Here is a 117957-nt window from a genome sequence, read left to right on the forward strand (position 1 = left end):
TCACAGGTTAGCATGCTATGCCTAACAGGTGCAGACGGCAACTGCAGAAATTCTTAGTACATACCTATATATATGCATATGTACATGTATACACATTACATATATATATATATGGGTATAAAATATATATGAGTTTGACATATACATGAAGTGAGCTACCAAAGTTGATTTAAAATGTGGTTAAGGGGTGCCTGGGTGTCTTAGTTGGTTGAGTGACTGACGCTTGATTTGGCTCAGGTCAAGATCCCAGGGTCCCGGGAATTAGCCCCACATCTCCACTGAGTGTGGAGCCTGCTTGAGATTCTCTGTCTCTCTCTCTCTTTCTCTCCCCCTCTATCCCTCTCCCCATCTTATGCTCTCTCTCTCTCTAAAATAAAATAAAAGTATAAAACGTGGTTAAAATCATAATGTGATAACAATTTACATCATAAAACTAAAATATTTTGTAGTATTATCTATAACAAAGATAACTTGTGACATGTGATCCCCTCCAAGCACATGAATATGTTGGGTAAAATGTATGACATTTCCAAATCTGAGTATTGCTTTAAGAATGGTATTGATTGCTGCCTCAGCAGAGAGAAGTTTTCTCCAACTAGAATTGATAAAACAGGGACACCTGGGTGGCTTAGTCGGTTGGGTGTCCAACTTCAGCTCAGGTCATGATTTCACAGCTCCTGAGTTAGAGCCCCACGTCGGGCTCTGTGCTGACAGCTCAGAGCCTGGAGCCTGCTTTGGATTCTGTGTCTCCCTCTCTCTCTCTCTCTCCCCTCCTCTGCTCATGCTCTGTCTCTCTCTGTCTCAAAAAGAAACGTTAAAAAAAATTTTAGAATTGATAAAACAACACAACCACAGAACTACAATGATTCAAAAAAGGTTGCCTAATTTGGCATTACTACCCATACAAAACAAATTATATGACAATAGTGATTATAATGTGTTTAGTGACTTTACTGAGAAAAGTTAAAAAATAAATTTGACTACATAAACAGATAATACATAAGAATTCCATGTCTTTAATTTTTTTTAATTTTATTTTTTATTTCTTAAAATCTACATCCAAATTAGTTAGCATATAGTGCAACAATGATTTCCGGAGTAGATTCCTTAGTGCCCCTTACCCATTTAGCCCATCCCCCCTCCCACAACCCCTCCGGTAACCCTCAGTTTGTTCTCCATATTTATGAGTCTCTTCTGTTTTGTCCCCCTCCCTGTTTTTATATTATTTTTATTTCCCTTCCCTTATGTTCATCTGTTTTGTCTCTTAAAGTCCTCATATGAGTGAAGTCATATGATTTTTGTCTTTCTCTGACTAATTTCACTTAGCATAATACCCTCCAGTTCCATCCATGTAGTTGCAAATGGCAAGATTTCATTCTTTTTGATTGCTGAGTGATACTCCATTGTATATGACATTTTCTTTATCCATTCATCCATAGATGGACATTTGGGCTCTTTCCATACTTTGGCTATTGTTGATAGTGCTGCTAAAAAAATGGGGGTGCAGATATCCCTTTGAAACAGCACACCTGTATGCTGTAGATAAATGTCTAGTAGTGCAATTGTTGGGTCGTAGGGTAGTTCTATTTTTAGTTTTTTGAGAAACCTCCATACTGTTTTCCAGAGTGCCTGCACCAGCTTGCATTCCCACCAACAATGCAAAAGAGACCCTCTTTCTCCACATCCTCGCCAACATCTGTTGTTGCCTGAGTTGTTAATGTTAGACATTCTGACAGGTGTGAGGTGGTATCTCATTGTGGTTTTGATTTGTATTTCCCTGATGATGAGTGATGTTGAGCATTTTTTCATGTGTCGGTTGGCCATCTGGATGTCTTCTTTGGAGAAGTGTCTATTCATGTCTTCTGCCTATTTCTTCACTGGATTATTTGTTTTTTGGGTGTTGAGTTTGATAACTTCTTTATAGATTTTTACTAACCCTTTATCTAATATGTCATTTGCAAATATCTTCTCCCATTCTGTCGGTTGCCTTTGGTTTTGTTGATTGTTTCCTTCGCTGTGCAGAAGCTTTTTATTTTGATGAGGTCCCAGTAGTTCTCTTTAATTTTTTTTTAATGTTTACTTATTTTTGAGAGACAGAGGGCATGAGCAGGGGAGTGGCAGAGAGAGAGGAAGACACAGAATCTGAAGCAGGCTCCAGGCTCCACAGAGCCCCATACAGGGCTTGAACCCATGAACTGTGAGATCATGACCTGAGCCGAAGTAAGATGCTTAATTGACTGAGCCACCCAGGCACCCCTACATCTTTAAAAATCTGCAAATATCGCCAACCCAAAACAGAACATCCAGGCTCCTGTAATAATAATCAGTTCAGCTATCTTTGTTTTGCTAACTGTCATTTGCATAAAAACACATTTCTCAATTTTGTATTATGAAGGCATACTTCTCAAGGCAGAGAGATATTATTTACCAAGTTATGATAACTTAAATATTTAGACATAAGGCACAGGGCTCTGGTTGTACTCTGGCCTTTTGCTGGCACCGAATAATTACATGTCTATAGACACCACGAGTTAATAAAGGCCCGTGACAGGGTGTGTGCCTGGGAGCCGTTTGCAGCTATTACCCCCAGACTCTGGAGAAGCCTCTTCCACCTGGGGTCCTTATGGGGGTCACCACCCACACTCACTCTTCTCAGATGCAAACTCCCTCTCTCGGGTCTCCCGGGTCTCACCCTCATCCCAGCTTGTGTTGTCCAAGATGCACTGGTAACCACTTTATCACAGTAATTATGCTCCAGTGAAAGACCAGGGCCACCAGGGCCGGCAGCCACTCTGCATCTGAACAGGGAATATAGGGAAGCCAATCGTCACGCTGGAAGGCAGACATGGGAGGGAGAGACTGCATGGTGCCTCAACGGGCCCAGGACCCCGAAGCCCGCTTTGAGCTCCAGAAACTGGGAGAGGCGGGAAGGATCCTTCCCTAGAGCCTTCAGAGGGGGCACAACCCGTCCACAGCAAAACACTTTCAAACCAAAAACACATCAGTACCAGGGGCCAGTGACACGCAGTGAATGACATGAAGTTTGAGGCCGACATGAACCAAAGTGTGGCCTCAGCTGAGATCCGTTGGCCAGTTCAGGCCTTGTAAGAATGTGCTCAGCTCAGGCCACTAAAAACATATTTCATATAAAGGAAGGAAAAAAGGAGGAGGACTATGTGTCCGTGATAATTCACCTTAAATTTGAATTCTGTGAAATGCACATCAACAAAAGCATTTCCTGGATTTTTCTTCTGAATTTGCTAAGCCACCTGATGACCATGGATAAAGGGGATCCCACAGAGGGAAACGTACTGGAGCTGATTGTTAATTTGGGGGAATGTTGTGAGCCCTTTCTCAACACAGCCACTGTTAAATATTAAATATGTGTACAACAGTATAAATGTACCTAATGCCACTGAACTGTATACTTAAAAATGGCTAAAATGGTAAGTTTTTGTTAAGTATGCATTAACACAATAAAACATTTTTAATCAAGGGGTGCCTGGGTGACTCAGTCACTTAAGCCGCCAACTTTGGCCCAGGTCATGATCTCACGGTTCATGAGTTTGAGCCCTGAGTCAGGCTCTGTGCTAACGGCTCAGAGCCTGGAGCCTGCTTCGGATTCTGTGTCCCCCTCTCTCTCTCTCTCTCTGCCCCTCTTCCACTCGTGCTGTCTCTCTCTCTCTCTCAAAAATAAACATTTAAAAATGTTTTCTTAATTTTTAATCAAGAAAAAAATATAACCTGGGGCACCTGAGTAGCTCAGTCAGTTATGCCTCCAACTCATGGTTTCTGCTCAGGTCATGATCTCAAAATTCATGAGTTTGAGCCCCGTATGGGGTTCCACACTGCTAACTGTGTGGAGCCTAATGAGATTCTCTCTCTCTCCCTCTCTCTCTGCCCCTCCCCCCCAGCACTGTAAATAAATAAATACATACATACATAAACCTAAAAAAAAAAAGAAAAATACAACCTTACAATAAATTATATTAAAAAGGAAGAAAGCTCATCTCTGCCTACATAGTTTACCACGTATTACTATTATCTATGCTCTTGACGTTATTTATGCTGTTGCATCTGCATGGTGGGAATAACGTAGAAGCACCTGCCGCTGTGCATTTCTTCTTGGCTCAAATTCAGTGACTTCACATCGGGAGTTGTATTAGTCTGCTCGGGCTGCCATGATGAAATGCCACAGACCGGGTGACTTAAATAGCAGGAATTTCTCTCAGTTCAGGAGTGCGGGAAGTCCAAGATCAAGGTTTGGCAGGGTAGGTTGTGTCCTGAGGTCACCGCCTGTAGCTTGTAGGCGGCGCCATCTTGCTATGTGTTCACAAGGCCTTCCCTCAGCAGGTGCGTGTGGAGACAGAGACAGCAGCACTCTGACGCCACTTTCTGTAAAGATACTAGTCCTATAGGATCAGCCCTCCACCCCCATGACTCATTAACCTTGGTTATTTCCTTAGGGGCCCCACCTCTGAATACAGCCCTACTGGTGCTTAGGGCTTCAACATGGGAATTTGGGGGATCCAGTGGGGATGCAAACATTTGGTCCACACAGAGGTAGCTAACTCCATACTGTGGGAGTTCTTGCACCATGGAAACTGGCAAATGCTATGAATCGGGGCTTCTGGAGAGCTGTTTGTGACACAGAGGGGAAGGGCGACAAGGGTCACCTCTGAGAGTATCCTTCCTCCTCCCTCAAGCTGGGAGCACAGCAAGGTCAGGAGTCAGCCGGTGCCTCCCAGTCCTCAGCCCTCTGCTCTCACCTCTGAGAGGCTCTGTTGGCATTTGTCACATTGCTCAGGAGCTGGAATGCAGCCAGCGGCCATGAGGAGGAGGCTGACAGGTGAGGAAGTCTCGGTCACATGACAAATGAAACTTGTGAATGTGACAGTGGCAGACTCCACAGAAGGCAGCCCCTGGGTCAGACTGCTGGGCAAATGCCTTCCCTTCCCCAAGCCTCAGTCTTCTCATCTGTAAAGTGGGGATAACAGCTACCTCCCTTAGAGGGTCTGAGGGAGGACAGAATGGGGTAAGACAGAAAACACTGCACACTGACTGGAAAGCTACATGGATCGTCATCACCTGACACCCACCTCTGTGTTCCTTCCATTCACACCAGTCGGCACTGACTGCCCCGTGCACTATGCCAGGTGCCAAGGACCCAAAGCTCCATGCCCCGGTCAGTCCTCAAGCATCTCCCTGTGTAGCAGGAAGACAACACAGAAAAGGGAACCCTTGGGTGCTGATGTGGCCCAGAGGACTGTTGACGGTTGTCACTGCATGGGGAAGTGGGGGGAGCAGAGCCACAGACCCAACATCACAGCAGGTATTCAGTGGCAATGTGACCTTAAGTGATGTTCACAACCTTACTCAGGACCTCAGTTTCCTCTTGTAAAATGAGGACCATAACAGACCCTGCCTACGGGGAGAGTTAACTCCTACTTTAAAATGTAATTTTAGGGGCGCCTGGGTGGCGCAGTCGGTTAAGCATCCAACTTCAGCCAGGTCACGATCTCGCGGTCTGTGAGTTCGAGCCCCGCATCAGGCTCTGGGCTGATGGCTCAGAGCCTGGAGCCTGTTTCCGATTCTGTGTCTCCCTCTCTCTCTGCCCCTCCGCCATTCATGCTCTGTCTCTCTCTGTCCCAAAAATAAATAAACGTTGAAAAAATAAAATAAAATAAAATAAAATAAAATGTAATTTTAGGGGCGTCTGGGTGGTTCAGATAGTTAAGCTGCCAACTTCAGCTCAGATCATGATCTCGCGGTTCCTGAGTTCGAGCCCTGCTTCCGGCTCTGTGCTAACAGCTCAGAGCCTGGAGCCTGCTTCAGATTCTTTGTCTCCCTCTCTCTCTCTGCCCCTCCCCTGCTGGCCCTCTCTCTCCCTCTTTCAAAAATAAATAAACATTTAACATATATGTGTATATATATATATATATATATATATATATATGTATATATATATGTGTGTGTGTATATATAATTTTATATATATGTGTGTATATATATATATACATATATATATATAAAATTTTATTTGGATTTGTTTGAATCAGATATGGTAAGACACAAAGGCACAGAAATTACTGTCATGAGGTAAGAATTTATACTCACTGATCCCTAGATCCCAGAGGCATGGAATCTCATGCAGGGCTGCATCGGGAGACACCAAGGTCGGTCAGGAAGCAGAGGAAGTGAAGGGAAAACACGGGCAGGAGCCTTTATCTAGTGTCTGTGGAAAAGACAAGGCAAAGCAGGTTAAGCTGGTTTAAGATTGGCCAGTGGGAATAATTTCAGCGGATTCTGCAGATTAGGGGCTGCCCTGGGGAGAATGGGGTAGAGGAATATTGCCCTCCTGGAGCAGAAGAGCCAGATGGAAGAGGTGGTTTGGAGTACGGGCTCTGGACTGGGCTCTGGACTGGTTGGTTTGCATATGAAAGGTGTGCTCCTGGGCAAGTCTTTGCCATCTCTGGGAACTGGCCAGCACTGAGAGGGGCAGTCTCTCCCTGGTCAGTGAGGCTCCACCTGTCAAAGCATCAAGAATACAGCAAATAAGCAAAACACCCAGCACCCAGTAAGTGGGAGATGTCATCCCCACCTGTTTCAGCATTGACTTTGTGGCCTCCCTCTCCTTGCTTCACACGGGTGAGTCTTCCCTTCCCAGCTGGGTCCTAATTCCTGGAGGGCTCACTGCATGCCTGCCCCCAACCAGGGCAGGAGAAACCCTCTCTGGGCCCTGTCCTCTGGATAGAAAACAGGAGGAAGTAAATAAACAGTGCTGTTGTCAGCAGTGACACCAGGCAGTTCATGGGGAAGGGTAGAGACCAAGATCTGGCTCCTGGTTTCTCCTCCTTCCCTGTCCTTCAGGGAACCATTGTCATCTTCCTGCCTTACCTCATGCTCACATTCTGTTGCCTTTGTTTCCCCAGACCTTGACAAGCATCCAGATGAATGAAGCGCTGATGAATGGCTTTCTCTAGAAGAGCTGTGGGAGGAGAGGGGACATGGCAGAGGTTAATCTACTGGCTGAGCTGGGAAGAAGGGTAATCATATTGGAAAGCGCCAAGCACCCAAGGCACACAGATCTGAGCATTGTCCAAGTCAAGGCCGCCCCAGTAGAGGGAACTAGAGTGAGTGAGGTGACCTGTCTGAACCTTAGTTTCTTCCTCTGATGGGTGGGAATAAAATTTCTTCATCTCACAGGATTGCCATGAAAAGTAAAGGTAACAGACAAGGCAGGTCCTGAAAGTCAGTGTCCTTGCCCAGGAGCAGTGGTTCTCAAACTTCAACAGGCTGGACTGGGGCCTGAGACTTCTCATTTTCACAAGCCCCATGTGCTGCTGCTGCTGGTGGTCAACACAGTGATACCTGTCAGTGGTATGTGTATGTGGTACATGTATATGTATAGGTAGTAGGTATATGTTTCACTTTTTAAGGAGTGACTCAAACAGTTGTACCTCTTTACATTCCCAGTTGCTCCACATCCTTGCCAACAGTATGACTGATCTTTCAATTTTAGCCATTTAACAGATATAGAATGTATCTCATTATGATTTTTGTTTTTTAACTTAATTTTAATTTTTTAGAAAGAGAGAGGGTGTGCACTAGTGAACAGTGGAGGGGCAGAGGGGGAGGGAGAGAGAGAGAATCCCAAGCAGGCTCTGCACTCAGGGCAGAGCAAGACCCCATGACCCTGAGATCATGACCTGACCCAAATCAAGACATCTAACTGACTGAGCTACTCAGGCGCCCCGAACAGTATTTTCTTCAATGCTTTTGGTGTTGAATTGAGAAATCTGCACCTAAGTCACAGATTTTCTCCTATTTTTTTTTTCTTGAGTTACATAATTTTAGGACTTAAATTTAGGCTTATGATTCATTTTGATTTAATTTTTGTATATAGTACAAAATATGAGGGGCATCTGGGTGGCTCATTCGGTTGAACAACCGACTTCGGCTCAGGTCATGATCTCACGGTTTGTGAGTTCAAGCCCTGCATCAGGCTCTGTGCTGACAGCTCAGAGCCTGGAGCCTACTTTGGATTCTGTGTCTCCCTCACTCCCTGCCCCTCCCCCACTCATGCTCTGTCTCTGTCTCAGAAATAAGTAAACATTAAAAAAAATAAAAACAAAAACAAAATATGAAGTTCATTTTTTTTATATAAATTTCCAGTTGTTCCAGTACCAGTTGTTCAAAAGACTATAATTTCTCCACTGAATTGTCTTTGCATCTTGTTAGAAATAAATTGACCACATAATCATGGGTCTCTTTCCGTACTTGTTTCAGTTCCATTGACCTATTTGTCTTGACACTAATATATCTTGACTACAGTAGTTTTACAGTAAGTCTTAAAGTCAGGTAACATAAATCCTCCGTTTTTGTTCTTCAATTTCAGACAACTAGAGATAGCACTTTGAGTATTATGAATTTCTATAGGAATTCTAAGTACTAAGTACTTTGAATTTCTATAGGAATTTTAGAATTGCTTGCCAATTTCTACAAAACAGCTTACTGGGACTATGACTGAGATTGTGTTATATTTACATATTAATTTGGAGAGAACTGACTTCTGAACAGCATTGATACTGTTCATACTTATGTAGGAAATCTCCATTCGTCAATCTTTAATTTATCTCAGTAATGTTTTCTAGTTCTGTTCGGATCTTGCACATATTCTGTTATAAGTATTTCATATTTTTAAAAAAAAATTTTTTTTTTAAATTTTTTTTTCAACGTTTTTTATTTATTTTTTTGGGGACAGAGAGAGACAGAGCATGAACGGGGGAGGGGCAGAGAGAGAGGGAGACACAGAATCGGAAACAGGCTCCAGGCTCTGAGCCATCAGCCCAGAGCCTGACGCGGGGCTCGAACTCACGGACCGTGAGATCGTGACCTGGCTGAAGTCGGACGCTTAACCGACTGCGCCACCCAGGCGCCCCTAAACATTTTTTAATGTTTATTTGTTTTTGAGAGACAGAACACAGTGTGAGCAGGTGAGGAACAGAGAGAGAAGGAGACAGAATCCAAAGCGGGCTCCAGGCTCCAAGCTGTCAGCACAGAGCCCGATACAGGTCCCGAACCCATGAACGGCAAGATCATGACCTGAGCTGAAGTCAAATGCTCAACCAACTGAGCCACCCAGGCGCCCCTAATATTTTTAAAAAATATTTTTTAATGTTTATTTATTTTGAAGAGAAAAACAGAGTGTGGGCGAGGGAGGGGCAGAGAGAGAGGGAGACAAAGAATCTGAAGCAGGTTCTAGGTTCTGAGCTGTCATTTCAGAGCCCAACGCAGGGCTTGAACTCACCAACTGTGAGATCATGACTTGAGCCAAAGTCAGACACCTAACCGAGTGAGCCACCCAGGCACCCCTAAATATTTCATATTTTTGTAGCTATTGTAAGTGATAGTGTTTTCATTTGACTTCCATTTTTTGTCATTAGTATATAGAAAACAATTGATTTCTGTGTATTGCTCTTGATTCCTGTGAACTTGCTTAAGTCACTTATAGTTCTAGTAGGTTTTTTTGTTGATTCCATTGGATTGGCTACATAAAGCACCAAGTCATCTGTGAATAAAGAGTTTTTATTTCTTCCTTTTCAATCTGGATGCCTTTTGGCTCAATTCTTATACTCACAGAGTTTTAATTTATACAGGAGACTGAGTGATGACACAGGGAGGGTAATGACACTGAAAGGTTTTTATAACTGACATTTCTTGCAGAGAAGGAAAATGCCATGCCATAGAGGGCCACCTGGGGAAACACTAGAGGAGGCAGAAGCAAGACCAAGCGGAAGGCATAGATCACAGCCTTTATTATGTTTTCCCCTGGCAAGACAAGAAAAGGAAGAGGAACCAGTTTAGGATTGGCTAGTTTGACTAATTTGAATGGGCCTTGGGTTACAAGTGCTATCTTTAGTTGTCTGGCACCTAGGACAGGGTTGACTCAGGGCAGAGGAAATACTGGATTGGTGTGTGAGAATTAGATAAAAGTAGTGTTTTAGAGTATGGGTCTCATGGGTTAGTTTGCATATGAAAGGCATGCTAGGAGGCTTTTCCCTAGATCTAAGAATAGGCTAGCCTTGGGAGGGGCCATCTCTTCCCAGTCAGCAAGGCCACAAGTGCCAGAGCATCAAGAATGCAATTAAAAAAAAAAAAAAAAAGTCAATACAATTGCCATGTGATGAATGCCAAATACATAAATACAGATTCTCAGAAAACACAGAACAATTTTACCTCTTTGTCTTGCCTTATTGCATAAGCTAGAACGTCCACCACAATGAATGGAGGTAGTGAGAGCAGACATCTTTGCCTTACTCCTGATCTTGGGGGAAAGGCAGGAGCAGGGTGAGGTGCCATGGAGGGGAAGGGACTGGGACAGTGACAGATGTGGCCAATGAGGAAGGGAGAACAGAAACTTAGGAGAACTTGGAGGAAGATGTAAGCCGTATTCTCAAATTGTGGTCCACAGCTCATAACCCTCACTCTGTCCCTGACCCCTCCCCCACTCCTGACCCCTCCCCCACAGCCACCCCTTGGGCTAAAAACCTGCATTTAGGCTCTGCCCATCAGGGAATCACAAAACACCAGGCCCTCCTCCTTCCAGAAGCCCCTCTGTGAGTAGAGCCACAGCTCAATGCTGATTACAGGGCCCTCTCATGCTACCAGGACAAGGGAGGATGAACAAACACAAAGACCACACACCATCTGTGAGCAGAAATCATGTCTCCTAATTTCAAGTCTCATAGGGATCCCACTGGGGCCAGGGGCTTGAACATGGCATGGAATGTGCAGCTTGCATCTAGGGAAATCGTATATGGGAGAGGCAGGGCCTGAGGCACCCGGGCGACAGGTACTCTGCCAAAGTGACCCAGAGCCTGTTGAGTAAACATGCCACGCTGCCCAACAGAAGGGGCTGGGGCACCCCCTAGTGGGGTCCAGCCCCCTCCTTGGGTGACCTGGCAAAGAAGAGACTGTCCAGCCAGGTTCCACAGCCAGGGAGGTAAGGTGGGGATAAAATTCAGGTGTCACCCCTCAGACAGGGCAGGCCACCCTCTAGAGGAACTGCCAAAAAGGCAGTCGGTCCCTTGTCCTCTCTTCTGTCCACCTTTCCAGCTGTCACCATTCACCCAAATGTCTTTCACAGCCCAGTGGACTCCATGACATTAAGGCTGCTTCCTGATGGTGCCTCAGTTTCCTGATGGTGAAAATAGAAAAACAACAAATCCACCACCCAATGTTGTAGGGCTGAAAATGAGGCAAATTTAGGGCCTGGCTCAGAGAAGGGGATTCCATGAAAATGCAGAACCTGTCTCCTGGGGCCTAGGAGGAAGTACAAGAAATGCAGACACAGGGACAGGGCAGGGGCTGCCTGGAAGGCCCTGGGAGAAGCGTGGGGGAAAATTAGGACTGAGGAAGCAACTGAGAAAGGAAGCTGGTCTTCTTGCTTCGGCCTCCAGAAGATGGGGCCACTTCCTGTGATGAAATCATGTTCTCCAATCCCCACCATCTACTGAGTAAGCCAATGCCAACCTCATTCTGGGGAGGGAGGGAGCTGAGCCTCCTAAAACCAGCACAGAGAGTCACCAATGGTCTCAGCCCCAGTATCTCGTCCCCACCCACTAGCAGTCACAGGCTGGCAGTGCCCTCGATTGGAGACGGTCCAGGGACCGTCCGGAGGGTGACTCATTACTGTTCTGGGCCTTATTTCCCCCCCTGCTCAAGGAAGGCTCCCAATTAACCAGGGCTCTCACAGCTGTGGAGGGAATGACCTAAGGAGCATTATAAAAATACAGCCTCCTGGGGCTTACCCCCCAGAAGGGAGCCAAGGCCCAAGGTTGTGTGGTGCAACTTGGTGGGAGCATCCAGAAGGAGCAGAAGGCTCTGTGGACTCAGTGAGACTGGAGTTTGAGTCCTGGACCTGCCTCAAGGGTCACATGACCTGAGGCAGGGCTTCTCTGAGCCCTTGGTCTCCTCATCTGTGGAGTGGAGGACAGAGGGGCCTGCTGATCAAGTCTTGCCTCCTGTGGGTCGAGGCATGGGCTCCAGAAGGCCCACCCTCACCTCTTAACCCCAGGGATGGTGTGAGACTGCACAAAAGGAGCTGACCAGGGGAGGGAAGGAGCCTGGTAGGCCTGGGTCCTGGGCAGGGGAGCCTCTGCTGGGAGGGAGAGCAGCCAGGTGCAAGTTGGGTGTCCTTGGTGCCTGGTGCTGGGGTCGAGGCCATTTGATCACCAGTGGGTCCCTCCTCCTTCCTCTGGGGAGGCATTAGGTGGGCAGAGACTCATGGCTGCCTGTCCTCTGGCTGGAAGAGCCAAACTGGTCCTGCTGCAGCCCCTTCACCTGGACGACAGAAAGAGGCCAGGAGATGCCGAGAGCCAGTGAGAAGGAGAGCTGGAGAGACAGAGACTGACTCCTGAGGAGAGGTGGCCAGGAGCTGAGATGGAAGAGGCGAGGCCACAGATGGCCAAGGTGTGGGGTGGCCATGTGAAGAAAGAACCATGAACCATGGCCATGTGAAGAAAGGCCATGAACTATGGCCCTCCATGTGAAGAAAGAAGTTGGGGGCCTTTCTCACGGCTCTCTGTGCACTGACCACAAGGGAGGCGCTTTTGCAATGTAGAAAAAGAAGAAACCAGATTGATAAAGGAAGTGCTGGGTACTCCGGGGGCCCGCGAGTTTGGGGAAGCTCACCCTCCCTTGCTCTTCCGAAGGAACCTGATCCACGCTTTCCACGTTCCTCTGGACTCCCCGAGGAGGCACCTCTGTAGGGCCTGCCCTCTGGCCTTGACAGAGCTGCTTGGCTTCTCCTCTCCTGGGAGGAGAGTGAGACCATGGGTCCATCCCTGCTGCTGTCCCTGCTGCTGCTGCCGGCATCTCTGCAGGCTGGTGAGTGTCCAGGACACCCTGGCTCTGCCCCGAGGGCCAGGAGTCCCCAGGAAGGGCTGTGGCTGGGCAGCTGGAGAAGGGGTCTGCTGGGGTAGCCGGCCAGGCCTCCCAGCTCCAGCGGGCTGGTCCCATGGTGCCAGGTCCTCCCCAACCCTTCACCCTCCTCCCTACCCCAAGCCCGGCAAGGGGGACACCCAGGCCAGAGGGCCAGTCCTGCCATCTGTCACACTTGGTGTGCTCTGTGAGTGAGGGTGCCAGAAGGTCTGGGGTTATCGTCCTCATCTCTCCCAGTGGCTCAAAGTCTCTCCTCTCTCTCCTCCAGGCAGCTCAAAAGAATGCAGTCCAAACATTGACTTTGGGATCAACCAACCAGCGTCTCTCTCAGCCCCCGAGGGTGGTTCCACCTGCATCTCTTTCTCCTACTTCCACTGCTGGGAGTTAGCCAAGGATCCCAGACTGAGTATAGCTGTCAGACGGAGAGACTTCCATGGAGAGTTCATCTACAACAGTACCCAGCGTTTTATCCATAAGGATTACAAGAACCGGATCTCCCTGGACTTGAGAGAGGGTCAGAACTCTGGCACCCTGTGTATACGGAACCTGCGGAAAGAAGATGAGAATAGGTACTTTTGCCGGGTCCGAGTGGAAACGCTAAGAGACGGCAAACAGGTGTGGCAGTCCATCCCAGGGACCAAACTCACCATTACCGAAGGTGAGTCCAGCTGCCCGGCAGCCACCACACCCACCCTGCATGGTGCCCTCATCCCCCAGGCCTGGCCCAGGCCCCAATCTTCCTGCTTACCCCTTCTCTCAAACTCCTCTCCCCACCCCTCTCCCCTCCCCAGGCCTCTGCCAACTTTACTCTTTCTCCTGGATCTCCCCAAACCTGGGCTGCCTTCCTTGCCCATCCCCCTCACTGCCCCCTCCGGAGCCAGTCCCCACCCCGCTCCCCCAGCCTCAGCACCTTCCAGGCTGCCCAGGAATCCTCCCTTCTTGCTTCAAGCTGGGCCTCCAGTCTTGCCTCCCTCCCCTCACCCCACGCTGTCCAGGTGGACTTGACTTCTTCAGGGCTTGGTCTGCCTTCCCTTTGTCCTGTGTCCCTGTGAGTAGCCCCTGCCAGCCCCCAGTCTTGTGTCTCCCCACAGTCGCGGGCTCAACCCAGCACACACAGCAGGTACCCAATCATGACCCAAGACCCCTGTCCCCTGGCCACGCCCCATTACCTCTTTTCCCAGTCCCCCCTGCGTCCTTCTCCTGCTCTGCTCCTCGGAACCTGGCCCACGATGCTCCCTGCCCCAGCCCCTTCCCTCCTCTCTTTTCCCACCCCCCTCTTCCCCTGCCTCCATCCTCTTTACCCTCCTTGCCTCCCCCCACCCCTGGTCCCCACCTCTGCCTGCACCATCCCCACTGTCCACTCAGATCTTGCTCCTCCATCCTGGCCTTTGAGACATGCCATCTACAGCAGAAATATGGCGGCTGCCGCTTACCATGCACTGTGTCAGGTTGAACAACTAGGTGTACGTCACCCTGGTTAACAACCTTCCCCGCGACCCCACAGTAACAGTAGGCACTGCTCTTATCTTCCTGTTACAGATAGGGAAACTGAGGCTCAAAGAGCCTAAACGCCTGCCCAGAGCCACACTCATGGCGTAGGCAGGACTTGAACCCCGTTTCACCCCCGAGCCTCCACTCTTAACCTAGTAGCTGCTCAGCTTCACAGCTGACCTGATCCTATTGTTGTCTTCACCTATTTGAACCCAGGAACGGGATGTGTTACAGCAGCAGATCTTCCCATGTTACCCAGCAGGCCTTGGAAACTTGAACCTAGGTTTGTCGGTCTCCAGAGCGGTTGGGGAGGGAGCCCTTCCCAGGAGCAGGCACTAGGGGATGCACTGTCTGTAGAATATTATCTGTAGAAAATTCCTTAAAAACTAAAAACCCCAGGTCTGCTCTTTATAATCACTTGCACTGACAATTCTAACAACGTATCACTGCTCCTGCGTGGAAGGACACTCTCCGTGCCCCCACCCTTGGTAAACCACTGTCCCATCTGGCCATCGTGCTGGTTTAAGAGCAAATAGAAAGTGGCTCACAACCTGAATTTAGCAAGACAGCGTTGGATTTCTATTTCTGGCACCTCCTCCATATTGCCTTAAATGGCCTTTTTTGAGAGGTTTTCGCTCTCCCCAGACCCCTCTTCCTCCTTCCCTGATCCTCCAACTTTCCTCATTTCTCAGTTCAGTCACATTTACTATGAGTTTTTCATCAGTAAATTAATTTTTCAATTAATACAATTAATTGGATATCTATACTCATATTTTTTAAAAATACAGGAAAGTAATAAAAAGAAACGTTTTTTTAATCCAAGTGAGGTGCCACCATGCAAAGACATCACCCTAAAGGAATATTTGCAGCAAATAGAACTGATAAGTTTGTGGCTAGTTTAACAATGTTTTCTATATATAGATGTTTTCCTTTTGTAGGCAAATCTCATTGTATTCTCCTTTATAATTTTCTCTTTTATTTCTTAGCCAAAAAATCCTATATCCCCTAGGGGCTGAAAAGATTTTAATTTCTTCTGATTTTTTAAATTATTAATTTATTTTTAATTTTTTAAATGTTTATTTATTTTTAAGAGAGAGAGACACAGAGGGATGGAAGGGCAGAGAGAGAGGGAGGCACAGAATCCAAAGCAGGCTCCAGTCTCTGAGTTGTCAGCACACAGCCTGATGCTGGGCTTGAACTCTGGAACCTTGCGATCATGACCTGAACCAAAGTAGGATGCTTAACCAACTGAGCCACCCAGGTGCCCCTAATTTATTCTGATTTTTTATATGACTTCACAATAAAACACATTAATATAGTGAGAATTTATTTTGATATATGGTATGAGGTGAAGAATTAAACTGATCTTCATACCAAGAAACGAATCAATTGTCCCAACCCCATTTATGGGATAATTTTTCTCTTCTCCATTGATTCCTAGGCCGGGCTTTTTGTAGAATAGCATCCTTTCTGGTCTGTCATCTCCATTTCACTGTTCTGTCTTTTCTTGTATCACTACCACTCTGTTTTAGTGATTATAACTTGGTCATGTTTCAGTGGCTGACAAGACTATTTCCATCAGAACCACATTACTTCCTCAAAAACTTTATTATTGTTTTGGCCTATTGTTTCACATAAATGTTGGAATAAGTTTGCCCGGTTCTGAGGAAAACACCTATCGGTAGCACTTACATTGGAATTGCATTAAATCTAGAAAGCAATTGATGAAAACAGAAGTCAGTGCAATATACAATCTTCCACCCAGAAATGGTTCCTTGTTTTATAGCCCTCAATAACCTTGGGTGTGTTCTTCTAAAGACCATGTCAACATCTCACAAGAGATATTGCTTTCCTTTAAATCTTTTATTTTTATTATTAATATGCAACATTATTTCTGAATATTCATCTTTTTAAATTTTCACTATAAAATATTGCACAAATTCTGGCCAAGACGGTGGGTTATATGCATGTTTACATCCTCTCCCTACCAAACCCTACTAAAATGACAGCAGAGATAATTTTTTTAAGTTCATTGATTTATTTTGAGAGAGAGAGCATGGGAGGGGCAGAAATGGACAGAGAAAATCCCAAGCATGCTGATAGCATGGAGCCCAACACAGGGCTCAATCTCACCAACTATGAAATCATGACCTCAACCAAAATCAAGAGTTGGATGCTTAACCGACTGAGCCACCCAGGTGCCCCCCAAAGAGAATATTTTAAGACAAAAATCCACAGGGACAAAAAAATATGTGAGCTATGTGGTGGAAAACAATATTTGGGAAGCTGGAAAGACATAGACTAATGTATCTTCTTAGGAGACCAGGGGAGCTAAGCCATAATCTGGCAGTGGGGAGCGCCAAAAGAAAGGCAATTCTTACACTGCAAAACCCCTCAACGGTTTAGGAAGAGCCACCCCAGAACCCCTGACAGTGGGAGTAAAAGGGGGTTGGAAAGGTGGAGGACTAGGTGATAATGTATTTAAGAAGCAGGGAGGGGCGGCTGGTTGCCTCAGTAGGTTAAGCAGTTGATTTCAGCTCAGGTCATGATTTCGCAGTTTGAGAGTTCGAGCTCCAGGTCAGGCTCTGCACTGTCAGCAACCTACTTCAGATTCTGTGTCTCCCTCTCTCTCTGCACCTCCCCACTCACACTCTGTCTCTCTCTCTCTCTCAAAAATAAATAAACATTTAAAAAGTTTTAAAACAATAAAAAGAAGCAGGGAAACTTCTACACGCCCTCCCCACCCAGCAGAGACTGGAGATTTGCTTTCTAGAAAGAATGGAGCAGAGGGACTCTGGGGTCAGTACCCTAGGCATACCTGGGGGCAAGAGTTCAGTCTTTAAAACTGGAGACTTGGTGAACTGATGAGATCCTAAATGCCTTACCCCCTTAGATGCCTCCTAGGACTCAGGATAGCCCAGCTGGTATCCCCTACCCTACCATGGCAAGAAATCAGGAGATTTTTCTCTAGGAAATCTATCTGATGGGCTCAGAAAGGATTCAGGAAGCCTAACAGATCCTACAGCCCACTAGCTAACAAGCACTTTCTCCCAGACCACATACACAGCTACCAATCAGCGTGGCAACCAAGCATGGCAACACACTGGCAACCAAGGCAGCAAGATGGGGTCTTGGCCTGGCATGGAATCCCCCAGTCCTGATGATTGACAACTTGCCTCTGCTGTGCCTGGAATGCCTGAGGCTAGAGATGCCATTTAAAAATATGATTACATTCAGGGGTGCCTGGGTAGCTCATTCAGTTAAGCGTCCAACTTCAGTTCAGGTCATAATCTTGCTGTCCGTGAGTTCAAGTCCTATGTCAGGCTCTGTGCTGACAGCTCAGAGCCTGGAGCCTGGTTCAGATTCTGTGTCTCCCTCTCTCTCTCTCTCTGCCCCTCCCCCACTCATGCTCTCGTCTCTCAAAAATGAATAAATGTTAAAAACGATTTTTTTAAAAATATGATTGCATTCAACACTTAAGGAATCCTTCCCCCATGAAATACACAGCAAAACCAATGCAGTGGGGAGAGGGGGGAGGGGGTTCCTGGAAAAAATCAAAATAATGGAGGAAGAATGAAACTCAGATAACTACCATCCTCAGAAAGTTAAGAGAGTGCAAGCCTGTATAACAGAGGGAGCTTTCCAAACAAACAAGGAGCTCTTGAGAATTTAAGATATAACGGCAAATATAGAAAACTCTGTTAAAGAGTTGCAAGAAAAACTTGACGGAAATCTCGCAGAAGGTAGACAAAGAGTCACGGATTTGGGAACTGGTGGGTTGGATAGTGGCCCCCACAAAGACATGTTCATATCCCAGTCCCCAAAACTAATGATTATTACCTTCCATGGTAAGGGATACGATTTAGCTAAGACTTCTGAGGTGAAGAAACCTGGGATTAGCTGGATGGGCCCTACATGCAAACAGGAGCCTCCTTCTAAGAGGGAGGTGGAGGGAACCTATCACAGAAGGCAATATGGTCACAGAGCAGAGACTCAGTGGTGCAGCCTCGAGAAACTGGAGGAAGTAGGCAACAGACTCTCCCCCAGAGCCTCCTGAGGTTTTGCGGCCCGTGACACCTTGCTCACTGACCTCTGGCCTCCAGAACTGTGAGAAACTAAACTTTTATTGTTTTAAGTCACCCAGTTTGTAGTCATTTCTTCCATTTGCCATAGTAAAGTCATACAGAAACTATAAGATAAGAAAAACTGAGGATTGGCCCAAGAGCTCCAGCCTCTGAATAACAGGAGTTCCAGACACAGAGAAGAGATAAGGCCATGGGAAGAAAATATCCTAGATAACTCTAGAAATGTTCCAGAACAAAGAAGCCCAGAAAAATGGTTACAAATAAAAAGACCTACTTCAGGACACTACAACATGAAATTTCAAAACGTCAGGGATAAAAAGAAAGAAAATCCAACAAATTTCCAAGGAGGAAAGAAACAGGCTGCAGGAGATTCAAGAATCACAATGGCTTTGGCGGTCTCCATAGTAACAGAGGAAGCTGGAAAACAATGGTTGAATGGCTTGAAATTCTAAGAGAAAATTATCTCATGCATTCGTTCAACAAATATTGACTGAATACCTACTATGTGTCGAGTGCTAATCTGGACACTGGGGAAACAGCAGCAAAAAAAAAAAAAAAAAAGAGCAAATCATGTGTACAACAATTTTATTTGTACATAAGTGTGGATGAGCAAGAAGACTCAAGGGAAAGCCAACAAATTAATTCTGCACGTACAGTGGTGGTGAAAAGAGAAAAGGAGGGAACTGGAGCAGAATCTGAGGGATAAAGGTTGCTAAGGGTGCTACTCTATTCAGACGGAACATCAAAGGCTCTGGGAACATTATTCAGAGTCCTGGCAGGAAGCAGCCGCTCAAACAGGATGACTGGGGAGAGTTTAGAGTAGGGCACAGGATGGGGAAACCAGTCAGGGATGGGAGACCCCTGAGACCATCCCCAGGACTGAGGAACAGAGTAGGAAGAAGGGGGACCCAGAGATGAGCTGTAGCCTCTGGGGAGATAGAGTCAACATATCTGGGATGGTTAGTTTTGAGTGAGCTTACAGGATGCTCAGAGATCTAATAAGACATTCTTTCTGGATAGTCTGTAATGGTATTTCCAGAAGAGTCTAGCAGTGGGTGGGCATCATCCAAACCCTTGAGAGAACTAAAGGAACAAAAAAGTAGAGGATGGGCAGGGATCTCCACTTCTCCTGCTCTCAGACTTTGGAGCTCTTGGTTCTTGGGACTTTGGAATCTCACTGGTCCCTCTGGTTCTCAGACCCACAGGTCTGGGTCTAGAACTACATCACTAGCTTTCCTGGGCCTTTTGTTTAGAGATAGCAAACTCTGGCTTCTCAGCTATCATAATCACATGAACCAACACCTCAAAACTCCACATCTGTTTCTATATCCCATTGGTTCTGTGTCTCTGAAAACCCTAATATAAGACCTGTCAGACAGGGGACCAAGGGCTATGCCAAGATCTGCCCTCTTCTCTCCTTCCATCTCTGGATGATGACTCTGACTGGCTACTCACTAGGAACCAGCTGGTGAGAGAGCCCATGGATTGAGTCTACCAAGACCAGCCTCCAAAGGCACAAAGCAAGTGGAGAGGAGCTGGGGAGTGGATCTAAGAGAGGCCAGCAGAAAAATCCAGCCTAGGCACAAATCTGTAGGAAGTCAGGGAGAGGTCTGGAGAAGAATGTTCCAGTCAAGAGGGATCAGCAAGGGCAGAGGCCATGAGGTGGGACAAGTGTGTGGCTGAATCAGATAAAGAGGCTGATGGTGGCAGCAGGTGAGATCAGAACAGGCAGTGGGGGGGCCAGTCCAGTGTGGCTTTGAAAGCAAAGAAAAGAACTTTTACTCAGTGTAATGAGTCTAGTGAGGGTTTCCTGCTGTGCTGATGTGCATTGTACAAGTGTCCCTCCAGATGTTGTATAGAGAATAAGACTGTAAAGATGAGCAAGGTCACAAGCAGGGACACCAGTGAGAGGTGATGTGCCTGAAATAGGGTGACAACAAGGGCAGGTGAGATGCTGGTTATATTTTGAAGACTGAGCAGACAGGATTTGCAGATGATGGGATGTGGGGGGTAAGAAAGAGAGAAGAAGCAAGGGTGACTCTGAGGCTTTTGGCCTGAGCTTCTTACAGGATGGCATTGCCATTTACTGAGAGGGGGACATGCGGTAGGAACAGGTTTGGGAGGAAATCAAGAGTTCTGTAATTTGAGACATTACAAGATAAACAGAGGTGTAAGTAGGTAGTGAGATACAGGATTCAGGAGAGCCAGGGAAGAGATGACTGGATATGTAAATTTGGGTGGGATCAGTTTGTCGCTGATAGTTGATGCCATGGGACTGGATAAATTATCTGGGAAGTGTGTGTAGATAGAGAGGGGGTCCTAGGACTGTTATAGGTTGGGAAAAGGAGGAATCAACAAGCAGCTGCTAGAGAGGCAGGAAAAGAGCCACAAGAGAATGGTGTCCCAAAAGCCAAGTGAAGACCCCATCTCATGAAAAGGACATTGAATGCTGGACTGTCCAGTAAAAGGGAGAAAACAGGGGTGTGAGAGTTCTAAATCCTTGATTTCAATGGTAGGAAGTAAATCAACAATACTTCCAACCATTCAAGCAACAACAGTGTATGCTTGTGATTTAGAAATACAAGGTTAATGCCGAAAGAAACAGCTAAAAGGTTTTAGCACTAAAAGGTGCTAAAACAGTTGACTCTGTAGAGTGGGAAGGGAGTGAGAGGCTTATGCAGGGGCTGCTGTCTTTATATACTATGGAATGTGTGGACTTTTTAACTTACGTGCCTATATAACTTTGATAAACATTAAATTTTGAAAATAGTAAAGGTACTGGTAATACTTATACTGCCTTTTTAAAAATGTTCAAACAATACAGAAGGGAGTCAAATGAGAAAAGTCTATTCCTCCCTCTGCACTTTATCTCTCCAGCCAGTACTTCTTTCTGCGGAAATGTCCTCTCTCACAGATATAGATACAGATATAGATACATAACACAAATAGAATCAAACCACATTACTATTCTGCTGTACAACTTATTTTTATTCCACTATCTTTCCAGTTCAGTACATGTACAGTTATGCTTTTTTTCTTTTTTTAAAGGCTGCAGGGAGTGCTCGCTTCGGCAGCACATACACTAAAGGCTGCAGGGAGGTGCAAGAGTGGCTCAGTCAGTTAAGTGTCTGGCTCTTGATTTCAGCTCAGGTCATGATCTCATGGTTTGATTCCTGGGTTCAGGCCCCACATTGGGGTCGCTGCTATCAGCTCAGAGCCCGCTTCAGATACTCTGTCCCCTTCTCCCTGCACTCCCTGCTTGCATTCTCACCCAAAAATGAACACACACACACACACACACACACACACACACACACACACACAAAGGCCACAGACTGTCTCCATGCCATAATGTATCACCATGTATCTACTTACTCAGTGTCCTATTTAAAGATGTTTAGTAGGAATGCAAGCTGGTGCAGCCACTCTGGAAAACAGTATGGAGGTTCCTCAAAAAACTAAAAATAGAACTACCCTAGGACCCAGCAATTGCACTACTAGGCATTTATCCACTGGACACAGGTGTGCTGTTTCGAAGGGACACATGCACCCCCATGTTTATAGCAGCACTATCAACAATAGCCAAAGTATGGAAAGGGCCCAAATGTCCATCGATGGATGAATGGATAAAGAAAATGTCATATACAATGGAGTATCACTCAGCAATCAAAAAGAATGAAATCTTGCCATTTGCAACTACGTGGATGGAACTGGAGGGTATTATGCTAAGTGAAATTAGTCAGAGAAAGACAAAAATCATATGACTTCACTCATATGAGGACTTTAAGAGACAAAACAGATGAACATAAGGGAAGGGAAATAAAAATAATATAAAAACAGGGAGGGGGACAAAACAGAAGAGACTCATAAATATGGAGAACAAACTGAGGGTTACCGGAGGGGTTGTGGGAGGGGGGATGGGCTAAATGGGTAAGGGGCACTAAGGAATCTACTCCGGAAATCGTTGCACTATATGCTAACTAATTTGGATGTAAGTTTTTAAAAATAAAAAATAAAACAAGTAAAAAAAATAAATAAATAAAGATGTTTAGCTTGTTGGGACATCACAAAGCTGCAAGGAACAAAGGAACACCACTAAATACAGGCCTTTGGACACTTGCCCAGCATTTCCACAGGATAAATTTCTAGCATTGAAAGCACTGGGTCAAAGGGCACACCTGGGTATGTTACACTTTACAAATGCACTCCCAAAGGTTGTACCTACCTATCCTTCCACTGCTCAATTACTGGGTATTTTCCTCCACTCAGATCGGTAAAAAACCCAGCCTTTTGTTGTTTTAACCTGCATTAAAAAATATAGATAGATAGATAGATGATAAATTAGCATCAGGGTTATGTTATCATTTTATGAAATGAATTAGAATTGCCTCTTTCCCATATTTCCCTGTGTTCTAGAATCCATCTGGGAATTATTTGTTCTTTAAATTTTCACTAGAATTTACCCATAGGGGCAGCTGGGTGGCTCAGTTGGTTAAGCATCTGACTTCAGCTCAGGTCATGATCTCACGGTTCGAGAGTTCAAGCCCCACATCAGGCTCTGTGCTGACAGCTGGGAGCCTGGAGCCTGCTTCGGATTCTGTGCCTCCCTCTCTCTCTGCCCTTCCCCTGCTCACAGTCCTGTCTGTCTGTCTGTCTCTCTCAAAAATAAACATTAAAAAAAATTTAAAAAAAAAGAATTTACCCATAAAGCCTCCTGAGCTTGGAATCTTTATGATAGGTAGCTTTTAATAGGGCTCTCATTTTCTTTTGTTTTTTTTTTTTAAGTTTATTTACTTTGTTTAGTAATCTTTACCCCCAGTGTGGAGCTCAGATTCATGACCTAGAGACCAAGAGTCACCTGCTCTTCTGATTGAGCCAGGCCAGTGCCCCAAGAGTCCTCACTTCTTTGTTTACCTATCAGTGAAAGTGTCTTACTTCTTAACTCCATTTTCAGAAATTTTTGTTTGTTTCAGAAAATCATCCAATTCAGAGTTTTTTTAAGTTTATCAACCTATAATGAGCATACACTCACAAATGATTTCAACAAACTCTTGTTAGGTTTGCAAGAGTCTTGTCTGTTTTCTTTCTTTCTTGTTTTTTGTTGTTTGTTTTTCCCCTAAATAACCACTCCCTGCACTTATTATTCTCTCTGTTGTCCTGTTTCCTAATAAATTTATTCCTACGTAGGTTTCATTAATTTTTTTCCTCTGAGTTTTCTTAGGGCTGGCTTCTTTCTGGTTTTGGTACTTTTTCTAAAGAATTGACTATTCCATTCATTTTTTTAATTTCTTCTCGGAGTTCCTCCCCACCCTTAATATTCCCCAAACTAGGGAATGAGATGTAACAGTTTCATCCAAATACCTCAAGCCTCCAGAGGAGAATCTGCTAAATTCTCGTGTCTTCTCAGCTGCCCAGGCGACCACCAAGGGCACCACCACCGCAGCCACCATCACAGCTGACCTCAATGTCGTAGAGGACAGTGGGAGCTCAGCATCTTCACCCCTGAGTGTGGGAGCTGCAGTCGGTGTGGCACTGGCTGGCGTTGTGCTCATAATAGCAGTTTTGGGACTGATTGTCTTCCTCAGGTGGAAGAGAAGCAAAGGTAAGTGGTTCTGGGCTACGCCTCCAACTTGTCCCCAAGTTTCCCAACTGAATGTTTCCCAGAACCCCAGGTCATCCTGCATTTAAAAATGCAGATCCCTGCTGGCCTTGAGGTCTGGGCTTGGGAATCTGCATTTTTAAAGATCTCAACAAGTGGTGTCTATGTGTGATCCAGTTTGAGAACCATTGCTCCAGACCAGTCCCGCCCCACAAATCTGATCATTTTCTAGTTGTTGTCTCTTGACTTAATCATTTATCATCAATCTTCATCTTTTGTTTTTTTTTTAATGTTTGTTTATTTTTGAGAGAGAGAGAGACAAGCATGAACGGGGGAGGGGCAGAGAGAGAGGGAGACACAGAATCCAAAGCAGGCTCCAGGCTCTGAGCCATCAGCCCAGAGCCCGACACGGGGCTCAAACCCATGGACTGCAAGATCGTGACCTGAGCCAAAGTCGGACACTCAACGGACTGAGCCACCCAGGCACCCCTAATCTTCATCTTTTGATTCACGGGGAGGGGAGGGTCAGCTCTTGGAAGAGTAAGGAGAGAGCAGAAGGGAAAGGAAGTTGGCTCAGCTCAGCAAGCATTGGTTGAGGGCTTATCTTCCAGGGTCTGGCTTATAATTGGAGATACAAGTGTAAATAAAGTGTGGGTCCTGCTTTCAAGGAACTCAGTGGCAGAGGGAGAGGAAAGGAGGTGACTGCCTCATTTGGAAAGAGCTGTGGTAGTCTAGGACAGAGGAGAAGAATCATGGAGAACTTCCCATAGGAAGTGACACTACAGAAAGTCTCAAAGAGTATAAGAGAATTAGCCAGGCAAGTGGTGAGGGTGGTGAAGATGTCACTGTCCCTGCAGGTACGGGAAAGCAGTGAGAGAACTCTAAGCAGCTCCATGCAGTGGAGGAGGCTAGAGATGGGAGAAGAGAACCTCGTAAATCACACCCAAGAGCCTCTGCTCCTAGAGGCAACATGAAGCAGTTCTCCATCCGGATACATCCGGGATGGAGGCGCCAGAGGTGGGCCAGGCCAATCTAAGGCAGTAGCAGTGTAGGTGGAGGGATAGAGCCAGACTCTGGAAGAGTTCAAGAGAGAAAATCAGTAGGATTTGGTGATCAGGCTGGTGCAGGGGCAAGGGAGTGGGAAGAACTTGGATGAAACCACCAAGCAAATTAGAGAATACAAGAGGTCAAAGACCATGTTTGGGGGCGGAGGGTGGGTGGGGAGTGGGGAATAATGATTCTTTAGCTTGGGACATGTTAGACATACCTGTGTGGCATCTGAGCCTAGAGGTTCATCAGAAATTTGGATGTATGCATTTATAGCTAAAAGAGAGGACAGAGCTAGAGACATTAATTATTTACACCCCAACACCCTCCAATACTAATTTGAAATTCCTCTAGAGAAAGATTTCAGTGAGAGGAGATTAGCCCTATCAGATATTAAAGCACAGAGGTGAGCAGGATAGAATCTAGACTGCCTGCACTCAAATCCTGGCTGGGGAAACTCTGGTGCAGTGGTTGTATTACTCTGTGCCTCAACTTACTCATCGGTAAAATGAGAATAATAATAGTACTCACCCTGGGGGTTGTCATGACAATTAAATGTAATTCACTGAGAACAGATTCTGGCACAGAATAAGGACTATGTGAGCACTAGCACCTGTAATTATTTTTTTATTTTTTTTTAAAATTTTTTTTCAACGTTTTTTATTTATTTTTGGGACAGAGAGAGACAGAGCATGAACGGGGGAGGGTCAGAGAGAGGGAGACACAGAATCGGAAACAGGCTCCAGGCTCCAAGCCATCAGCCCAGAGCCTGACGTGGGGCTCGAACTCACGGACCGCGAGATCGTGACCTGGCTGAAGTCGGACGCTTAACCGACTGCGCCACCCAGGCGCCCCAGCACCTGTAATTATTAAGCTGCAATAACTAAAATGATTCGATGCTGTCATATTCATACACAGGTAAACCAATGTATTAAAAGAGAAAAGCCCGAATATAGGCAGGATAAAACAGGTCAAAATATATTCAGGAATTTAGTAGGTTAAAATCTGGCATTTCTAATCAATGGGGAAAGATGAGTAATTCAATACATGGTGATGGAACAATTGAGCAGCCATCTGAGAAAATAATATTATCTCATAATTTGCACCAAAATAAATTCCATGGAGATCAATCAAAGAGTTAAATGTGGGGGGAAGAACCTAGCACCAGAAGAAAGCATGTGAGACTATTTTATAACCATGGAGTGTTGATGAGCTCCCTATATATGACATAAACATAAAAGCCATGAATAAAAACATTGATAAACTCAAAGGTATAGGAATTGTTTTTAATTCTGCAGAGGAAAAATCACAGTGGTTGTCTCTAGAGTCAGGATGCGGGTTAGAGATGAAGAAAAATGTGACATAGTCATTGAGGAAATGGAAGACAGTATTTAAGGATTCAACTCAGATGAGAAGCCATAAACTGTGTAAAAACATCGCCACATGTTTTTCCTCATGCAGGTTAGAAGCCTCTGGGACTTGCTCATTAGGAGTTATGTTCACCTGCTGGCACCAGAGACCAAAAGTAACAGGGCTTAAATAAGACTGAGTTTATTGTTTTCCCTCATATAAAAGGATGAGGAAACAGATAGCAGAGGCCATTGTCCTTAGGCACTCAGACTTCTATTTTCCTGCTCACTGTCCTGGCCACTGGCTTTTATCCTGAAGGTTGCCTCATGATCCAAGATGGCTGCTCAGACTCCAGCCATTATTTTTGAATCCAGACAGGAAACAGGAGGAAGGAAGGGAAAAAAGACTATGCCACAGCTGTCTGTCCTCCTTTTAAAGAGGCTTCCTGAAAATCTTACCTCCAACTTCCCTTTGAATCTTACTGGCTAGGATGTACTCCTGTGTCCCACACCTATCAGTAGGGCAGCATACTGCCACCCCAAATAAAATCAAGGTTCTGTAACTAAGTAAGAAGAAATGAATGGTGGGGCACCTGGTTGGCTCAGTCACTAGAGCATGTGCCTCTTGATCTCGGGGTTGTGAGTTTGAGCCCCATGTTGGGTATAGAGATTACTTAAAAATAAAATCTTTTTTAAAAAGTAAGAAATGAATGGATATCAGGTAAGCAAATAGCATTCTCTGCCATCAGCCACATCCAGAATTAGAGCTGTGTCACCTAAGTGTGGCATAAGGATAGGGGAACACAGGCAGTCAAGGAGCTAGTGAAAGGGCAGGAGTAGAGAGTAGAGGATCATCAGGGAGCTTGGACAGCCCAAAAGAAAGTGGATTATCAGAGGGTCAAAACAAAGATATACCAAACAGGCTGATGGTAAAAGAGAGCTGGAAGGAAAGAAAGTTGTAGTATAAAAATGATGCTGGCATTTAATATTTCAGAGTTCTCAATCCCAGGGATAAAAAGGAGTCCAGGGTATGGCTGAGTGGAGTGGAGGTCACTAGAGTTGGGGGGACATAGGAGTCCCATGTGTTCAGAGGGCTGTCCCTGTCGATGGGACCTCCCAGGATAGTGTTGGGTGGTGGAGGGGATGTCTGTGAACCAGGGGCTGATCCTTGGGAAATGCTGTAGACAGACTCAGAAGGACAGGAGCGGAGATGGTGGCAGGGGGACAGCAGAGGTTTCAGTGGCAGAGGGTGGAGAGAAACTGGCTGCAGCGCAGACACAGATTCCAGCCATGAGGTTCAGGAGAGGGGAGAGAAACATGGAAAGCCAGTGTATCAGGGCATGAGAGAGCTGTGAGTCTATGATAAGGGCCGAAGGAGGGGGAGGAGGAGGTGGGTGGGCCAGGGCTCAGCAGTGGAAGGAGCAGGTGGAGGGATGGGTGAGGAATTCAAGGAAGGGGAAAGGAAGCAAAGGGAAAGGCTGAGAGAGAGAGAGAGAGAGAGAGAGAGAGAGCAGGCAAGAGCGATTCTCTTGATTTAGTGTTGAGGACAACCACGGAACAGGGTTGGGCAGCCTCAGAGTGCCAGCAGGTGCCACTCAAGAGTCCCAGGTGGGTCCAACAGAGCTGTTCCGCTGCCCTGACCTGTCTAGGGGTGGTCTCAGAGCACACAGAGCAGGAAGGCAGGGAGGAGAGATGCCTTCTGTGGATGTCACCCTGACATGCTGCTGTTCCCCTACAGGTCTGCAGACTAAAGCCAGAACCGTAGCCGGGTGAGTGCTTGTCCTGTTTGGGAAACAGGAAGGTCCTTATGGGGACAGCAGCTCTCCTCCTCACCTTCCAGTGGGCACCTCTTTTCTCAGAGCCACTTCCCTCCTCAGCTTCTAGCCTCACCTCTCTCTCCTCCACCACCAGGCCTTCTCCCTCTTTCCCTCCCTCCAGAGCTCTCTTCTTCATCCTCCCCTTTCCTCCAGCCCATCTTCCCTATTCTATTCTTTCTCTCAGCCCCTTCCCTCCCCTCTCTCCCTTCCCACCTGGGCACCGGCCAGAAGACCATCACCACACTTCTGATGGCTCTTCCAACAAAGCCACTTCTCCGGGATGATCTATCTTCAAGGGAGTCTCAGGACCTCTACTGGCTACACGGCAAACTGCCTCTCAATCTTCTCCCAGGCCTCCTGAGAGCCTCAAACCTTGGCTCACCTGAGTGTCAGGGGGTTGCAGAGCTCCCACAGAGGTTTGAACCCACTTCTGCCCAGCCTCTAATGCACTTCCCGCCCTCTCCTTCGCACACAGGGAATCGGTCCAAAACACTGAGGAGAAGTATGAGAACATCGGGATTACAGGTAAATTCTTACTGTGACACTCCCCTCTCTCCACCTTGGTTCGCCCTTCCTCACACACCCCCTGCCCACACACCTGCCTCAGCATTCTCCTCTTTCCTTGTCCCACCCATCCCTCTGGCCTGACCCTGGTCTTGACCTAGCAGATGATCTCACTCCCCAAGGCCCCCGTGCATCTCTCTGCCCTGGCTGACATGCCACCTGACCCGAGCACACCTTGAATTTTTCTAGGACAAAAAACAGAGCCCAAGCTGGACCCCAAGGTAAGCAGCCCAGACTAGAGCCTAAAGGAATTAAAAAGAAGTTTGGAGAAGGTGGGGTAGATGGAATAGAGGAACTGTGGTGTTGGTGGGGCACTCAGTTACGGGGTTACTGCTCTAAGTTGGGGACAGCTCCCCTTCCACTCACGCCCTTCTTCATTCTCACCAGGGTGAAGCCCAGGATGACAGTGGCATCCTCTATGCCTCCCTCACCCTCTCCAGCTCGTCACCGGCAGCCCCTCCCTGCACCCCTTCCAAGGAGAGCCCGCAGGAGACCCTGTATTCTATAGTAAAGGCCCAGTGAGCGGGATTGAATGGGGACTCCCTGCGACTAAGCTGCACAGAAGGTCACAGCTTCTAGTAATAACCCTGGCCAGACACAGACAAAAGCCAGTGGGTGTGGAAGGCCACCAAGGACCAGAGAGAAACAGAGCCATCTGCTTCCATTCCCTCTTCAACTTCCCAGCCCTTGCCCACAAAAATAAAAGTACTAGTAGGATTTGCCTTAAGGCACCTAAGGAGAAACTGATGGCATCTTCTGTCTTTTCCTTCTAGCCAAAAATGAGCTGTAAAAGTAGCTCACACCCAAGATCCCTCCTCCAGTGCTGGTGTTCAGTGACTGCCTTCAGGCCAGGTGGGGGACACCAAACACTGGCAGCCAGCCCAGAGCCCAGACTCTGCCCCCTTATCTAACCATTCTACTTCTGCTACCATAACATGTACCGCGTTAAGTGCATCACTCGTGTAAGCATCACCAACAACCTTATACAGTCCTGGATGCACTCACCGGAGGTGTGAAGAGAAGACCCAGAATGGTTAGTGCTTTTCTCAAGGCCACACACCTAGTAAGTGGCTGAGCCAGGTCTGAACCCAGACCTGCCCTTCTCGACGGCCTCCTCCCAGGACTTGGGTCTCACTGCCTTCCCAGATCCCTATACTGTGCCGGCCTCCCACCAGAAACAGGGACATGCCACAGGGATGGGGGGGGGGGCGGGGAGAGAAGCCAAGGGAAGCATGTGGTTAGAGACGAATAGAACCACTTAAGCCAGTAACCTGTTTTATTAACACATAAACTGCAGAGCCGTGACTTTAGCCAATTGACCTGTAGCTGAGGAACAAACCCCACACTTAGTAGCTTCTCAGGGACCCTCTGAGGGGCTCTCTCTGCTGCTCCTGTGGAAGCGGGTGAGGCAGGAGCACACAGCTATTCCTCAAAGAAGGTCGTGGTGAACTCCCCAGGGTCATCTCCACACTGTGGCTCCTCCAGCTGCTCCGGCTCTTCTCCAACATCTTCCAGGAGTTGCTCCAGGTCCAGGTCACTGGAGGCTTCATCGTCATGGAGGACACTTCCAGCCTCCTGAGGACACTTTAAGCCTTCTTTCCCCACCATGGGACAAGCCCCAAGATGAGCTGGTGGGGTCGGGCCCTTTGGCTCCATCCTAGCTTCTTTGTCCTCAGGGAAGTTGGTTCCTGCAGCTTTGCTCTGGGGAGCTTTAAATTTTTTCTTAGGGCCTGGATGAAAAAGTGATAAAACTGAGAGCCCTATTAGGCCATCTGTCCTGGCTTTTTACAAGTCAAACCCCTACATTCCTATTTACAAAAATATCTCTAGGAAATATGATCTTTCTCAATAGAAATAAAATGGGCTTTGAAGTCAGAAAGACCTGGATTCTAGCCATATGCTAGTCATATGCCTGTCATGGGTCTTCAGCAAATTATAAACCCTTTGGGCCTCAATCCCCTTATCTCTAAAATGGCAAATGTCCAGTCACAGAGATATTGAAAGATTCAAGGGAGCCAGCAAATGTCTATCTAGCCAGCCCACAGCAATACTCGATAAATGTCTGTTCCCCCCTCCTCACCATTCTCCTGTGCTTGGATCAAATCAAACGAATAACCATTACGTTTCTACAGTGTGTACTGCACTCTACCATCTGAGATGCTTAATTCTTGTTCTTTTTAAAAGTAACAAAAAGCTATAAAGTTAAGAAACGATCCAGGGAAGGGAGACACAGACTTGAACCTCATTTCCCATAGTTTTTCCCAGGACTTGAGCCTTACCTGGCTGGTCAGGCTCTGAATTCCTGTGTCCTTCTTTCCTTCCCATTATGCGTACAGGCGTTGCTGCAGATTCATTTCCCAGAGATCTCTTCGTTGTCTTCCTTTGCAGGATCCCATCTCGTCCATCTGCTATGCCTGCATCACCCCCACCAACAACCATGAAGGACATTTGTTTATTTCTCTCTAAATGACAGCTCGGCAAGGGTCCATAGACTTCCCACAGTTAGTCTGTGCCCCACATCCTCTGCTCATTCTCAATCTAGTGAGTTTTTTTGGTTCCTTCCTTTTCCCCAAATATTTCTCTCTCTCTCTCTCTCTCTCTCTCTCTCTCTCTCTGTCTCTCTTGTTGTTGTTTGTTTGTTCTGGATCTTCTTCTCTTTATATTTTTCCTCATAGACTGCCTTCTCCAGGAAGCCATCCTTCTTGGCTAAGAATTTAAGACATTCATTCCACCTTTAATCTAATATTTTATAATCAGTGCACAGAAGCGAGGAGATGTACTCGCTTGGCAGAGGACAGCTTCCCTAATGACACAGTAGGAGCCTTGACCATTTTTGCAGATTTTAAAGCTGAGACAGGCAGTTAAGATCCTGTGACCTGCAGACCCTTCCCATTGCCTATTTCTGCCCTGCCTTAATGGTAGCACATACCTGTTCCCAACTGGCTTGCTTACCTCTTGCCTTGGGGCTTTTTGTCTGAATTTTGGCTGGCTTGGGACTGGGCAAAGTTGAGTCCTGAAAATGGGAGAGAAAAATAAGAAAATATAAATTAAGTCACATAATTGTGTTTTTAATAGAGTGGGATGCTACAGAAATGATGGGTGGGGTAAGGGAAATCAAATTGGATTCTGTGAGCCTGATACTGTTTAAATCAATGACAACAAAGATAAAAATGTTCATCTTTCCCAGGGTGCCTGGGTGGCTCAGTCAGTTAAGCATCCAACTTCAGTTCAGGTCATGTTCTCATGGTTTGTGAGTTTGACCCCTGAGTTGGGCTCTGTGTGACAGCCCAGAGCCTCAAGCCTGCTTCAGATTCTGTGTCTCCCTCTCTCTCTCTGCCCCTCCCCTGCTTGTGCTCTGTCCTCAAAAATAAACTTTAAAAGAAAAATTTTTTTAATGTTCATTCTTCCCATTCTATTTGATATTAGTCAGTACAAGGCTTTATGTACAAGAGAAGGAAATAAAGCTAGGCCATTAGCATGGCCTGGTAAATTAGGGGCACATGGGTGGCTTAGTCAGTTAAGTGTCCAACTCTTGTTTTTGGCTCATGTAATGATCTCATGGTTCATGGAATTAAGCCCCATGTCGGGCTCTGTGTTGACAGCACAGAGCCTGTTTGGGATTCTCTCTTCCCACCCCCTCTATGCCCCTCCCCTGCTCGTTCGCTTGTTCTCTCTCTCAAAATAAATAAATAAACTTTAAAAAATGCTGTAATAGAAATGAAAAAAAATGCCTTTGATGGGCTTATTAGTAGATGGAACACAGACAAGGAAAGAATCTCTGCACTTGAGGATATCTCAACAGAAACCTTCAAAGCTGAAAAGCAAAAGGAACAAAGAATGAAAAAAAAAAAAAAAAGAACAGCATATCCAAGAATTGTGAGACAACTATAAAATGCATAATATATGCACAGTGGGAATACCAGAGAAGAAAAAAAGAAAGAAACCCGGGGCACCTGGGTGGCTCAGTCGGTTGAGCCTCCGACTTTGGCTCGGTCATGATCTCACAGTTTGTGGGTTCGAGCCCCGCATCAGGCTCTGTGCTGACTGCTTGCTCAGAGCATGGAGCCTGCTTCGGATTCTGTGTCTCCTTCTCTCCCTGCCCCTCCCCCGCTCGTGCTTTGTCTCACTCTGTTTCTCAAAAATAAATAAATGTAAAAAAATAATAATAAAAAAAGCAAGAAACCCAAGAAATATTGAAAACAATAATGACTGAGAAGTTTCTCAAATTAACATCAGACACCAAACCACAGATTCAGGAAGCTCAGAGAACACCAAGAAGGATAAATGCCCAACAACTATACCTAAGCATATTATTTTCAAACTACAGAAAATCAGAGATAAAGAAAAAGCCTTGAGGATTAAGGCGCACCTGTTGTGATGAGCACCAAGTGATGTACAGAAGTGCTGAGTATAATAATGTGTACCTGAAACTAATATTACACTGTATGTTAACTAACTGGAATTTAATAACTTAAAAAAAGAAAAAGAAAAAGCCCTGAAAGAAGCCAAAGGAAAAGAACACCTCACCTGATATGCTAAGGAAGGGGAGAAAATGTAATTATATAAGGTGCTCGATTAAAACCACTTAGGGGGGCGCCTGGGTGGCGCAGTCGGTTAAGCGTCCGACTTCAGCCAGGTCACGATCTCGCGGTCCGTGAGTTCGAGCCCCGCGTCGGGCTCTGGGCTGATGGCTCAGAGCCTGGAGCCTGTTTCCGATTCTGTGTCTCCCTCTCTCTCTGCCCCTCCCCCGTTCATGCTCTGTCTCTCTCTGTCCCAAAAATAAATAAACGTTGAAAAAAAAAAAAAAAACCACTTAGGGCAGAAAAAGAGTGGAAGACAAAAATAGGAAGAAAGAACAAGGGCAACAAATAGAAAACAGTAACGAATATTATAGATATTAATCCAACTATGTTAATAATTACTGTGAATGTCAATAATCTAAAAGCACCAATTAAAAGACACAGATTATCAGGATTAAAAAACAAGACCCAGCCATATGTTGTCTACAGGAAGTCTACTTTAAACATAAAGCTATAGGGGCGCCTAGGTGGCTCAGCTGGTTAAGCGTCCGACTTTGTCTCAGGTCATGATCTTGCAGTTTGTGGGTTCAAGCCCCGCGTCGAGCTCTGTGCTGACAGCTCAGAGCCTGAAGCCTGCTTTGGATTCTGTGTCTCGCTCTCTCTCTGCCTCTCCCCTGCTCATGCTCTGTCTCTCTCTGTCTCAAAAATAAATAAAACATTAAAAAAATTTTAAACATAAAGCTATATATATATATATATATATATATATATAGAGAGAGAGAGAGAGAGAGAGAGAGAGAGAGAGATTATAAAAGTAAACAGAAAAATACACCATGCTAGCACTAATCAAAAGAAAGCAGGAGTAGCTATGCTAATTTCAAACACAGCAGACTTCAAGACAAGGAGAGTTATCAGGGATAAAAAGGGCATTACATAATGATAAAGAGGTCAATTCTCTAAGTACTTTAACAACAGCAGAATACATATTCTTCTCAAGTTCACATGTAGCATTCGCCAAGATTGACCACATTCTGAGCCATAAAACAAAACTTAATATATTTAAAAGAATAGAAATCATTAAATGTCTGCTCCTGGACCATAACGGACTTTAACTAGAAATCAAAAACAGGGGCGCCTGGGTGGCGCAGTCGGTTAAGCGTCCGACTTCAGCCAGGTCACGATCTCGCGGTCCGTGAGTTCGAGCCCCGCGTCAGGCTCTGGGCTGATGGCTCAGAGCCTGGAGCCTGTTTCCGATTCTATGTCTCCCTCTCTCTGCCCCTCCCCTGTTCATGCTCTGTCTCTCTCTGTCCCAAAAATAAATAAACGTTGAAAAAAAAAAAATTAAAAAAAAAAAAAAAGAAATCAATAACAGAAAGATAACCAAAAAATTTCCAAATACATGGAGATTAAATAGCATACTTCTATATAACACATGGATCAAAGAAGAAATCTCAAGAAAAATTTTAAAATATTGAACTAAGTGAAATTTAAAATATGAACTAAATGAAAAGGAAAACACAATTTATCAAAATTTGTGGGATACACAGAAAGCAGTACTGAGAGGGAAATTTAGCACTGAACACATTTATTAGAAAAGAAGAAAGATCTAAAATCAACAGTCTAAGTTTTAACCTTCGGAAACTAGAAAAAGAAGAACAAGTTAAATCCAAAGTGAGCAAAAGAAAAGAAATAATAAGAACTGGAGTAGAAATTGATGAAATTAATAACAGGAAATTAGTAGAGAAAATGAATGAAACAAAAACCTGGTTCTCTGAAAAGATCAATAAAATTGGTAAGCCTCCAGCCAAGCTAACTAAGAAAAAGAGAGGAAACAAATGACTAAAATCAGAAAATAAAAAGGAGGTCATCACTACAGAGTCCAAGGACATTAAAAGGATAATAAAGGAATACTATGAATAATTCTTTTCTTTATTAAAAAATTCTTTTAATGTTTATTTATTTTTGAGAGAGAGAGACAGAGACAGAGCACAAGCAGGGGAGGGGAAGAGAGACAGAGAATGTGTAGCAGGCTTCAGGGCCTAAGCTGTCAGCACAGAGCCCAATGCAGGGCTCAAACTCATGAACCACGAGATCATGACCTGAGCCAAGTCGGACACTTAACCAACTAAGCTACCCAGGCGCTACTGAATAATTGTTTTCAAACAAATTTGATAACCAATAAGAAATGGACCAATTCCTTAAAAGACAATCTGCCTAAACTCACACAAGAAGAAACAATCTGAATAGGGTCTGTATCTATCAACAAAATTGAATCAGTAATTAGTAGTTATCCTTCTAAGACAGAAAGCACCATGCCCATGGGTTCACTGGTAAATTCTACCAAACATTTAGGGAAGAAATTCTGCCAATTCTCTATAATCTCTTTCAGAGAAAAGGAGCAGAGAGAATACTTCCTAACTCATTCTATGAGGCCACCATTACCTGAACATCAAAACAAAGACATTATGAGAAAAAAAAAAAAACTACAGAGCAATATCTCTTATGAAAAGAGATGCAAAAATACTCCATAGTGATGGCCAAAAATATTAGTAAATTGAATCCAACAATGTATAAACAATTATACACCATGAACAAGTGGAATTTATTCAAGGTATGCAAGACTGGTTTAACATTTGAAAATCAATTAATGTAATCCATCATATCAACAGGCTAAAAAAGAAAAATCACATAATCATATCAATAGATACAGAAAAAGCATTTGACAAAATCCAACACCCATGCATGGTAAAAACTCTCAGTAAACTAGGAAAAGAGAGTAACTTCCTCAAATTGATAAAGAACATCTACCAAAAACCTACAACTAATACTATACTTAATGCTGAGAAACTAGAAACTTTCCCACAAAGATCAGGAAGAAGGCAAGGATGTCCCTTCTCATCACACCTTTTCAACATCATATTGGAAGTTCTACCTAAAGCAGTAAGACAAAAAGAAATAAAAGGTATAGATACTGGGAAGGAATAAATACAGTTGACCCTTAAACAATGCAGGGGTTAGGAGTGCTGACCCTTTGCACAGTGGAAAATCTGTGTATAACTTTGGACTCCCCCAAAATTTAAGCACTAGTAGCCTACTTTTGACTAGAAGCCTTACCAATAACAGATAATTCACATGTATTTTGTCCATTATATATTATATACTGTATTCTTAGAGTAAAGGTAAAAAAAAAGAAAATATTAAAACCATAAGGAAGAGAAAATACATTTACAGTACTCCAGTGTATTTACTGAAAAAAATCCACACATAAGTGGACCTCCATAGTTCAAACCTGTGCTATTCAAGAGTCAACTGTAAAACTGTCTTTGTTTGCCAATAACATAATTGCCAATACAGAAAATCCAAGAGAATTGACAGAAACTCCACAGCTATTAAGTGTTTATAGCAAGGTTGCAGGATACAGGTTAATATACAAAAGTTAATCACTTTCTTATATACCAACAATGGACACGTGGAATTTGATATTTAAAAACACAATACCATTTTTATTAGCACCGAAAAAATTAAATACTTACATATAAATTCAACAAAATATGTACAAGATCTATACGAGTAAAACTACAAAACTCTGATGAATAAAATCAAAGAACTAAATAAACAGATATTCCACATCTGTGGATAGGAAGACTCAATATTGTTTAGTGTTCGTTTTTCCCAGCTTAATCTAATAGGACCAATGCAATTCCAAACAAAATCCAAGCAAGCTATTTTGTAGATATCAACAAACTGTTTCTACAGTTATGTAGAAAGGCAAAAGACCCAGAATAGCCAACAAAGCTGGAGGACTGACCCTAGGCAACTTCAAGACTTACTATAAAGCTATAGTAATCAGGACTGTGGAATTGGCAAAAGAACAAATAGGTCAATGGGACAGAATAGAGAGCCCCAAAAATAAACCCACATAAAAACAGTCAGCTTGGGCGCCTGGGTGGCTCAGTTGGTTGAGTGACCGACTTCGGCTCAGGTCATGATCTCATGGTCTATAAGTTTGAGCCCCGTGTCAGGCTCTGTGCTGACAGCTCAGAGCCTGGAGCCTGCTTCAGATTCTGTGTCTCCTTCTCTCTCCGCCCCTCCGCTGCTTGCTCTGTCTCTCTCTCAAAGAATAAATAAACATTAAAAAATAAAAAAATAAAAATAAATTTAAAAAACAGTCAGCTGATCTTTGACAAAAGAGCAAAGGCAATGAGTCTTTTCAACAAATATGGTGGAACAACTAGACATCCACACACAAAAAAGTGAATCTAGATATAAACCTTACACCTTTCACAAAAATTAACTCAAAATGCAGTATAGATCTAAGTGTAAAATGTAAAACTATAAAACTCCTAGAAGATAACATAGAAAATCTAGATGACCTTGGGTATGACAATGACTTTTTTTTTTTTAACGTTTATTCATTTTTAAGAGAGACAACATGCAAGGGGCAGAAAAAGAGGGAGACAGAGAATCTGAAGCAGGCTCCGTGCTATCAGCACAAAGCTCAACATGGGCTCAAACCCACAAACCGTGAGATTATGACCTGAGCCAAAGTCAGACGCTCAATCGACCAAGCCACCCAGGCACCCTGACAATGACTTTTTATATATAACACTAAAGGCATGATCCATGAAATAATTAATCGGCTGGTTGGTAGAAGATACACTTGATAAAGGACTGTTATCTAAAATATACAAAGAACTCCTAAAACTAAAAAAAAAAAAAAATAAACAACCCGGGGCGCCTGGGTGGCGCAGTCGGTTAAGCGTCCGACTTCAGCCAGGTCACGATCTCGCGGTCTGTGAGTTCGAGCCCCGCGTCAGGCTCTGGGCTGATGGCTCAGAGCCTGGAGCCTGTTTCCGATTCTGTGTCTCCCTCTCTCTCTGCCCCTCCCCCGTTCATGCTCTGTCTCTCTGTCCCAAAAATAAATAAATGTTGAAAAAAAAAAAAAAAATTTTAAATAAAAATAAACAACCCAATTTAAAAAATGGACCAAACACTTTAATGGACAACTCACCAAAAAAAATATACAGATGGCTAGTAAGAATATGAAAAGATGATCCAGATCATATGTCATCAGGGAAACGTAAATTAAAACATCAATGAATACCAGTACACACCTATTAGAATGGCTAAAATCTGGAACACTGACAATACCAAATACTAGCAAGGATGTGGAACAACAGGAAATCTCATTCAATGCTGGTGGGAATGCAAAATGGTATAGCCACTTTGGAAGACAGTTTGGTGTTTTCTTACAAAAGTAAACATATTCTTACCATACAATCCAGTAATCAAGCTCCTTGCTATTTACTCAAAGGAGTCGAAAACTTGTTCTCACAAAAACCTGTAAGCAGCTGTTCATAGCAGCTTTATTCATAATTGTCCAAATTTGGAAGCAACCAAGATATCCTTCAGTAAGTGAATGGATAAATAAATGTGATACATCCAGAAAATGGAAAAATTCAGCAAAAAAAAAAATATATATATATATAATATGTATATGTAAATAGGTATATATATTATGTATATATACACACACAACTAGCTATCAAGCCATGAAATACATGAAGGAAACTTAAATGCATATTTCTCAGAAGCCAGTCCGAAAAGGGTACATACTACATAATTCCAACTATATGATGTTCTGGAGTGGGCAAAACTATGGAGACAATAAAAAGACCAGTGGTTGTCAGGGGTTGCGGGGTGAGGGATGAATAAGTAGAGCACACAGGATTTTTAGAGCAGTGAAAATACTCTGTATGATACTATAATGATGTATATGTATCATTATATATTTGTCCAAACTCAGACTATAACAACACCAGAGTAAACCCTAATGTAAACTATGGACTTTGGTTGATTACAATGTGCCAATGTCAGTTCATCAATTGGAAACAAATGCATGACTCTGGTGGGTGTTGATAATGGGAAAGGCTATGCATGTATGGAGACAGGGTATGGAAACTCTGTACTTTCCTCTCAATTTTACTGTGAACCTAAAACCACTCTTTAAAAAGTCTTTAAATATTTTTTAAAAAATCTATATTTCATATGCTTGAAAATACCCAAAGGAAACAAGTGAATGAATATCTTAAGTGTGTACACAGGGGAGAAGAGAGTGTAAACAGAGGCACCCTGCTATTCTCTGAAATTGCTCTAGTAAGAACCAAAAACTACATTAGGAACTGGGATGATAATCAAGAAATAAATTCCTAGAAATGTGAGACATTAGAGAGAATAACTGAGGAAAAAAGAGGGTCTTCTTCCCTGAAGACCCCTAGAAGATAAGACCAGCTAGTCAGGTCCACCCTGAGGCAGGAATAGGATGGTTCCATAGTAAATATAAATCCATGCTAACCAGATGTCCTACAGAAATCTCCTAAAAGGAATCCCCAAGATCACTCTTACTTTTTCCTCTTCTTCCTCCTCCTCCACCTCCTCCAACACGGCCTCTTCCCCTTCTTTCTCCAAGCGGGAATCTGGGCTGTTAGCCCCAGTAACCGTTATGTCTAGAACAGGAATAGGAAAGAAAGGCTAAAGAATTTATCCAATAAATTAGATGATGAGTTAATTGAGCTGATCCCAGAGAAGCAGTCTTCTAACTCTGCCTCTCATGTCCCAGTGGCATTTCTTCCACAAAACACGGCCCTAGGTTATCATGGTTCCCACCTTTTCCAAACACCCACCACTCTTTAACATGTGCCCTCCCTCCCCATCCTCTTTTTCTCTCCATTCTTCTCTTCACCCATCCATTTATCCATCCATCCCTCCCTCCCAGATACTTGGGTCAATGGCATTCATGGAGAGCCTCCTATTAGAATCCAGAACTAGATGGATGATATCGGATATAAAATGAAGTTTCAGTTCTGCCCTCATGAAGGACCATCTCCCTCTCTACATCTTCTCCCCACCTCCCTCACTAATCCTTATCCTCTTACTGATCCTACCTTTTCCTTCCCGACTATTGTCAGATCCATTGTATCGGCTCCGGAAACCAAATAAGTTAACCCGTTCCTGAGGGAACCAAGAAACAAAAGCATCATCCACTATTCTCCCAAGGATGACTTTTCCCCTCTGTCTTCAAGACTTTAGTTATGGGGGTGCCTGGGTGACTCAGTTGGTTAAGCATCTGACTCTTGACTTTGGCAAGATCTCACAGTTTGTGGGCTTGAGCCCCATGTCCGGCTCCGTGCTGACAGCACACAGCACGGAGCCTGCTTAGAATTCTTTCTCTTTTCCTCTATCTCTGCCCCTCTCCTGCTTGAGCTCTCTCTCTCTCAAAATAAATAAATAAACGCTAAAAAAAAAAAATACTTCAGTTACATACTTTATATTCATATTCCATAGCATTTTCACTTAAAATTTCATATTCTGTTTATCTAAATTTTTACGAAGATTAACTATAATACATTATAACATTATTTTTATATTATATATTTACATTATGTTATATAATTATATGCTGCAATATATTCTTATAATAATCTCTTTTTCCAGTTTACTTATAATTGTCATTCTCCACTGCACACCCAAAGGCAGAATTTGAGGGTAAACACTGCATAAAAGAGAGGTTAAGACTCATACATCTGAGATCTAAAGTTAAATACGGAGGTAGGATGCCCCCTACTACAAACTGTCTCTATGTAGGATGAGAGAAGATCCCATTTGCCCAAGGGTAGGAAAAAGAATAAATGATTTAAGGAGCTAAAGTAATCTGTCCTGGAAAGAAAAGACTAGTTCTAAGACTAAGACTGGATGATGGGGAAGGACAAGCCACTTTTCTTTAGTAGACAGTGTATGGTTTGCTTTGTGTCCCAGGTCCCAAAGAGGAGCAGGTATGTAGTCTGAACACTCTCCCACCTGAATACTGATCTGTTCTGCCTCCTGAGCCATCGTCAGGGCCACTCCCAGTTTCTGACTGCAATCCTTGTTCCTGCACCTTTTCTGAAATAGAAGAAGATTAGAGTCAATGATAAATAGTAGAGAAATAATTCCAATAGACTGCTACTCACCAGACATGATCTTTTCTGGCTCCTGATATTGACATGATACTCCTATTCTTAATCTTTTGAGCTTAGAGACATAATCTCCCTTTATCACCCAACACACTTTTCACCAATTCCTAGCAATATTGTCAACCAACATTTTGGTGGCCTCTCCAAAGTAAATCTCATGGAAATGTGAAAAGGCAAGATTAAAGGAACTCAGGTAATTCCACTTTTGAGCTTCTCACATGTTTCTTCAGATCCAGCTGCTTGATTTAATACTCACTGCCTGATTTTCAAAAGCCCCAGAGCTGGTAGGCCTCTTCTCATTTCTTTCTTTTTTTTTTTTTTTTAAGTTTATTTATTGAAAGAGAGAGAGCACAGAGGAGGGGCAGAAAGAGAGGGAGAGAGAAAATCCCAAACAGGCTCCATGCTCACAGCACAGAGCCCAAGTGGGGGCTCACACCCATGAACCATGAGATCATGACCTGAGCCAAAATCAAGAGTCAGATGCTCAACTGACTGAGACACCCAGGCAACCCTCTGCTCATTTTTAAGGCTGACTGAATCCAAAGTGATTACAGGGAAGAAATATTTTTAGTTAATATTTTTAGTTTCTCAACCAGGAGAGGTTTTGCCTCCCAGAAGATACTTAACAATGTCTAGAGACAATGTTTTTGGTTGTCACGACTGAGTCCAAGGGCAGTAGCACCCTTTGGCTAGACACCAGTAAAGACCAGAGATGCTGTTAAACATCCTAAAATACATAGGACAGACTTCCACAACAAAGAATTATCTGTCCCAAAATGTCAATAGTACCAAGACTGAGAAATCTGAGTTAACCTGTCCTCATTTCTGCCACACCTGCCTTGGCTAAACTGTAGAAAACCACAGTCTTCAGGAAGGCCCCCCGCCTGCAGGCAAGGAAGGAGACTATGAAAAATCATTATCCTGCTGCAAACCTGATAGAAAGAAGAGTCCCTCATGAATAACCTCACCCTTGCACACTTGGTCAGACATGGGACTTTCTCCCAACACAGCTTCTCCTGGAACAAAATCAGGTTTAATAAAGGGCAGATTTAGTTTTCAAGTTACCTGTATCACAACTGACCCCCAAGGGCTGCTTACCACTCCAGCTAGCTCCAGGGACAGCTCCTGGAAGTTCTTCAGCATGTTAACTGGGATCCAAGCACGAGAAACTGTCTCTCCAAAAAATGTCACATGGTACTTAGACTGAAATAGAAAAATGGTTTTCATATGGCCCCTAGTCCTTCTCTTTGCTTTGGCCCTCCAACCCGAAAAGGTGGAGGAAGAACTGAGGATTCACAAGGAAAGAGGTGTTGGGCTTCATCTGATGCCATAAACCTGACCCACCCACCTCAGACTGCTGTTCTTCCATCCTGACATCAAGAATCCCAACCAAAGCATATTTATCACAATCATAAATGTCCTGGTAATGACTAAATAATTAGATACAAGTTTGTATTCTATATGTGGGTACTTGTTTCTGTGTTTGTCACTCTAGCTAAGTGTCGGTTTCTACTCATGTCTTCTGGCTATGTCTATGTTTCTAACTCTGCACATCTATTAGGATGGATTTGTTCATTATTTTGGCCCGAGCACCTACATACCCTAAGCCAGGAAAACTCACCGGCAGGGAATCAAGATGAGAAGCAAAAAGAAAATATTCCCCTAGGTCAGGATCAGATTCTACCATGCCTGGCCACCTGGAGAAGACAGATGGGTATAGGGAACAGAAGAGGAAGGGTTTACATGGTTTAGAGGAACAGAACACAAATTCACCAATACACATGTACATAAAAGAGCAATATGTTTTGCAAACAAAGGATCTTAAAAATAGACCTCCACCCTTGGTGATCTCCCCCAGTAGTCACTACCAAATGACTAAAGTGACTTCTATCAGTATACAAAGAAGCTCAGAATCTTCCAAGTAAGAGTATATATATATTTTTTCCAGTAGGCTCCATGCTTAGCATGGACCCCAATGTGGGGTATGAACTCAAGACCCTGAGATCAAGAGTCAAATGCTTGACCAACTGAGCCACCCAGGCGCCCTCTAGTAAGAGTATCTTAACCTAGGCTTTCCATCAACCCTGAGAAAAAAATCTTCTGACTAGGACATCTCCAAAGAAGAAACTATCCCACCCTTCTTTGTCCTCTGTACTTTATATATCTCTCATATCTCAATGTTTTAAAAATGCCATAAAGCCACCTTCCTTTTTCTTGCCCACCCAGAGTAGAATTGTCAGATGCTTTTTTCCAGGGAGATACCACCTCCACTGAGAAACCTTTAGAAAACACGTTCTTTCAAAGCCTCCCAGCTTGGTACTTTATCTTTTCCCTCATCCCATGTTCTTTCTAAGGCAGATACCATTTCCATTATAAATGCTTTCTATTTCTTTCCCTCTTTGCTTGAATCTACCACTCCCAAGTTCATGAAGGATGTTCTATGCCATGGTGCCCTACCAAGGATAACCATATTGCTTGGCCCAGATGATAGATCCTGGAATGTAGGAGGCATAGGCCACATCACTCTCATGCCCTATCCAGGACTCCTCAGGGATGTCACAGCGATTATACTTCAAGTCTGCCAAAAAAGAGAAGGAATGAAGGGAAGGAAAGAACCTCATCAGGTAAAAATCTAGACGAGGGCAGGAGAGAGGACAAGAGTATGCACCAGGTGGGACTAAAAGGGCACTGGGAGACAGGTATGGACAAAGAACAAAGACCCATGGAGGAAATGCAGCTACAGCTAGAATATGAGTGCTGCCTCCATGTACGTTACAGAAAGAGATTCCAAACTTCTGCCTGACCCACATTATTTGACCCTGCTTCCATCTACATAACATCATGACAGCAATTTCTCTGAGACTCTGTTACCTCATCCTTAAAATAACTGGGCTGGGTTAGATCATCATACTCTTCCAAGTGGTTTCAAACATTTTAGAATTCTAAACCACTGGCTGTCTCTCTCACCCACTTTTCCCCATGGATCCCATATCCCTTCTTATTCACCAACCCAACACCAATAACCTAATCAGGACCAGCAGGGTCAGACTAATGCTGAAGAAGATGGAATCCACTTAGAATGTATGTTTAGATTCCAGGCCCTTCCCACAATATAACTCTTCAGGGTGTCTTCTTCTAGCCCATTATGTCAGATTCATCTTGATATGACAAGGAAGATCCCTTCCTCTCTCCCAAACACTACATGGACCCCTGGGATTATAACTACATCTATGACATATTTAATCTAAGGGATACATACAGAGAAAGAAAGGAAAGAACAATAAAAACAAACAAACAAAAAACTCTCCAGTCCATTCTACCTGTATTCTGATCACAGGACCAATTATCTGGAAGCACTGAGGGGTCAATGTTCCCACAAAGCCGCCTCCACTTCTCACAGTTTGGGGAGGAACACTGGACCCAGACGAGACACTGACCTGCAACAGAAAAAAAAAAAAGTGAGAGACAAAAATATGCTCTTCCTTCTTCAGTCCAACTAAAATCAATATACCTTCACTAAAATCATAGAGCCTTAGGGGTCAAATAGTCTAATCCTAGATTTATAAGTGGGAAAACTAAGCTCAGAGAAGATAATTGACTTGCTGAAGATCAATCTAACACAGTGGCAGAGCTGAACTTGGATCCCAGGTCTCACATCTCAATCTTTCTCCTATACCATACTATCATCTCTCCTTCCCCCCAGGAGAAAAAGCAAGTGTTTCCCATATTGACAGTTCTTTTTTTTAATGTTTGTTTGTTTGCTTGTTTGTTTGTTTTTTTATTGAGAGAGAGTGAGCAGGGGAGGGGCAGAGAGAGAGGGAGACAGAGAATTCTAAGCAGACTCTGTGCTGCCAGCATAGAGTCCGATGCAAGGCTCAAACCCACAAACCATGAGGTCATGACCTGAGCCGAAACCAAGAATTGGATACTTAACTGTGCCACCCTCGCACCCCAATGTATTAACAGTTCTTGAAAAGGTTGGCTGGCATCTTTCTGGCTCATGCCTCGTTCTCCACTGGCCTGTCACTACTGGAAAGTTCTTTTGAAGGGCTAACCAGCATCTTTCGTGTACAACATCCAGAGTTACTATCTGAATCTCAACTGATTTACCTGTCACCAAATCACTGCAGTGATTGGTAGCAGTCTTTGGAACCAACAGTCCTGAGATTACCCTCCTCCAAAAGACAGAGATAAGTCTATCAACTCAATCAACTATTTACTTCAGGCCTTGATCAAAGGCCAAGCATTCCTTTTATCTATTACCTTCCAAACCATTATCCCCACCAACATCTTCTAAGTTGACCCAATTTTCCTCACAGCCTCCCCTCTCTCCATCCCAAACCTTTCCACTATGTTCTTTGGAATTCTAGACAAGAGCAACAAAAAGTCCACATATCTTCAACTTTTCTGAACATCCACCTCCTTTTTGAAACCTGATGATGCACCGATGACACTGCCCCTGCCCAACTCCACCCCACCCACAGCTCTCTAAGTGGAGTCTGTTCCCTCTCACACACCCCAGGCCAGAGAGTGGGGTCAACATCATCCTTACTCCTCATCACCACTTCCAGACCTTTGCTATCCTTCCCATAAAAACCCTCCCTCCCTTGAGATCTATGCCATGGGACTATGCCACCCTCTCATCTCCCTTGGAAAGATGCTAGCATCTGGTTCAGCCTTCTCCTCCTCCTTCCACCTCCTGCCCTCATTCCAGACAGCCACTGTTTTCATAGGAGTAACTCAAAAAGCACCCCATTCTCTGAGTTCCTTGACCTTTTCCTCTATGCCACCTCAGTAACGCACTCCACTTCAGTGGTGCACTCCCCCTCCTGCATGCCCCATCCACTCATCCTTAGGAACCATACACTCCCCTGAAGCACTGATCCAAACATTCCTCTCTGATGAAAATGCATGGGCTCCCATCTCACTTGCTCAAAGACCCTTATAGCAACTTTCACTTTACCCAGGTCACCAATCTACTGGCCTCTAACTTCCTGCCAATCTAGTGGCAACCTCCTTTCTTCACTCTGTTCTTACTCAGGTTTGACTCCTTAGATTCTAGTGCAGACATCTTCAACTCTCTTGCCCTCCACTTTTCCTCCCACTCAGCTGGGCAAACACAACCCAGAATGAACACATGCTACCTTGTCTGTGCCTACATTCATAGAAACTGAGCATTGCTAAAGAAGCAGAGCATAACCATGCACATAGGTATACACCCTAGGATCATAATTAACAACACCAACCAACATGTTTCTCCACGTAAGTTCACTCTCCCGCTGTCAAGTTTTACCTTAAATGCCTGAACATAAGGGATGCCCTCCATTCCACTGAAATCATCCTTCAGAGAAGCAGCTGACTTACATTTGGGTCCTTTCAAAGTATCTCATATTTAAGGTTTTGAATTACTTTATTTTGAAAAAAAAAGTACCGGTTGAGAGTGATACATTAGTCTGAAAAGACAGCTGCCCAGCCCGGGATGCATACATGTGTGCAGCACCACAGCTGCCACTGGGGGCCACGGAGACCCGCACCTCCCAGGCTGCTCATAGGCGAGGCCTGCAACAACCGGCAGCCAACTGTGTCACTCCAGGCCTGCCTTCTTCCACGCTGCTGCCCCAACCCGAGATGGCAAGAACATCCAGCCCAAACAAATCTGTACCTTCTGCCTCAGCAACCAGAGAAAGTTGATCAAGGACCAAGACAGAAATACTATGATTCAGAGTTGGAAGCTAATGCGCTGGGCTACCCAAGAGAGCCCCCACGGACCTGACTCATGCACAGGCCTCCTGTGAGGGCGGCCACCAAGCCACCCACCAGCCCTGCCTCTGGACCAATGGACAGACAAGTGGCAGCAGGACTCTCACTGGCCAAACTGGCCCAGGTCCACTGGAAGCTTCTGTACTGGCTTCCTACCTGGTTTTCTTCTGGTCACTACATGCTGGCATCTTGTATCTTTGATACGATAAATATAAGTCTGGAAACTTTGTATACTTAAAAGCAAAACAACACTGTCCAAAACAAAACAAAACAAAACAAAACAAAAAACAGCTCCCAGTAACTGTTTTTGATGTTTATAGAAGTGATCTACCAAGACTAGAAAAAAAGAGTGGGAAAAGGGGCCAGAGACCATAAAAGTAAACACAGATCAATAAAATAAATGGTTGGTTGTGAAAAGAATGAATATTCCTGAGAAAATGAATAGGAAAAATGAATCCTAATGAGGTAGAACTAAGGATTTGTGGCTTGAGATAAAATTTCCAATAAAAGAACACACAATTCTTTAAAGTTTCCTTTCATGGGCTCCTGGGTGGCTCAGTCGGTTAAGCGTCAGACTCTTGATTTCTGCTCAGGTCATGATCTCATGGTTCATGACATTGAGCCCCACCTCCTGCTCTGCACTAATCGGAGTCTGCTTGGGATTCTCTCTCTCCCTCTCTCTCTGCCTCTCCTCTGCACTCCTGCACGTACACACACTCTCTCTCTCCCAAAATAAAGAAATAAACATAAATAAAATAAAGTTTCCCCTCAAACAACTTAGAAGAGAGGATGATGTGCTCCAGAAAACTGCTTGAGGCTCATGACGCAGTTCTATGATAATGAAAACTGATGTCACAGACAAACTACGAGTATTTCAGTTGACACCAGTTTCCTTGGGTTCTATGATCTCCCCCTTCTTCATTTCCCCGCTCCCCCCATTTTTCTGGCAGCTCCCTCCTCATTCTCCATTCCGTCTCTAAACCCTGGGGTTCCAAAGCCCAGTCACGGCCTTAGTTCCCCATGCTACACTTTTCCTGAAGCAAACTCACCCACTCCTATAGGTTTGAAACCCATCTTCAGGGGCGCCTGGGTGGCGCAGTCGGTTAAGCGTCCGACTTCAGCCAGGTCACGATCTCGCGGTCCGTGAGTTCGAGCCCCGCGTCGGGCTCTGGGCTGATGGCTCAGAGCCTGGAGCCTGTTTCCGATTCTGTGTCTCCCTCTCTCTCTGCCCCTCACCCGTTCATGCTCTGTCTCTCTCTGTCCCCAAAATAAATAAACGTTGAAAAAAAAAAAAAAAAAAAAAAAAAAAAAAAAAGAAACCCATCTTCATGTCTGACCACATACAGATGAATGATGCATCTAGCTTTTGTTCTGAGTTCCAGATTCCTACAGCCACTTTACTCTTTGAAATCACCATTTGGATGTGTCACAAAGAGCTCAAACCTAATGGGCCCAAACCCAAGTGCTTGATCTTATCTCACAAATTTGTTCTTTCTTTACTTTTCCTCACCCCTCTCAAGTAACTGCTCAAGCCAGAAACTGATCATCTTAACATATTCTTGCCTCTCTCTCACCTCCCCCCATATCCAATTCATTACCAAGTTCTGACAAGTTTACATACAAAACATATCTTAAAACCATCCACTTCTGTTTCCACTTTCAACATCCTCATCTAAGCCACCAAAGTATCTAATCCTAGGACTCACTTGTCTACTCTTGTCACTACATACTTCATTTTTCAATTAATCACAAAGGGAGTCTTTTAGAACATTAATTTGATGATGTCAGCCCTACTCGGAGCACCTGGGTGGTTTAGTTGGTTAAGTGTCCAGCTTCAGCTCAGGTCATGGTCTGTGAGTTTGACCCCCGCACCAGGCTTGCCGCTATCAGCACAGTGCCTGCTTTGTATCCTCTGTCCCCTCTCTCCCTGCCCCTCCCCTACTCACTCTCTCTAAAAAATGAATAAACATTAAAAAAAAAAAAAAACCTCATCAGTGGCTCCCAATGCACTTAAAATTCTTACTTTGTACATTAATCCGGAGCCACTTTTTTGCCTTACTTCCCCTTGGTCTCTGAACTCCAATCATACTGGCTTCCTTTCAAAACCTGGAATAGGCCAAACTGCACCTTCCCTAAATTCTTTCTCCGCATCCTACTCCTCCTTCAGATTTCAGCTTAAATGTCATTTCCTTACAAGTGTGTTCCCTGACTGGCCCAATCTTGATTAGGTCTCTGTTATTTCCTGCCATGACATTCCATTCTTTTCCTTCACTTCACCCAAACTGATTGTATTTATCAGATACCGCCCCTTCTATTTCCTACTGTGGGAGGACTCATCTCTCCCTGACAACTGTAAGAAACAGGAAGAGTGGTTCATTTATAGCAAGAGGCTTACACATTCACGACAATCACAATTCCACTCAACAAGCACTGCCAAAGGAGTGGACTTTCCATCTCCCAGTGAAAAATCCAATCCTTGCCCTCATACCAAGAGGTGCAAGAGATGGAATGGCATCACCCAGGCCGCCCAACTTCCCAAATTAGACGTACATCTCTGGCTCCTTATGTTACCATGTTATTATAACACACAAAGTAGTTTATTGCCTTGGACTATCTTGTGTGATGTCTACATAGTCTTCCTAGAGTTTTCTTTCAAGTATGCACAAGCCTGTTTTTGGTGCAAGCCTGTTTCCCCCCAGATTGTTAAGTGTATTTATTTTCAAAATTTTAAACTTACTAACATATTGTCTAATATATTTTATTTCTCATTTTAAGATTTCCCAATACTGGGGCAGCTGGGTGACTCAGTCAATTAAGCATCCAATTCTTGGTTTTGGCTCAGGTCATGATCTCACTGTGAGTTCGAGCTCTGTGCTGGTAGTACAGAGATTCTCTGCTTGGGATTCTCTCTCCCCCTCTCTCTCTCTCAAAATAAATAAAATTTAAAAGAAAAACACTTTAAAATTTCCCCATATTACCATGGTTATTTTCTATATTTGTTTATCACCTGAAACACTAAAATGGTAAATTCTATGAAAGAAAGGATTATCTATTTTTTTCACCACTATATTTCCAGTACCTAGCACAATGCCTGGAATAGAACATAAGGCATTAATAACTATTGTTAAAAGAATAAATAAATCTATATCCATGTTTATCTGCCCTCCATCCAATGTCAAAGGCTAAGGTGTCCTTTCTGAGTAAGAATAAACCCTCTGGCTCTCTTCTCATTCCCTTCACTCTCTCCTCCTTTATAAATAATTTTCCAACTTATTCATATGCTCATGATACACAGGCCAAGTCTCTTTTTTTTTTTTTTTTAAAGAAAGCTTAAAGGGGTACCTGGGTAGCTCAGTCGGTTAAGTGGTTAAGCATCTGACTTTGGCTCAGGCCATGATCTCACGGTTCGTGACTTTGAGCCCCGCATCAGATTCTCGGCTGTCAGCGCAGAGCCCGCTTCGGATCCTCTGTCCCCCTTTCTCTCTGCCCCTCCCTCACTCAATCTCTCTCAAAAATAAATAAACATTAAAATATAAAATAAATTAGGGGCGCCTGGGTGGCTCAGTTGGTTAAGCATCTGACTTCAGCTCAGGTCACGATCTTGCCGTTTGTGAGTTCAAGCCCTGCATCAGGCTCTGTGCTGACACTTCAGAGATTGGAGCCTGCTTCAAATTCTGTGTCCCGTCTTTCTGACTTTTCATGACTTCCTACCTGTAATATCGTTGAGCATTTTCAAATTTTTATCCTCTTTGATGTCTCTGTAGCAGCACAAGGCTAAACACTCCCTCTTTCTTGACATTCTCTCCTCCCCTGGCATCTGTGATGCCATACTCTCCTAGATTCTACCTTTCTGAGTTTTCTCTTAGTTCTTAGTTTTCTTCCTGTGCAGCTCTTCCTCTGCTTAACCCTAAACATTATGTTCCCCCTAAACATTATGTGTTTTCTATTCATTGCTCTTCTCTTTGCACTCCACACCCTCCTCTTAGAAAATTTCATCCATTCTTACTGATGCAGATGATTCCCAAACCTGTATTTCCAGCCCAGACCTCTTTCTTAGATGCAAAAGCTCATCACAGACCCTCTAACTTGTCCAAAGCTAATTCACTGTCTGAAAATGTGCCCTTTCTTCTATATTCTCCATTTCAAATAATGGTTCTTTCAAGCACTTAGGTCAGAAAACAGGATCATCCTCAGATCCCACTGGTAACCATATCATACTGATCTTTCCTCCTAAAGATCTCAAATGTGTCTCTTCCTCTTCACTGCTACTGCTTATCTTCCTTGTTTAGATCACTATTTCTGTGGGTCTAGTCATGCTCCCACTAATCCATCTCCCATGCCATGGCACAGTGAGCTTTCTAAAATACAAATCTTACCAACTTTCCCCTAAAGAGGTCAATGGTTCCTCTTTAACTTTAAAATAAAATTCAAATTCCTTAGCCTGGCATGTAAGGCCTTTTATGATCTGGCCCTTGCATGCCTATAACCTTATCTCCCCCTACAACATTCTATCCCCTGCAAGGTACCTAAAAGCTACAATCATTAGCTCTCCTCCATAACTTTGCCAATAAATATCACTCTGACCTTCATCCCCACCTCAGTTCACCCTACTAAATGATACTTCCAACACATGGCTCAAGTACTATCTTTTCTTGTTGCTTCACTATATACTAATTTGGATATAAATTTTAAAAAATAAAAAATAAAGTTAAATCAAAAAAGAAAAAAGTAGTATCTTTTCTTGGAAACTTTTTCAAGTCTACTCCCACCTTGTAGCTTTCTTTTTTGCCTTCCTCACAAGCCTATTTCCCTTCCAACAGGCATATATTAATTTATTCTACATTTACTCAGCACATCCTAAAATGCCTGGTACACAGTAGGCATCCAACAACTATGGATTATATGACTAAATAACTGAATAAATGAAAGCCTTCTCTTCCACAGCAGCGTATCTCTTACAAGTAGCTGTGAGAGATAAATTATTGTGTTTGCAGAATTTCCTCTAGCAACCTAACCCTTGCCTCTGTCCTCCATCTCCAATTTTCAAGCCCAGGTAGGTTTTCCAAATCATGCTGAACTCACCAAAACCACTGCCTTCTCCTTTTTGTTGGTTTCTGATCTGAGAATGATTTTGAACTGTTTTTTTCAGTTGAGCTTTCTGTCTGGGCTCACGTCCACTTTGGGCTTTCTCCATTTTCTCATCTTCTGGGAAGATAAAACAAAACACTCTATAGATAGTGAGGGCCAGTGAAATAAGGAAGAAGGATCATAATCTAATAGTTTCAAGACCTGGGTTGAAAATTTTCAGCCTGCCCACTGTCCCATTCCCTAATTTTGTGGAATAAGTACTTGAGCCAGATGTCAAAGTATATCTGACTATACTTACGGGCTCCTTTCTTTCCTTTGCTTAAGGAAAATCTATTGAATTTCTTCTCAGAAGGTGGAGGATCTGGCTGCCCTGGCTTAGGTGTCTCTATCACAGAGGTCACTCCAGCTTCCTTAGTGGCTGAAATCTCTAGAATATGAGGTACCATTACCTTCTCTCTGAAAATAAGATTTTCTTTTTAATGAAAAGGCAAAAAGGAGCCATTTGTCATACCTTTGTTTGAAAAAACCCAAGGATAAAAGTCAGGAGTATAGAAAAATCCTAGGCTCTCCACAGCCTCCAGAGGCCATCTTATCCATCTATTTGCCTACTCTTCCCAGTTCAAACAGGTATCTGTCCTGAGCTGAGAGAAATCCATAGAGATACGAAAATGACTAGATAGACTTGGATCACCTGGGTGGCTGTCAGTTAAGTGTCTTACTTCACCTCAGGTCATGATCTCATGGCTTGTGGGATTGGGCCCCGCATCCAGCTCTGTGCTGACAGTTCAGAGCCTGGAGCCTGCTTCAGATTCTGTGTCTCCCTCTCCCTCTGCCCCTCCCCTGCTCACGCTCTCTCTTTCTCTCTCAAAAATAAAACAAAATATAAAGAAAATGACTAGATAGATAACCATTTACCAATGCTAAATCTACCCTGTGATCAACTTGCCTCACTGGGATAAACTTACCCATCAGCATTATCATTATCAGTAGAAGAAGCAATTCCTGGTTCCTTGTCTAATTGGGTACGTCTTATGGGCTGGGCACAGGAAGTCTCTGAAAAATCAAGGCTAGATCCCATCTCTCCCAAAACAAAATACTATAAGCAGAGAAGCAATTAAAGAAAATAATGAGGGGCGCCTGGGTGGCGCAGTTGGTTAAGCGTCCGACTTCAGCCAGGTCACGATCTCGCGGTCCGTGAGTTCGAGCCCCGCATCAGGCTCTGGGCTGATGGCTCGGAGCCTGGAGCCTGCTTCCGATTCTGTGTCTCCCTCTCTCTCTGCCCCTCCCCCGTTCATGCTCTGTCTCTCTCTGTCCCAAAAATAAAATAAAAAACGTTGAAAAAAAAATTAAAAAAAAAAAGAAAATAATGACTCCATTATTTCCAAACTGCAACCTTCCGTTAAAATGATGCCTAGAAGAGTCCATCTTTGGAGTTTTGTCCGATAATAGACCTTTAAGCCTTAAAATTCTCAGGAAAAACTACAAATCTGTATCTTTTGGCAAGTCTTTCCAGATTGATCCACCTTGCTCCAGGATAGCCAAGTAATGTCAATTTTATTTTGTGTACATAAAAGAAATCTTATGTAATGTGTTTTAGACCATTTGTTCCTCAAACTTTCTCTTGGAATAGAAGTACACCTAAGAATAGCTGAAAACATCATGGGGCGCCTGGGTGGCGCAGTCGGTTACGCGTCCAACTTCAGCCAGGTCACGATCTCGCGGTCCGTGAGTTCGAGCCCCGCGTCGGGCTCTGGGCTGATGGCTCAGAGCCTGGAGCCTGTTTCTGATTCTGTCTCCCTCTCTCTCTGCCCCTCCCCCATTCATGCTCTGTCTCTCTCTGTCCCAAAAATAAATAAACGTTGAAAAAAAAATTAAAAAAAAAAAAAAGAATAGCTGAAAACATCAGACTATTCTCCTTAGCCTCAGGACATATGGCAAAAATCCTCAGGGTGTACACTGTAGAGTTCTTTATTCCAAAAATCAAATCCCTGAGCATATGTTAAAACAGTATTGGAAACAAATACACAAGGGTAGATGGAAACTAAGTTCTTCAAATCTAGTAAATACAATTTATCTTTTCTAAGTAGATTGTAAACATGTGAAAGTGAATTTAAGTTACACTTAAAAAAACTATCTGAGACTGTATTTATATTCTGAAGTCAACGTAATCTATTTCAACTTAATCTATTTTTCTAGAAGTCTGTACCCCGTAAGGTAGTTTAGCTATAGTCCTGTTGATAGATGAAATATTTAAAAATATTTCAAAGCCATCTAATATTTCCTTACTTATAGGAAACTGGAGGGAAGGAGAAAAGCTGTCAATTTACTCTACCCCTTCAGATAACAGTTTGTCTAACTGAAACTCTTTTTCTCTCACTATAAGCCATACCCAAACACTCCTGGAGGGACTTCCGTAGCACAATCTGGACAATCTCCTCAAATTCTGCATTGGTGAGACTTAATTTTTCCTGCAGAGATAAGGGCAGAGAAGGAAAACCATTCATCTTTTCCCAGGTCTCCTCTCTGACCAGCCTTTAGATCAGCCAGTAAGTTCACAAGGCTGAGAGCATGAAGGTATTGTCCCTAAGGATTCTATAAACTCTGTCTCAGATTTCCTGGGAATAAAGGAGTCAAAGAAAAGGAAAATTTTATAAAGCCTCTGACCACATTTACTTTCACCTCCATTCCACCTCAATCCCTACCCACCTATTATTTCCAGCTAAAGGCTTTCTTCAAAACATTTTTCACCTCGTTAAGAAAATAGAACCCCCAAGAAAGGAATAAAAAAACTTAAAGTACAGGGTAAAGTTCCCCTACATGAAAAGACTGTCTAGACTGGATGTCTAGAAGAAACTGTCCCACTAGAACCCATCAATGAGACTGATACCTTTGCTTTCTTCTCTGCTTGCTTGTCTTTAGCCTTTCCTTTTTTCTCCTGGCCACTGCTTGGACCATTTTCTGTGGTTGCTTTCTCCTCCTTCTTCTCTAACCTGTCCTTTGAGGAACTGATCCCCAGGGTCTCCTCCTTGGGTGAGTTAGGGCTATAGCACATCAGGCTATGCATTTTTTGTACAGGTGGGGCGAAGGTTTTCTTTGACCCCTTCCCATGTTCTGAAAGAAATTTGATCAAATGGATTTATGAAACATAGAGTCTAGCACAGAAAATGTCTGCACTGCCCATTGACTGGCCATATCAGAATTACCTGGAGAGAGCTTTTAACAAAATCAGATTACTAGGCCTCTCCTTTCCCACCCCACCCCACCCCACCCCTTAAATTCTAAATAAACAGTTGGGAGTGAGGCTGAGGAATCTGTCATTTTGCAAGGCCACCTAGATTATTCAGCCAAGTTTACAAACTACTGAGTAATTAAAAGGTGACAAATATAAACATACAGAAAGCTGAATTATTCAAATGTGAAATTTTAAAAATTTGTTCATTTAACTTTAAAGAAAATTTTACAGGAAATCAGGAAGTTGAAACAAAAAAAAAAAAAAAAACTAGTGCAATGAAAATTACACTGATCCTCCCAGGTATAAACAGTATCTCTTTCTTCTGAGCTTCCATAACATTTAATACTTCTCTGCTGGCATTTATCACATTCGAATTTGTATTATAAATATTTAAATGTCTTTTGTCTCCCTATGAGTTCATATATTTCTTGAGCTAGACTGCTTCTAAGTTGTATATATTTCACTCAAAGTTTCTAGAAAAGTAGTAACTTTAACAAAGTGTATACCAAATATATATAGACTGAGCTTCCCTTTGGTGGGAAGTGTATCTACATTACCAGGGACTGAGAAAGAAGGAAAAAATGAGGGAAATATACAAAAAAATGAATCTCCCTCATCCTTGACTCACCTTCTTTACTCTGCAACGTTGCCATCATTTAGCTCAGAAGCTACACTTTCTTTGTGCCTCTGTTAGAAAAAAGAAATTAACTGCTGTGACTTTGATTGAACCTGATTTTAAACTTTCTTCTCTATCTTGTTGGGCTTAGGATCTTTACCTGGGACTGCTGTTCTACATTTTCTGCCCTCTTGTACTTTTACCTCCTCAGCAGTGCCAATCACATGCCAGGGGATAATGAGAGTTACTGTTTTAAAGATTAGCAACATTCCTTCACGTTTTAAGTGCCTAAAGTCATGTCCAACGTAAGGTCGGCACTTGTCAGTAGTGGTAGTGATGTGTTAAAAAAAAATTCACTGAGTAAATGTTGAAGATCTTATTGGCTTCATTCAGTGATTCATGAATTGGGAAGCATCTGACCTAACAGATAGAAAGAACTCTGAGGAGCTGTACAAAATGAAAGACTTCTAGGGGCACCTGGGTGGCTCAGTCGGTTAAGCATCCAACTTCGGCTCAGGTCATGATCTCGTGGTTTGTGGGTTAGAGCCCCATATTGGGCCCTGTGCTCACAGCTTAGAGCCTGGAGCCTGCTTCAGATTCTGTGTCTCCCTCTCTTTCTGCCCTTCCCCCGCTCATGCTCTGTCTCAAAAATAAACATTTAAAAAAAATTTTTTTTTAAATGAAAGAGTTTTTACAGGCAGAAGGGAGCTGGAACAAGGAAGTTACACTAGGCAAACAAGCAAATTACCTATTGCAAGTCTACTTTCCTATAGGAGATGATAGGGGTCTATTAGGCAGATTACCTAAATAGTGCTGATCAAGTGATTCCTGATTGACTATAAACCAAAATTCTATTTCTGGGAGAGCCAAAACTGTTTAGTCTTGGTTTGGTGACATGAGCTTAACATAACCAACTGAGTTTTGGGCCTGTTTTTAATAGATGGAAGTATAAAAAGTAGTAGTAGTAGTAGCAGCAGCAGCAGCAGCAGTATTAACAGTCCTGAGAGTTAAAAAGTGAGAGTGTTCTTCAAAAGGATAAACTCATCTCACAAGGTTTTCCTAAATACTTAAAACACAAATAATCTGGCAATTCTCTGACCTAATTCAGAGGTCCCTATGCATAAAAGAACCCCCTTTTTAACCCCCTTTTTAACATCACTATAATCTTTACTTAGATCTTCTAGTCCAATAAATTTTACAATGTGCTAGATTCTAGCAATCCCTATTCAAGGCTCAGAAATATTTGGTAACCAGCAGCCATCCCCAGAGAAGCTAGTCATAGGCATCTAATACTTTCCACTCTATATCCTGAAACTATCTACTTGCAGATGTTCTATGCTACATCAGTATGCTTCATTATCACCATCAAAATCGTGACTAATAATAATAGGTGACACTTACTGAGCATCAACCATATTCTTTATCCTTTACATATGTCATCTCACTTAATTCTCCCAGTAAATCTATGAGATAGGTACTTTTTTACACTTGGAGAAATTTAGGCTTAGAGGGACTTAGAGATGATAGGTAACTGATAAATAGTAATTCAGGATTTGAACCCTCCTGATTTTATTTTTTTTTTAATTTTTTTAACGTTTATTTATTTTTGAGACAGAGAGAGACAGAGAGAGACAGAGCATGAAGGGGGAGGGTCAGAGAGGGAGACATAGAATCCGAAGCAGGCTCCCGGCTCTGAGCTGTCAGCACAGAGTCTGATGCGGGGCTTGAACCCACGAACCGTAAGATCATGACCTGAGCCGAAGTCAGACGCTTAACAGACTGAACCACCCAGGCGCCCCTAAACCCTCCTGATTTTAAAGTTTACACTATTAACTATGGTATGCTATATCCCAAGAGTCTAATTCAGTGCTTCACAACCATTTTGATATTATAGCACATGTGGAAAGCACACATTAAAAGTACACATTGAAATACACAGAAAATTCTGTTTCCAGATACTTTGGATTTAAGGACCAGGCCTTTCACAGTGATAGACAACTGAGGGTTGGGAATGGGGAGACATCTAGTCACACAAAAGGCTGAAGAGATTTGTCTCCACACAGTTATGAGCCATTCGTGGCCCAGCAGAGTGCCAAGATTCCTCTTGTGAAGTTGCAATAATTTATACATTTTTTTCCAGTTTACACTTCCACTACTGATACTATTTCTACTAATTAGAAGAAAAATATGTTTGTTTTATCAGCTTAAACTTCTTATAACTCTTCTACCCAGTTTTCTTTAGGCTTAAAGCATATAAGCCATTCTTATTTTTATAACAATTATAACAAGCATTGTACCTCTGGGAGGGTCCACAGAGGTCATAAAATGCCAGCTCACCTTTTTACAGATCAAAAAAATAGGCAAAAAGCAGTTAAGTGATTTTCCCAAAGCCTCAGTGTTAATACATGGTAGAGACAGGATGAACCCAGACTTTTGCCTCTAAATTCTACTAATAACACATCTATTCTTCTCAATGATCTTATTTCTGGCTGTTGGTTTTGAGTAATTTGAAGGCCCTGGACCTGAAACTCATTCTTCCAACTCTATCATCTCCCATTAGAAACAGACACAAAAGTAGCATAAAATGGATCTTATATATGAGATATCTATCTATCTATCTATCCATCTATGTCCCTTTAAAGGTGAAAAATTTAAGACCTTCAAATGACCAAATTATAGTGAACATTTGGTTGCTCAGGGTATAGAGTTCCTCTCTCTAGATCCCAAGGTGAATTCAAAAGGTACTGGGGGCTTGACTTAGTGTGTCCACAGCATGGCTAAATGTATTTTCAAACTATCTTTTGATATTTTTTGTTCCTTGTCTTCTATAAATGTGAATAATTCAGATGTGCTGTTCTGCAGCAACTACCTTTCCTATATATTGAGGGCAACATATTTTTTTCACTGTTTCCATCTTAACTCATCACCACCAACCCCCTAAGTCTATTTACTCTAGGAAAAAAGGCAAGTGGGATATTGAGAGAGAAACACTGCAGCAAATTGGTCTTCTTTCTGATAATTCTAAATAGAAGCTAAAAACTGAATACAGTTAGGCTGAAAATGAATATTAATTTGATCAAAAATGACAAATACATTTTCTTCCAGACTCCAGAATTCTAAAAAAGATCATGAGAAGTCCCTATGAAGGTAATATAAATTACAAGATGAGCTATACTAAAAGGGGAAAAGCAAAATGAAAATTAGTGTATTTGAAATGACAAAATTTGATTTTTTTTAATGTATATCTACCTAATATGCTTAAACTTATCCACAAACTAGCTATGGAAGAATACACAAGACACTAACCTCTAGGGAGTAGAACTGGGTGGCTGGGGGTGCTTTTTAACACACCCCCTTCTATATCTCTAGCATTTTGTAACAGGCCTATATTACCACTTCAAAAGTGATTTTTTTTTAAATTCCAAATTCCTTAGAGTGTTTTGATCCACCTAAAAATGCAAAAATTTTCCAGTATTTAGGTTCAAATCATTATCTAAACCTATACTGACCTCTCTAGGCCAAAGTGTGTTACTGGAGCTCCAACCAACTGGATAAAATCATGGATCCTTAACAAAATAAAGTAAATCTATAAGCAGTGATACATAATAGTTCCCCTTAATCAAGAGTGGAGGATGTGATGAAGAACATTACTTTTAAAGAAAATCTCTAACCTGGTTAATAGAGAAAGAAAAGCCAGGAGTCACTCACTTTATGACAACTCAAGTCTCTGGTCCTCTGTTCCAGATGAATTTTCTCCTTCCACATAAGGAATATTAAAACAAAGCACAAAGAGAGAGAGATATTTTTAAAACCAGACAGTTAATAAGCACACAAAATACCACCAACTTTCATTCTGACTAGCTACTAAATAACTGGGGGTTCTAGAACATTTGAGGGGTTTTGTTTTTGTTTTTACTTCAAACGAAACAGAGAGGGAGAAAATTCAATAAAGTTTTAAGTATGAAAGTAAAAGAAAGTTCCATAAGTCAGATCCACCACTCAACATAAGAAAGGAGGATGAATAAGAACAGAAAAAGAACTTAGAAATAATGAATGAAGGGAACCAAGGTAAGGCGAATGAGGTGTTCCAAAAAAGAGTAAGTTTTCTTTTGCTTAGAACACTGAAAGCCAGCAGTGATTTTAAGTTGAAATCATCTCCTTCAGCAGTTTTCAAAGTGTGATCCAAAGACTCCTGGGGGCCCCCTCCCTGTTCCAACTGCTTATCTGTATTAGGCTGGATTTTCTCATACATTTCAACCAAAACAAGATATCATAACAGACTGAAATCAGAAACAGATGAAAATCCAGCTGTCTTCTATTAGCCAGACATGAAAGAGACTGTAAAACACCACCATTCTTTGCACTAAATTTTCTTTCATTTAGGAAAAATATGTTTTCCATAAAGTTATTTAGGTCAACATATCATTATCATTTACTATTAATTATAACTTATGATTTTAAAATTAATAATTTAAATTTTTCCCCGTTTATTCTAATATGTTAATATCAACATAAATAAAACCAATTATTAACCAATTATTAACCAATCTTTGGAGTCCTTTGTAACTTTTAAGAACACAAGAGGGTTCTGAGACCAATAAGCTTGAGAACTGATCTAGCTAAACAACAATTCAGTCTTGTCAATATTTTTCCAAAACCATTAATCCCCCTCCCCCCACTTAGAATGTGTTCACAAATTTCTCTCTCTTAACTACCCAGTTATTCCCTCTTTATATTGTTCCTGGACTCCTTGGTTGAAGAGAATAAAAGCAAACCTGTTAGAATTGTCCTCAGACACACAGTCCACACAGACTCCATGAACCTAGAAAAGTATATTTAAAATCTCCTTTATGTTTGGGCGCCTGGGTGGCTTAGTCAGTTAGGCTTCCAACTCTAGTTCATGATCTTGAAGTTCATGGGTTTTGAGCCCTGCCTCAGGCTTGTTGCTGACAGCTTGGAACCTGGAGCCTGCTTCAGATTCTGTATCTCTGTCTCTCTCTGCCCTTCCCCCACTCATGCTCTGTCTCTCTCAAAAATAAACATAAAAAAATTTTTTTTTAATCTCCTTTATGCTGAGTCTGATTTCCTTTTGGCATTAATGTCCAATGGCACGTGGACTCCTGCTTACTTTCATGCCACCATTAAGGGTCTCATACTCTTCTTATCAACTGAGCTGGTCAGGCAACTCATGCCACCATTAAGAACCATAGAGTTTATTTCCTTCCCCCGCCTTTCCTTTTTTTTCTTCCTCAGCAAGCATGATTTCACAAGAGTGTAAAAACAGGATTCCAGCTACTTTCACTACCCATACCTAACATAACAAGATATTTACTGTGGTAACTACCTGAACTAAACCTTGTACAGAATCCTATCAATAAATTAATGGGGGGGGGGGGGGTGCCTGGGTCGCTCAGTCAGTTAAGCCCCCCTCTCTAGATTTCGGCTTAGGTCATGACCTCACAGCTCATGAGATTCAAACACCCTCCACCCCACCTCCCCATCCTCACCTCAAGCCTGCTTGGGATTCTCTCTCCCTCTCTGCCCCTCCCCCACACGTGCGCCCACGCATGCCCTCTCTCAAAATAAATAAGCTCTTTCAAAAATAAATTCATGGTGAACTAAAGCTTATTAGTTCAAAGGGCAAGGAAGCACAAAGATATGGCCACTAAGCACCAAAACACAGGCTTTCTTTCCTGAGTGCTGATATTCTAAACCTTGCTGTCTGCCGACGGCAACACTTCCACAGGTGCCCCTTACCCACCTCACATCCGCCTTTGTGTGTTGTTTTCACATTCCCAGGAACCCCTAAATCCCCGCTCCATCTCCCCTCACATGGGTGCCAAGGTCTGAAACTCTAACTCCGCCTTTCAAACCTGCGGTTAGAACTCTTGGTGATCCCCATTTTCCCTCTTTTCTCTCACCAATTCTCTCTTAAGGGCAGCAATTAATATCGGAGTTACCAGAATCAAAAGTCCTTGATTCCCCTCAATGGGTAAAACAGTACCTTTCTAGCTTCTCTTCCACCTCAAGAACACCCCGCCCCAGGAGATTATTTCCCTCAGCTTCCCGCCTGCGCCCGCACCCCACCCCTGGAGGAAGCACCAGGATCTTCATTCCCGCTCACTCCGTCCTTGCCCTCCAGGATATTGGATTACTTTTGTTTGTTGAGGGTAGGTTTACGGGCGGGGGGGGGGGGGGGTGGAGATTCTAAGGAGGGGTAAGAGTTCGTTGTCGCCCTCAAAACTTCTCCTCAGGAGACAGAGGACTAGCAGAGCCCAGCCCTTTCATCTACAACCAGAGAAGAGCCAGCTACCTTCTGGAGCAAGGAGGGCCTAAAGACGAGGAGCGGAGTGAGCCACTGCAGCAGTTCTGCAAGCCCCCCAACCTCGGCTCAGTTTTCCCGCCAACAAGGAAAGGCGCGAGGCCACGCACAAGCACCGTTCCCACCCCAGGGGAGTGGTCCGGGGACTGAAGCGCAAGCGCAGCTGAAGCTGCTTCTGCGTTTGCGCAGCTGTCATTTCCGCCATCTTCCAACCAAATGACACGTAAAACTACAAATCCCATAATCCTCGATGGCCTCACTTTCTTAGGCGACGGGAGCAGCGCCTGATCGTTCGTGAAGCACATCTTCCGTTTACTAACTTTTCCGTCTGTCCCATACTGCCTTTTCCTTCCTCCTTTCGTTTCTTGATTCCTAATCTAACTTTTAGTTTCCTCCACGCCCTATATTGATATTTTAGTTGAGACTATCCGCAAGCCCACTCTCGCCTCTCCCGCCTTCTCTGCCACCAGGACCCGCTCCCTAAGCCGTGGCGGCAGGGAGAACGCGCAACCTGTGGAAAGGGCGCCGAATAGCTTCTTCCCCATTGGCCGAGGCAGGGGGCCCAAAGCAGACCAACCCTCTTCCCCGCCCACACTCGTTTTTATATAAGGCTGCACGAAGACACCGTGTGCTTGGGAAGGCCTGCGTGCGAGGTGGCGGTGGTAGTAGGGGGTGTACTGCTATTGGTGGCCGTGGTGGGCGTCGGGTCGCAGTCCGAGGGCTGGGGGGATCGCACACAGGCGTTGGGTGGTGGGAGGGGGTATTGGTGCCAGGGCTGTAAGTGTGGAGGCGAAAAGGAGGGCGTGGTGTCCTCAGGTGATCGCGATTGGGGAAAGGCGGAGGAGCGAGAGAACGACTCGGCCGTTTCGGGGGAAGAGGAAGTTGGACAACATCGGCTGTTTTAGTGCCTTTTTTTTTTTTTTTTTTTTTTTCAGTTCAGCAGAGAATATTTCTCAGGGGGGTGAGTTACAATGACTTATTGTATTTCGCTGAGGACAGTTTGTAGGAAAGCCGTCTGTACGCTCCTCTCCTTCTCTTCCTCTACTTTTAGGTTTACCCCTCCGTTCCCTCGGAAGCTTTTCTAAGTAGGTAGGCGGGGGGGCGGGGGGGACCAAATATGAATAATTCATGAGGTCCGCCCCGCTCTTTTGGCCACGCCCCTTCTGATCGTGCTGAAGCGCTTGCGTGAACCAAATCTGAGGAAGCGACGTAACAGTTCCCGCCTCTAGGGTGGAGGGCGGGGTGTCATCTCCAGCACGTGCTGTTTCTACCCGCGCAAGTCCAAAGGGTGTGCGCAGGCGCTGCCCGCCAGGGGGAGGAAGGAGGCGGGGTAGGGAGGTTGCTGGGTTTAGAGCCGGGCGGAGACCGCTGAGACTCATTCCTCAGGAACAAGGGTCGGGTGTCAAGGAGACCTTTTCACACCAGCTCCCCGTCCCCCGCCTACGGTGGGTGGGATCGCGCGGCAGAGACAAAGGATATCAGTAGGGACGGACATAGCTGCGAAGGGAAGTAGGGTGTCAATTTGGGATGGTGGGCTTTGGGGAGGGCTGAGGTGGGCTATATTTAAACTCCCAGAGCCGTTAAGTTGGTTCGTACTCTGATGCGCGCGCAACCAGGGTGGTGGCGGAGTGCGCATGCGTGGTTCAGGGGCAAGAGGAACGCGCTCTAGCAGTGCGCGCTCGCGGCGAAGCGGTAGTGGTAGAGGAGAAAGAGCTCGGCGCACGCGCGGTTGACTCCTCGAGTTGTTCGGTTCTCGCGGGCATCTTGTTTTGGTCTCGCGGGCGAGTGGGGCGCGCTTCGGGGGAGGCGCGAGACCAGGCGAGAAGAGCAGAGCTGCGCGCGCACTCGGGGAAGGCGGGGGGGGGGGAAGAGAGCGGGCTCTAGGGAGGGGGTTAAGCCCCCTAGTCCCCTCTTCGTTGCCCTCGCCTGGGACGGAATAAGGGGAGGAAATGATCGAGATGGCGGCGGAGAAGGAGCCGTTTCTGGTGCCGGCCCCGCCGCCGCCGCCGCTCAAAGATGAGTCGGGCGGAGGGGGCGGCCCCACGGTGCAACCGCACCGAGAGGCCGCCTCCGGGGAGCTCTGCGGCGGGACGCAGCGTGGGCCGGGCCCGCGCGCTCATTCGGCGGGGGCCCCGGCTTCTGGGGCTGGCAAGGAGAGTCCTGGGGCTACATCCACTCGGGGAGGCCAGTCGCAGCAGCATCGAGGGGACAGCCCCCAGGCGCAGTCGCACGGGGAGGCCCGCTTGTCCGATCCCCACGGGCGAGCTGCTCCCCCTGACGTCGGGGAGGAGCGACGGGGAGGGGGCGGAACAGAACTGGGTCCCCCTGCCCCTCCTCGGCCCCGTAATGGCTATCAGCCCCACCGGCCCCCTGGGGGAGGTGGGGGCAAAAGGAGAAATAGTTGTAATGTAGGAGGGGGTGGTGGAGGCTTCAAACATCCAGCCTTCAAGAGGCGCAGGCGGGTTAATTCGGACTGTGATTCTGTGTTACCCTCCAACTTTCTCCTGGGAGGCAATATCTTTGATCCACTGAACCTGAATAGTCTCCTGGATGAGGAAGTGAGCCGCGCACTCAATGCAGAGACCCCTAAGTCATCTCCACTTCCGGCCAAGGGGCGAGATCCAGTGGAGATCCTCATCCCCAAAGATATTACTGACCCGCTCAGTCTCAATACTTGCACTGATGAGGCCCAGGTAGTGCTTGCATCGCCACTCAAGACTGGTCGGAAGCGGCATAGACACCGGGGACAGCACCACCAGCAGCAGCAGGCATCTGGAGGGAATGATAGCCACTCTGTACTTCCCACAGCCCCCCTCACTCCCTCACTCCATGGGGAGGGCGCCACGCAGCAGCAGCGGCATAGGGGCCAGAACCGGGATGCCCCCCAGCCCTATGAACTCAACACAGCCATCAACTGCAGGGATGAGGTCGTGTCTCCCCTTCCATCTGCCCTACAGGGTCCCTCAGGCTCCCTTTCAGCCCCTCCAGCTGCCTCACTTACCTCTGCACCCCCGTCTTCCTCCTCACGACATCGCAAACGTCGCAGGACTTCCAGCAAGTCAGAGGCAGGGGCCAGGGGTGGAGGCCAGGTTCCCAAGGAAAAGGGCCGGGGGAGTGGGGGAGGCCGCCACCACCACCACCTCTACCCACTACCTGCAGCAATCTTCAAAAAGCAACAGTGCAAGTTCCAGTATGGGAATTATTGCAAGTACTATGGTTACCGCAATCCTTCCTGTGAGGATGGGCGCCTGCGAGTGTTGAAGCCTGAGTGGTTTCGGGGTCGGGACGTCCTAGATCTGGGCTGCAATGTGGGCCACCTGACCCTGAGCATTGCCTGTAAGTGGGGCCCATCCCTCATGGTGGGCCTGGATATCGATTCCCGGCTCATCCACTCTGCCCGCCAAAACATCCGACACTACCTGTCAGAGGAGCTGCGTCTGCCACCCCAGACTTCTGAGGGGGACCCAGGGTCAGAGAGTGAGGAAGGGACCACAACCGTCCGAAAGAGAAGCTGCTTCCCAGCCTCACTGACAGCTAGCCGGGGTCCCATTGCTGCACCCCAAGTGCCCTTGGATGGAGCAGACACATCAGTCTTCCCCAACAATGTTGTCTTCGTCACGGTAAGGGGGTCTGAAGGCTCTTGGGATAGGGGCCAGGTGTGAAGATGAGATTAAATAGGAACAAAACAGAGGAAAGTTATGACCCAGAGGGATTTCTGCATGCACTCCTTGCTGGGAGAACCAGATCAAGAGAGGGGTCTGAATCTGTGACTGCCTCTGCTGAGTGGCACTTTCCTATAATCTGGAAAGCTGGGGGCTCTACCTGGGCTCCTTTGTCATGACTGCTGGCCCCAAGATGGGGTCTGACTCCTTTTGCCCTGCTCCTGGCCTGGCCTGTAATCCAGACCGAAAGTTTGCTCTCCAACCCACAGAATGAAGGTGCATGAAGGGATAGGTGTCAGACATGGAATGTCTTGGGGTGGGAGGAGGAGGAGGGTAGTGGCTGACTAATATTTTGAGAGGGACTTAGATCCAGATTTGGTTGAAGAGTGTTGGTGATCAGGACCCGAAGTGTCTTGGCCTTAGATCATCTCATGTTGACCCTAGATGGTGGAATGGGGAAGAGTCAAAGTCCTCTGCAGGAGGAGGGGGGTATTGTGTCTTCAGTGTCTGTCTCCTGACTGCACATAGCTCTCCATAAAACATTCCAGTTAGGCCGTCTGCAGGAACAGTTGGCAATGTGTTGGGTTAAGCCTGCAAGAATGGACTTTGCAGAGGGTGTTGACGAGCTTATCATCTAGAAAAGGTTTCCTAAGGGATGGGGCTCTTCACTTCTCTCAGAGAAAGGAAACAGGCCTGGAACTCTGCCAGCTTCAACTACAGGGAAGGAACTACAGGTTCCCTTTCAAACCTGAGTTAGGTCCTTTTGCAATGTTGAGTCACTCAGCTGACTTGAGTGGTCTCCCAGATCAATGTTTGTGGGGTGGGAATAAGTACTGGATGGAGTCTCCAGAGAACCTGTGTTTTTTCTGTGAAGTTTCACACCAGTTTTGGAGACCTTGTGGGTAATTTGCTCAGTTTAAAATTATTCAGGCTCCTTTTTTATGTTTGGCTTACCACCAACAGAAAAGGGCAGGAGAGTGGAAAGCAAGAAAATGAGACTTGGGGCCCCCAAGCTGGCTCAGTCGATACAGCATGGGACTCTTGGTCTCCAGGTTGTGAGTTCAAGCCCCATGTTGGATGTGAAGCCTACCTAAAGTTAAAGAAAAAAAAAAAAAAAAAAACTTGGGGAGGGGGGCGGTGCCTGGGTGGCTCAGTCAGTCAAAGTCTGACTCTGGAATTTGGCTCAGGTCATGATCTCACAGTTTGTGAGTTCAAGCCCCGTGTTGGGCTCTGTGCTGGCAGTGCAGAACCTGCTTGTGATTCTCTCTCTCCCTCTCTCTCTCTGCCCCTCCCTGCTCGTTCTCTCTCTCCCTTTCTCTCTCAAAATAAATAAACTTTACAAAAAGAAAAAAAGAAAATGAGACTCAAAGAGGGCACCATTTGGGAGTTAGTCTCACAAGTGTCAGAGAAGATTGTGGCCAAGGGCTAAGGTGAGGCTGTAGGACTTTCTGTCTTAGAGGCTACAGGGTGGGTTGTGTGGGGGCAGTGGTTCTTTTATTGCCTCTGTTGACCTTGCTCCCAATTCTTGCCCTCAGGGTAACTATGTCCTGGATCGAGATGAGCTGGTGGAGGCCCAAACACCCGAGTATGATGTCGTGCTCTGCCTCAGCCTCACCAAGTGGGTGCACCTGAATTGGGGAGATGAGGGGCTAAAGCGCATGTTTCGCAGGATCTACCGGCATCTACGTCCTGGGGGCATCCTGGTCTTAGAACCCCAACCTTGGTCATCTTATGGCAAGAGAAAGACTCTCTCGGTGAGTTGGGATTTTGGTGGAAATTGGGATATCCTTCCTTTAGTTGAGACAAGAAAGGCCTCAAGGAAGCAGAAAGAGAAGTACTTTCTGAATGAGGTGAATAGGTCCCCTGGGTGGGCATCATTCCACGCCAGGGAAAAGCCAGCAAACTGAAGTGGTCCCCTGCCCTTCTCCCTAGGAAACAATCTATAAGAACTACTTTCGAATCCAGCTGAGGCCAGAGCAGTTCACTTCCTACCTGACCTCCCCAGAGGTGGGCTTCTCCAGCTATGAGCTTGTGGCTACACCCCACAACACCTCCAGAGGTAAGGTTGGCTGATTGGTGAGAATGGGGAGGGATGTCGAGGCTGGCCCTGAAAGAAAGCTGCAGACCCTGTGGAGTCTTGAAGTCCTGCCAACCCCTACTAATTGTATACTCTCTCCTCAGGCTTCCAGCGTTCTGTGTACCTGTTCCACAAGGCCCGTTCCCCCAGCCACTAAGTGGCCCCCTGAACAGAAAGTGTGAAGAAGCTACCCACTGCTCTTAAGGACCTGGGGGAAAAGGAAAGTACCCCAAGGTCTTTCCTTTTTGGCTCCAAAAATCGTTTCCTTTCTCGGATCTACAAAGAAAGCTTCTCCTATGTTGCTGCCCCAGCCTCCTCCCTCCACCTCTGCAGCAAGCCCATCCGTGCTGGAGTTACTGACATCTTCCTCTCCACCCTTCCCCACCACCCCCCAGCTTACTGGGCTGGATGGCATGGACTGTTTGCTGACCTGTTCTCCTCGGGTATGGGAGGTGGGGGGTATCAAGTTCTCTAGCCTCTTCCTTCTGTTCTCCAAAGGAGATTCCCATTTCTCCTCAGCCCTTGTCCCTAGCTGCGTTTCAGTGGACCACAGATAGATGGACTGAGGGTTAAGAGGGGGAAGTTTGGCAGGGAAGCATGCAGGTACTGTGAAAATCGTTCCCTCTGCTGACCCCCATTGGGAGAGGGGGTTGGGTCTGGAATGTAAGAACAGCACAATAAATTGATGTTCAGGGCAGTGGCCCCCACGCTGGTTTCTGGCACTTTCTAGTTGGTGGGGAAGGGATGGTGCTTCCCAGTAGAACCTGTGCTTCCTCTGCCCAAATAGAGTCTCAAGGAAGAGGACAGAGTTTTCAGTGAGTGTTGAATGCTACTGACATCCACACACACAACTCTAGTCTGGAAGAAGGGGTATAATGTGAATTCTTAAGTGGAAATTGAGAAAAGAGGCCATCTCCCCTCCCCAAAAAATCTCATTGACAAAAATTATTTTGTGGGAGCTTTGGACAGAGGCAAATTTACAACTTAGGAAGAATGAACAGTGGAGTTGAAGTAGAACTAGAAAAAAGGCAGTATGGACCAGACTGCCCACCTGCTCCAGGATTACCCACCCACCTGTTTTGTAATGTGCAACTAGATGAATAGGCAATTTAACATGAAGCTCTTTAGCAGCTTGTCAAGCTGTTTCTGGAACTTGGAATATTCATTCAACAACTATTGAGCTCTCGTGGATGTGGTGAAACAAGCTGAGAAGGCTCTAAGAGGTAGAAGCAAGGAATTAATTTAAATAACTGGGTGTGAATGGCTAGTTGCCTTGCAGGCTCCTTGAGCCTTTAGGGAAGAAGGCCTCCCTAAAGGGTTACAGACTGAGACCCACATGTTAAAGTGACCGGAAATAAGTAGCGCAAAGGAACAAATGCAGTGTCTGTGACTGAAGGGGTGGGGAGGGTGGGACAGTGTTAACTTGCTAGCACTACCAAGTTCCTAAAAGACCAAAAACTTGACTTCCAGACAGCTTCCAACCTGAGGCTTGACCTCATTTTAAGGCTCCCAAGAAGAGTCCCATTTGTTAGCAAAGCCACTTTATTCTGAAAAAGTTTTTTTTTTTTTCCAACGTTTATTTATTTTTGGGACAGAGAGAGACAGAGCATGAATGGGGGAGGGGCAGAGAGAGAGGGAGACACAGAATCGGAAACAGGCTCCAGGCTCTAGGCCATCAGCCCAGAGCCTGACGTGGGGCTAGAACTCACGGACCGCGAGATCGTGACCTGGCTGAAGTCGGACGCTTAACCGACTGCGCCACCCAGGCGCCCCATGAAAAAGTTTTTTTTTTTTTTTTAATTTTTTAATGTTTATTTATTTTTGAGACAGAGAGACAGCATGAACGGGGGAGGGTCAGAGAGAGGGAGACACAGAATCTGAAACAGGCTCCAGGCTCTGAGCTGTCAGCACAGAGCCTGACGCGGGGCTTGAACTCGCAGACCGCGAGATCATGACCTGAGCCGAAGTCGGCCACTTAACCGATTGAGCCACCCAGGCGCCAAAAGTTTTTAACACAAATATACGAACTAGCAATCCCGGGAGCCTTCACGTCTACGCTTCCCATCGCCTCAGTGTCCGGTGCATGAGGAAGGTATCTTCTGAAGGGCGGGGCCGGAGTTGGAGACGCAGAGGAGGCAGACCGTCCACGGTCAGGTGTGGAGACTCATAAAATAATGTTTCTGGGTCACAAAGGATGGTCATGTCTGGCCCTGGCCCAGGTGGCTCCTGTTGGGAATTGGGAGCCCAAAGTGAGGTTACACTCGGGAAGGGGAGGAGGGCACAAGGCCGAAACTCAAGCCCAGGTCCCTCACCTTTGGGGGCGGGGCTCGGGCCTGCGGTGGTAGGAGCGCCAGTTTCTCCCTCAGCGCCGCGTTCAGAACCTGTTCCTCTGGCACCTGCAGGCTCACCAGGTCTCGGAAGAGCCGTTTGGAGCGCGGCACGTTCAGCCCTGAGACCGCAGGGGGAGCGGAGGTGAGCGGCGCCTCTCAACCCCACTCCCGCGCCCCGCCGGCCGTCTCTCTCTCACCCTCGGCCACGCTCTCCTCCAGGCCGCAGCGGGTCTGGAACGACTTTCTCAGCTGTTCCTCCACGGCCTTCGCGGCATCGAACTGGCCCTCGGCTGCAGCCCGCGCGGCCTGCAACTCGAGACTCAATGCCAGGCTGCTCTGCTGCGCGGGCGCCCCCAGGTCCTGCGGCGCCGAGAGCTTCTCGCTGGGTGCGGCGGCGGCCAGCAGCCGCTCGGACCGCACAGGGGAGAGCGGTGCCAAGCGAAAGCGTACCTGGGAGCAGAGAGTGGGGCGGTGAAGAGGTGGGCGCGGGCTCGTCTGCGGGCTGGCGGGCAGGCCTTCCCCCAGCTCACCTGCCGCCCCTTGCGGGCCCCGCCCCGCCGGTCCGCCCGCCCCTTCCGCCGCCCAGGGCTGCAGGTCGGCCGTTCGGGGGTCTCGGACCGCGGGCTCAGGCTCAGGCTCAAGTCCAGGCCAGGCTCGGGAACTGGGGCTCTGGGCTCCGGGGCGCGCGGTTCCGGGGGTGGCCCTGGGGCCGCCACGGCCTCCTCCCCTTCGACCAATTCCAGCCCTGGCTCCTCACAGCCCATCATCTTGGTCTGGCTACCAGAGTGCAAGGTCTCTGGAGGCCAGGGGTCACAGAACACAAACTCACCGCCCCCTCTCCCCCGCCCCTCCCCTTCCAGACACCTCTACCGGAAACTGCTTGCCCCTACCCAAACAGGGCGGAAAGACCAGCCCCTGCCCCACCCCATCGGCGCTTCTAAGCGTCATTTCCGTTACTCCCCTCCCTGTCTCCCCGAGGGCTTCCGCCCACAAAACCTCGGCCCCACCCCTAAGCCAAAGTTTCAGAGCTGGAGCCCGTGGAGGCGCTATGGGTCCTCACGAGGACCATTTCTTCTTTGGAAACCTGGATGTGGCGTCTTTTTCCTGCAGTCTTGATCTGACTTCTGCTCGAAGCCGGAGTGTGCGTGTGTTAAGTCTTTTATGCCAAATGGGACAGCTTTAACTGAACGGTCAGGCGCCCCCACGTCGGCCCTCCCTACTCGGTGCCTTCACAGCATCTCCGTGTGTTTCGTCGCCTGCCAACTGCGACGGGAGCTTCCCAGTATGAGTGAGGGAGAAGCTCTCTGACCCCCCAGACCCGACTTCTTCCCGGGACTCTGGGCGTTCATGGTTGCCTCGGCAAGAACTGCCTCGTTCAGCCTTGCAGCCGTTTGTGACTTTTTCCCCTTCGAGGGCTCTCTAAAATATTCGTCTCTTTAAAATCGGTGTCTGTAGGGGCGCGACCCACTCTTGATTTCGACCCAGGTCATGATACCACGGTTGTGGGATCCAGCAGGGGTGGGGCTCTCCGCTGAGTGTGGAGCTGCTTGAGATTCTCTCTCTCCCTCTGCCCCTCTCCCCTCCTCGCGCACAGTCTGTCTCTCTCTCTCTCTCTCTCTCTCTCTCTCTCAAATAAAAAATAAGTAAATAAAAATAGTTACCTGTATGTTGAGTACAGTTTTTAAAAAGAAAAAAAAAAGTCTCGGGGGATTGCAGGGCAGGAGACTGGATCGCTTGCCCGTTTCCTGTGTTCCTTGGGGCAGGTCCTCTCAGTTCTGTGAGCCTCTTTTGTCTTGTGTGAAATGTGCTAAGTTGGGCTCATGACTCTTGAGGTTCTCCCCAGATGGGTTATTACTCCGTCAACAGGCACGTTTGTCTGCCACTTTGCAGTTTGAGTGTTTTCACATGCTTTATCTTACTGAAAACTGCTGTGGAAGATCCGGTAGAAGGCATAGATAGCTACGTGCATTTAAAAAAAAACACGAAAAAAAATGTTTCTGAGGATCTCAGGGGTGAAATACTAGAGGCTATCCTGTCTTCAGCAGGAAAGTATACAAATTCCTCTACTATTCATTTGTGACAGGGAGTGGGGAGGTACAAATGTAAAATCCTGCGGTTTTTTTTAAGTGGAAATATAACTCAAAAACTTTGTAAGAAGGAGCGAACAAAATGAAAGCAAAAGAGGCTAGACTTTGATATACTTTGTTTTGTGTGTTTGACTTTGAAGCCTATGTTTTTCCATAGCTATATGACAAAAATTAATTTTTAAAGATCAGTCCCTATGGGGCATCTGGGTGGCTCAGTCCCTTAAGGTCAGACTCTTGATTCCGGCTCAGGTCATGATGTAACAGTTAGTGAGTTCAAGCCCCGCATCCGGCTCTCTACTGTCAGCACAGAGCCTGCTTTGGATCCTCTCTCCCCATCTCTCTCTGCCCCTCCCCTGCTCATGCTCGCTCTCTTTCTCTCAAAAAATAAAAAATATTTTTTAAAAATCAATCCCTAAAAGTTGAAAGTAAAATGAAATAAATGAACCTAAATGTGATTCTACATGGTGGCCTAACTTAATACGGAAGGGAACTTTTCTCAATGACTTGAAAACACATAAATTTAACTGTACATCCCAAAGATCTGCCCTAAGGACAAAATTAACTGCCATTAAAAAAAAAAAAAAAAACACCTGCCCTAAAGTCTTAAGTTATATTCAGTAGTCATGTGGGAAATAGGTAAAAATGTGTAGGACAAAACATACTTATGTTAATAGTATCAGAACTGGAATTTTCACCTAGTAGAAAAGAGATATAAAATCAATGATGTCATGCAAATTCTCTGCCATATTGAATTTAGGAAGTATCTTATGAACCCCTGGTGTATTGTGGTTTAAATTGAAAAGTGTATCCTAGTTCTGTCCACTGAAAAGCCGTTAGAAACAATGATGGACCCAGTAAGCACCCATGGCCCCCAGAATGTGGTAGCTAATTCCATAGCCCTGAGCACTTCAAAACTCATATACATGGTTATAGCAGCTTTATTCATAATAGCCAAGAACTTGAAACAACCCAAATGTCCTTCACCAGGTAAATAGTTAAATTATGGAGGTACCTGGGGGGTTCCGTTGGTTAAGTGACCAACTTCGTCTCAGGTCGTGATCTCCCGGTTCATGAGTTCGGCCCCACATTGGGCTGTCTGCTATCAGCCTAAATAAACAAACAAACAAACAAACAAATGTTAAACTATTGTATATCCATACTATAAAATGCTACTCAGCAATCAAAAGGAACATACTATTGGTACACAACAACTTGGATGAATTAGCTAGGTTATGCTGAGCCAAAAAAATAATAATAAAAGCTGGGGTGCCTGGGTGGCTCAGTCGGTTAAGCATCCAACTTCAGCTCAGCTCATGATCTCACGGTTTGTGGGTTTGAGCCCCACGTTGGGCTCTGTGCTGACAGCTCAGAGCTTAGAGCCTGCTTCAGATTCTGTGTCTCCCTCTCTTTCTGCCCCTCCTCTCTCAAAAATAAATAAACATTTTTAAAAATGCATCAAAATCTCCTGGATGGCATGTTAAAACACAGAATTCCAGGCTCCAGCAAAGAGTTTCTGATCCAGTAGGTCTGTAGTATGGCCCAAGAAATTGAACTTAAAAAATTTTTATTTTATTATTTTTTTAAATGTTTATATATTTTTGAGAGAGAGAGAGAGAGACAGAGCATGAGCCAAGAAGGGGCAGAGAGAGAGGGAGACACAGAATCTGAAGCAGGCTCCAGGCTCTGAGCTGTCAGCACAGAGCCTGACACGAGGCTCAAACCCACAAACCATGAGATCATGACCTGAGCCGAAGTTGGATGCTTAACCAACTGAGCCACCCAGGCGCTCCCCCCAAGAAATTGCATTTCTAATAAACTCCCAGATGATGTTAATGCTGCTGGCCCTAGCCCACATTTTGAGAACCACAACTGGTAAATGGTGATGCCTCAGCCTACCTTGGGCCCAGGGCCTGACTACCCAGGCTCTTACCCATAACCCCTAGTGCTTCCCAACCTGCAAGTGGGGCAGGTGGCATGAAAGAGGTCTTTGGGCAAATACTATTTGGGATGTACAACTTGGGGAGAAATGTGGCAGTTCCCCCCAGACTTTGCTGCTCCCCCCTCCCACTCCCAGGTAGGCCCACCCAGAAGCTACTAAGCCTTTGGCCTAGGGCTAGTCCTGGGCCCTCTCCTACTTCTCAACTCCTTTCCTGGCTGATTTCCACAGCTCCTAGACCAAGCGATCAACAACTGTGAGTGTGTGCATTTGGGTGAAGGGTGGTGTAGGAGGCTGAATAATGACCTCCCAGAGACATGAGGCCCAATCCCAAGTCTCCTTAAAAGAGGGAGGCAGCAAAGAGGAGACAATGTGAGAGAGATCAGAGTGGCCACCAGAGGCTGGACGAAAGCAAAGAATGGATTCTCCTCCGGAGCCTCTGGAGGGAGCACAGCTCTCCTTGCACCTTGATTTTGGCTCAGGGAAACTAATTTCAGACTTCTGACCTCCAGAACCATGAGAGAATGAATTTATGTTGTTTTAAGGCATTGAGTGTGTGGTAACTTGTTATGGCAGCCCCAGAAAACTAATACAGTTGGGGGAAAAGTCTGGGCAGCACCTCGGGCTTGGGTCACCGTGTTCCCCAGGATCTCACCCACACTCTCACCTTGGCAGCATCCCCATCCCTTGGGGGGCTGAGATTGGAGTCCCCTTGGTGAGAAGGATCTGGTCATGAAGGACCATCTTGTCCTGAGAAGGCTTCCCCAGGCTCCAGAGAGTTACCAAGGGAAACAGGTAAAGACAGGAGAAGGAAGAGTGGGACGCGGGAGATAGACAGGTGGTGTATTGGAGGCACTGGGAAGGGAAGCCTGGTGTTGGCATTATAGAGGAATGACTCACTGGGGTCCCTCCATGTAGGGAAAGGGATGGGGGCCATATCAGCACAGAGGGAGGGGCCATTAGGGGAAGTCTTGTGTGAAGAAGTTAATGGTGAGGGTCTCTGTCCAGCAATGCCCATCCAACGGCCTCCTACATCTCAAGGTCCAGGGAGTGGCCACACAGCTGGTCACTGATCATGTCCAAAGCATCAGGCAACCATGGCAACCAGGAAGCAAGCGTGCTCAAGAAACTGAGGCCTTAGATACTGAGTTTTAGGAGACCAAAACCTGGGCTGCTAGCAGAGCCCTAGGAATTAGGACCCAGCCCCCACCCTACCCCTGACAAGCTCCTCTCTGCCATGCACTGTGTCAGTCCTTAACCCAAGAAAACCCCCAAATGCCCAGCACATTTCCTATCTGCATCCTAGGCTGAAGAAAGGCGTGTTGCTCTGGCACCAATGAGCTGAGCAAAGATCTGGAATTGGGTTGGTTCTAGGCTAGAGGGATGGAGGGGCCACAAGCAGGAACCAGGTAGTCCAGCAGGAAGTGAACTTGGCAGAGAAAGAGGCCTTCCACACTGCTGTCGCCAGAGATGTGCCTGTGGGCACAGATATCACATCTGCTGCCCCAGGTCCATAGTCCACGCTTAGGGACAGAGAGAGGAATAGGAGGGACTCACATCCCAGAGAGGACTGGGCCTGGGTCCAGAAGCCAAAGGACTCCCCCCCACCCCCACCCCCTCCAGCAACACCATCTCTTTCCTCTTTAGGCCTTAGTCTTCTCATTATTAAAGGTGGAGGTACTATATTAGTTGATCTCTGAGCAGCTTCTGTTCCAGGCAGTACATCCCCTCCCCCAAACACCACACACACACACACACACACACACACACACACAGAGTTCAGTCTTTTGCCACCACCCAGGGGCTGGTCCCCTCCCCTTGGCATCTCCTGCAACCAGCCCCTTCCTCTCTCCTTCCCAAGACTCTCACTTCTCCCCAGGACTCTAGCATCTCCCCTCCCCACCAGCCATGGCAGCCTCCCCAGTCAGCCCCCAGCCAGGAGTGGCAATTCAGGATGACTGGATAGATGTGTCCAACCAGCCAGGCCTACCAGGTGCCGCAGGAAGCAGCGAGTATCCTGATGCAACTTAAAAGTGGCAGGTCTGGGGCGCCTGGGTGGCGCAGTCGGTTAAGCGTCCGACTTCAGCCAGGTCACGGTCTCGCGGTCCGTGAGTTCGAGCCCCGCGTCGGGCTCTGGGCTGATGGCTCAGAGCCTGGAGCCTGCTTCCTATTCTGTGTCTCCCTCTCTCTCTGCCCCTCCCCCGTTCATGCTCTGTCTCTCTCTGTCCCCAAAATAAATAAACGTTGAAAAAAAAATTAAAAAAAAAAAAGTGGCAGGTCTGAGGATGGATGCTGGAGATCAACTGCTTCTTGGCAAAAGAGAAAACCCTAGAAGCATAAAGTGGGTGCAGTGAGAGCTGGAGCGGTGGAGCAGGTCAGATCTCCTGCCAGGAGCAAGCTCCGTGCTTTGGGAGTCATCCAGTGAGCAAGGAACTGAGGTAACACAGGGCACAGGTCAAATGGAGGAACAGGAGAAGCCCTGGAATGGGAAGCCATCATTCCAAGAGAGCCCCACCATGGCCCGAAGCTAAGCTGGGACATTGGGCACCAAGACCAGGGTTCCCCAATCTGATCAAAATCTCCTCTTCCTTCTCTACCTTCAGGCCAGTGGTCCCAGCTCAGGGTGTTCCCCTTACCCAATGCAGCCTAGATATCTCTCCCCTCCTCCACTTCCAAGAGACTGGTCCTCCATATCCTTCTCTTCCTCTTCTCTAGATCCTAGGCCAGCTTCTATCACTCCACTCCCAGCATCATCTCTGCCCCACTTGGCGCTGGAGGCATCCATGCAGTGAGCTGGATGTTCCTGAGACCATATCCATCCTCTCCAGATCTTCTCTGCCCACCCTCAAATCTGCAGGGTGCCCAGTGTGGTTCTGGGAGGGTGGGTGGGAGTCCTCTTCACAGCCCTTATAATATCAGCTTGGAGGATCAACATGCCTGGTTCATAGGGCTCATCCACTTGTCCTGTACTCCCCAGAAATCCCACCAGGAAAATCTCATCTTGCTTACAAGACCCTCTCACCTGCAAGGGGTAGTTATGCTTTGGCCGATGAGGTGACCCCCAACACACACACATGTAAGCATGTACTTGTTAACAGGTACAGGTCCCACTGAGGAGCAGCATCAGGTCATGTCACAGAGTACTATCCATCAGAAGAGAGTAGATCCCTTGGGCCAGGCTCTATGAAGACCTCCATGGTCCTGTAGAAAGCCAAATTTGGTGTAGGATGGCAGATGCACCTGCTGGGAAGAGGAGGAACAAACTTGGAGAGATGGTGCAGGGACACTGGGGCAGCCCACAAGGCAATTTTGTGCAAATTAGAAAAATGTGCCCCTTTCCTGAAGCCCTTTACTGCTATGTGGTGAAAAATTGCCCTAATGGTTCCATACATGTCTGTTGATTGTAGAGTTGTGCAGTGCACAACCTACACAACAGTAACCGTTGGCCCTGAAGGACGGAGAGAGAAGGAGGAGGGGGCCCTAGGTTCAGTCAGGGAAATGGGGAAAGCAGTGATCAGTGACATCCAATATCACTAACTGTGGGATCTTAGAGGTGTTACTGAACTCCTCTAAACCACAATTTACTGATTTGGAAACCAGCAGTGATGGCCTTAGGGCCTAAGAGACAGTCTGCCTTCAGGACTAAATGAGGTGATGGATGCAAAGCTCTGTTAGGCAGGAAGTGCGAGCTCCGGTGATGGTGGACATGGCAGCAAGAACAGTAGAGCAAGAGGGCGAGAGAGGCTAGCTGTTCCCGGGCAGGGGACAGGTTTCACTAGCTTGTTGAGAAGGGGTGTGTGTCTGTGTGTGTGTGTTGTGTTGTTGTTTTGGCTTTATTTGAGAGCGCGTGCGCGCGCGCGAGAGAGAGCTGGGGGTGTGGAGGGGTGGGGGGTTGGAGCGAGGGGCTCGATCCCAGAACCCTGGGATCAAGACCTGAGCCGAAATCAAGCCTCAAGACGCTCAACCCAAGCCCGGAATTGTTTTAACTAGAAATTAACTGTCCGGTGGAACCAGTGTCCAACGGCTGAAGTTACCACGGTGGGCGGACCCCGAGGACACAGGGCAGGGGCTCCGTAAGGGCCGCGGCGAGGAAGGGGCAGGGGCTCGGGTCTGAGGCTCGCACAGGGACGCCTCCCTGTTCGCGGACACTGCCAGGAGGCCCTCCCGCCCCTCCGCCGCCGTGGCCGCCGCCCCTCCAGGCCGCTGCCAGCTCCTACCCTGGGGCCGAGGAGCGGCGAGAGGGCGGTGGCAAAGCCTCGGCGGATCGGGCGTCCGCGCACGCCAGCGCCACCTGGAGCTCAGGAGAGCGAGGTGGCGGATCGCGCAGGTCCCCCAGCTCGGCGGCCGGCTTGGTGCCGCGCTGTCGTTCCACCCGGACATCCCACCCGGAGCTTGGTGCCCTGGGGCCGGGTCTCCCCGCACCTACACCAGTCGGACCGCGGGAGGAGGCGGCAGAGACCCCCGGGGCGGCCAGGGCCTCAGGGGTTGTGGGGTGACGTCACGGGGTTGGGCCGGTAGCCAGGTTTGGCACGCACTGCCTTCATTGTGTACCCTTCCTCCCCTTTCCTCAGTGACTTCAGGGTAAAGTGCAAATTCCTTCAGTTTCCAGCTTTATATCACCTTTCCCACCCAAAGGAAGTCCCCAGGACCCCAGGCTGGAGCCTTCAACTACCCAAGGGGCCTTCCATGACCTTTCCCCAGGGCAGCTTCTGGTGCATGGCCCCCCCATCCAACCCATCTCAGGTTAAAATATAATTCCCAGGCCTCACTTCAATCCTGGCTTTGAGGCCAGGGATCTGTATTATTTTTCTCCTTTTTAATGTTTATTTAGAAAATTTAATGTTTATTTATTTTTGAGAGAGAGAGAGAGACAGAGTGTGAGCGGGGGAGGGGCAGAAAGAGAGAGGGAGACATAAAATCTGAAGCAGGCTCCAGGCTGTCAGCACAGCCCAAGGCAGGGCTCCAACTCACAAACCATGAGATCATGACCTGGGTTGAAGTCAGATGCTTAACCGACTGAGCCACCCAGGCACCACAATGTTTATTTATTTTGCCCCTCACAAGCAGAGGAGGGGCAGACAGGCGGGGGGCACAGAGGATCTGAAGCGAGCTCTGTGCGGACAACAGTGAGCCCCATGTGGGGCTCGAACTCAGGAACCAGGAGATCATGTCCTGAGCTGAAGTTGCCCACTCAACAGACTGAGCCACCAGGTGCCCCAGAATCTGTATTTTTAACGAGTTCCCAGGTGATTCTGATGTGTCTGAAAGCTTCGGAATCTAATGGTCTGCATTCCTGCTCAATATGGCAGTGGTTCTCAAACTTCGTCTGTCTTGTTAAAACAGATGGGTGGGACCCGCCCTCAGAGATTCTGATTCAGTGGGTCTGGGGTAGGGCCTGAGAGTCTACATTTCTACCCATTTTCAGGGTGCGGCTAGTACAGCTGGTCTAGCACCACACCCTGAGAACCACTTCTCTGGTGTGTTTAGAAGACCTATTCACCTGCTGCCAATTCACCATGTATCAAGCCCTGTGCAAGGCACTTCACATTCATGCAGCCGTGTGACATTAAGTATTTACTGTATTTTCCAGATAAGGAAAGTAAGATTCAGACAGGTTAACTCACTTGCTCAAAGTCACACAGCTAGGAAGGATGGGTTTTTCTGAGTTGGCTGTATCTCTTGTGCACTGCTAATTATCTGCCCTCTGAGGGTTTTGCTTGTCTCTAGAAGTCAACCCCAGCACTCCGTGAAGCCTGAAAAGGTACAGGAGAGGGCTTTGAGTCCCGTTCCCACACTGCCCTGGGTTCAGGGGACTGATTTTGCTAGGTGCCAGTTTCTCTGCTCAGAGAGTTCATGAGGAAGGGACTGAGAAGCCACCTTGTGTAGTGCTGACCCCTACTTCCATTGCTCCCGCTCACATCGAGAGTGGAAGATCCTGACTTCTCCCTGATTGGCTCCAGAGTCTCCTGGACATTCACCAGGGAATGGGAGGAGGGAAGGACACAGAAAAGGATGGAGGTAGGGCCATCAGAGAGGAAAAAGGAGAGGCAGTGCCGCACAGATGCCCCGGCACCTGTCAGTACTGCCTGGAGGTATTGCCCCAATAAGTCCTGGGTGGCAGCCTGTCCTCAGGGGCAGGGACACACAAGTGGAGCCATAGCTGTGGATGGGGTGGAGAGGAGAGCAGGTAAAGGACAGTGTGGTGAGGGAAAAAACAAATCTGAGTAGGCTGTTAGGGACGAGGAGAGTTCTCACCTGTGACTCCCAATTCCTGTCTATTTCACACCGGGCTTCTCCCTGGTCACCTCTGAACCCCCACTTTCTGTGGGGTAGACCCGAGACAAGGAGTCAACAACCCGTCTGGACAGTGCTTAATCTCCCCTGGCTCTCCCTTCCAGCCCCAGGCTTTGTGTTTCTCCCTGCTTGCTTCTGGGTCTTAAAGGTTTTCTTGGGGAGGGGAGCACAGTCAGGGAGCCAAAGGCAGGACCCCAAAGGGAGTGAGTCTGAACCCTGAAGCCCATCGAGTGGACAGGCCAGGACCAAGTAGTGCATACCCAATGAGTCAGCCTTCCCTACCCCAAACATCCATTGAACACCTCTGCGTGAGGGGCACTGTGCTAAGGTAAGCCTGGGACCCCGGGACACTGCCCAGGGAGGGGGCGGGGACTCAGGGAAGTCTTCTCTGAGGGAGGGGGAGAGAAGCTCTGAAGGGGGAATGGGAGCAAGCCAGGTGAAGAATGTGGGGGAACAACTTTCAAAACTGAAGAATCAGCATCTGCAAAGGCCCAGGGGCAGGAGGAAATAAATGGAAACCAACCAAGCACACTGGAAGTGACAGCAAGGGGAAACCCAAAGAGATGAGGTCAGGCAGGTGGACAGGGACCACCGCCAGGAGCTGAGGTAAGGGGATTGGATTTCATCCTAAGGGCTACAGGACACCCTGAAAAGGACTTACATGAAGAGACGACGTACTCCAAGTTGCACCGCAAAGATCTCTCTAACCCCATGTAAAATTCCAAAACTGTATTTGTTTGGTGAAAAATAAGAGTAAATAAGCTCATACCTGTTAGAATGTCTGCCACCAAAAAGACAAGAGGGGTTCCTGGGTGGCTCAGTTAAGCGTCCAACTTCAGTTCAGGTCATGATTTCTCAGTCCATGAGTTGGAGCCCTGTGTCGGGCTCTGTGCTGACAGCTCAGAGCCTGGAGCCTGCTTTGGATTCTGTCTCCCTCTCTCTCTCTGCCCCTCCCCCACTCACACTCTGTCTCTCTTTGTCTCTCTGAAAAATAAACATTAAAACATATTTTTAAAAAGACGAGATTATAAGTGTTGGTGAGGGTGTGGAGAAAACACAACACTTGTGCACTGCTGATGGGAATGTCACTTGGTGCAGCCACTATGGCAAATGGTATGGAGGTTTCTCAAAAATTAAAAATAGAACTACCATGTGATCCAGCAATCCCACTTCTGGAGATTTATCTGAAGAAGAAACAAAAACACTAACTCAAAAAGGTATCTGCACCCCCAGGTTCATCATAACATTATTTTTTTCATGTTTATTTATTTATTTTGAGAGAGAGAAAGTGAGCAGGGGAGGGGCAGAGAGAGAATCCCAAGTAGGCTCCACGCTGTCAGAGCAGAGCCTGATGCGGGCCTTGAACTCACCAACCGTGAGATCATGACCTGAGCCAAAACTAAGAGTCGGATGTTTAACTGAGCCACCCAGGCGCCCCCATCATAACATTACAATAGTCAAGACATGGAAGAAACCTGAAGCTCACTGATGGACCAGCTGAGGTAAGGGGATTGGATTTCATCCAATATATATGATGGAATATTATTCCACAAAAAGAAAGGAAATCCCGCCATTTGTGACACCATGGATGGACTTTAAGGTCATTGTGCTAAGTGAAATAAGTCAGAGAAAGACAAATACCATAAGATCTCACATCGATAATGAATAAACTTTAAGAAATTAAATATATGTCAAGTAATTTTTTAAAAAGTGCCACCTCTATGTGGGAAAGCTGAATAAATGGTATATAGGCACTCAATATTACATTATTTCTGATGACTGCATGTGAATCCACATTCTTTCAAAATAAAAAGTTAAAAAAGAGGATTGTGTTAAAACATTTGCAACTCATATCACAGAAAGGCTTAATGCCCTTGATATATAAAGAGCTTCTAGATATCAATAAGAAATAATAATAAAAACAAACATGTATTCAGCACATACTATGTGGCAAGTACTATTCTAAGATTTTTCTGTGCATTAATTCATTAAATCCTCACAACATTCCTACATTACCTCCATTTTGCAGATGAGGTGACGGAGACACAGAGAGGTTAAGTAACTTGCCCGAGGCCATACAGCTGGTAAGTGGTAGAGCCAGGACTTAAAATCTGGTAGTCTGGCTCCAGAGTTAAGGCTCTTAAATTCGATATTAAACTCTGTGGGCCTCTAGAAAGGACCCATAACCCAGCCGAATAAACCTGTCAGAGCATATAAATAAAGGAAAAACAGCTGGGCCTATTTTTACCACATGGGTAAATGTAGAGGCAGAGAGAAAGCCAGAGAAGGGTAGTACAGACCTGCCCCTGCATCCTGGGGACCAGCCTTCTTAGGGCCTCATCTGTCCCAGCTTGGGCCAGCCACTGTCACACCTCAGTTGTGCCCTTGCACAGACTCCTTCAACACAAAACATTGAGCCTGTCTTGCAAAACCCGCCCCTCTACAGCCACTCACTGCAGGAGGCACTGAGGGAAAGGGAAACAGGCCATGACTCAGCTTTCGCAGGGATACAGCATCCCAGGTGAGGTGGCCAGACAGGTGTGGGACAGGAGGGCTCAACTCGTGAAACAAAGAGGTCTAAGAAGGGAAGAGGAGATCCCTACCCCTAGGCCATTCCCAGCACCCCAGAATGACCCCACGGGACAGATAGGCAGCTCCAGCAAGGGGCAGACAGCATTTTCAGCCCTGGGATGTACAATCTTCTCCTTCAGTTAATCTCAGTCTTGCTGCTCCTGAGGGAAAAATGGAAACAAGTGAAAATATAGCTACAGATACCCGCAAGTACATACAGGCACACACATCTGTGTACATGCAGCTACACACACACCCTGTCTGCATGTCTGAGAATAACTGAGGCCAAAGCCTTCATGCCTGTAGGGGAAGTGAGGGCTGGCTCTCCTTCCTCAGGGCTCAGATATGACAGCGGATGAGGGTGAAGCAGGGAGAGTGATGTGGGTGAAAAGAAGATCTGGTGTCCAGGGCTGAGACTTTTGTCTCTGGGTTCAAAGGTTTAAACCAAGAATGTTTTCCCTAGGTTTCAACTCTCTTCGCGGCAGCTTTGGCCTGTTAGGAAACAAGGTTGAGGGAAGTTGAAGGCACCGTGTGTCTCCCCAACCCTGAAGGCTATGTGGTGGATAAGGAGAGCACAGGACTCAAAGCAGAACCCCTGGAAGCTGGCAGGGAGCACAGCAATCAGTTGCTTCAATCCATTATTTTCTTGGAAGAGCCTGAGGCCCAGTGAAGAAAGGTGACCAGCCCAAGTCCTGCGGTGAAGTGGTAACAACACTGAGTCCAGAACCAATGGCTTTTGACTCTCTGTCAAGTGCTCTTCCTGGTACTCGCTGCACATGGCATTCTTGGTCATTTCCAAAATGGCATGGCGCCCACAAGACAGCTGGTGGGAGTGTGCTTCCCACATAATAGGTGAAGGTTTACTTTCTGTTTTATTCAGTACTGTTTGGGGCCATGGGGATGGTAACCATACACTGTCACTCTTAACTGTTATCATAATAATAACAGCCTACATTTATTGAGTCCTTATACTGTGCTGAGCATCACTTCCTGGATCTTCATGACAACCCTGTGATACAGGTACAACTGCTTTCCCCATTTTACAGATGAGGAAACCAAGGCTCAGAGAGGTTAACAGATTCACCCAAGGTCACACATCCAGGAAGTGTTAGTTTAAACCACTTCCCATGCATTTCACAGCTGCCTCGCAAGTACACTGGTAAATAAATATAATTTCAGATACTGTTAAGTACTAGGTAAAGATAAAGCATGGTGAAAGGCAGAAGATGGCCAAGACGGTGGGTCTTTCCTGATCTCTAGGTTGTCAGGGAAAGGGTTCCTGAAGACGTGGTGACATTTGTACAGAATCCAGACTGGCAAGGAGCCCACCGTGCCAAGATCTGAGAGAAGGGCATTTTAGACAAAGGGAACAGTTTGGATTTTCTTCCAAGAATGATTGAAAACCACTGGAAGGTTTCTGCAGGGGTGTGACACGTTTTGCTGTGTGGCAGAGCTGGACAAAAGATTTGGAATCTTCAGGAAATCCGATGATCTTGGAGGAGAAGGGGAGATGGGGCAGAGAGCAAGGGCATGTGGGACCAGCACTCTCATTTTGCTGCCCAAATTCCCAGGGCCCTTCTAATAGGATGGGTAAGCTTTGAAAAGAAAGAAGGACGGTGGTCCCAACTCAGACTATCCCTAGTCCTACCACATCTGCCTCATGGGGTGGAACAGATTTGATGGAGGAGAAGGGCCTGGGGTCTGATGGGGATGGGAGGGGAGGGTGTCCAAGGTGGGAGTTTTTCACAAGACTGTCATCAGGAGGCAGATTTCTGTGGAGGTCACTCTGTCCCACACTTCTTTTTGCCAGGAGAGGGCTGGGGTGAGTAAGCATCCTTCCCCACAAATCACTACCCCCAGGAGATTACTTCTGCTTCCCTCCCCATTGGGAAGTTCCTCTCCAGGGCTCTAGGCTGGATTATTTAGGATTTGGAGGAAGGAAGCCACTTGGGTGCACTGAGACATCTGGGAAAAGCAAGTTCTGTGGACTTGTCTTCCATCCCGCCCCTTTCTCTCAAGCAAGTCTCTGTTCCCCTGTTTGGCCAAGTCAAGACAGGACTCCATCATGTCTGGGGAGGGACAGAGTGGTGGGAGGTGCAAACAGCTCCCTTGGCTGCTGGCTGAACTCACCTTCTTCCTTTCCTCCCCTCCCACTCCCAGGATGTTAAAGAAGCCAAAGAAAAATGAGAGCCGTATTCCTTCCCACAAGCCCACAGGCTCAAGGCTGGAATGGCTCCTGGGCCTGTAGCTACTTGCAAGGCTATTTGCCAGTGACCCTCAGGGGCACCCTTAACCCTGCTCCACCACCCTCTCACTGAAACCTTAAGGTCCCCAGTAGGAAGAGGACTTGGAGGGGCTGATCCTGAATCTTAAACAGTGAGGCAACCATTCCAACCTCTGGACACAGACCCTGTACCAATGCCATTCAGGTCCAGAATGGTTCCTGGCACATAGGGAGATGTGAGGAATAACTGGTAATTGAAAGCTCCAGAAATGAGCCACTGTGTATCAGTCCGTTTTGAGGCCACACCTGAAAACAGGTTTTGACTTCATGCTAACTAAAGTCCAGACAGATTCCCAGTGAAGTCACTTAATGCACTGAACACCTGCAGTGTAACAGGTATGTGTGTGTGTTTTTTTTTGTTTTTTGTTTTTTGTTTTTTGTTTTTTTTTAATTTTTTTTTCCCAACGTTTATTTATTTTTGGGACAGAGAGAGACAGAGCATGAACGGGGGAGGGGCAGAGAGAGAGGGAGACATAGAATCGGAAACAGGCTCCAGGCTCTGAGCCATCAGCCCAGAGCCCGACGCGGGGCTCGAACTCACGGACCGCGAGATCGTGACCTGGCTGAAGTCGGACGCTTAACCGACTGCGCCACCCAGGCGCCCTTGTGTGTGTATGTTTAACATGTATGTTACATGTCCCCTCTGAGCTGGACTCATTAATTGGATCAATGAAAGCGGCATGATCTTATTAAACATGACCCTTCTGTCCCTGGTTTCTCTTACAAAAAACGGAAGCAATAATACCTCATCATAAAGCTGCTATGAGAATTACTTAGAACAGGACATAAAAAATAGTTGCCATAGGTGCTTAATAAGTGGTGGCTGGTATCACTGTGGCTGTAAAGGTTGAGGTGCGGCGGACAGCTAATAGGCTCAGGGTAGCAGAGCTATAGGACTGGGCAGCCAGGTGCAGTTCCCGACTTTTGGGAAAGATGCCCCGGATTCCCAGCAAGGGGGACCAACTCCTCCAGAGCAGTGAGGGATCGGGAAGCGGTGAGGGGAGTAGTTTGCTGACTCTTCTAGTGAATTGGGCGCTTCCAGCAACCCTCCCCGTTGCTCCTCACTACCCCCCCGCCCACCCCCTATCCCCCAATCCCCGCTTTGCTCACGCCCACCGCCTATTCACGACTAACCTCTACGTGAGCAAGACCTAGCAACACAGCCAGCCGCACCCTCCCTCCTCCTCCCCTTCCCCCCACCACCCCGCCCCGGGGCCTCTGCTGTCATCCCTTCCTCCTTCGCCAAGCCACCCCCAAGGCCCGTGAACACTGAAATCCCCTAATTTTGCAGACTTGTGACATATCCCTGCTTTTCCTTGGGGAGTCACCTCTGCGCCTCCGCGTGGACCAGCAAAAGGGCGGACTAAGTCCGAGAGGGGGCCTGCGGTTCCACGGTCTCCTTCCTCTTGCCTCCCGCCACCAACCCCCCCCAGCCTCCTCCAAACCGCCTCGACCTCCCGCCGGGTCGTTCGCCCCGGGGCGCCAGGCTGACACCCTACCGGGAAGCAGGACTCTCGGCCCTGGGGCGCCTTTGCCCAGCCGCCGCACCACCCCAGGTCTCCCCTGCGTCCCCGCGCCCCCGCCCCCGCCCGTGGCACCGCTGGGAACCCTGGGAGGTGTAGTTTTGCGCCGCTCTCGGCAGGGGCGCGGCCAGCTAGGCCTGCGTGCCTTCCCCACCGTCGCGTGTCCCGCTCCCGGGTAGGAGTCTTCGGACCCACCAACCTCGCTGCGGCGGAGCCCTCGAGCGCCAGAGGGGCTCGTCAGTGCGCTGGCCGCTGGAGCCGGCAGTTTCCAGCAGATCTTTGCCCTCCGGCTTTACACAACCCACTTAACCTCTGCAAAACACCCATCTTGTAAGATTGCCCAGGAGAGCATGGGCTCAGGACCTGATGCGAGGTGGCGTGTCTCTGTAAAGGGTGCTGCTGCACTCCCGGCCTGGCAGGGTTGCCAAAGGCAATTCAGCCCCTGGAGGTGGGTTTGGGCCTAGGGCCTGGATGTGTTGATCCCCCCAAAGCCCCCTCCCCCAAGCCCACAAATTTCTCCCACGCATATTTGGGGCAGGACCTGAGGTGCCCCCTCCGAGTTCCCCTCATTGCTTCTGGCTATCCACAAACACACTCTCCATTTACTCAGAAATATCTGATATTTATTTCCCAACTTTTGATAATTTTTTTTTTTTTTTTTTTTTTTTTACAAATTGAATAAATGGAATGAAGGGGAATAAGTGGGACCCCACACCTGGGCTTAGGCTCCCGATGAGAGAGGTGACAGTATGAAAACTTCTCACACACAACTCCTGGCCTGCTGTCCTAACCTCTCCCATCAACCTTACCTAAGACTGAGGTGGGGCTTTTTGAGGATGTGGGGTTCCCCCCTAAAGGGGACTCCGGGCATCCTGTTTCAGGCCCTGAGCCGTGTCAGGCTGGGAGCCAATGTGGGCCCGGATGTGGCGCCGCCTCCGCCTCTCCTGCCTGCGGGCCAGCTGTCGCAGTTGTCTCCGAATGACCCACAGTATCAGGTACACTTCCCGCAGCATCTCAGCTTCCGACGACGTATCCACTGGGGACCCAGACCTCATTTGGGAGGAAATGGAGGTAGAACTCACAGATGACTATGAAAGAGAGAGAAATGTGCATAAGTAGCTTGGTCTAGGGAGAAACCGCTGCTGGAAGCACTGCCAGATAAACAGCAACCGCCTTTCTAGTTCCACCTCCTCCATCGGACCTCGCTCAGGCACTGCCTCCTTCAGGAAGCCTTCCCAGACTGCATTGGATGGTCTTTGTCTCCACCCTTATGTTTGGCCCATCTTGTGACATTTCGTACACTATTTGTTCTGTGCACCTGTCTGCCTTCTACACTACAATGTGAGCTCCTGAAAGACAGGGACCATGTCTGACTCACCTTGGAGTCCTCACTAGGGCTTCATGGGGATTGTGTTCAAATGAAGGTCAGAATGGCACCCGATCTCTATCTCCAGTCCAGAGCTCCCTCCTCACCTCCAGGCCTGTATATCCCACTGCCTCCTAGATACCTCCGTGCAGATGTCCTACTGGCATCTCAACTCATCTTGTCCCAATGCCCTAAACTCCTTACTTGCTCCCCTGAGTGTGCTCTTGCTCCTTCATTCTCCATCCCAGTGAATGGCTCCAGCCTGCTCTGACTTCTGTCTCTCTCCCTTCACCATCATCCAGTCAACCAGCTGGTGCAACAATTCTACCTCTTAAAAAAATTGTTTTCTAATTTTCTTAATGTTTATTTATTTTTGAGAGACAGAGAGAGACAGAGCATGAGTGGGGGAGGGACAGAGCAGGGTGGGTAGACCCAGAATCTGAAGCAGGCTCCAGGCTCCGAGCTGTCAGCACAGAGCCCGATGCAGGGCTCGAACTCACAAGCCGTGAGATCATGACCTGAGTGGAAGTTGGACACCCAACCGACTGAGCCACCCAGGTGCTCCCCCCAAAAAAAATCTTTAATGTTTATTTTTGAGAGAGAGAGAGAGAGAGAGAGAGAGAGCGCTCATGTACAAGGCAGAGGAGGGGCAGAGAGAGGGAGACAGAGGATCCGAAGCAGGCTCTGTGCTGACAGCAGACAGCCCAATGCAGGGCTTGAACTCAAGAACCACGAGATCATGACCTGAGCCAAAGTCAGACACTTAACTGACTGAGCCACCCAGGTGCCCCAACAGTTCTACCTCTTAAATATCCTGCCTCTCCTCTAGTCCTTTTCTGACCTGCTCTCTCCACAGGGCAGCCAAGTGAACTTTATTATTATTATTATTATTATTATTATTATTATTATTATTATTATTAAATGCTGTAATACTTCATTTAAGGCCAAAATAAATTGGTTTGGTAGTGATCTAGACACTTCCCTTTTTATTATTTTTTATTTTTAAATATTTTATTTATTTATTGGGGGATGAGGGGCAGACAGAGAGAGGGAGAGAGAATCCCAAGCAGGCACCACACTATCAATTCAGACCCCAATGCAGGGCTCGATTTCACGAAATATGACATCGTGACATGAGCCAAAATCAAGAGTTGGATGCTTAACCAACTGCACCACCCAGGCGCCCACAGGCACTTCCCTCTTTAAAATTAAGTTTCTGACTTTGAGATAATTATAGTCACATGCAATTGCAAGAAATACCAGAGTCCTCAGATATTCTTTACCCAGTTTGCCCTAATATTAAAATCCTGCAAAACCACAGTATCATAGTCAGGATACTGACATCCATAGTCCACTGATCTTATTCATATACCTGCTCCCCCACCTGTTGCTTGTACTTATTTGTGTGTGTGTGTGTGTGTGTGTGTGTGTGTGTGTGTGTGTTGAATTCTACCTGATTTTATCTCACATACACAGGTTCACCTATCGAACTGCCACAGTCAACATACGGAACATTTCTATCATCACAAGAATTCCTCATGTTGCCATTTTATAAACAACCTACCTCCCCGCCACCTCCGCCCCCCCCCCCCCCCCCCGCCAAACCCTCATCTCTGGCAAGCACTAAACCAGGAATCGAGTCTTCATTTCTACAATTTGTTATTTCAAGAGTGACATATAATACAAATAGAATTATACAGTATAGCTATAACCTTTGGGGATTGGTTGTTTTCACTCAGACTAATTCCTGAGACTCATCTACTTCAATAATTTATTTCTTTTTATGGCTGAGAAGTAGTCCACAGTATGGATATATCACAGTTTAACCGTTCATCCAGTGAAGGACACTGGGGTTGGTTTGGGCTGTTATAAATAAAGCTGCTAGGAACCTTTCATGTAGAGATTTTTGTGTGCACATAGTTTCATTTATCTAGAATAAATGCCCAAGAGTACAATTGCTTGGCATAAGATAATTACATGTTCAGTTTCATAAGAAACTATCCAACCGTTTCCAGAATAGCTACCACATATGACAGCAGGCAAGCTTTCTAAATTAAAATCTGATCGTACAAGGGCTCCCATTGCTCTTAGGGTCAAAGCCAAACTCCACAGATGGCCACTCACTCTGCCTTGCACAAGTTGGCCCTTGGCCCTAGGATTGCCCATACCCATCACCTTGGGCCAGCACCTCCCTACCCCAGCCCACTTGCTATTCTGTCTTCATGGAACGCTCCCCCCACTCCCTCCTCAACCCACCTGAGGCAGGCCCAATCCTTCAGGCCTCAGTTTCACCCTGTCTTCTTCTAGGAAGGCCTTCCTTGACTTCCCAGGTCTGGATGAGATGTCCCTTCCCTGGGCTCCCGCAGACCACTGACCTCCCATGTCACACCCTTAAGACACTGAACCCGCAATGCCTATGACCTTGTCTGTAGCTCCCTTGGCTCCCTTAGTCCTGTTCACCTTGTATTCTCGGTTGCCTGCCTCAGTGCCTGGCACTTAGGAAAGGCACACAAAATAAATGCTGAACAAGTGATGGGGGTGAGGAATGAGTCATAGAGGCTCTGGGAGGGTGGGAGGACCACTGGGAACTAGGGAAATATGGTGCTAACCTTCCAGCTGCACATTTGCCAGCCGCTCTGCAGGGCCGAGACCATGAGCATGGAGACAGACTTGACAGCTGTCCGGGGCAGCTGCAGCAGGGATCGGGCCCTATGACCCGGCTCCACCTTAGCCCTATCTGTTGCTTTGGCCAACTCGCAGACATCAGCCACCTCGGGGGACTCCACCATCTTGGAAATCTTAGCCTCTTTGCAGGGCTCAACCAACTTGAAAGTCTCAACCACCTTGGGAGTCTTCTCCACCTTCAATACACTTTTCTGGGAATCATGGTGTTCCAAGAAGGTTGACTTAGCTTTTTGTTTCCAGAAGAAAACCTAAGAACCAAGACAGGGAGAGGAAAGACAAGAGGGGCACAGTGGTCGGCAGAAAGGCAAGCACAGAAGGAAAGGGGCAATAGGTGTCCCGGCCTCCTCCCCAGATGGGTTCCCGTGACCTCCAGGAGCAGCACCTCCAACCCCAGCATGTCATGAGGATGGAGCATTCTCTGAAACTCACCCAGCAAGTAATCTTTCGCCAAATCCATCGGAAGAACCTCATAACCACCGCCATTTCTCCCAATACACAAGCACCAAGTAGGGGGCAGGACAAGCATTTGGTACAAAGGGTGGAGGGGACCAGGCTGCAGGCCAGTGGCCACCACCTAAGGGGTCTCTTGGAAGCTTCAAGTGCAGCCAAGAAGAAAGAAATGGAGAATCTAGGGGGAAAACTTTCGCCGACAACTCATCCTAAGCCTTTCCTCCCCTCCCTGAGACAGGGAGAGGAGTCAAAGTGGATGAGAACTCAGAGGAAGGCAGAGTTCTAGCCCATTGTGAGAGCCTACCTACTCCTGACCCCACCCCCCGAGGCCCTTCCAGGATCCCTGGAACCAATCCTGGAGCCCTCAGTTCTCCTTCCCCCAGGTCCAGGGAAGGGAAGCTAACATTTATTGAGCACCTGATACTCACTGGGCATTTCCCAGGTATGATGTCATGCAATCATCACAGCAACCCTTCCGGTAGGTATTACTGTCAGAGCCATTTTACCCGTAGTGAAGCTGAGATTCAGAAAAAAACAAAGAACCTGCCCAAGGTCATAAATGCAGGGAGCCAAAGGGTGGGAAGTCCAACCTGGGTCGGCCTCCAGTGTCCCACTCTCCCTCCACAGGTCCCCTTTAGTCTGGGGTCAGGGTGCTCTGAGACAGTTGGCTGCTGCTTCTCCCCCTTCCCCACTAGATGGGGTCCTTCTCTCTACCTGTCTCTGCAGCCTGGGATGGGAGCCCAGCCCAGGCTCTCAGGGAGGGGCCTGCTCACCCACAGGGCCCGTCCTCAGCCAGCTGGGGGTGGAAGCCACAGAGGCCAGCCAGGCCTGGCGAGGGCACCGTGCGCCCGGGGAGCCTGGCCCACACCCAGCGCTGAGACAAGGGGCCCATTCAGGGCCCCCGGCCCCGCCCCCAAGCCACCACCGGGATCCAGCCCGCAGAGGGGACACGCTGGGAAGCTGGGGGTGGATCCTGCACAATTACCAAAGGCCTCATTGTTTCCCTGCCCCCCCCCCAGCACGTGGGCTGACGCCCCCCTCCTCCCCCCTCCACTCCTTCTGTCTTGCCTGCCTGCCCCTTCCCAGGACCCAGGCCACTGGCTTCCCCACCCTCCCCTCACCCCCTTCCACAACTCTTTTTCCGACCACTCTGTCTGAGCCACATTCAAACCTTCCCAGTCTGCACAAGATCTCTAAGGGAGCCCACAGCCTCAGTCTTTCCCCCACGAGTGGAAATGCCACTGCAGGCCCCATCTGGACACAAGCAACGAGATGCCAACCTCCAGATTCAAGTTTCTTCGGATTTTTTTTAATTATAATTATTATTTTAATAACAACCTGAATCCCAGAACTCGCAGACTGTCCATATTCCCTCCCCTGGGCAGAGGAGAGGGGGTACTTTGAGGGAATGAGGTGGGGATGGGGTGTCTGCCAGGGAGACTCCAACGCCCCCAGCCATCTACTGCCAGGGGTCCCAGAACACTGACACCTCGGGAGGGAGGAGGGCTCCATCTAACACCCCATCCTGAAGCCCTCCCTCCTCCTTCAAGGCCTGGAGATGCCGCAGCTCAGTCCCTGGGCACTAGGGGGAGATTGAGGAAGAGTTGTGGGGGGCGGGGACAGGCCAATTCTGAGCCTTCAACTCCCATCCCCAGGGATCAGGAGGCATTAAAGCTGCATAGGAAGAGGGGGCAGGCAGCTGGCACAAGGCCTGGCAGCTGTGGGAGCCCCCAAAGGCACATTGTGAGGGAAGGGAGGCTCAGACGGAGGGCCCATTGGGCGCAGGGGGCCCAAGCCGCGGGACCCCCGAGGAAGGCAGCTGGGCCAGCTGCTCGGGGCTGGCCAGGGCACGCAGCAGTCCATTCTCCTGCTCCAGCGCGGCATTCCGCTCGGCCAGGTCTCGGATCTGCTCCTTCAGCACCTCCACCTCTTCCCGGACCGCAAACATGAGGTGGGACTTCACCAAGTCCTGGGGGCCCGGGACAGGCAAAGGGTCAGGGGTCCCAGGCCACCCCAACTGCCCAGTGCCTCCAGGGTCTGGGTGTGAGAGATGCCCCTGCTCCCAAATGATGAAGGACCACAGGAGAAGCAGCAAAGCAGGGAAGCGGTGGGGAAGGCAGGGGGCACGGAGCGGAAAGAGGGGACAGAGACAAAGTTAGGGCTTAAAGACAGAGATGGGGGCTGGGTCAGAGACCAAGGGAAATCAGGAGTTCAGGTGGAGACAGGAGGGGGTGAAGAACCCAAGGGAACCCAGCTGGGAGTCAGATGAGGAGCTGGAAGTTAGTATTCCCTAATGAGGACAGCAGAGGAGGGGCAGCAGGACATGAGCTGGGACCACCTGGGACCAAGATGGCTTCTCTTACCATGGCTTGTTCGATCTTGTTGTCAATGCCAACCAGGCTTCCGGAGCCGCTGGGGAGACACAGGGAGATGAGAGGTGAGGGGGAAGAGCAGGTGCCAAACCAGGTGTCTGGACACCGCAGCCAGCTGCCCTATGGGTCCTTCTCAGAGCAGGCTCTGGCCTCCTCCACAAGCCCCATTCACTGCAGCCTCCCACCCACACCCCTGTCTGTACCTGTGACAGTAGAGAATCAGGGAGAGGAGGGTTTTGTCCATCCCCCGGCGGGGTGAGGGCCGCTGTCCAGGCCCCCCCAGGCCCCGGTGAGGCGGGGGTGCAGATGCCCCTCGGATGGGGGATGCTCCCCGAGGAGAGCAAGGAGAGGAGACACAGCCCCTTTTCCGGGGAGGCCCTGGAGCCATTCCCACCACTCGGGTCTCATACGATGACACCAGGGACTTGACAGAGATGCCTGGCTGGGCCATTCCCAAGGGAAAGGGCTTTAGGCAACCCCCAGAGGGAGAGGGCTGTATCAGATGGACTGCCTGGGGGGCTCAGAGCCCCCCGGGGCAGAGCGGGGTCTGGCTGGTGCCAGGCAGACGGAAAGGAGACAGTGCCTAGGGGGTGCTGGTCTGAAAGATATACACCGCCCCCCAGGGCAAAGCCTGGCTGCTATTGGCTCCTCAGGGACACGGGGACCCCCTCCCACCAACCTCCATGGTGGGCGGGAATTCCCAGACACGGTCAGTGCCAATGTCCCCTTCTCACCCTGGCACCAATCCCAGAGCAGAGGGAAGGGGGCAGGCTGAGGGAAGTCAGCTGGTGGGCTGGGTCGGGGGAGGGACTCTGGGGCCTGAGGCTTGGGTCAGAGAGGGGTGTGAAGGGTGAGGGACAGCCTGGCCTAGGGAGACGTCCCCACTTCTCCACCCATCCCATCCCCTCTGAACTAACACTGGTCTCCCTCAAGCCCTCAGCTCCACTCTGCTGGGATGGGGGTGGGTGGTGTGGTGCTTCGGATTAACTTGTCATCTTCCTTGGACTTGTAAGCACCCCCTGCCCCAGACACAAAGCCCACATCATGGGTGACCCTGGGGCCTGGCCAGAAGGTCTCTGAGGGAGAAGAATGGAAAGGTTACCAAAGCAATGAAAACAGAGCCCTGATAAACAAGCACAGCCTATGGATCTGGAACCGGGGTCTCGGGTCTGGGGTCTTGGAGGGAACAAAGACTTGAGGGGAGGTGGGAAAGTGAGGCTGGAGATGGGACATGGAGAATTGGAGCAAGGGTTTCGAAGGCCCTTGGGAGCCAATGATAGGGGAGAGCAGACCTGGCTGCAGTTTGTTAAGCGGCCACCAGAGGTCGACTCAGGCCTGGCCGAACGGTTCCAGGGCCGGCCTCAGGATCCCTCAAGCAAGTCTTGCCCCTCTGAGGCCAAGGGAGGCCAAGAGTCTGCACAAGTCTTTCCGCCTCGCCCTATCCCCCAAGTCTCCCTCTTGTCACCACTTGGGTCTCAGCCTCCTGCTTCATGCCCTAGCTCATGACCCGCACCTGACCAATCTCTCCCTCAGCCACCTCAGCCCTGGGGCCACCTCTACACCCAGGCCCGCCCCCCCTTGTGCTGCAGGATCACCCATGATCCTGTCCTCCAGCCCTCAAGCTTTGCCCCCCTCAGAGTGGGTGATCTCAACATGCGGCATCCTGCACTCCTGTGCTCCGGTTGCAAGCCCTTTCTCCTGACGGTCGGTTCCAACTCGCTTCCCTGTGGGGGGAATTAGCACTCAATTCAAGGTGACCCTTGGATGAGGCCCTGCAGCCAGGAAGGGAGCACAAGGGAGCTGGGAATTTTCCATTTCCTGTCCAAGCTCTGGGTGCAGAAGGCGCTGACAGGTGGAGTAACCAAGGGGGTGACAGGGCCTGAGAGAGCAGGACAGGGTGGGATGGGCGAAGGACACCAGGGACTCCTGGGGTTGGGGGGACAGGACAAGTTTAAGAGTGGAGGGTGAGCCAGCCAGCTGGAGAGCCATGGCAATTTTCAAGCTATTTCAATCTGAGACACCTGGGTGGAGCCTGGGCCACCACAGGTCACCGCCCCCTGCCCCCCTCCCCAGTACACACAAGACACACAGAGACCAAAGAGGGGAAGATTCACAGGAATAGGAACACTGGCCTTGCTTGGCGGACACTCAGGTAAAGATGCCAAGTAAGTTGTTTGTTCTTGCCAGAAATAAAGGAATAATACAACAATAAACATTTGTTGGCTGATAGATGACTATCTCCTGTTTGTCTAGTGCCGGAGAATTTTTGACAGCACTTTCCACTGTCACATTCTAACGTTAATACTTCAAGGGACCAGGACTCTGGCCGGCAACCCAAACGCTCCCCTTGAGAGCGCCCAGAGCAAGCAAGCTGCAGGCACTGTGCCGGAACCCCTGGGCAGGGCCAGGACCAGGAAGCTTGAAGTTAGCTGGGTGGGATCAGCCCCCACCACAAACCCAAAAGGCGACTGTGTGAATTAGAACAAAATGCTCCCCTTTTCAAGACACTTAGTGCCATCTTTCAGAAAACTCACATGACTTCCAAGTTTCGACGACAGTGATTTCAAATGTGAGTGGCGCCCCCTGGGGTTGTGCATGCATGGTATGCACAACTGGGGACTCTGGCTCTGTGGGACCCTTGGGTCTTGGGGCAAGGACAGCCCTAGAGGCTGGTCTTCCTTTTTGAAGGTCAAATGAAACATCCTCAAAATGAGGACCAGATGAAGAAGCGGGACACCTGGAAGAGGTGGAAAGGTTCTGATTCTGGGGACAAGGGCCAGCTCTACTCCCTAGCTATGTTCGGAGGAGCCCGCAGGGGATGGGCCTGAGGCCAACAAAGTGGCATCCGGCTGCCCTCTCTATACTCCCTCCCGGATCTGTGGTGCCTTTGGGGTGGGGCCAGGCCAGAGTGTGTGTGGAGGGGGGCAGGGGGGTTGGCTCCTTGCCCAGCTTGGGAGAGCTGTCCCTGCCTCTGTCCTGGAGAGAAAGGGCATCCTAGAGAGGGCTGCCTCCTCCTCTTCTCTTGGGACATAGGCATCCCAGTAGGAGAGTGGAGAATGTGGCTTTGGGGTCAGACCCAGGCTCCGAATGCAGTCCTGTCACTAGCTCGGTGACCTTGAGTAGGTTTCTAAAACCTTTCTTCTCTGAGTCTCAGTTTCTTCATCTGGAAAGTGGGGATCATGGGGTTGCTTTAGTGAGGTGAGAGGTAGCACCTGACCCAACAGAGGCACTAGATAAATAAATGTACTTTTTCTTTCCCAAGTCCCTGGGATTCATTCCCTATAATGCCTGGAATCCCCATGCAGGCCATCAACCCACACATTCCCTCATCCACCCAACTATTTATCCATCTATCCACTTATTCAAGTACCTTCCAACTGCCAGGCCCTGTTGTGGACACATGGTTCTTGCCACCCAGCAGTACATGAGCAGTCTGAATTCACCAGGCACCCTCTGTTCTCCCATCCCCAGATTCTGAGATTGGCAGGCACCCCCCATTCCCCATCTGAGATCCAGGCACTCAACTCCCCAGCCCACTTTCTCTTTGAAAGGGAGGTTCCATGCCTCTCAGACCCTGTTCTCCTGCCAGCTCTGGGCACACCAGAGAGGTGAGGTGGGGGCCACATGGCTCATCCCAGGGGACCAAGGGGAATGGCCCAACCCAATCCTACTGGCCCAGCAGGGTGGGGCAGGAGAGGGGCTGGGCTGGGCCAGGGCCCCAGAGGCTTGGAGTGGAGCAGGATAAAGTGAAGCCTGGGTGCCTGACCGGTCAGACTGGGGTGTGGGGAGGGAGTGGGACAGAGGGAGGGAGGGAGGGGACAAGCCAAAAGAATAGAGCTGAGGAGGCTCCTGGAGGCAGAGCCCTCTAAGAAGGAGAAGTAGGAGGTTGGTTCTGAAATCAACATGGGTGGGGAGGGACAGGGAGCCCTCATGCCAGGGAACCTCCCAGTGGGAGGGAGTAAGGGTGGGAAGCTCTGAGAATAGCAGCCATGGGGGCAGGTGACTCCCCGGCCCTGGCCAACCTCACACCTCACCTCATACATTCCTGAGAGCGGGGGAGCCCAGAAGCAGCAATGCCCTGCCCCACTGTGTCCCTCACTCTGGAGGAGCCACCACCAGGCCCCTCGCCCTCCATCCCACTGGCTCCTGGCCACCCCTTCTCTTTCCTCTCTGCCTCCCGCCTCTCCCCAAGGCCACAAGCCCTTTTCTTTGGTGAGACTTAGTCCCTGATTCGGGGTGGGGTGGCGCCATGAAAGACACAAGCAGGCAGGAGAGACTCTCTTCTAGAATAGGTCTCCCCATCACCCATAAAACTCAAGGCTAAGCCCCACCCCTTATTTCCTTCCAAACAGGAAGTCCCTCCCCCCAGAGCCTCAAACAGGAAGTCCCACTCCTCCCTCCAAAATAAAAGTGGTGACTCCCCAGCCTTTCTATCAGTCCCCAGCCAGAAGGGAGCTGCGTGCCTATCTGACTCGCAATTTCGTTCCTCCCTTTTCAGCTTGCTGACATTCCTATGTTGAAACCTGGCCCTCGAAACAGGAAGTTCTGCCCACCGTGCCGCCAAACTGAACGTACATTCTCCCCTGAAGGGCAAACTCCTGCAGATCCTGCTCTCCTGTGCCTCCCCTGTGCCCCACAGCCATCCTCTCCAGATTCTGGCTTGGTGGCTGCAGGGAGGACTCAGCCCTCCTGGTGTTCCGAGCACAGAGAGCAGAACCTCAGGGACGTGCTTTCTTGGCACTAGAAGTCCTAGGATCCTAAAGTAGTGTACACAGTGTCTAAGGATGTTACCTCCAAAGGCTGGCGTTCCATTCTCCTCAGTACGGAGAAGGAGGTGGGAACCCGGAGGAGACCCACTCCCTATTTGCCTCTCCAGCGCACTTGCCAGTAAATTCTTAGGGTTGGCCAAATGATCGCTAAATCTGCAAGAGCTCTGGAATTTGACAACAATGACTCCCTTCAAACTCTAAAAAAAAGTCTACGATTTGACAATCCTAAGCCAGGGAGTCCCACCCAGCTCTCTCCACAGAGAGGGAGTGGGTCCCAAATCAACTTTGCCCAGTGGTTGTGCCCAGGCCAGGTTTCACTGTTGAAGAGGTCCTCTCCAAGTTCAACTTGGGGGAAGGACACCTACCAGGCAGTTTCATGCAGTTGGCCCAGGTGCTGGGTGGAGATCCAGAGCCCACCTACCTATCATCATCGCTGTCCAGGTGGCCACTGATGGCCAGCATGGAGCGGGCCAGGCTGAGGCTCTGGGCTGCTGCTGCTCCAAAGGGGTCTGGAGACTTGTGAACCAGACTGGCATCGGGGAACAAGTAAAGGGCTGGGGAGCCGGGGCGAGAGTCGAGTGGGGGCACCTGGAGGCAGAGAGGTAGGAATCATCACATCAAGAGCAAGAAAAGAACCGGCCACCTTACAGCTTGCCTAGTAGTCTTCCTCATCTCTCCCCACATACATCCGTTCTCTTCCGAGGACCCAGGAGTCCTGACCCAAAGCCCTTCTCTCGCGCCCAGGTCTGGTGGAGGCATTAGGCAGGTATCAGAGGCAAGGGAAACAGTGTGCATCCCTAAGACTGGGTGTGAGTAGCTTCCAAAAAGTGGCTCACGGGGTACTAGAGTACTAGAGAGGGGGTCTGGCAGGCACTCCAGTACCCTTCCACCAGCTGAACCAGGACCCCCCAATCAGAGGCTAGTCGGAGAGTGTCTGGGCCTTCTGTCATCTGACTTACTAAAGCAACTCAAATGTCACTTCCTCAGAGAGGCAGTTCCCCATCACTGGACTAGTGAATTCCACTGAACTGTTCTATGTGTGTTTTTTTGTTTGTTTGTTTTTTTTATAGCACCTAATAGTATCTGAAATTAAAGTATTTTTGCCTCCCTGCTACTAAAAGGTAAGCTCTAGAGGGTAGAGCTTATAGTTTGTTCAATAACTATTTGTAGAATGAATGAATCCTCAGAAACTGGTCCTCCCCCCCCCGCCCCCCCCCCCCCCATCTTTTCTAGTCTCTACTCTCAAACTTCTCAGATTCAGGTGAGGTTCTGCTCCTGCACTGGGCCCTGGGGGTGGGGGGAGCGGTTAGGTTTCGGAGATGGGGGGGGAGGTGGAGCCTGGGCATGGACCCACACAGCCCAACAGGCGCTGGGGGTGGCTGCAAAAGGGCGGGGGCCACAGGAACAAGACGCCTCTGTGAGGCCCCAGGAGGCCCCTGCTTCTCGGAAAAGCCAAGAACAGAGAGTCCAGAGTGGTTAGAAGGACACAGCAGAGGAAGGGGGCCCAGGTGGTGTCCCCCCGCCCTCCTCCCAGCCTCTCTCCTGAGAGAGGGGAGCCAGACTTCGGGGCACGTGCACACAGGATGTGGGTTGAGGAGAGGGGTCTGGGGGCACTAAGGACAGACGGGCAGGGTCTGCAGGTCCAAGGGAAGCTTGGCCAGGGCTTAATGACAGAGGGACTGGGGCAAAGGGGACTTGCTTTGTAACAGCATGGGGACAGGGACCAGTAAAGGAAACAGCATCTTCTCCCCTGGAGTAAGAACTGACTCAAGAAAAGTAGGGGGCGCAGCATGAGAGATGTGAGCTTGAGGCCAGGAGGGGGTGGGGGAGCCGGTCCTGACCGGTCCTGACAGGGCCCAGACATCCAGTCCCAGGTTATTTTTATACTGTGGTTTGTGCCCAAGGCCAGGAAGGGGGAAAAGTTCTCATTCTCACACTCCCTGCCTTTTCTTCTGCAGTCCAAGGTGTTATTTTCTCCTTCAGGACAGACACATCCATCCCCCACACCCCTGGCTGCCCACCCCCACCCCAGGGACCCAAGCATCCTGCCCCCCAGCCCAGACTTGTTCCTCTTTTGGAGACAGGAAGCAGAAAGAGCAAAGGATTTAACTCTCTCTGGGCTGCTTCCTGCTTTTCTCCCATTCCCCAGTGGCCACCCCCAGTTATCAGTCGTGGAGAGGCCTAGATGCAGGGTCCCAAGACACACAAGTCAGCCAGGGAGACAGTGGGACGACCACTTTCTACCCCTCCCTGCCAACCTCGGCAGCTCCCAGAGGCCCAAGCACCCAGCCCCACTTAGGACCTCCACCCTCAATGCCTCAAGACAGAAGGTAAGGGCCAAAGTGAGGAGGCTACATCTCTGTGATGGAGAGACAGGACTTGGCTATTAGGAAACGGAGACCTGGGCCAAAGGTAACAAATTAAAGGCTAAAGAGAAAGAAAGAAGGTGCAGAATGTAGGGGAAGAAGGAGCCTGAGAAAGAAAAGAAAGGCTGTGTGGGGAGAAGGATGGGCTTCCCAGGGAAAGGGCAGGAAGAGAAAAGAGAGGCTACCTGATGGGACAGACAGGTGGGGAGAGGGTGGCATGGAGGTGGAGGCAGGAAGGCCCAGGCTGGGGACCCAGGCTGAGATGGGCAAGCACCACCCCTCAGGTGTCTCCCCCACCCCAGAACCCAGCTCTTACCTGCCCCATCTCCTCTGGAGCGACCAACTCCATCCTCAGCCGCAGGGCTCCATCCTTTGACCGGGACAGGGGAGGGGTCCCTGTTGCTGAGCCCCCAGCCTCCGCTTCCACCCTCAGGGATGGCAGGGGCGTGGCAGCCCGGGATGGGCCCGCGCTATCCCCAGTCCGGGGCTCTGGGGGGCGCTGCTGGGGTGGGGAGGCTGACAGTGGGGGTGTCTCCACCGTGGCCTTGCCAGGCATTGCCAGCTGGCCCAGCCCCCCGGTTAAGGAGCGGGCCTGAGGTCCAGGGGAGGTGGGGGGCGGACGGAGCCAGGAGGTGGGGCCCTGAGACAGGCCTGGCTGTGGAGTTGGGGCACCCAGGCCCAAGCTGGCCAGCTCCAACCTGGAATCCAGAGATCTGCCCCCAGTGCCTCCTGAGGCCCCTCGAATTCCCTCCAGGAGCCGGCCAAAGCCTGGGGGCTCCAGGTCTCTCTCGTAAACATCCACACACGTCCAACGGCCTCGGCGGTAAGGCTCTCCCAGGCCGTGGGGCAGCTTTACCACCCGGAAACGGGAGGCAGGGGCCCCAGGCGGTGGGGAGCCATTCCGGGGGGTGCTCTTGCCCCCCTGCTCGGGGTTGGGCTCCCCATTAGGCAGGCGGGGTGGGGGCCCAGTAGGGGTGGGCAAGGCAGGGGGCTCAGAACCCCCTGGGCTCCCTGGGCCCTCATAGTCCGTGGTGACGCTGGTGATTTGGAAACTACTCTTCTTCTTGCCCCCACTCATGGTCCCTGGGGCTAGGACTCGGCCAAGGTGGGCGGGGGTGCAGCTGGGGCTCCTCGAAGGGGCTCAGGCACCCCTGGAACAGGGGGGCCACATGGCGGGGGCATCAGGGCCCCTGGGGACATCTGGGTCCGACATGGCCGGAGGGCCCTGCAGGAACTGGGGGTGCTGGGTTGGTGAAGGGAGCACAGGGCAGGGGAGGCGGCAGGAGGTGGGGGCAGGGGCAGGTTTTTCCTGCCGCTGGCGCTGCCCAACTCCAGAGCTGAGTTTGCAAACTGGAAAAAGAGAGAGAGAGAGAGAGAGAGAGAGACTGTGAGAAAGCAGTGGGCAGGCCACCTCTGGGGCTTCCTCTCTGGGGAGCAGAATGGGGGAGGAAGGGGAAACCGCCAGAGACCCAGAGACAAAGAGACAGAGACGAAAGAGACCAGGAGATCCCAGCAGTCCCACAGAGTAGGAAGAGGCAGCCCAGACCCAAAGTTGGGCATTTCTTCCCTGGGATTCAAACTCGCAAGACCCAGTTACCCGAGGGCGGGGGGCTCCAGAGCCTTGGTTGAGCAGGGGTGAAGCAGTTTTTCAGCCTGGCCCCGCCGCTGAGAGGCCTCTGCCGGGTGTCCGGGCCCCCGCACCCCAGCTCCCCCATCCCTGGGGCAGGCCCTGCCCTGCTGCCCCAGCGCCCCGCCCAGCCCAGAGCCATACCTCTCGGCCTCGGCCACCGAGCTGGGCCGGGGGTCCCGGCCGCCTAAGATGTCGGGTTGTCCTTTCCCTGGGGCCTCTTGGCCCCAGCAGCGCGGGGGGCGCAGGCGGGAATCAGAGGCTGTCCAGTTCTCTTCGGGGACCGCACTTTGCCCCACAAGGCATCTCGGTAAAAAGTTTGCTCTCCGGAAAAGAAGGATCCCCCGCCTCCTTGGTGGAACCCAGGCGCGGCCTCTGAAGCCCCAAGGGTCTCCAGACCGGTGCGGGAAGAGGCGGCTCTGCCCCCCCCCCCGCCCCCCGCCCCCGATCCTCCAGGTGGAGCCGCCTGGGTGGTTGGGGCGAGTGGGTCTCCCAAAACTCCTCCGCGTGGCACGGCTGGGTCTCTCTTCGCTTCTCGGCTCCTCTCGGTTCTGTCTCTCTGCCTTTCTCTTTCTGGGCTGTTGACAACCCCCACACCAGGAAGTCCTGCCTCCTCGGGCCTGCTGACTGCTCCTCTCCTCCTCCTCCTCCTCCTCCTCCTTCCCCTCTTCCTCCCCTTCCTCCGCCCTCACTGCCTCCTGGGGCTCCTGGCCAGCTGGCCCGGGGCCAGGCCTGCCAGCACCGCTGCTGGTGGAGTTGCTGCTGCTGCGGCGGCGGCGGCGGCGGCGGCTGCTGCTCCCGGGGCCCCCAGAACCGGCTTAACCCCACACCTGCTGGGCCGTAGCCCAGCGCTTCCTCGGAGGGAGGGGCTGCGGAGGGCGGAGAGAAAGGGGAGGAGCTTGCGGGTAGGCCAGGGATTCCCTTACTTGTAGGCACTTGCTGCCATTGGCCTACCGATCCACAGAAGAGTGGGAAGGAATTTACCCGGGAGTCTACTGGGTGCCACCCCATAAGCACCCAGTCAGTGTTTGGGTGCTGCTGCAGCTGTTAATGTATCTTTACTGGTTTCTACAGTAACGGTATGAGGAAGGTCCCGTTACCCTTCTCTGTCCTTATTTTAAAAAGTGGATTATTATGACAATCTGCAAACATGCCCCCAAGTAGAGAGAATGTGATAAAGTCCCAGGTACCCATCATGCAATTTCCACAATGATCAACTCACAACCAACCTTGGTTCATCTATACTCCCAATATCTTCTGTTGCATTGTGCTGGAGTATTTGAACCAAACCCCAGGCACCGTAGTATTCCTCTTTTTGGATGTGGATATTGAGACCCTGGAGGTTCAGAAGGCTGTCAGTGGTGCAGCTGGGACATCCTGCACACTCAGGTGTGCCCTTGTCTGGCCCTCCCGTGGAGAAACAAAGATGTGCTCAGAAAGGTGCCCACTTGGACTTGCACTTTCTCTCCAACCCTGGTCACATATACATGTGTGCGTATGCACACACAGCTACCCACACAGATGCACCTGAAGACAAACCCAGGGGGCCTAAAGCACCCCACCTCTCCCATCCCCTCCCTCCTTCGCCATGGAGAATCCTCACACAGGCTTGAAGGGTTTACTGAGTGCTAGGTGTGAAAAAATAAGCCCCCAACCGCCATTTTCTCTTTTTTGGCACCCTCAATCAACCATCTGAGCAAAAGCAGTGTCTAAAGGCCACGACTGCCTTCACTCTTGGGCTCATTAGGAAATGGATTCTGATTCATTTTGGTCAAATAGAACTATTCTTGAGCACATTAAAAATTCCTCATATTGGTCGGCTTTACATAGTTATCTCATGGATTTTCAAAACATGAGGCTAAGCTGCAGGGTTTAGCTCCAGTGTTTCTGCCGAGGTAACTGGGGCTCCTAGGCATTCGGTTATCTGCCCTAGGCCTCGGAGCTAGTATTTGATGGCATGGAGACCAGGACTGGCTGACACATCCCCTTCTTCTTCAGCTTTAGCTCATGGAAATTTTTAACCACTCTTCAGGGTTAGGGGAAAAAAATAATGCCTCCTGCCTCCACGTTTATATATTTATTCTGTATTTCTTTATTAAAATGCATCTGCACTCTGCCTCTATCCCTCCATGGTAACAATAGCTACCACAGCCAGGTCCCAGGTCCTTCCAAGTCCTGAGGTCCAGGAAGCAGCCGCCCACACAAACCCCCCACTCCTCAACTCTCTCCCCTTTGGCAATATTCAGAACACCGCCCTGCTGCTCCGCCCCCAGATCCTCCTTCCTTCAGCGCTGACTCGCTACAAACTATTCGAAATTTATCTTTGGACGCTCCCCGGCCTACCAACTCAGACACTCAGCCTCAACTTGGACTCCTCCGCGTCTACAGGCCCTGAGACATTGCTGGTCCCGGCGCCAAATAAACCCGCAAGTGTTTATTGCATGAATACATAAAAATTCATTCACACTAAGGTGTAAATGTGAAAGGGCTGTTATGTATTTTAATGGGTTACCTTTTGGGGGGGGGGGCAATAATACCCCTTTAATGTATTTTACGACTTACAAATCTCCTTGTATTAATTCTTTTGCTGCCCCAACAACTTTATGGAGGTAAATATGAGATGAGGCATCTTTCAGAGAGGTTGTGTGATTTGCCCAAAGCCACACAGCACATCTGCAAAGATCTGCCATATAAGGTAACGTGCACAGGTTCCGGAAATTAGGGGTGGATATCTTTCGGGGGTCCCTTTTTCATCCACTTAGGGGTAGAGCCCAGGTCTTCTTGCAGCTAATGTGTGGCAAAGGGATTTCCGAGGGAGGATTCCTCCGAGCTGAAGGGAAATATGATGGGGGACTGAGGAAGTGGGCGCGAGCTCGCGACCCTGAACGGCCGCCTCGTCCGCACCCGGACCGTTGCTACGGTGGTCCCAGTCAAAGGTCGACCCCTGGGGCACCCAGGACCTGGCGGGCGCCGCTGCCGAGTCAAAAGTTACTGGGGAAGGATGATTTGGGCTCCGGGGGCGGACTGGAGTAAGCCTTTGAGCTCAGGCGGTGAAACGAGGTCCGGGCGCCCGGGAGTCTTCAGGGATAGGCGAGTCGGCTCCGGTGCCCTCCCCGCACCTGGGGGGGGGGGGCGGCAGGAAGATGGGGTGCAGCCAAGGGAGCTCGCCCCCTGCTGGGCAGAGACTCGGAGGGTCGGGCTCGCTACTCTCCGAGCCCCTCGGCCTGGAAAGCGGCACCCCCTGCCGGCCTCGTCACCCCACTGCACTCAGGGCCCCGCAGCCGCAGCCTCGCCCCGGCCCCACGCGGGGTGCGCACCCGGGAAGCGCCGAGCGCGCACGGGGTACGCGCGGGGGTGCAGGAGCCGGGCTGCCACCGGGGGGCGCCACTACGCGCTGCGCCCCACTTTGCTCCGCCGGGGCTTTGGACACCGAACCAAACACCGCCCAGCCGTGCAGGGGCAGAGGGGCGACGAAGAGCGGACGCCTCAAAGCGGGCGCGGGCCGGCGCCAGGTCCCCCGCGCCCCGCGCCCTTTCTCCGAGTCCCCCCCCCCCGCAGGTTCCGCGGGCTCGGCGTCCCCCGTGCCTCCCACCCCAGCCTGGCGGCGCAGCGCGGCGCGGCCGCTCCCACTCCGTCCTTGGAGGGTGTGGAAGGGTGGGTTTGGGGCCGGGGGCGGGTCTGGGGGCGGACCCGGAGGCGGGGCTGTCTCTGCGGCAGGGCCCAGCTCGGCTCCCCCCGGTCTCTCTCTGTCTCTCCTCCTCCCTCCTCCTGCTCCGGGCGGAGCCCGGCATGGGGGGGCCGGCGCCCGGCAGGCCAGGTACGGTGATGTGGAAATTGGGGAGCCTTGGTGCGGGGAGGTTTGATGGGGGGACAGGGAGTAGTGAGGACTGGCGGGGCGAGAGACGGAGAAACCCAGGGTAGCAGGACAAGGGGAAGGGGAGGGGTGCCCGGGAACCTGGGGCCCTTGGATGGAGAGGGGAATGAAGCCGCCAGGTTTGGAACAAACAGGGAAGGGAGAGGACGGCAGTGAGGAGGGGCGCCTAGGAGGAGAGGTGAGGCCGACGGTGAAAAGGAGAGTATGTTTGGGGGGAGGGAAACCAAAGCAGGTATGGAGGCCGCAGCTCAGAAGGTAGCTGTGGGGCCAGACTAGAGACCCCGCGGGTGGGATTGAGGGCAGGGATTGGAAGAGGGAAGCCGGGAGCCTCCCAGATCCTGGAGGAGGAAGAAGGTGATTTGGGCCATCATGGAGAGAGGTGGAGACGGTCACCGAGGGGCCAGGGTTGCAGGAATAGGGGTGGACCGAGGCCCGGGCCCAGGAAGAGGACCGGAAGGGGGACCTGCCCGCAGGGAATGGAAATAGATGTTTGGGTAGTATTGTAGATACCCAACTTGGAGTGCCCCCACCCCTTCCCCAGCATCCCCACCCTGCCCTCATGACACCCCCTGCCTCGGGGCCCAAGACGGGGTGGGGATTCAGACTGTCCCCCCTTCCCCTGTGGGGTGCGATGTACGCAAATAGGCCCCAGTATAACTCCTTGTCTGTAGGTATGTCCAGTTCTGTGTAGCCGATCTGTGTGTGTCTGGAGGTCTCTGTGTGCTGTGGGTGTGTCGGGGGTGTTTATGTCTGTATGTGTCTGCCTGATGCTAGGTTGTGTTTACCCATGCCGATCTATGTGTCTGGTCCTCTGTTTGTAGATATGGGTTCTGTGGCCTGGTGGTTTGTGTGTCTGAATGTGTGTTTGTGTGGCTGTGGGGTTGCTGTGCATTTGTGGGGCCTGTCTGTGTGGTAGATCAGGATGTATTTACAGGATGGGAATCTGTGTCGAGCTGATCTCTCCAGAATGTGTGTTTGTGGCTCTGGACATCTTTGTCAGGGTGTGTGACTCTGTGTACACATGTCCTCCTATGTCTGTCTGTCTACGGGTCCTAGAGGCAGTGTTGGGTTTTCTGTGCTTCCATCTGTTTTCCACTCTCTGAGGACCCAAGTCACATCTCCGCTTCTCTCTCTCCCTCTCTCTCTCTCTCTCACTCTCTCTCTCATTCATTCCTGGCCCCCACCCACCCCACATCTTCCTTTTTTTCCTTCTCATCTCCACCAAGTGGATCCGGGACCCAGGGAGGGCCGCCCCCCGGGCCTGGTGGCGCTGAGCAGGGCCCCCCAGCCCCCACCTCCTGCCCCACGACATGAACCTCCTCTACCGAAAAACCAAGCTGGAGTGGAGGCAGCACAAGGAGGAGGAGGCCAAGAGGAGGTAAGGCTGCGGTCCCAGATTGCCCTCTGGGCTGTCCCACACCTCTGCTTCCCCGGTGGCTGGACCACATCCCTCTGCCCTTCCTGGCTCCAACAGCCTCGTCATGAGTCTGATCTTAGAGTCTATGCTCAGTACAGAATTGCTGGCATTGCATACACCCTGTCCCCACCCTGCTCCTGGCTCCTGGCTCCAGCCCTCGTCCTGGCCTCATGGGGGGCTTCTGGCTCAGGAGCACCCTGTTGGCTCTTCCCCACCCCTGGAGGCCCGAGTCACCCCTTCCTGACTCACCTCTGGCCTGTAGTCTCCTTTCTGTCAATGTGGGGCTGGCTCCAGGCGTCCCTGTCACCTGACCTTGGTAGGGGCAGACCCTGCTACCCTCATGGTCCAGGGACTGAGTCATTTCAGGGGCACCAGAGAAGATCCATTTGCCCCCCTCCCAGCCTCCCCTGCTGGGGGAGATGAGGGGGCCAAGCGACAGGGTTTGTGTGTGTGTGTGTGTGTGTGTGTGTGTGTGTGTGTGTGTGTGTGTGGTGGGAGACGTGAAGGCTGGGTCCTGCAGAAGAGCCAGGGCTGGGGACCTCTCCCTGCTTGCCCTCTCTCCTTGCCCTCCCAGGGACCTGGATCCTGGCCTCTCCGCTCTCGCTCCCCTCTCTCTTCATTCCCATTGACTGCACAGCCTCTTGGAGCCTGAGTCAGAGCCACCTCCCTGCTCCCTTCTCCCTCCTTGAAACTGTGGAGTTTAATTCTTTTTGTTAATTAGATTAATCAGAGCTATGACTACAGTGATCTCTCCCTAATGAAGGGTTAGTAGACAGGGCCTTAATGAGAGCCCACCCCACAGTGGCTCTCCCCTTTTCCCTGCCAGCCGCCCCTCCCTTCACTCACACAGAAGCTCAGGGACAGTGAAAGGGAATGGGGGTGAGCCTGGGAGGTTGACAGAAAGGACAGCACCGAGAGAGAGGAAGAGAGAGGGGAAGGGAGGAAAAGGATCAGCAGGAGGAGGCCGATGCGGCTGTACGGCCCTCATCTGGGAATGGAGGCGCGGTGTGGTGTGGGAGCACAGGCCGTGGTAGCCGGACGTGACGGGAGGCCAGAGACCAGGTGTGGGCCAGCGTGAGCCTGGGAGGAGCAGGGCCGTGATGGCAGGTGTATGTGCCAGACAGGGCTGTGCTGCCTGCGTGTGCATCTCTCTACCTGTGCATGAAGCCGTCCACACGAGTGCCGTGTGCCAGATATGCCCAGGCTGGGATCACACAGCTCCAGCGATACTCCTCTGCACACATACTCATCGCTTCTCTCATCCCTGCTCGCCTCTCCTCCCCAATCTCCTTGTCTTTTTTAAAGCCTAGGGATTCTGCCTGATGTTTCTAGTTTAGTGCCCTGGACCTTCGGGCAGCCTCCCATCCCCACCCCAGGCCCCTTCCTCCTCTTCCTTCTCCTCGAGGCTGCTCCTCCTCCTCCTCCTCCTTGGAGGCCACAGGGTTGCACACCCCTCTTACGGTAGAGGAGGGGGAGGCCCAGGCCTGAGGCCCAACCTTTGTTCCATCTTTCTCTCTCCAGCTCCAGTAAGGAGGTGGCCCCTGCAGGCTCCGCAGGGCCGGGGGCCGGCCCAGGGCCTGGGGTCCGCGTGCGGGACATCGCCTCGCTGCGCCGCTCCCTCAGGATGGGCTTCATGACAATGCCAGCCTCCCAGGAGCACACCCCCCACCCCTGCCGCAGCGCCATGGCCCCACGCTCACTCTCTTGCCATTCAGTGGGCAGCATGGACAGTGTTGGGGCTGGGCCTGGGGGGGGAGGTGGGGGTCTCACAGAGGACAGCAGTGCCCGAAGACCCCCTGCCAAGCCCCGGAGACATCCTAGCACCAAACTCAGCATGGCAGGGTCGGGGGCAGACATGCCCCCAGGCAAGAAAGCAGGTGAGATACCCCCAACCCTTCCCGGGAGCTGGGGGAGCTGGGAGGATCCATTCCAGGCCAAGAGAGGCCTACAGGGGAGGGTCCATTCAGGGAAGAACCAAGGAAATGGAAGGTTCCATTCTCAGAGGGAGTGGGGGGAGGGTTGTTTCTTTTTGGAAGGGCCTGAGATGAACCATTCAAGGGTAGGGGAAGCTCCCTGAAAAGCCCATTCCTGGGGAGGGGGTGGCCTGGAAGGGACACGTGAAGGTGGAACAGAATTTAGGGTGGGAGCTGCAGATTCCAGGGAGTTCATTGGAAGGATGATAGAGCTGGCTGGTAGCAAAGGAACCTATGTGCTTTAAGTTGAGGAACGTGGGGGAAATAAAGAGGCAGATATGTCCTTGCAGATGGGGTAAGAGATGAGAGGGGGTCTGCCCATCTCCTTCCCCCACTAAGAGCCCAGTTTATTTTTCTCTTTCCCATTCTGCCCAGGCTCACAGAAGCCAACCCCAGAGGGCCGAGAGTCCAGCCGGAAGGTTCCTCCGCAGAAGCCCAGGCGAAGCCCCAACACTCAGCTCTCTGTCTCCTTTGATGAGTCCTGCCCCCCAGCTCCCTCTCCTCGAGGGGGGAATCTGCCCCTTCAGCGCCTCAGTAGGGGGTCCTGTGTAGCTGGGGACCCTGAGGTGGGTGCCCAGGAAGAGGAGCCCGTGTACATTGAGATGGTGGGGGATGTCTTCAGGGGAGGAGGGCGAAGTGGAGGGGGCCTGACTGGGCCCCCTCTTGGGGGCAGAGGCCCGACCCCTCCAGCTGGTGCCGACTCGGACTCGGAGGAGAGCGAGGCTATATACGAGGAGATGAAGTACCCACTGCCCGAGGAGGCAGGGGAAGGCCGGGCCAATGGGGCCCCTCCATTGACCGCAACCTCCTCGCCACACCAGCCTCAGGCCCTGCAGCCCCACACCCACCGCCGGCCAGCTTCAGCCCTCCCAAGCCGGAGGGATGGGACACCTACCAAGACCACTCCTTGTGAAATCCCCCCACCCTTCCCCAACCTCCTCCAACACCGTCCTCCGCTCCTGGCCTTCCCCCAAGCCAAGCCTGCTTCCCGAACCCCTGGCGATGGGGTCTCAAGGCTACCGGTCCTCTGCCACTCGAAGGAGCCAGCGGGCTCCACCCCAGCTCCCCAAGTGCCTGCCCGGGAGCGGGAGACGCCTCCCCCGCCGCCTCCGCCTCCTGCTGCCAACCTGCTGCTGCTGGGACCCTCAGGCCGGGCCCGGAGCCACTCAACACCGTTGCCACCCCAGGGCTCTGGCCAGCCCCGGGGGGAGCGGGAGCTCCCCAACTCCCACAGCATGATCTGCCCCAAGGCGGCAGGGGCGCCGGCAGCCCCTCCTGCCCCAGCCGCCTTGCTCCCTGGCCCCCCCAAGGACAAGGCTGTGTCTTACACCATGGTGTACTCGGCGGTCAAGGTGACCACGCACTCCGTCCTGCCAGCTGGTCCGCCCCTGGGTGCTGGGGAGCCAAAGACGGAGAAGGAGATCTCAGTCCTCCATGGGATGCTGTGCACCAGCTCGAGGCCCCCAGTGCCTGGGAAGTCCAGCCCCCACAGCGGGGCCATGGGCGCAGCAGCTGGGGTCCTCCACCATCGTGGCTGCCTGGCCTCCCCGCACAGCCTTCCGGACCCAACCGCAGGCCCCCTGACTCCCCTCTGGACCTACCCAGCTGCAGCAGCTGGGCTCAAGAGACCCCCTGCCTATGAGAGCCTCAAGGCTGGGGGGGTGCTGAATAAGGGCTGTGGAATGGGGGCCCCATCCCCCATGGTCAAGATCCAGCTTCAGGAGCAAGGGACCGATGGGGGTGCCTTTGCCAGCATCTCCTGCGCCCACGTCATCGCCAGTGCAGGGACACCAGAGGAGGAAGAAGAGGAGATGGGCGCCACGACATTTGGGGCAGGCTGGGCTCTACAGAGGAAGGTCCTGTATGGAGGGAGGAAGGCAAAAGAGCTGGACAGTGAGTGAAGGGTAGGAATTTGGGGGTGGGGGACTGGGGATGCCCGTGATGATTTCAGGGAAGCGTTGGAAGGGTTACTTGGAAGCCACAACCCATTGTCCTGAAGTGGGAAGTTTTCAAGGAGACCAGAGAATAAGGGCATGCAAGAGACTGAGGGGAGGGGGTCCCCACATGTTCACTGGAGGGGCAAGGAAGATCTGCAATGGGAAGGGGCTGGAATCTGGCCCCAAGAGTAGCCTCCTGCCCGGTCCTGCTCTACTCCCTGCCCTTCCCTTTGCTGGGCTGCAGGGGTGTGTGTTTGTGAGTGTGCGCACACGAAGGGCTAAACACAGCTGCCTCCCAGCTGTTGCCATGGCAACCCATCCAGACAGGAGGGAGAGGAGAGGGAGGCCCCTACCGTTGCCTGGCAACGCAATGCTCTGCCAGGCCTCCTCTTGGAGCTGAGCTTAGTTCACTTGCAGCCCTTCCCCCAATAACCTCCCCCTTCCCACTTCCTGGCTCAGGATTTGGGATCTCCCCCTCCTGGGGAAGACCAGGGCTCCTGGTCTCTGTTTCAGATGGTGGTCATTCTGGCCCTATCAGGCCAGGAGGGGCTCTGGGGCCAAAGCTGGGGCAGGGGAGTCCCCCTTTGACCACAGAAAAGGGTTTGACAAGAGCAAATATCTGATTCTCAGCCCAGGGATGGTACCAGTGGGTGGAAAGGAGAGTGGCAGTAATGGGGTCCTGTGTGTGTGTGTGTGTGTGTGTGTGTGTGTGTGTGTGTGTGTGGGCAGTGTGAGGTAGGGTCCCTGCCTTCCCAGCTGTGACTTCTAAAGGGGCAGTTACTTCTGGTTCCTGCATGCCATGGTGTGTGTTGCTGGGGGGGACAGCAAGAGCCTTCTCATGTGTAGGCACTGAGCTCCCCTTGTCATCCCAGCAGAGATCGAGGATGGTGCCCAGGCCTGGAACGGCAGTGCCGAGGGTCCAGGCAAGGTGGAGCGTGAGGACAGGGGCCCTATGGCATCAGGGATCCCGGTGAGGAGTCAGGGGGCAGAGGGCCTGCTGGCCAGGATCCACCACGGAGGGGACCGAGGAGGGAGCCGCACAGCGCTGCCCATACCCTGCCAGACGTTTCCTGCCTGCCACCGCAATGGAGGTGACACCCTTCCCACACCCGGACACAGATGGGGCTGGATGGGGGAAATCTCTCTGGGTCCATGTCCCAGGCCCTCCATTTTACCACCACATGTCAATTCCCTTTCCTCCTCTGCTGAGTCCTGGGCAGCCTGGAAGGGGCTGCCCTCTGGGAACTTTGGGAAGGGAACCTGGAGGCCCCGACCCCTCCTCACTTCTCATTTTCCACCTCAGACTTCACGGGAGGCTACCGCCTGGGGCGCTCCGCCTCCACCTCTGGAGTCCGGCAGGCCGCGCTCCACACACCCCGGCCCTGCAGCCAGCCTAGGGATGCCCCAAGCCAGGTGAGGAGGAGGAGGACGGAGTTGGGTTTTCTTTTATTTGTGAAGGAGCAGGTAGAGAAGAAAGCCTGGGTATGGAAAGAAAAGTAGGAGGTCAGCCTGGGGCTGGCACAGTCTAATAGGGGTTCAGAGGAGAGTTGGGGCAGGGGGGCAGGCAGTGATCCTGGGAAGAGCCTGTGTTAATCAGATGGACAGCCAGGCAGGGCCACCACTGGCCTGCTGTGTGCCTCTGTGCATTTAGGAAAAGGTGTCTCTTTGGGGTGGGATGGGGCGGGACCAACTCAAAAAATGCATTCTGCAGTTTGTTAAAGGTGCCCATTCCTCAGGGTGAGACAGGCCCAGCCTGGCCGGTACCCTGTGAGGCCAAGGGTGCAAGGGCTGGGTTCCTGTCACCCACTCCCCACCCCCAGCTAGAGGGGAGAGGACAGAGGCCTTGGGGGGCATGACATGAACTTGTTTCTGGGGAAAGGCATCGGTCTTTGCAGTGGGGGACAGGACCTGGTCACTCCGAGGTCCTTGACCCCCCCCCCTCATTCCTTTCTCCCCTCGTCGCGGGCCGGCGGCGGGAGGAAGGGCCACAGACCCACCCCGCGCTGCCGCTGCCGCTGCCCCTACCGCCTCAGCCTGCCCGTGAGCGCGATGGCAAGCTGCTGGAGGTGATAGAGCGCAAGCGCTGCGTGTGCAAGGAGATCAAGGCCCGCCACCGCCCCGACCGAGGCCTCTGCAAGCAGGAGAGCATGCCCATCCTCCCCAGCTGGCGGCGGGGGCCCGAGCCCCGCAAGTCCGGCACCCCACCCTGCCGCCGGCAGCACACGGTCCTCTGGGACACTGCCATCTGAGGAGGCCGGGAGGCCGGGGCACCGGACTGGGGAGCGGGGCGGGGGTGCCAGAGACTTGCCTTGAAAGAGGGACACTTGAAGGACCAGGTGAGAGAAAGCCAGGGAGAACCCCTGCCTTCCACCCTAACCCCCGGAGACGGGGAGTGCGCCAGGCCCACCGGGCTTGGGGAGCCAGCCGCGCCCCCTGAGATTTGGGGGAGGAGGGTTTGTTTGAGGTTGGAAGTGAGGGCCTCCGCTGCTCTCCCAGCTGGGCGAGGTAGACTCCTCCTCCTGAGAGGGCAAAGGCCAAGCCAGAAGTCATCGTGGGGGAGGAGGGAAGGGAAGGGAGGAAGGAGGGCGGGTCAAGTGAAGGACGGGGCTAGAGTGTGAGGTAGAGGGGCTCTTTTATAAGAGCCGGGAGTGGGGAGGGGGTATTTATTTCATTATTTATTTTAGTTGGGAGGGCAATTCTGGGCCCTTCTGACCTACTCCTGGGCAGGGAGCAGACAATGGTGGGCAATTAAAGGGAACCAAGTTGGCGCTCTCCCCAATGCCTGAAGGCCCCACCATCCGCGCCCACCCCCAAGCTGGGGATCAGTCTGGAGTGGGGAGCCCAGTGAGAGAAGGGAGGGAGGGGCTCCGGTGAGCTGAGGGCCGCAGACTCATTACAGTACTTACCAATGGCCAGAATTTGGTAGTGAGTGTGGCCTGCTGTGAAACAGGCATCTTATTTAGCTCTGGGGTGAGGGTCTAGCACCAGGGATGGGCGGGATGATGGGGAAGGAGGGACATTTTAGCGGGTGGGGGGTGGGTAGGGTATTTATTTAAATTTTAAAAAATCAGAAGAGATGTCAGGAACTTTTTTTTAATTCCTTTCTTTTCAGAATAATATATTAAAAGACTAACGATCCTAGAACTGGCTTCTTCTATTTCAGTGTGCTCCGCTTTTCTTACACCTGTTTCTTTTCCCTCTTGCCTCATGGTTGGTGGGAGTTGGAGGTGGTGCAGGGAGGGGTGAGTGGCTGTGACAAGTAACAGGGAGAGGTGGAGTTTGAGGTAAGTCTTTGGGAATGCCACCATGCTGTGATTCAGCAAGCATTTACTGAGCCAGCATCTGATATGTGTTTGGCAATACACTCATACAGAAGGAATATTCAGACTGAAGCCTGCCCTCAAGCAGCTTATAGTCTACTCAGGGGGAGGAGACACCTGGGACAACACCGGACAGTGCTACAGCAGTAAGGGGGCTGGGAGTGGCTGGAGTAATCTAAGGCTTCCTGGAAAGTGAGCCTAAAAGGACAGGTAAGGTTTGGATGAGCGAGGGGGAGGAGGGACCGTCCCAAGGTCACAGTATGATTATCTGCAGAAGAGTAGGAGATGGAGGTGGGGCAGGCAATGTGTGTAAATAAAGCAACGGGCAATGAGTCAACCATGATGAAGATGGTTCGGAGAGATGGGCATCAAAGCAAGATGCTCAGCCTCAAGAAGCAATCACGGGAGAGGATAAAAAGTGTCTGGGAGAATGGAGGGCAAGGGACAGTTTGTAAGATGCAGCTGAAAGAACAGCCCCTGGTGGGGAATGAAGGAGCCAAAGGGGGGATCCTTGAAGCCCAAGTTTGGAGCTCCTATGATTGGGTAATGAGCACCTTGACAGAGCAAAGCAAGATTCTTTGGAGGGAAGAATTTTGGATTGGAAGCAATGGTTAATATCCAGGCTGAAAGGTTTGTTACCAGCTAGAACAGTGTGGTGGATGGCACAAGAGATGTTTTTAAGCAATCTGAAGATGAACATTTTTTTTTTCTTTAAAAAAAAAAAAAAAGATTTTATTTTTAAGTAATCTCTACACCCAACGTGGGGCTTGAACTCACAACCCCAAGATCAAGAGTCATATGCTCTACCGACTGAGTCAGCCAGACACCCCAAGAAGAACATTTTTTTTAAAAAGCTTTAACAGTTTTCTATTTATTTTCATTCCTATTAGAGAAATTATAACCAGGCACATGAAAGTATTTGTTATTTCATGGATATTGTTGCACAAGATGAGGCTAAATTTATTTCTAATGAGTTGGTTTAAAGAAGAATGTTAAATAATGGTACAGGTATGATACACAGAATATGGAAAATTATGACAGAGTATGAGAAATTTTGGAATTTGGGAAACACCGACTTAGAGAAGAAATGACAATAGTTTGGGAGAGATGAGAAAACTGTAGATAGTAGGAGTCATCAATACAGAAATAATACTCAGGGCTGAGACTGAGTTTTATACAGGAGAGTGTGGATGAAGATAAGCGTTAAGAAAATATGAACAGGCAATAGCTTTTTACATTTTTATTTATTTTCTAAATTGACATATATCAACGTATAACATTGTATTAGTTTCAGGCGTCCAACATAATGATTTGATATAGATATATATTGTGAATATTGTGAATATATATTGTGAAACGATCATCACAGTAAGTGTAGTTAACCTCCATCACTACACGGTTACAATTTTTTTTCTTGTGATGAGAACTTTTAAGACGGACCCTCTTAGCAACTTTGAAAGATACAATGCAGTCTTGTTAACTATAGTCACTATGCTGTACATTACAACTCCAGGACTTACTTACCTTATAACTGGAAGTTTGTACTCTTTACCATCTTCATTCATTTTGCCCACCCGGCCAACACCACCTCTGGCAACCACCAATCTGTCCTCTATGTTTGTGAGTTTTGTTGGGTTTTTTGTTGCTGTTTTAGATTCAACATGTAAGTGAGATCATAGAGTATTTGCCTTTCTCTCTGACTAATGCCCTCAAGGCCCGTCCATGTTGACAGAAATGTCACAATTTCCAATACCTTAAAAAAAATTTTTTTTTAATCTCAGAGAGAGAGAGGGGGCAAGCCAGGGAGAGGGGCAGAGGGAGAGAGAGATTGAGAGACAGAGACAGAGAGAGACAGAGAGAGAGAGAGAGAGAATCCCAAGCAGTCTCTACACTCATCATGGAGCCTGATGCAGGGCTCAATCCCATGACCTTGGGACCACAACCTGAGCTGAAATCAAGAGTTGGACACTCAACTGACTGAGACACCCAGGAACCCCTCAATACCTTTTTAATAATTAGTTAGAAAATTAATGTAAGTAAACAGCCTGCTTATAAGAGCAACCAAAATCATAAAATATCTTGGAGTAGCTTTAATAAGAAATGTGCAGAACTTCTATTTGATCAATCAATCAAACTAAAGTCCTGGGATGCCTGGGTGTCTCAGTCAGTTGAGCGTCTGACTTCGGCTCAGGTCATGATCTCACAGTTTGTGAGTTTGAGCCCCGTGTCAGGCTTTGTGCTGACAGCAGAGCCTGGAGCCTGCTTCAGATTCTGTGTCTCCCTCTCTCTCTGCCCCTCCCCCATTTGCACTCTCTCTTTCTCAAAAATAAAGAAACATTAAAAAAAAATTTTAAATAAATAAAACTAAAGTCCTTTGAGTTACTTAAACCAGGAATATTTGCATAAGCAGAGCAATAACTTGTTGTCAGTGAAAAGACCGCAATATAAAAGATGTCAGTTTTCCCTAAACCCATGAATTCAATGCAGTGTCTAAATTCCAAAAGGATAAGTTGAGAAACTTGACAAAACAATGCAAAAGTTCATCCAGAATGATAATGAGAAAAACTGGAACATTCTGAAACAGATAACT

At 48.8% G+C, this 117957-nt stretch overlaps 7 protein-coding genes and 2 long non-coding RNA genes across 26 annotated transcripts; 4 read left to right on the forward strand and 5 right to left on the reverse strand.

Annotated features, from left to right (window-relative positions):
* Nucleotides 1–5110: 5110 nt before the first annotated feature.
* Nucleotides 5111–6742, reverse strand: LOC147572926 (uncharacterized). Its single transcript, XR_015245416.1, has 3 exons — nt 6602–6742; nt 6118–6235; nt 5111–5205 (listed from the first exon to the last, which is right to left on the reverse strand). It is a non-coding gene; the product is annotated as an uncharacterized LOC147572926 (long non-coding RNA).
* Nucleotides 6743–11685: 4943 nt separating this feature from the next.
* PILRA (paired immunoglobin like type 2 receptor alpha) lies at nt 11686–29644 on the forward strand. Of its 3 annotated transcripts, XM_025923389.2 has the most exons (7): nt 11722–12891; nt 13214–13603; nt 23929–24123; nt 28255–28285; nt 28809–28858; nt 29087–29118; nt 29285–29644. In XM_025923389.2, the coding sequence occupies exons 1-7, from the start codon at nt 12837–12839 to the stop codon at nt 29417–29419; spliced, it is 888 nt and encodes a 295-aa protein (XP_025779174.1). In that variant the 5' UTR covers nt 11722–12836; the 3' UTR covers nt 29420–29644. The 3 variants fall into 3 exon arrangements, with proteins under 3 accessions (XP_025779175.1, XP_025779176.1, XP_025779174.1); XM_025923390.2 differs by lacking the exons at nt 29087–29118; nt 29285–29644 and adding an exon at nt 29002–29079 and having other exon boundaries at nt 11686–12891; XM_025923391.2 differs by lacking the exon at nt 29087–29118 and having other exon boundaries at nt 11695–12891; nt 29285–29416.
* Nucleotides 29645–30155: 511 nt separating this feature from the next.
* ZCWPW1 (zinc finger CW-type and PWWP domain containing 1) lies at nt 30156–62955 on the reverse strand. Of its 13 annotated transcripts, none has more exons than XM_086691811.1 (19): nt 62439–62955; nt 59834–59881; nt 56138–56196; nt 55165–55388; nt 54667–54745; nt 53243–53330; nt 52576–52733; nt 52272–52391; nt 44750–44866; nt 43887–44007; nt 43051–43126; nt 42528–42632; nt 42362–42445; nt 41275–41358; nt 40362–40428; nt 39812–39923; nt 31850–31902; nt 31177–31311; nt 30156–30648 (listed from the first exon to the last, which is right to left on the reverse strand). In XM_086691811.1, exons 3-19 carry the CDS (start codon nt 56163–56165, stop codon nt 30320–30322), a joined length of 1980 nt encoding a protein of 659 aa, XP_086547937.1. In that variant the 5' UTR covers nt 56166–56196; nt 59834–59881; nt 62439–62955; the 3' UTR covers nt 30156–30319. The 13 variants fall into 13 exon arrangements, with proteins under 13 accessions (XP_086547937.1, XP_086547935.1, XP_086547936.1 ...); XM_086691809.1 differs by having other exon boundaries at nt 52272–52394; nt 62439–62954; XM_086691810.1 differs by having other exon boundaries at nt 52272–52394; nt 59797–59881; nt 62439–62954.
* Nucleotides 62956–63095: 140 nt separating this feature from the next.
* MEPCE (methylphosphate capping enzyme) lies at nt 63096–68893 on the forward strand. Its single transcript, XM_086691808.1, has 4 exons — nt 63096–66067; nt 67645–67863; nt 68042–68168; nt 68291–68893. Exons 1-4 carry the CDS (start codon nt 64397–64399, stop codon nt 68341–68343), a joined length of 2070 nt encoding a protein of 689 aa, XP_086547934.1. The 5' UTR covers nt 63096–64396; the 3' UTR covers nt 68344–68893.
* An 858-nt stretch (nt 68894–69751) lies between these two features.
* On the reverse strand, nt 69752–71373 carry PPP1R35 (protein phosphatase 1 regulatory subunit 35). The gene is made up of 4 exons (XM_025923304.2): nt 71047–71373; nt 70714–70966; nt 70499–70635; nt 69752–70412 (listed from the first exon to the last, which is right to left on the reverse strand). The coding sequence occupies exons 1-4, from the start codon at nt 71281–71283 to the stop codon at nt 70239–70241; spliced, it is 801 nt and encodes a 266-aa protein (XP_025779089.1). The 5' UTR covers nt 71284–71373; the 3' UTR covers nt 69752–70238.
* A 2152-nt stretch (nt 71374–73525) lies between these two features.
* Nucleotides 73526–92101, reverse strand: SPACDR (sperm acrosome developmental regulator). The gene is made up of 8 exons (XM_086691825.1): nt 91692–92101; nt 91187–91510; nt 87188–88299; nt 83437–83565; nt 81603–81817; nt 80164–80292; nt 77562–77782; nt 73526–73710 (listed from the first exon to the last, which is right to left on the reverse strand). Exons 1-3 carry the CDS (start codon nt 91743–91745, stop codon nt 88063–88065), a joined length of 615 nt encoding a protein of 204 aa, XP_086547951.1. The 5' UTR covers nt 91746–92101; the 3' UTR covers nt 73526–73710; nt 77562–77782; nt 80164–80292; nt 81603–81817; nt 83437–83565; nt 87188–88062.
* On the forward strand, nt 92076–93215 carry LOC147572927 (uncharacterized). 2 transcript variants are annotated; one of them, XR_015245365.1, is made up of 2 exons: nt 92076–92190; nt 92732–93215. It is a non-coding gene; the product is annotated as an uncharacterized LOC147572927 (long non-coding RNA). The 2 variants fall into 2 exon arrangements; XR_015245364.1 differs by having other exon boundaries at nt 92892–93215.
* TSC22D4 (TSC22 domain family member 4) lies at nt 93000–103496 on the reverse strand. The gene is made up of 5 exons (XM_086691823.1): nt 102991–103496; nt 101536–102569; nt 99275–99441; nt 94076–94124; nt 93000–93681 (listed from the first exon to the last, which is right to left on the reverse strand). Exons 2-5 carry the CDS (start codon nt 102295–102297, stop codon nt 93472–93474), a joined length of 1188 nt encoding a protein of 395 aa, XP_086547949.1. The 5' UTR covers nt 102298–102569; nt 102991–103496; the 3' UTR covers nt 93000–93471.
* Nucleotides 103497–106532: 3036 nt separating this feature from the next.
* On the forward strand, nt 106533–115061 carry NYAP1 (neuronal tyrosine phosphorylated phosphoinositide-3-kinase adaptor 1). 3 transcript variants are annotated; one of them, XM_086692925.1, is made up of 7 exons: nt 106533–106663; nt 107947–108098; nt 109659–110014; nt 110486–112003; nt 112920–113138; nt 113351–113460; nt 114039–115060. In XM_086692925.1, exons 2-7 carry the CDS (start codon nt 108031–108033, stop codon nt 114294–114296), a joined length of 2529 nt encoding a protein of 842 aa, XP_086549051.1. In that variant the 5' UTR covers nt 106533–106663; nt 107947–108030; the 3' UTR covers nt 114297–115060. The 3 variants fall into 3 exon arrangements, with proteins under 3 accessions (XP_086549051.1, XP_025779166.2, XP_086549052.1); XM_025923381.2 differs by having other exon boundaries at nt 112923–113138; XM_086692926.1 differs by lacking the exon at nt 106533–106663 and adding an exon at nt 106760–106898 and having other exon boundaries at nt 114039–115061.
* Nucleotides 115062–117957: the final 2896 nt, after the last annotated feature.

Source organism: Puma concolor, chromosome E3, assembly GCF_028749965.1.
Source record: "Puma concolor isolate L17-30 chromosome E3, mPumCon1.1.hap2, whole genome shotgun sequence".
In the NCBI taxonomy this organism is placed as follows: Eukaryota; Metazoa; Chordata; class Mammalia; order Carnivora; family Felidae; genus Puma; species Puma concolor.

What these genes read in the sequence shown, in the direction of transcription:
- PILRA (XM_025923389.2), top strand. Translation starts at nt 12,837, where the DNA reads ATGGGTCCATCCCTGCTGCTGTCCCTGCTGCTGCTGCCGGCATCTCTG. An exon ending in GCCGGCATCTCTGCAGGCTG is followed by an intron (nt 12,892 to 13,213) that starts GTGAGTGTCCAG and finishes TCTCTCCTCCAG; the next exon opens with GCAGCTCAAAAGAATGCAGT. An exon ending in AGCCCAAGCTGGACCCCAAG is followed by an intron (nt 29,119 to 29,284) that starts GTAAGCAGCCCA and finishes CATTCTCACCAG; the next exon opens with GGTGAAGCCCAGGATGACAG.
- PPP1R35 (XM_025923304.2), bottom strand. Translation starts at nt 71,283, where the DNA reads ATGATGGGCTGTGAGGAGCCAGGGCTGGAATTGGTCGAAGGGGAGGAG. An exon ending in GGGCCCGCAAGGGGCGGCAG is followed by an intron (nt 70,967 to 71,046) that starts GTGAGCTGGGGG and finishes CTCTGCTCCCAG; the next exon opens with GTACGCTTTCGCTTGGCACC. An exon ending in CCCGAGCCCCGCCCCCAAAG is followed by an intron (nt 70,413 to 70,498) that starts GTGAGGGACCTG and finishes AATTCCCAACAG; the next exon opens with GAGCCACCTGGGCCAGGGCC.
- TSC22D4 (XM_086691823.1), bottom strand. Translation starts at nt 102,297, where the DNA reads ATGAGTGGGGGCAAGAAGAAGAGTAGTTTCCAAATCACCAGCGTCACC. An exon ending in CTCCAGAGGAGATGGGGCAG is followed by an intron (nt 99,442 to 101,535) that starts GTAAGAGCTGGG and finishes CTCTGCCTCCAG; the next exon opens with GTGCCCCCACTCGACTCTCG. An exon ending in CTGGACAGCGATGATGATAG is followed by an intron (nt 94,125 to 99,274) that starts GTAGGTGGGCTC and finishes GTGTCTCCCCAG; the next exon opens with CGGCTCCGGAAGCCTGGTTG.
- ZCWPW1 (XM_086691809.1), bottom strand. Translation starts at nt 56,165, where the DNA reads ATGATGGCAACGTTGCAGAGTAAAGAAG. An exon ending in CCCTGGAGCTAGCTGGAGTG is followed by an intron (nt 42,446 to 42,527) that starts GTAAGCAGCCCT and finishes ATTTTGTTCCAG; the next exon opens with GAGAAGCTGTGTTGGGAGAA. An exon ending in GAGGAAAAAGTAAGAGTGAT is followed by an intron (nt 31,903 to 39,811) that starts CTTGGGGATTCC and finishes TCAGGACTCAAC; the next exon opens with TTTGCCCAGTCCCAAGCCAG.
- NYAP1 (XM_086692925.1), top strand. Translation starts at nt 108,031, where the DNA reads ATGAACCTCCTCTACCGAAAAACCAAGCTGGAGTGGAGGCAGCACAAG. An exon ending in GAAGGCAAAAGAGCTGGACA is followed by an intron (nt 112,004 to 112,919) that starts GTGAGTGAAGGG and finishes TTGTCATCCCAG; the next exon opens with CAGAGATCGAGGATGGTGCC. An exon ending in CTAGGGATGCCCCAAGCCAG is followed by an intron (nt 113,461 to 114,038) that starts GTGAGGAGGAGG and finishes GAAGGGCCACAG; the next exon opens with ACCCACCCCGCGCTGCCGCT.
- MEPCE (XM_086691808.1), top strand. Translation starts at nt 64,397, where the DNA reads ATGATCGAGATGGCGGCGGAGAAGGAGCCGTTTCTGGTGCCGGCCCCG. An exon ending in ACAATGTTGTCTTCGTCACG is followed by an intron (nt 66,068 to 67,644) that starts GTAAGGGGGTCT and finishes TCTTGCCCTCAG; the next exon opens with GGTAACTATGTCCTGGATCG. An exon ending in GCAAGAGAAAGACTCTCTCG is followed by an intron (nt 67,864 to 68,041) that starts GTGAGTTGGGAT and finishes CCTTCTCCCTAG; the next exon opens with GAAACAATCTATAAGAACTA.
- SPACDR (XM_086691825.1), bottom strand. Translation starts at nt 91,745, where the DNA reads ATGGCGGTGGTTATGAGGTTCTTCCGATGGATTTGGCGAAAGATTACT. An exon ending in GGCGAAAGATTACTTGCTGG is followed by an intron (nt 91,511 to 91,691) that starts GTGAGTTTCAGA and finishes CTTGGTTCTTAG; the next exon opens with GTTTTCTTCTGGAAACAAAA. An exon ending in GGCAAATGTGCAGCTGGAAG is followed by an intron (nt 88,300 to 91,186) that starts GTTAGCACCATA and finishes TCTCTTTCATAG; the next exon opens with TCATCTGTGAGTTCTACCTC.